This window comes from Natrix helvetica (genome assembly GCF_964273705.1).
Source record: "Natrix helvetica genome assembly, chromosome: 1".
NCBI lineage: Eukaryota > Metazoa > Chordata > Lepidosauria > Squamata > Natricidae > Natrix > Natrix helvetica.
The window spans coordinates 240,017,333-240,161,511 of record NC_138548.1 but is presented as its reverse complement, the minus strand read 5'-3'; the positions used below and the strand labels follow the sequence as shown (position 1 = coordinate 240,161,511).

The 144,179-nt window shown below is 42.1% G+C and overlaps 2 protein-coding genes across 7 annotated transcripts in view; one reads left to right on the top strand and one right to left on the bottom strand.

Annotated features, from left to right (window-relative positions):
- The first annotated feature begins 35,027 nt into the window (after positions 1 to 35,027).
- Positions 35,028 to 119,553, top strand: BAIAP2 (BAR/IMD domain containing adaptor protein 2). 3 transcript variants are annotated; one of them, XM_081935629.1, is made up of 12 exons: positions 35,028 to 35,085; positions 36,311 to 36,382; positions 37,043 to 37,180; positions 73,331 to 73,483; positions 79,965 to 80,192; positions 83,149 to 83,350; positions 85,902 to 86,103; positions 92,059 to 92,127; positions 93,168 to 93,318; positions 98,044 to 98,078; positions 106,735 to 106,792; positions 115,338 to 119,365. In XM_081935629.1, the coding sequence occupies exons 1-11, from the start codon at positions 35,041 to 35,043 to the stop codon at positions 106,760 to 106,762; spliced, it is 1,323 nt and encodes a 440-aa protein (XP_081791755.1). In that variant the 5' UTR covers positions 35,028 to 35,040; the 3' UTR covers positions 106,763 to 106,792; positions 115,338 to 119,365. The 3 variants fall into 3 exon arrangements, with proteins under 3 accessions (XP_081791755.1, XP_081791753.1, XP_081791754.1); XM_081935627.1 differs by lacking the exon at positions 106,735 to 106,792 and having other exon boundaries at positions 115,338 to 119,553; XM_081935628.1 differs by lacking the exons at positions 106,735 to 106,792; positions 115,338 to 119,365 and adding an exon at positions 101,998 to 104,452.
- A 1,552-nt stretch (positions 119,554 to 121,105) lies between these two features.
- AATK (apoptosis associated tyrosine kinase) overlaps positions 121,106 to 144,179 on the bottom strand; it is a 103,840-nt gene continuing 80,766 nt past the window's right edge. The window contains exons 8-14 of one of the 4 annotated variants that reach the window (XM_081935621.1): positions 140,984 to 141,068; positions 139,811 to 139,932; positions 137,929 to 138,078; positions 133,656 to 136,584; positions 131,674 to 131,839; positions 129,948 to 130,181; positions 121,106 to 128,419 (exon numbers count right to left, since the gene is read on the bottom strand). In XM_081935621.1, the coding sequence (XP_081791747.1) occupies positions 128,391 to 128,419; positions 129,948 to 130,181; positions 131,674 to 131,839; positions 133,656 to 136,584; positions 137,929 to 138,078; positions 139,811 to 139,932; positions 140,984 to 141,068 (3,715 nt within the window). In that variant the 3' untranslated portion in view covers positions 121,106 to 128,390. The remainder of the gene's footprint in view (positions 128,420 to 129,947; positions 130,182 to 131,673; positions 131,840 to 133,655; positions 136,585 to 137,928; positions 138,079 to 139,810; positions 139,933 to 140,983; positions 141,069 to 144,179) is intronic. The other 3 variants (XM_081935620.1, XM_081935618.1, XM_081935619.1) reach the window with 3 other exon arrangements.

Below are 144,179 nucleotides of genomic sequence, written 5' to 3'. Positions count from 1 at the left end.
GATCACAAAAGGGAATGACATGATCCCAGGACACCACAAAGGTCATAAGTATGAGTCAGTTGCCAAGTATCTGAATTTTAGTCACGTGACCATGGGGATGTTGCAACAGTTGTAAGTGTAGAAAACGGTTATTAGTGACTATTTTTCAGTGCCGTTGTAACTTCAAATGGTCACTAAATGAACAGTTCTAGGTCAAGGACTACATGTAATAATTTTCTGCCCATAGCTTTTGGTTACAGGCTCTCTCAGCACAATCATGTTCAGATGAATGGACTTCAATTCCCAGAAATCTCAGCAGCATCCACACATGCTCAGCAGCATCCAGCCCTAAGGAATTCTAGGGGCTGAAGGCATAGGGAAGTTGCCACGATTGGGAAAGACCATTCTAGTATCTCTCAGCAGATCCAGCATTTCAAAGAGAATATTGTCAGGCACTAAAAGCAACTTCTTCCTGCTGTGTCAGCCACTCAAAATGCTTGTTCCACCATGGAGCAAAATATTGTAGATGAGATAGTCACTGAGTCTCAAGTGATTAAAAGTAAATGTATACTGCAGCAGGACACTGTTGTGGACCACCAGTGGCCAGCACCGCTGGCAGTAGATTCGGACAGTGAGGAGGTTGGGGAGGAACATGGGCCAGTCCTGGAGTCTGGGGAAGGCTCTGATGAGGGCTCTGTGTCGGAGGCAGAGAGGGGGCCAGGGCCATCTGGGAGTTATCAGCTGCCTTCAGAGTCAGACATCAGTAAGGCAGACGAACAGCTGGAGCCTGTTCCCAGTGTGCGCATGCGCAGAGTTGCCAGACAAAGGGAATAGCTAAAGAACAGGGGTCGACTTGGGAGTAAGGCCACAGGTGGACAATGAATGGCCCCTCCCAGAGGAAATAAAAGAGGAGCGAAAGGGGAGTGGAGTTTGCAGGAGACAATTAGTTCGATTAATTGGTTCGTGACTCTCAGAGACTCCTTGCCAAGTTTTGCAGATATCAGCCTGTCAGCTCTTCAAGCCAGGTAAGGTCTGTGACTGTAAATCCTCCCTTGAAAGACTTTGCTGGATATGTATGAGCAGAATTCACAGTAAATTAATAAAAGGGTTTTTTTGCCGGGACAAGGAGTTTGCTTCATGCTCTTGGGAAGCCTACATCAGAACAGACACTGCCAAAACAAGCAATATAAGGAAACACTGTCTCCTGCCCTAGAGAGAACTGATTCTTCTACCTTATAATGTAAAGTGGGGAGGAGAAAAAGAGGCAAGACATTTGAACAGTAATAAATAGAATGTACATTGGATACTTAGCAACTGTTGGAATTCTTTCTGAATAGCATCTGAGGAGCGGAAAATAAAATCTATTTTCAGAGGTTCTTAGAGTCTTGGGTGTATGCAAAGCTGTTTCAAGTCCAGCCTGCAGGTGAAAAAAAACTAACATTAATCTGCAAAATTGTTTTAGTTCCAGCCTGCAGAGGGAAAAAACCCTAACATTAATCTGTGTTGATGTTGTAAATGGCTTATTGAACTCTGTCCATTCTAGGGATTTCAATATTTCATTTATTTCAGGGGTTGCCTTACTCAATGCAGCAGTGAATCGCAATAGCACTTAAACTTACATACTGCTTTATGGTGCTTTACAGCCCTCTCTAAGTGGTTTACAGAGCCAGCATATTGTCCCCAACAATCCGGGTCCACATTTTACCCACCTCAGAAGGATGGAAGGCTGAGTCAACCTTTGGCCTGGTGAGATGTGAAGTGCCAAATTGCAGTCAGCCAGCAGAAGTAGCCTGCAGTACTGCACTCTAACCACTGCGCCACATCAACTCTTTCCTGCAATTTGCTGTTACGAACCACCTTCACCACTCCAAAGAACTAGGCTAGGGAGATGGGAACAAGGATAAATATAGAGAAATGGTTTCTCCTTTCTAAAAATAAAAATAAGTAAAAAATAAAATCCAGGGCCTATTTAAGCCCAGCAGCTGGTAGACAAATTGTAAAGGTCTAGGACTCTAGGTCATCTTAAGCATGTTACCAGCTTATCAATTCCAAACACGAAAAACATATATTTAATCTAGCATTTTATTGGAAAAAAAGCATAAAAGAAAAGGAATAATATGGATGGGAATCCCGAAGAAAGATGTAGATTTCAGGTGTGATGGTAAATAATAAACAAAGCGACAGTAACTAGGTTCATCTGTAATTGAGATGAACCCTGAGGGAAAATAGCTGTGAGAATAATTAGGTGAAGCTCTGACATATCCAAAGTAAATCCAAAAACGTAATGCAGTCCGACTGATTGTTTTTTGGAATCTTGGTTCAAGAGATTTCTTTTTTCGTAGAACTTTAAAAGATTGATATTTCTAAATTTTCTCTTTTTGGTCTTTCCATGTGAAGATTTGGAAGACAAAAATCATTCCCCCTTGCCATTTAATCTCAAGAAGAGACGTTATTAGTGATAAAGATAAATAATTCATAGGCCGACTGTGGTTATACTGCTGATACGGTGGGAACCCGTAGGCATTACTGCAGAAATGCCTGCCACAAGGAAAATAGCAACTACACAGAGAGAGAACCTAACAGAAGGTGTGTGGCTACGATTCGCTTAAAATCTTGAAATATGTTGGCACAGAACTGGAACAATTCAAGCAGAAATGCTTCTGCTATTTCTCACTTTCTGGGATATTACAAACCCTGCAAAAGACATCTAGCTCCTGTCATAAATCAATTCAGAGATACTCTTGAATGTGTGAGGCAAATCTTTTATGTTTACCATTGATTTGGTTATACAGGTAGTCCTCAACTTACAGCAGTTCATTTAGTGATGGTTCGAAGTTACAACGGCACTGAAAAAAAGGGACATCACATGACCATTTTGCACACTGATGACTGTTGCAGCCCCATGGTCACATGATTTATAACTGAATGCTTGACAAGTGGTTCAGATTTAAGGCAAAGTCAATGGACTTGGGGTGAACGCCCTCTGTTATCTCTCTGCAACTTTCACATTTGCCTTCCCTGTAGTAACATAAAAAGGCCAATTTTGCATTGTTTAATGTTCTTCGTGCAAGTTTGTCTGGGTGATCATGTTCCCTTTTGATTGTTTAGTTTGTTAATTATGTATTCTTCTAAAATTGTAAACTGTTCAAAGTCTTTTTGGAGAGGTGCACTGAACGCCTGCAGCACAACAGAATTGTAAAAAGATTCAGAAAATTTCTTTGGATCAGAAGACAGCCCTCAATTCTTTTACTTTAGAATTCCCCGTGATTCCCTAAACTTCTTATTTGCCAAAGAAAGAATGGAGGGACATATCAATGCCTTCCAGGGAAAAATAATGTTGTGGTGCTGACTAGCTCACTCCTACCATGGCCACGCTCACCCAGCAATCAGAGAGAGAACCCTTTGCTAAAAATTTTAAAGCCCACCCCTGGGGGAATTCTAGGTTCCCCAGAACATCACTTTTGAGGTTCTGGTATGTGATTTTCCTGATACTGTGCTGGCCAGAGACCTTTGGGATTCCTGTGGTTTACAAGTACCAACAGTGAATCAATAATAAAGAACATTAAACAAGATATTTTAAATTTTGGCTTCTTAAGCTGTGGTTTCTCCAATAGATATCATTTAGTCAGCTAAATAAATGCTGCTAAAGGGATCTTGGGATTCTCCATAGTGAGGGGGAGGAGTATCCAGGATGGGTTGACCTTGTCCTCTCTTGATTGGGCTGAGTCAGATAAGCTCTTTAGGCCACGCCCTGGTCACCAGGTACTACCCCAGTTATTGACTCAGCCCTCAACTGGGCGGTTATGCCACCCAGGAACTCCTGAGAATCCTAAGAAAAAAACTAGAGACCTTTTAAAAGAAGCACAAAACGGCCTGAGTGAGTATCTGAGCTCCCCGAGCGGAGAAAAAAAATTGCCAAAAGCCCCCTTGGGGGCGGCAAGCTGCCCAGGCATCTGAGTGAGACAAGTATCACTCAGAAAAGGAATTCTGCCGGGCAAGCAAGAAGCAGAGGGCACAAGCCTGCCAAAGAGACTCACAGAAAGCCTGGTGGGGCTAGGAGCAGTTGCCATTAGCCCCCCAGGGGCGGCACACAGCCTAGGTCACTAAGGGCGACCTGGGTCACTCAGCAAGGACCGCCAGCCGCTCTACAATGCTGAGCCTCTGCAAGCCTCACCAGAGCACAGCGGGAGCCTGGAGCAGAGCTCATTTATGAGACAACGCTTCCAGAAGGCTAATTCCACCCGCAGCAAGGGGCGCGGCGGCCCTTTGAACATAAGCCCGCTTTTCAAGCCCGGATTGAAGCCCCCTTTGAATTTCGGCGCGAATCGCCTTGGGGACCATGGGCTCCAAGATGGCGGCCCCCTGCTCCTCCGAGGACACGAGCCGGAATCTGGTCCCTGCAGCTATGACCAACAGCCCTGCCAGAGAATCTCCAAACAGGTTTGAAACCCCTCCGGGGGCCTTTTCCGCATGGGGGCAGCAGCAGCAAGGCTAAAGCAAAGCCAAGCACATTCCCCACCAGGGCTCACAAGAGTACAAAACGCGGCAGAGTTCTGAGCAGCCCAAGCCGCATGCGTTTGTTTGGACCTCAGGGGGAGGGGCAGAGCCAGCTCCTTTCTGGCGCGAATCGCCCTCCTGAGGAGATTTCAAGCCGTGGGGGAGGGGCTCTAGCATGGGAAGGAGCCAGTTCCTCTCACCTCTGAGGGGGCGGAAGGAGGCTAAAGATGCCCCACAGCTGCAGCTGGCCCCTTGCCAGACACTTCCCCTAAGGAAAGGGGGGTGGAACCCCCACGGCAAAACCAAAGGAAAAATTCCTACCAAAATATAGGGAAATTAATTGGAAATAAATTCCTCCCTCCTACTTCAATGTTTGGATGATATTGCACCCATATCCTGCAACTTTTAGCAAATGCCCATGGCAATTATTTAAGACCTTTGTTACTCTGCTTTACCAAGCTGGTTTACAAGTAATATGAAAAATTAAAACCTGCCACGTACTGTTGTCCCCAGAACTGGGCTCTTGCTTGGTGTCGAAGCTGATAAGTCACCGGACACAAGGTGTGATGCAGAATTATACTTTTATTTTGTGCATTGAGAGTGGCCAAACGCCAATATTGTGCCACTCTCATTGCATCCGCAGAGAACCGCCCTGCCGCCCTGTTTCAGGTGTCCCGCTCCCTCTTGTTTCAGAGGCCGCGGGAGGCCCCTCTACAGGGCAGAGCAGAGGAATTTGGGAAATATCTGCAGGATAAAATCGCTCAAATCCGGAAGGATTGGGCCCCTGTTAGTGGTCCAATGGAGACGTCCGTGGCGAGTCTTGAGGAATTGACCTGGGAGGAGTTTGACTTGGTTGCCATCGAGGATTTGGACAGAATGCGTGGACGACTGCGACCCACCACATGTTTATTGGACCCGTGCCCCTCCTGGCTTGTACTGGCATCCTGGGAGGTTACACGAGACTGGCTCCTGGACCTAGTGAACACTTCGCTGAGTGAGGGGTCTCTCCCGGCCGCCTTGAAAGAGGCGGTGGTGAGACCCTTGCTCAAGAAGCCTTCCCTGGATCCTTTGGAGCTGGCCAATTATCGTCCTGTCTCCAACCTTCCCTTTTTGGCGAAGGTTGTAGAGAGTGTGGTGGCCTACCAGTTTCCACGGCATCTGGAGGAAAATGATTATCTAGACCCGCGCCAGTCCGGCTTCTGCCCCAGTCACAGCACGGAGACGGCCTTGGTCGCGTTGGTGGATGATCTCTGGAGGGCCAGAGATAGAGGTTGTTCCTCTATCCTGGTCCTATTAGACCTCTCGGCGGCTTTTGATACCATCGACCATGGTATCCTGCTGCGCCGGCTGGAGGGGTTGGGGGTCCGGGGCACCGTTTTGCGGTGGTTCGGCTCCTATCTTTCTGGCCGGACGCAGCGTGTGTTGGCAGGGGAGGAGAGGTCGACCCTACGCCCCCTTACTTGTGGGGTGCCACAGGGGTCGGTCCTCTCGCCACTCCTGTTCAACACATATATGAAGCCGCTGGGTGAGATCATCCGTGGTTTCGGGGTGGGATACCATCTGTACGCTGATGATACTCAGCTGTACTTTTCCACCCCGAACCACCCCAACGAGGCCATCGAAGTGATGTCCCGGTGTGTGGAAGCCGTATGGATCTGGATGGATGACAACCGACTCAAACTCAACCCCTCCAAGACGGAGTGGCTGTGGGTACCGGCTCCCCGGTTCAGCCAATTAATTCCATCATTGGCCATCGGGGGCATTCAACTTGCCCCCGTGGAGCGGGCGCACAATTTGGGCGTCCTCCTGGATGCCCGGCTGTCCATGGATGACCATGTGACAGCCGTGGCAAGGGGGGCGTTCCACCAGGTTCGCCTGGTGCGCCAATTGCGCCCCCTACTGGACCGGGACACCTTACGCACAGTCACTCATGCGCTGGTGACGTCTCGCTTGGACTACTGTAACGCTCTCTACATGGGGCTTCCCTTGAAATACACCCGAAGGCTACAGTTGGTCCAGAACGCAGCCGCGCGGGTAATTATGGGGAGTACTAGGTACTCCCATGTGACACCGTTCCTGCGCGAGCTGCACTGGCTTCCTGTGGTCTATCGGGTGCGTTTCAAGGTTTTGATAACAATCTTTAAAGCGCTCCATGGCTCAGGACCTAGTTACTTGCGGGATCGTATTCTGCCCCATACATCCCTGCGACCAATCCGCTTGCACAGAGAGGGCCTCCTCCAGGTGCCGTCCACCAGACAGTGTCGAGGGGCGGCGCCTAGGAGTAGAGCCTTCTCTGTGGCGGGCCCAGCCCTGTGGAATGACCTCCCTCCGGATATTAGGAATACCTCTGACCTCCGCTCCTTTCGTGTAAAGCTCAAGACCCACCTTTTTCAAGTTGCTGGCCTGGCTCAACTTTGATCCAACTATATCGCTCCTGACGGGTTTTTTTATTTGGGGTATTTTAATTGCATTCAATTTATTTAGGGGTTTTTAAACATTGTGTTTTTACTTGTTTTTATCTATCACTTCACCTCCTCCTTGTATATGTCGTGTATATGTCTTGGTATATGTTTTGTTATATGTATGTCGATATATTTATTTCCTATGTTTTGTTGTATGCCGCCCCGAGTCCTTCGGGAGAGGGTGCGGCTAAGAAATAAATTATTATTATTATTATTATTATTATTATTATTATTATTATTATTATTATTATTATTATTATTATTATTATTATTATTATTATTTGGTACCAAGATATAAGGACCCTGGTTTGAAAAGCTAACCAAGGGCCAACTTTTATAGTCAAAGAATGGTCACATTCAATCCTTTGTCCTTTCCCTAATAATGCATGCATAACAGATAATATTGATTGATTATTTGGATTTCAGCCCCCCATAACCCTTACGCTTGTTATGTTAAATAGCTAAATATTACCTCACCTGTGTCAGGCGTGCCTCCTTTAATATCCAAGAAAGAAAACCCCCAACTCCATTTGAGTAGAGATAAAGGTACTTTTACTAGACACGAAATGAAAGCAGCAAAAGAAATGCAAGATCTGAGACAAAAAGGTGCAAACATGTACATATCAAACGTTTGCCCAGGACCCTGCCCCCCAAGTTACCCCATCCCAATGTCTAATCTGCAACTCCCAAAGGTGTCATGTGCGGTGCATTTCCAAGAGGCTTCATTCAGTTGGTATGCAGAGATGGTTGACCTTAACCAAGCCCAAACACGAGCCATTAGCATGCACAGAAAATGATGAGAACAAAACTCCCTTCATCATAACTCCTCCAGCACCAGCAATTCCCCCCCCCCCCACAAATACCACAAGCCCCACTCCTCCCGTTTCTATGGCAGCTGATAGCAAACAAGCAAAGTAGAGGCTGACAAGAGGTTTTTCACCCCAATGTGCCAGTTATGTGGTTTGGAGTTTTTCTTATAAGTGAGCTATTCTTGTTCCTAATATCCTGGCTAGTGGTTTTAAGGTGCTAACTTCTGTCTTGTTAATGTGCAGCCCCCCCTCCTTCCTATTGCAGAGCATAATAAAAGAACAAACAGTTTTATCTGAGGCATCTCCCCGGTGATCCCCCTCCTTCCGCAGAGAAAAGTAAAAGCAGTTTAAATTTTTTGACTGAAGCAGCAACCCCCCCCCCCCTTCAGTGAGAGAGACAGGAAAGGAGCAAAGCTCTTAATTGTCAAGGCAAAGAAATGAAGACAAGAGAAAATGCTTTATCAGAATTCATATTCCTCACTCTCATGTCCATTCCGTCCATACCTGGGTCCTATCTCCACATGTAACCCTTCCTCTGATCCACAGGACCTCATCTGTACATACATTCCATCATCTGATCCTTCAGTACAACTATAACTGAAACAAGTTATAGTTATTTGGAGTTGCTGTTTCTGAAGATGATGTACGAGCATGTATATCTCTATGAAAATACATATCTTTTTTAAAATTGCTAAGGTTACAGAAGGTTAACTGCTGTAAAGGAATGGGACAAGCTTCATAGCTGCATTCTCTTTTGGCATTTCTGATAAATAATTTGTCCCATGAATTTTCACATGGTTTAGCTGTTTGTTAGGCTAACATCTGTTGCGACTGAATAACATGTTCCTTTTTTCCCCCTGTCCATTTAGCAATTGTCTCGGTCCTTAGCAGCAAAATTCATTCACTTTTGAAAACTAAATTATATGTGTGTTGGTCTTTTAGGTTAGTAATAGATACTGACGAAGTGGAGTTGATTGAAATCAAATTGTTTTAGAACCACAATTTAATTATTTAAATCACTACTCAGGAAGATTTGATTTGATTTCTGTCATGATGTATTCACTAATCAAGAGGATCCTATAATCACCATTTCCAGTAGCAATGCATTACTGTTTTATTTTACAGCCTGAATGCATATTTTTCTGTGCATGCAGAGAGGTGTATATTTTACCTTTTAGAAGATAAATACTGTGTAAAACAATTATTTACTCATTTTTAGAGATTGATTTTAGTTTTAAAAAATATGAATGGTTTTTGCCCTCCCCTGACTTCAGGAAACCATCTGGAACCTAGATAGAATGAAAAACAGGCCCAACAGGCCAACTGGAAGTTTGTTGGGCCTGTTTTTCGCCCTCTCCAGACTCTGGAGGCTTTCCTGAAGCCTAGGGAGGGCAACAACGGCCTCCCCCGGAGTTTTTGCCCTTCCCATGCTTCAGAAAATCCTCCGGAGCATGGGGTGTGTGAAAATCCCCCCCCCCCGTGCCGGGGGGGCACTTGCACATGCACTAGGGGGGAGGCGGTTGCACATGCGTCGTTGAGGGGGTCGTGGGCATGATAGCTTTGGCACACATTTAGAAAAAGGTTAGCCATCACTGATATATACCGTATTTTAGAATCGGAAAATTCTTCCTGAAATTTCAGGATTGGAGAATTCTGTTCTTCTAAACATGTTCTTAAATTCTTTTTCTGTCACTACCTATTCCTCCAACTCAAAGATGAGATCTCTCCCTCCCTCCCTCCCTCCCTTCCCCATCCAGATTTTCCTCTTTGCCCTCGTTACCCTGCATTCTATTAATTTTCTTTGCCATTTAGAGAAAGTTTACTTTCAAGATCTGTTACTTATTTCTCATCTCCATAGAAGGCAAGTAGAATAGAATAAAATTATAAATTGCATACAATATATTTGTTTTAAAAGATAACCACTTTAAAAACTGATTCAAAATTTAAAACTCTGATCTTACATTTAGAAAGTCTAATTTAAAATGTCATTTATTAGTTTAGCTAGTCCTGGTTGCTGAATCTATGTTGACCTTCTTCCATTAAAGGTTCATGACCCATACTAAAAAATTAGTGGGTCATTAGCATGAAGGCAGAATATTGAGAAATGTACACCTGCTTTAAGTTCTAAAATTTAAAGGCATATGACTTGTGTATTGTATAGTGGACAAAGGATAAATTGAATAAATTGTTCATACAACATTTTTAAAAGAAAAAAAAATAGAATGTCTCTTCAGTGTTTGAGCAATGATTGATATCACTTGACAGGTATAGCAGAAATAACATTGTATATCACTGCTTGTTTCACAAGCTAAAGGGGAAGGAAAAAGATGGGATTAAAAGAAAAGCATAGAGGGATATGTAGAACCTGTGCATTCTTTCCTGGATACAGAATGGGTAACAACCCGTTAAGCATGTTTTAACCATAATGCTCATATATGGGAGAGCTACAGAGGACTTTTCGAAACTTCCTTCTTAAGCACAAACTGGGTTTTATACACAGCCTCACATAATTTATTTATTTATTTATTATTCATATTTATAGACCGCCCCCTCTCCCGGAAGGGACTCGGGGCGGTGTACAGTCACTAAAATACGTTATAAAATACATACAAAACAGTTAAATAATTAAATACGTAGGTGGAGGAGGTTGCAAGACTGTACATAGAATAATAAATATTAAATATAGTATATAGTATATTAAAAACTTTTTAAAACCCCAAACCCAATTAAAATGAATAAATCCCGGGAGGTAAAACTAAGAAAGTGCCAGGCCAGCTGATTGAAATAGGTGAGTCTTTAACTTTTGCCGGAAGGAACGGAGGTCGGTGGTAGTTCGAATGTCAGGGGGGAGGTCATTCCAGAGGGTTGGGCCCATCACAGAGAAGGATCTACTCCTAGGTGTCGCCCGCTGGCATTGACTAGCAGACGGCACCAGGAGGAGCCCCTCTCTGTGTGAGCGGATAGGTCGCAGGGACGTGTGTGGTAGGATGCGATCCTGCAGGTAACTAGGTCCACTGCCATGGAGCGCTTTAAAGATGGTGATCAATACCTTGAAACGCACCCGAAAGGCCACAGGTAGCCAGTGCAGCTCGCGCAGGAGAGGTGTTACGTGGGAGTAACGTGTACTTCCCATAATAACCCGCGCGGCTGCGTTCTGAACTAGCTGCAGTCTCCGGATGCGTCCCAAGGGAAGCCCCATGTAGAGAGCATTGCAGTAGTCCAGGCGAGACGTCACCAGCGCATGAGTGACCGTGCGCAGGGCACTCCGGTCCAGTAGGGGGCGCAATTGGCGCACCAGGCGAACCTGGTGGAACGCCCCCCTTGCCACGGCTGCCACATGGTCCTCCATTGACAGCCGGGCATCAAGGAGGACGCCCAAATTGCGCGCCCGCTCCACAGGGGACAATTGTTCGCCCCCTATGGCCAGCGATGGAGTCAGCTGGCTGAACCGAGGCGCCGGTAACCACAGCCACTCGGTCTTGGAGGGGTTGAGTTTAAGTCTGTTGTCCCCCATCCAGACCCCGACGGCTGGTTAGATCTTGCAGCCAGATTCAAATACAGGGATGGGAGCAAATATGGCTCACGTTAGGAAAACTAGTACAGGTCAATATATAGATTTAGGATTATAATCAGAGGTGGGCTCTTATGGGTTTGGCCGAACTGGTGGTGCTATGCCGGCCTGGGTCGTAGAACTGGCAGCAACCCAGGCTGGACATGCCTCCGAACCAGTTCCCCAGTCGCCACCATCGCTGCCATCATCTTCTTTTTGAGTTCTGCGCACAAGCAGAACAATTTCCATTGAATTGCACATGCGCATGCAGTTCAGTTTGCACACGAGCAAACCAGCAGTAACTCAGTCAGAAGCCACCCCTGATTACAATTCCAAATGAGCTAAGCCAAAAGCACCAGGGGAAAATAACATCAAATCACATAACTAAAGCAGAAATAGCTGCAGTAATAGAAATGGATTATTACATCTATCCTCAATTTGGAGGCAAATATTAATTACAACATTGAGGAAATTCCTAGGTGGAAATTGGACCCTGCTAGTTAATCAGTAAACAGATAACTTGTTTTAAATGCTAAGTTCTTTGTTAGCTGGAATCGGTTTGGTTTGGTTTTGCCTAGAAACTTTGTGATAGCTATTCTTTTTACAAACAATTCTTGATTTAGCTCAACGGTGTTCTCTGAATGTGCCATAACTGGTATCCAGCTCAGAGGTGGTATTCAGCAGGTTCTGACCAGTTCTGGAGAACCGGTAGCGGAAAGTTTGAGTAGTTCGGAGAACCGGTAAATACCATCTCTGACTGGCCCCACCCCCATCTATTCTCTGCCTCCCGAGTCCCAGCTGATCAGGAGGAAATGGGGATTTTGCAGTATCCTTCCCCTGCCAGGCCCACCAAGCCATGCCACGTGCACTAAGCCACGCCCACAGAACTGGTAGTAAAAAAAATTGAATCCCACCACTGATCCAGCTCCCTGATAAAATTGATTATAGTATAATACTCTCAACAGATGAGTGAAAAATGATCAAAACATTCCATCATTTCTATCTGAAAGAGTTACAGACCTTCAATATTTTATTAAAACATTTTGCTAAATTACTTGCTATGTATAAATTGTGGAATGAATAACAAATATGGAATTGGGAGGGACTGGCTGCCTGTACTGTTGTGTTGGAAAAATCTCAGATTCAAGTTATAACTTTAGTTAAGTTAGAGAACGTCTGTCTGAAACCATAGAGAGATAGATAGTAATCTTGACATTGTGAGGAACCAAAATTCTTGTGCTTAGTTGCTCTTTCTGTAGGGAATTTTAAAAAAAGAATATGAATACAAAGCCCTGAATTATTAGGACAGAATAAGCTGCTGCTCCTTGTTCAACTATCATCATAAACCATGGAAGGAGATCTACAATTTATTTTGTCACTCGTGTGGCTAGTAGACCAAGGGATGAAGATGTAATGCCCTATCACACAGTCATTCAGTCTTAACTAACAAAATGGCACAATGGGAAGTATGGGTGAGTAGCAAATAAAATGAGACTTGATGGGAGTTGAAAGGGTCCTTGAAATACTCTCATATCTCTTCTCTTTCTCACTGTGTATTGCAGTTTTGACACAACAGTTTTTGCTGGCTGACTGCTGCTAAACCTCTGGTCTATCTAATACCAGTTAATGGGGTGGGGGTGCCCTGAAGGGAGACACTGCCTTTCCCCTGTGTCTTTTGCCTAGGTAATTGGGCATTCGAGAATTGCTGATACAAGCAGTCTTCTTTTAACATCTCTCTGGAGAAGAGCAGCCACAAAAAATAAGTGTAGGTTCCCCCCCACCCCCAATGTTCACGTAGTAAAAAAATATGATCAGTTAATTTTTTGTGTGACGTCTCAGCTTAATATGTATATGCAGGTAACTTACTAGTTAACCTTTACATTTCCGGATATGAAATGCTTCAAGTTTTCTCTGAAAATTGTTTGGTAGAATTTGGACTTAGAATTAATTGGACTTAAAGTGTGCGGCCTGATTTTTAAATACTGCATTATACTAGTTTAATCACTTTTTATTTATTTAAATCCTATTCTTCAATCTTATTTAATAATGGACTTAAGTTTTTTTCATTGTTTATTTGCTTTGGTTTAATACTTCAAAGCATATATCTGCTATGCAGACATTTTTAATTAATGAGGGAAGTTAAAAATATAATAATTGCACAGGCGAAAATTTTCTTCCTCCACTTCAAAGATTTAGTGATTTAATTATATAATACAGAGTAACCGACTATGGGAAGTGACATATTGACAGATTAACAGAGTTGGAAAGGGACCTTATAGGTCATCTAGTCCAACCCCATGCTCAAGCAGGAGACCCTACACTTCTAACAAATGGCAGTCCAATCTCTTCTTGAAAGTCTCAAGTGATGAAACTCCCACAACTTCCGAAGGCAGGCTGTTCCATTGGTTGCTTATTCTGTCAGAAAGTTCCTCCTTATTTCTAGGTTGACTCTCTCCTTGGTCAGTTTCCATCCATAATTCCTTGTCTGGCCTTTGGGTGCTTTGGAGAAATAACTTGATCCCCTGCTCTCTGGAGATTTTAGAAGACTGCTATCATGTCTCTCCTGGTCCATCTCTTCACTAGACTAGCCATGCCCAGTTCTTGTAACCGTTCTTCATATGTTTTAGTCTCCAATCCCCTAATCATTCTGGTTGCTCTTCTCTGCACTTTTTCTAGAGTTTCAACATCTTTTTTATAGTGTGGTGACAAAAACTGGATGCAGTACTCTAGGTGTGGTCTTACAAAAGCTTTATATAGAGTGGTATTAGTACCTCACTTGATCTTGATTATATCCCTCTGTTAATGCAATTTAGGATTGCCCTGGCTTTTTTGGATGCTGCTGCACACTGTTAGCTCATATTTAATTGATTGTCCACTAAGGCTCCATGATCCCTCTCACAGTCACTGTTATTAAGCCTGATTTCACCCAATTTATATGTGCACTTTTGGTTTTTCTTACCTTAAGTGTAAGACTTTACTTTTCTCTACATTTAATTTCATTTTGTTAGATAGGGCATATATTTACATATTAGTTACATATATTTATTTACAGAAAAGATTTACACGGCTGCCCATCTTATGAAGCACAACTCTGGATGTCTCACAGTAATAAAACGCAACGAAACCTGGAACCTGGCCAACAATTTCCAATCCATCCAATACTACAATCCTCAAACTCCAACCTTACCCCATCCTAATGCCTGAGGGGAAAATCCAAACCTCATGCCTTTTCGGAAGGCTAAAGGGTGGGGGCTTTTTGGATCTCAGGGGAAAGGGTGTTACACAGAGCAGAAGTTGCTACAGAAAAAGTGTGCAAACCAACTAATTTTTTTCTTACATAATAAGGGAGCTGGGAGGGCAGGTCTTAATGGATAGCTTTGTAAACAAAACCTTGTTGCAGGGAAAAATTGCATTGGGATCAATTCTGAATTTCTCGAGGCTCTAATTCTATGCTTAAGAAAAACATGTACAGGTAGTCCTCAACTTACCACAATTCATATAGTGAACAAAGTTACAACGGCACTAAAAAAAAGTCATTTATGACTGTTTTTCACACTTATGACCGTTGCAGCATCCCCATGGTCATGTGATCAAAGTTCGGGTGCTTGGCAAGTGGTTCATAGTTATGATGGTTGCAGTGTCCCAGGGTCATGTGATTGCCTTTTGTGACCTTCCTACCAGCAAAGTCAATGGGGAAACCAGATTCACTTAACAACCGTGTTATTAACTTCGCAACTGCAATGATCCACTTAACAACTGTGACAAGAAAGATCGTAAAATGAGACAAAACTCACTTTACAAATGTCTCCCTTAACAACATAAATTTTGGGCTCAATTGTGGTTGTAAGTCAAGGACTACCTGTACTTAACTCCTGGTAGTCACAAAAATATTTACTACCCTCTGCTATGTAGGTTAGTCACAGCAGCTACTACTGTTGCCATTTGGTCATGGTTAGAACCACAGTCCACGGGTTTTTCCTCCGCTGTTTGGTTTTCTTACAAAACATGCAAGAGTTCGATATAGGAAAAAATAAAAAGAGAAAGGAATATAGAATGTATTCAGTGCATTTCAGGAATCACAGTGAGTACCATATGACACACAGGTCTTTATTTGTGAAATTTCATAATGAGTGAGATTTCCTGCAGAGGTTTGTATAGAGATTGTTGGAATTATGTAAGTTGCTGATCATACACAATCATATACCTGTTTCTGGGGTTAGGTCAATTATACAGCTACCCAGAGACAGAGATTTGTAAACAGGTTGGACCTAGACCAGGGATGGTGAACCTTATGGGCACAGAGTGCCCAAATTGGAAGTTTTGCATGCCCGTGTGCCAGAGCACTGGAAACTCAACGACCAGCTGGCCGGCATGCACACACATGATGACCAGCTGGCTGAGCTGGGGTGACAGCGCGCATGCCCACAGAGAGGACTCTACATGCCACCTCTGGCACGCATGCCACGGGTTCACCATCACAGACCTAGACAGAAATAAGTAGAAAATACTAGATTGATGCACAGACACTGATACTTTATCTGCTTCCCAAATCTTTAAACTGTCTTTACCTACGTTGCTAATTTGTTCAAAGGTTTTTAAGTGCTCACTAAAAATACAATTACTTTTCATGTAAGAGTCTGATCATTATAAACTTGAAATCAGTTTACCTTTTTTTGTTGCTGTATTAACATTTCCAAAGCATTACTGTTTTGCTGATTGGCTTACAGAGACTCTTCAGCCGTGAAATTGTCCACTAAAATTACAGCTGAGAATATGTATTAGAGGTGAATTGAAAATTACCTTAGAAAATAAATGTATTATTCTCCCGGCAATCATTTTTTGGTGACCTCTTTACCTTTGATTTTAGACTAATAATCTATTTTTGCCACATGAAAGATCTAGCTCAGGTTTCGATCATTGACAGGGTTTATATTATACAGTAGATTTGATTAGGATTCAGAGTGTTGTAAAAATCCTCCATTGTGCTTCAGTTGTGAGAAGTCAGGCATTGTTTTAGTAAGTTGTGTCAACCAGGCTATTAAAATAAAGTTGCAATATGATTTATTTGTATGAACACAGCAGGCTGTGCGCATACAGCATTCTTGTTTTGTTACCCAGCTGCTTATTATATGTATTCTTCTTGAGAAAGACGCTGTGCTAGGGATAGACATTGTGGCCTTTCCTAATCTTGGTTGCAATCTAGATATCGTGGAATTTTGCCAAGCGAAACTTTGGTAATCAGAGGAAGAAACGAGAGGGGAAGCTATTAAACAGATTATGATCTTAAGGTTTTAAGTTCTATCTCTTAGTGGATCAATTACTTGGTGCCAGTTTTTGGGATTTTGGGTGTTCAAACATATTAATTGCATGACAGTTTTATGATTTAAGTGAGGAAATGGTAGCTGCCATGATGCTATTGATTCTGGGTCCAATAATACATTTTAATTTTTAAGGCCTACAAATTAAGAAAGAATGAGCTGGTATGGCAAATGTGAGACATTCAACTTTCAGTCAAAACTGAACATGTTTCCAAGCCTCGTGGCTACAGAGAAAAATGTGTACGTTTTTGGCAGTGTCTGTCAAAAGAACAAAAACTAGAAAGACCTAATGGCTCTGATGGATTTTCCATGAGAGATTTCTGCATTGCACAGTAGCTGGAGTTTTCATATCCTTTTACCTTTCTATGGTTATTACAATTCCCAACTCATCTTTCCTGTTAAAATTTCGCATCCAGTCCATTGTGTCATTGTGAAAATATTTTGTGAGAGGTATTCCTATTTTAAGAGTTGGGCAAAGTGTAACACGAATGTCAGCGATGATACCGACATCTAGACAAGGAATGCATGTTGAAAATAGCAGGAGCTGCTGCCTTTACCTAGAATCTGCAGAATGCGTTTCGGATTGCTATAAAAGATGAGTTATCGCCTACTATATTAGCTTCTGCAACTTCATAAAGCTTCTTTGCCTAATACACATTTTCTAAGATAATCATTTTCCCATAACAAGCTGATGGATGAATATGATTTGATTCGGGCAACTCCCAACAATCATCTGTCCATTTTGTATAAATCTTTATTGATCCCCATTTAGCAAATAAGAGCTTTGCTTGAACAATTAAGCAGAAACATTTTGGGTTTCAGTGCAACAAGCTAAATTAAATTAGCATTCTTTTTCTAATCTGTATCTAGTTTTCAAATCTTTGATAACTCTTACATTACAGCTTGCTAAAGTCTTTCAACGTGTGGAGGAAAGTACAGTTATTACATCTACCTGAGCCTCTATACCAGCAGTGATTGTAACTAGTTGGTTTTGTTGGTTTTGTCTGGTTTGGCGTGTTGCTTTGTTATTCATTTTGTATATTTATTGTCTGTACACCGCCCCGAGTCCCTTCGGGGAGAGGGGGCGGTATATAAGCTAAATAAACTAAACTAAACTAAACTAAACTAACAAAACAGACCTAGATTTTCCATTTCCTTTTGCAGATATACATGCTGAGAGAATTTGTTTCATAGACTTTTTAATCTTTTTATGAGACTAAAAGAAACCTGGAGGAATTTGAATATGAGATTTTCTTCTTTTAATTGTCTCCTTTTAATATAACTTTTCATGTGGTCAGCTATGTTTAAAACCAGTTGATGATCTTTTTAATAAAATGTAAAGTAAGACTTTGTGTACTGGTGTAGGCGGCCCGTTTGGTCAGTTTGGCTTTTCTCATTCATAGAAAAAGTCAATACATTACCAATTGTTTATTGCCAAGCTTGTAAACCAGGCTGGCTCTTCCTTATAAATATTAACTGAAAAAAGGATAAAAGGAGCTGCAAGTTCAGTACTTGAAACAAATGCTAAACTTTTTTGGGATGAGCTGAGTGTGCTGGCAAGTGGGAAGGAATGTTCCTACAAGAATCAATTAGCAGGGATTGGTTTTACCAGTTTGTGCAAATCTAGCCTTCACTTTGGTATTTTTAATATTTTAATTAATCTGTGCAAAATGTGCATGTCATGGAACAGTGTCAGTGGAATTATGCTCAAGGGTCTCCCCAAACCACTTGCAGAAGCTAAATTTCTGGTACTACAATATAGCACAACAGCAGGGGTAGATCAATTTCATTCAGTTTGCTGATTCCTTGAGCACATTTTGATGACTCAAGAAGGTTACGGTTAGCCATAAAAACACTTTGGGGCCTTCCTTCATGGATATCATAGCTGCAAGGCATCCTACTGTGACCGAGTTTGTGTTACACTAACAATAGCCAAGTGGCTTCTTCTAGAGGGGAGATAAGACCTGCTGTGGTTTAAAAAAATCGGAACGATGTCATGGCAGAACTTTTAAAAATTGAAGATTTAAAAAAAAACCAGCTGTTGAGACAGCAACATTGAGGGAAGTTTCCTCCCCTGCTATATTTTGAAAGAGGAAGATGCCTCATGTTACTGGATTCTCTCTGGAATGGTTTGCAAATGGTGTTGATGATATTTCTTAATGAGGAAATTTCTTTAAATGCAAAATAGCTCCTATTATTTAGCATTTGCGTGCCAAATCCAGTTTGATAGCTTCAACCTCTTCTGTTGACTTTTATTTCAAGCAAGAAATTACTGCAGTTACTACGGACAGGGTGTTTAATTGCAAGAAATGGCTGGCAAATTTAAGAACTGCTTGGATTTATTCAGGAACTTCATTAATTCTCTGGAAAACACTTTCCTCCACCATTTGATATACTGTCTTGTAATTGTAATACAAACGCAAGAAATGGAATAAGGAAGCACTTGTACTGAATAAATAGGCTTCTTTTGCCAAGCATCAATAGAACAAGATTCCTGGACAATGTGGATGTAAACACACACACTCTTGAGAATGTGTTGCTACGGAGCCAAGTATTTTAAAGTTTTTGAAGGATGAGTGTGTTGTTGTTACTTTGCTCTTTTGAGTCAGGGTTGACTTCTGGAGACTGCCCATACAAGTCCCTGCAGTTTATTTGGCAAGATATTTGGGAGTGGTTTGCCCTTGCTTACTTCCTGGGTCTAAGAAAGTGACTGGCCCAAGGTCACCTAGTTGATTTCTTACGTAAGTCTAGACTAGAACTCAGGGTCTGCTGGTTAAAATTATGGGAAATTGTCTTATAAAGTAGTGGGATAAAATTATATGAAGCTTTTAGAAACTGGTGGGCATTTCTTTTGTACCCTTCAGGATTTTTGTCCCATTGGATTTTATTTGTTTAAATTATTATAAATTATTTTTAAATGAAAATCAGACACACTGCGAAGCAGAGTACCAGCTCCAGGCACCATTATTATTTCCACATTAAGTATTCTAAGAAAATAAAAATGTGGAGGATTGCAGACTAAGGCTTTGTCTGATAGTACGGCCAGCTATCCTGAAAGAAATAGAAGCGCTGTGGTGTGCTGAATGAGGTGTGGAACTAGGAATGGGAAGACCTGGGTACTAGGCTACCCTCCCACACTAGCTGCCAAGGTGATGATGGAGTACTTAGTTTCTCACACAATCCATCCATCACTTCATGGGTTGTTGTGGGAATAAAAATGGATGAGGGAGTGTTATGTGTGCTATCTTTGAACTCCTGAAGGAAAGATGGATGTAAATCTAACAAAAAGAGAAATGTAAGCTGCAAGGGAACATCCTGACTCCTAACTCCTACCAGCAGTAATATCTCCCAGCATGTTCCCTTGTAAACTAGTGATGTTTACTTCTGGTCAGTGTATACCAGGAGTGTCAAACTCACGACATCCAGTTGTTGTCACATGACCTATTGCAACTCCCCCCCCCTTTGCTAAATGGGGTAGGTGTGGCCAGCGTGTGATGCATCTGGCCCGCGAGTTTGACACCCCTGGTGTATATCTTGTGACTAGCCATTGCTCCTGTGACAGAGTTTTGTTGATTCAATCCCATCTCTATGGCGGTCATGATGTGCTCTTAAGCCCCAAAGTCCCCAAAAATTGCAAATATTTATTTCACCTCAGGAAATGGTGATTCTCCAGAACCTTATTTATTAGTGCATCCAGAGAGCAAATCTGTAACATTAGTGCTGGAGATATATGCTTTATCTCCGAGCTGTGACACATCCTTAACTTAGCTACTTGAGGTTCTGATTTAGAGAGGTAATTTGACAGACTGCTTCAGATAGTAGGAGCTGAGGAAACTCAATCATTGAAAGTTTGGAGCAGGGAGGAGGAGGGAGGGGTTGGGCCATTAGAACAATCCTTAGCAGTGACGTGCAGTCAGGGGAGGCAGGGGAGGCGGAGCCTCACCACTCTCGTCATGAAAATAAAAAAGAATTACTCCAGGAAGCCGTGAAAGTGGCTGGGAGAGGCGCGCGGCTTGGTTTAGCCTCCCTGGACATCTCAGCAGCAGCCCCAAGTGTGCCGATCTCGCCATTTTTTACATCGGGCGAGCCCAGGATCCTTGCAAGGGGAATGGGACCACGTGTGCAGGAGGCTCCTCAGCTCCAGCCTCAATCAGCGCAGCCGCGGTCCCCTTCATCTTGCCTCAGGAAGGAGGGGAATGGGACCACGTGTGCAGGGGAAGGGGATCGTGGCTCTGCTAATCTGAGGCTGTGTGCTGAGGAGCCTCCTGCACACGTGGTCCCATTTCCCTTGCAAGGATTACAGGCTCGCCCAATGCAAAAAATGCCTAGGTACCGTGTTTCCCCGAAAATACAACCTGTCCTGCGCTCACTGACCTAGCGTTATCCCGAAAGCACCAAGTTACAGGAGCCGGGGGTGGGGGGAGCTCTCACGTTGCTTGCCGCCTTCAATATACCGCTAGGTTGGGGAGTGGCGTTCTGTCCGGCCAGAGGGGAGAGTTGCCGGGCGGCTGCTCTCTTGTGAACTGGCTCCCGAAGAGCCGGGCACAGCCTCAGGGGCGAAGTAGCCATGAGGTAATTATGCTCACGAGCAGCCGCCCGGAAAATCCCCTCTCTAGCCAGGAAAAGCGCCATTCACTGACCTGAGCAGCCGCCCGGCAAATCCTCTCTCCAGCCGGGAAAAGCGCCATTCACCAAGCCCTTGCGCAGCTCTCCCAGGCAACCGCCGCTGGCTGCTGCTGCCCGCCGCCGCCCGCCGCTCCGCTCCGTGCATAACTTCCAAACTCCAAAACTTCCAGCATCGCCCGCTCTAGGAGTGCTCTCTATGGTGGGCCGGCTGCTGGAAGACTGTCCGGAAAACTCTCTGTCCAGCAGCCGGCCCACCATAGAGAGCACTCCTAGAGCGGCCGATGCTGGAAGTTTTGGAGTTTGGAAGTTATGCACGGAGCGGAGCGGGGCGGCGGCGGGCAGCAGCAGCCAGCAGCGGTCGCCTGGGACAGCTGCGCAAGGGCTTGGTGAATGGCGCTTTTCCCGGCTGGAGAGGGGATTTGCGGGGCGGCTGCTGAGGTCAGTGAATGGCCCTTTTCCCGGCTGGAGAGGGGATTTGCGGGGCGGCTGCTGAGGTCAGTGAATGGCGCTTTTCCCGGCTGGAGAGGGGATTTGCGGGGCGGCTGCTGAGGTCAGTGAATGGCGCTTTTCCCGGCTGGAGAGGGGATTTGCGGGGCGGCTGCTGAGGTCAGTGAATGGCGCTTTTCCCGGCTGGAGAGGGGATTTGCGGGGCGGCTGCTGAGGTCAGTGAATGGCACTTTTCCTGGCTGGAGAGGGGATTTGCGGGGCGGCTGCTGAGGTCAGTGAATGGCGCTTTTCCCGGCTGGAGAGGGGATTTGCGGGGCGGCTGCTGAGGTCAGTGAATGGCGCTTTTCCCGGCTGGAGAGTTTCCCGGCAAGTCTCCCCTCTGGCCGGACAGAACGCCACTCCCCAACCTAGCGGTATACCAAAGGCGGCAAGCAACGTGAGCGCTCCCCCCACCCCCGGCTCCTGTAACTTGGCGCTTTCGGGATAACGCTAGGTCAGTGAGCGCAGGACAGGTTGTATTTTCGGGGAAACACGGTACCCAGGCATTTTTTGCATTGGGCGAGCCCGGGATCCTTGCAAGGGGAATGGGACCACGTGTGCAGGCGGCTCCTCAGCGCACAGCCTCAGATTAGCAGAGCCGCAATCCCCTTCCCCTGCACACGTGGTCCCATTCCCCTCCTTCCTGAGGCAAGATGAAGGGGACCGCGGCTGCGCTGATTGAGGCTGGAGCTGAAGAAATTTCTCCGTTTGGGCTGCGCCCCTGCGATCGGAGCAACCACGTGGTTTGATGACGTCACCAGCCTCACCAGTCATAAACGTCACCGCACGTCACTGATCCTTAGAGATTCTAACCCAGTGATGGCAAACCTAATTTTCCTGTTGAGCTTCATATTGTCATCTTCCTAGGCTGGCTAGGTTAAATTTATGGCTGGGAATATATTTCTAATCGGCTAAAATGGAAAGCTTTTAAGTACAAGGCTTGATAGAAGCAGGTCTGGCAGGAGATGTTAAATCAGGGGTGAAATCCTCCTGGTTCGGCCCAGTTTGGCTGAACTGTCCTTGATTCTGCGAACCGGTATTATAAAAAATCTTCTGAGGATTGCACACCTCAGCTGTGAGCATTGCGATTGTCAGAAGCTTTTTCCCTGCTTTTTAAAGTATTCTTTCCTGCTGATTCGCATAAATAGGCAGAGAAAAAATGCTTTAAAAAGCGGTGGGAGGATGCTGCGAAAGAGAGAGAGAGAGAAAGAAGGAGGGAGGGAGGGAAAAAGGAGAGGGAGGAAGGATCACAAACCTGTCACTAGAGACACAGCTTCAGAGGATACCTTGAAAGAAAACAGCAATCCAGAGCTGGAAGGGACGTGGAGGTCATCTAGTCCAACCCCGCTTCAGCAGGACATTGTTAAAATGAGTTTCTGTCTTTTGTCACCCCAGTCACATGACTACATAGCCATGCCCACCCAGTCACATGATCCCCACCAAGCCACACCCACAGAACCGTTAGGGAAAATATATTTTAGATTTCACCACTGTGTTAAGGTGTGAGGTGAGTGTGCAGATGTTTGTGTATGTGTACAAAAACACACTCATTCTGCATCATCTGTTAACATCTTCTTGGCTGTATCTTGTTGGATGACAAATTTTCAGGAGAAAAAAGAAAAGAAAGAGAAAGAAAGAAAGAAAGAAAGAAAGAAAGAAAGAAAGAAAGAAAGAAAGAGAAAGAAGCAATGGTAGCCACTTTGGGCCATGAAGGGATAATGACACAGATCTATAGCTGAGTTCTGCCTTACCAGAATGCCATGATGAATTTGGGAATTGAATGTAGAGAGTGAATTAGGTAATGTGGACATCTAAGTAGAATCTTTCCAAAGCAGTATTTTACATCATTTTGGGATGTTTTCACTGGGCCAGTGATGGGTACGCCCTGGTACAGGTGCCTGCTGGGAGCAGCAGCCACCATATCGGAGCGGTTCTGTGGAGAACCCACCCGCCCGCCCATGTTCCTTACCTGTATTTGAGCCAACCGGGCCATTTGCGCATGCACACGCATCATATGGCACCTGCGCAATGCTCCGCTGAGCACTGAAGTATCGTGGGGCGGTGGGTGCCCGGCCCCCTTTGCAGCGTACCAGTTGTGACGGTATCCGGAACTCACCACTGCACAGGACGTCACTGATAAAATGGTTACTCTTTAGTAAGATGGGGAGTCAATAAATTTAATAAATAATTAGATAATTAAATAACATCTGTCTGGAGGGATCAGTCACTTTAATTTTGACTCCATGCTCTAGTAAATCACTGCAGAATGGTTTGCCTTTGAAGTCCCACAGTTCTGCAGCCTTGTGGATTTTCTCATGGGGGGGGGGGGCAGGATTGTTTCTCATTCTTCCTTGGAGTACAGGATCAGACCAGCCTTTCTCTCTCTCTCTCTCTCTCTCTCTCTCTCTCTCTCTCTCTCTCTCTCCCTCTCCCTCTCCCTCTCCCTCTCCCTCTCCCTCCCTCCCTCCCCCCTCTCTCCCTCCCCCCCTCTCCCCCTGTGCCCCCTATAAGGTCCAGTGTCCTGCTCCTGGCATTGGTCTCTTTCTTCTGCACTGTTTAGCATTAACCTGCCCCATCTCCATAGCAACCGATCCCTTGAAAATGATTGACAAAATGCTTTGGGCCTTGCACAATTACAGCACCTCTCAGTCCTTCAGTATAGTAGACCACCTTTCTTTAGGTTTCTGCCTGATGGGGTTTTGTTACTCCACAACTGGAGTAAAGGCTAGGACAGAGACTGGATTGTAGTTTTTGCAGTCTGCTGTCAGTCAGCTGGATGATAAGCACTAAATGATTAAATGTGTTCTCTGGGTTTGAAGATAGTCAGAAATGAAGATGGCCGTGGATCACTTTTGAACTGCCCTGTGAGGATTGATTGGAAATGCTGATAATGTAAAAATATACACCTTGGTCAGGGACAGAATAAGTTGTTGTTTCCTTTAACTCTGAAAAACATATTATTTATTATTAATTAGCTTATAATGACAACAACATACAATTATAAATAATATATAATACATACATTATAATTATATATTTATAATCCATAAGCTTTATACATTATTTATAATATATTATTTAAACTTAATGGCTGCACAACTCCAGTGGACTCTTTGAAACTTAGGGAGCATACATAATTCACAAGGGAGTTGCGGGAAAAGAATGATGGCTGTACATGTGTGTATGTGAAGGCAAGGACAGATTTGATGAGATGCATTGGGTAGAGAGTGATAAAGGTCCCACAGTTTTTTGCTGCAGGATTTTGCATAATCTCAAAGACATAAGGGTCATAGTGAATGTTTCTAGCATTCTAACCAATTTCGTTGTATACATGATATGCAATGACAATAAAGGCTATACTATACATTCCCCTCAAGTGTCCAATGTCAGACGAGAAGCAGTAGCATCTTAAACAGGGCTGGGCAAAATGTTTCGAATTTTGAGTAGCTACCATTTTGAAATAGCTTGGTTCAAGTTTGAAACAGTTGTTTCAAATTTGAAGCAGGCTGTTTTGATAATTGTGGAAAGGTTTCCAGAGCTATTTCTAGCTCAAAACACTTCCAAGATGATTGAAATTGTGAGTTTCAAGTCTGAAAAAGCTGTTCTGAGTTCAAAGCAAGGCATTTTGAATTTGAGGTGCTTCAGATTTGAAACATTTGGCTATTCCTGTCATTACTCTTGGAAAGAATTGAAAAAGCACATGCTGGTTGGTTTTGTTAAACTGGAAGTTTTCTTGCAGTTCCTTCAGCTTTCAGTATAGCAGTGTATAATAATATTATAATTTTGAATAAAGTGAAGGGAGTTTGACTCTGTGACTCCTAAGGAAGTGGACATGATTCTCCAGTTGTGAACTTGGCCACTTTTTGGTTAGAGCCAAACCTGTTAATGACATTATTTCATTTCATTTTATTATTTTATGCATTACATTTATATGCCTCTCATCTCACTATCGAAGCAACTCTGGATGGTTAATGGGCATGGTTGGGCCCATGCTGTGTTGTCTGCTTTTCTACATGATGGATTAGTTCCCTCAGCCTTCAAGGAGACCATGGTGTACCACTTCCTTAAGGAGGTCATCACTGGACCCAACCATCTTGGATAATTTCCATCCAGTCTTCAATCCCTCCATTTTTGAGGATGGTGGTAAGGTAGTCGGGTTTCAGCTCCTGTCAGCCCTGCTATGCAGACCAGAGCAGGCAATCACCTCCACAGGAAGGCTAAATCTACTCTTATGGAGATTGGCTGTAATAGCTGTACTTTCCCCAGATTCCTATCCTTCTGTGAATTAGGGAGCTGTCTGCCTGCGCCATTTCCAAATTTTGTATTGTTTCTTAGAAGTTCAAATGTGTTTCAACCCCTTTTGCCTAGATAACGCTTCTTGCATATTTCTGCCAGGGTCATCTTCCTTACATTCTGCAACTCCAAAGGACCTGGGGAGGATTATCTTGATATGTTTTAGTCAGGTTTTAGCCTGGCACCCAGTACATAAACAGCATTGGTTCCACTTGTGGATTATCTGTGGTGGAGCCTGGATGGTGGAGCATCCATCCTGGGGTTCCTTGATTGCACAGTGGCTTTTGATATCATTGAGTCAAAGGCCCTGTTTGTGGCCCAACAGAGTTTCCTACTGCTCCCACCCATTTGACTTTCCTCAAACTGCTGAAAACTTGGTTGTTTTCCAAGGCTTTGGAAAAAGGGAGTAGTTGAGCCTCCTTGCTTAGTTTGTTTTTTTTATATCAGTCGCTTGTTATCATATCTCATATGTCATATTGTATCTCCTTTTTAATTTATTTTTATTTGTAAGCCTCTAAATAAATAAATCGGATAAACAAGTGGGAAAATGTCTCTTTGGCTCATGGGATAGCTGTGCTCATCTGTTGTGAGGCTATTGTTGCTAGCTGTACTTTAAATATTGGTTAACAAACTTTTTTTTTAGTGATCAAAGTGATGATGATTTCATACTTCATCTTGCAAGGAAGAGTTGAAAGGAAGTAAAAGCTTGACAATAGACAATCTGGTAAATCTGTGATGGAGATTAGATTTGAAACTGGAGACCTGTTGGCTCGCAGGCTTTGTCATGGTGCTAGTCTAGAGGTAGGAAATGCTTAGAATCTCGTGGTATAAACAAACGGGAGGAAAAGTCTGGAGGAAAAGGAGGGGGAAGTTCCTGTCCATCTGCTGAAGCCATTCCCTGAGAAAAATAGAGTAATTCTCCTTAAATTTGATTAGAATGTACACTTTAAATGTGCATTGATCTGCCTACATTAAAATGAAATTTTGTAGCGTACAGCTCTCAAAGGGTCATCACCTCCAATATACACTACATAAACATGACAAAATCAATCAATAAATAAAAAAGTATGCATATAGCCACATATACCATATATGACACAGAGAAACAATATGTTCTAGTTCGGATTCTCTCTCCTTTTTATAGGCAAAATGTAAGAAACCAACATTCAAAATAAATCCCTTCCACTTTTCTACAACTAGACTGGATTGAATGAGGCATTAATCTAATAGTGATCATTTGGCCTTGTGATCCAAATGTTGGCCTTGATTTATACCCAGATTATCTTTCTCAGTTCTAACAAGAATACAGCCACAACTGGAAAGGCCTCAGAATACCCAAGGGTGGGGGTATGTGGGTGTCAAGGAATAATTTAACAATATAAATTGCATCAAAAACAATAACAAAAAAACTCATAGTTACAGAATACTTATAAAAGTATGATATGCACATTTCCAAAATGGGAATCTAATTAGGTGCTTCATGTAGGTAGCAGAACTGTAGAGTCCCTGTGAGTGTAGTAATCAGAAATTGTTGTTAGTGTTATAAGAAATAAACCTCTGGCATTCCCCCCACCCAAAGACCTTTTACCCGTTTACTCAGTACAGGTAGTCCTCAACTTACAACCATTTGTTTAATGACAATTTGAAGTTACAGTAGCAATGAAAAAAGTGACTTATGATTATTTTTCACACTTAGGACTATTGCAGCATCCCCATGGTCACATGATTAAAATTCAGATGCTGGGCAACTGGTTCATATTTATTCATAGTTGCAGTGTCCTGGGGTCATGTGATCACCTTTTGTGATCTTCTGACAAGCAAAGTCAACGGGGAAGCCAAATTCACTTAACAACCAGGTTATTAACTTAACAACTACAGTGATTCACTTAACTGTGGCAAGAAAGGTCATAAAATGGGGCAAAAGTCACTTAACTGTGTTGCTTAGCAACATAAATTCTGGGTTTAATTACGGTCATAAGTCAACGGCTATTTCTAATAAAAATACAGGTTTTCTTCTTCAAACTGGGTGTTCTATGGCATAATTTTAAAAAAATCATCTGCACAGTTTATAATGAAAAAGATTAGGCAGCTGTCTAGAGTAGGAAAAAAGACCTTGGGTTATACTAAAACTTTGTGGGGCAATGAAGGATTTTAAAACCAGCATTTATTTGGGTGCATGTTTAAGTGAGTCACATGGGAACCTTTTAGCAGCTACAGTTAACATTCCAATTTTACCAATTCCAAAAATGTCAGGGTTTTTCCCCCCTCTTTTTCATTCTTAACTTTATGAAGAAACGGTGTGTTCTGCTTAATGGTGGAGAGGGAGAACAAACTGAATTACAGTTGGCTTGTGTAATATGAACAAACAAAGTTATGATATTTATGTAGTTACTTACCAAGCACATCTAAATTACCGGTATATTAAAGTAACCAAAATATTTTTACAATCCTCAAGGCATATCACAACTTTCCTAATGTTTGAAAATTGAAAGTTGAAAAATTTGACATGTTCTACATGCCCAGAACATTAGCTCTCGTTCCCTAGCTCATCTGTAACTGCAACCTGCATCTTTTTCTGCATTACGCGTTCAGGGTAGGGAATTAGTGGCCCTTCAAATGTTGTTAAGCAGTAAGTCAATCTTTCTTTGCAGTTTCTTAACCATGCTGGGTGGAGTTGCTAGGAATTATGGTTAAGTAACATCTGAAGTGGCACAGATTCCTTGCTGTTAGTCTCACCTAATTAAGTTTGCCTAATAACTCTTCCAATTCATCTTATATAATTTAATAAATGCAGGAGTGACCTAATGGAATGATTCTCATGGCTGAAGAATGTATTCAGAAAGAAGAGAAAAAAATCAAAATGGAAGAGAAGTTGCACTATAAAATAAAAAGACCCAAAGTTAGTAAAACTGAAAAGAGCATAGGTTAAATAAGTCTAGCATAAATAAAAGCAATACTGTAGTTGATGCATATCATCATCTAAGCAACCAAGGAAAAATGTTGATGAGGCTTTCCAAAAACAAATTGTAGATCTTTCAAAGAAGCAGAAAGTAGTAAAGATAGTCTTCACTTACCAACCACAGTTGGAATTGGTAACTCCATAACTAAGCAATATGGCTGTTAAGTGAAATGTCACATGTGTATGCCATTTTTATGGTCAGTTCCAGTATGGTTATTAAACAAATCATGATGGGTTATTAAGTGCAACATTATATGACCAACAACATGTCACTTCCTGCTGGCTTCCCCATTGACTTTGTCAGACACTGGGTATTAAGGTTGCAAATGGGGATCATGTGACTGCAGGATGCTGTAACTATTATAAATACTCACTAGTCGTAATGTGGCTATATCACAATCATGTCCCTGTGGGGATGCTCTGATGGCTGCAAGTTTGAGTTGTTAAAACTTTTTCAGTACCATCATAACTTCACACAGTCACTGAACAAGGCAGTCAGTAAGTAAGAACTACCTGTATTGAAGGGGAACTTTTAAGTTCCTGATTTCTGTTAGCAGTTTTCCGAATATGGTATCTTCAGGTAAGTTCAAGATTTGTCATGTGGACAAGTTTCGTCTACAGAGGATAAAAGAAAGCATAAAAGAATTCCTTTTTTTAAAAACTTGACACTAGCCAGAAGGGACAACTTATCTGAATGTTTAATTAGTAAGATATTAGTTGTAGCAGGAAACTGATCATGCAGAGCTGGAATTTTTGATTTTAAAGGAAACTGAATATAATTGAACCACTTCTTGGGACCTCAAGAAAAAAAGATTTCAATATATTAGGGAGTAAAGACAACATCTCATGGCAGGAGAAGTAAAGAAAAAGGAGATCAAGATGGATATGAGTTCCTAAAAGAGGAAAAACTAAAAAATGCAATTGAAATATTCTAACAAGGGAGAAAAAAGGAAAACAACAGAAGAGTCAGTGTAGCAGCAAAAGAGGCTCAGTAAATCTGAAACATATACACACACACAGGAAATAGAAATTGTGACAAGTCACTGGGGAAGATTAGCTATATGTAACCTAGAAATGTAGAGCTGGCGGTGGGAAACTAAAACTAACTGAACTGCATAAAGCTCTCCTTCAAATTTGTTCAAAATAAAAGGAAGTGAATAAAAATGGCAAAATGCTAAGACAAAGTAATAAAAAGGCAGAACACTTTAAATCTTGTTTTGGCTCAATCTTTCCTAAAAACACCTTTGGTTCTGTTAGATAATTACGCTGAGCAGGATGAAGGAGAAGAGTTGAAACTATAATTGATAGAAGCTGTGATTGACAGCCAATTCAATTTAAGTTTTACAAGCCATCAACAAGGAAAAAGAAAGGGAATAGAAAAAAAGGCCTAGTAAATAAACAATGGAAAAGCATACAAAGCAATCTATCTTATTTTCTGCTATACATCCCCTGCAGGAATCCTATTACCAAATAACACATTTTTGTAATGTCAGCAAGCAGGAAATCAACATAGGAAATATCGGATTGACTAGGGATTGCTGTTAAGAGGAGAGCGACATAGTTTTGGCACAATATGATATAAAACCTACGTACAATGTAAAAGAATTTATGTAATTGATTCTACCTTTTGTATGCCTCTTGGATAGAGATGATAAGCCACAAGAAGATTACAATATCATAAGCGCACCAGTGTGCCTACTATCTCTCTCCTACTGTTCCCTTTTATTTGTACTCATTTCTTACGTATATACTTATACCTGCTTATGCTTATATGTTTATATGTTATATTCATGCTTATACTTGTTTTCTCATACACGCTTGATTAACCAAACCAAACAAAATAAATAAATAAATATCTGCCCTATGACAATACTGAACTCATTCCAGCAACTCCTATAAAGCCCACCAGTAGTTCAGATGAGTCAGTGAGTAAAGACAGAGAGCCATACCTTTCTGATTAATTGTTCAAAAGCTGGGAAATCAGTTCAAATGCAACTGCAATTCAAATTCAAGTACTCATTTAGCTATTAGGTATTTTTTTTTAACATGAGGCCAGCCATGTTTATATAAAGTGGGAGAGAGAGGCCACGTGAAAGTAAGGAACTTCATCCACAGTTGATTGAAAGGTATCACTTAAAACAGAATAGAGCAATCAGGGAGGTGATAGGTGAATTTAAACCAATAAATAAATATAACCAGCTAAGTTCTTGTATCTACTCTAATCAGCTCTGCTTCTAGCCTAAGAGCTACATTCAAGGCTTGGGAGTACTGAATATACCAGCAGGGAATATCTCTTCCCTCTGAATGTGTTTATATTTCTGTTGGTCTAGGACACTAAAAATACTTGGTGATGATCTGGCTGTACCTTGTATTTCTGAGAAATCCTGGAGAACAGATGAAGACAATTGCAAAGAACAAATGTCCCTTTCTTTAACACGCAGAAAAAGCAAGATTGGGGAAACTGTAGATTAGTCAGATAATAATACTATCTGGTAGGTTTCTAAAGCAGATCGTAAAACAATCATTCTATCAGGAGCTTGAAAAGATTGTGGTGATTGTAGGTAGTCCTTCACTTACAACTACAATTGAGCCCAAAATTTTGTTCCTAAATGAGACAGTTAAGTGAGTTTTGCCCCATTTGGGGGCCTTTCTTTCCACCATTATTAAGTGAACCTCTGCAGTTGTTAAATTAGTAACATGATTGTAAAGTAAATCTGGCCTCCCCGTTGATTTTGCTTGTCACAAGGTTGCAAAAGGGGATCGCATGACCCCAGGACCCTGCAACCGTCATAAATATGAACCATTTGCCAAGTGTCCAAATTTTGATTATTGTGACCATGGGGATACTGCAATAGTGGTAAGTGTGAAAAAAATCATAAGTCACTTTTTTCAGTTGCCATTACCTGTAACTTCAAACTGTCATTAAAGGAATAGTTGTAAGTTGAGGACTGCCTGAACTAGAAATCACCATGAATTGGTCAAGAACAAATGTTGTCAGGCTGTGTTATTTTTTTAAAATTGAGTCACTTTCTTAGTAGATTGTGAGAATGCAGTACATATAATATATCTTGATTTCAATGAAAACATTTAACAAAGGGGTTTCTGATAAGCAGCTAGCTAATATGCACTGAATGTCATTACTAAATGGAGGCATAGCTGGCTCAAAAGTAATACTGTATGTATCTATAATACCACATCAAATTGGAGTGAGGTATTGATTTGTATAACAGGGTTTAGTCCTGGGCCTTGTAGTTTCAACATTTTTATTAAAGGTTTAAGAGGTGGAGGCACAATTTATGAAGTTGTCAGATAATATAACATAGTTAATGTTTTGAGAAATGGAAATTATTTTAAATCTCCATAGATCAGGGCAACATGCTAAAACAACAGAGCAAGAGTCTTCAAATGGAAATAGAACAATGTATTGGTAAATAGATGGATAAATCTAGTTTGGCATAATTTTTCTTAAAGGGAAAAAAGTGCCTCTCCAATTATTTTATGAAATCAAACAGTTCCAAAAACATTGACTATACTGTTTGAAAATCATCTATCTTCCCGCTTTGACAGACAATATTTTAACTCGTATCAGTAGTCCATTACTGAAAAATGGATATCTATAATAATTTTTTAAAGCAACTTATGCCTGAAAAGTTTAAATTATTCTATTTTAAAAGATGATAAACACTACCGTATGTAGCCAATAAGAAATATGGTTTTCAGCATACATTAGTTGATTCAAAGTCATATCATTGTTGATTCTGATCTACAGTGTGATGAAGCTAAATTTCTTGTGTTAACTATGTGACTAAATTCACACTAATTGAAACAAGCTTTAAGTCAGGACATACAAGCTCTTTATTCCAGCGGTGGCATAAAATATCTCATAACATTTCTTGAAATTTCTAGTAAAAAACATTTTAATCCTGCCCTAAAACTCTAATCCCGTGATGGCGAACCTATGGCACACGTGCCACAGGTGGCACACAGAGCCCTCTCTCTGGGCATGCGAGCCGACGCGCCAGTTCAGCTCCACTCCACATGCGCACGCACCTCCCACTGTCAGCTGGTTTTTAGGTCTCTGCCGTGCATGTGCGCAGGTTGGGGCACATGCAGGAGACGTACGCCCCTGGGGGGGGCTGGGTGCACATGAGGCAGTCATGCATGGGAAGCAGGGCACGCGTGCATTGTATTATGGGTGCACACGCACGCTTTTGGCACGCGACAGCAAAAGGTTAGCCATCACTCCTCTAACCTCCAGGGTGTTAAGAACAGACATATAGTTTCCAGTTCATGGGAAGTAATTACTATATTCTGTGTTTATCAGACCTATCTTACATCTTGTATTTGGTTTTAAGCTTTGATAAGGAATCAGATAAACAAACAAATTGAGGAAAGGGAAAACAGAATGATCCAAGTTTCATAGAGCCTAGGAAGAGAGGTGGCAGAATGGATATGTTCAGGGTCAGACCAGATAGCCATCTGTTTGGGATGCTTACATTTGGGTTCCGAGGCGACTGGGTTCAATATCCAAAATTCCCCCTTCCAAATATGCCAGAGGTGGGTTTCTGCCAGTTCAGCCTGGATGAGGCGAACCAGTAGTGGTGGCGGTGGGAGGCTCCACCCACCCGCCCGGACGCTTTTGCACATGCGCAGAAGCATCGTGTAAGCGCACGAGTGAACCTGTAGTAAAAAAAATGGAAACCCACCACTGAACTATACCTGTATAAATCTCTGCAGGATTTTCACCATATCCATGCTTAGTGTGCGCTTTACACATTCTTATATTATTTTGTTGAAAATACAAATGGAAGAATTTTGCAGAACTCATTACTTTGTGAGATTTCTTTTTACTAGATTCTTGTCAAGACTAACATGTAATTCAAATGTATTTTTATTGGATTTTTTTTTCATTTCACTGACTGCAAATTCTATTTGGCAATCTCGCCATTCATCCATCCAAAATTTCAAAGTATCTGCAGAAATATTTGTATGTATTTTCATGAACATGTCTAATGTACACATCTGATCTATCTGCACAGTTTTGCAAGTACTTTTATATATACCTTTCCTCAAATTAACATTTTGGTACATAGTTTTCACAGTGCACAATTTTAAGCATATTGTTCAATTGTAAACAGAATAACAAAATTCCAAGATGCACATTTTGATATTTATTAGTTTTTCAGGCTGCCCTATATATTGCAGCATTCCAATATTTACCGGTATATAAATTGAATCCACATTTATAAAGGTATTATGCTACTGTTACTGTTTCAAACATTTTTTTTCTCCTTAACTGGAATATAATTAGCTAGCAGTAGTTATTATCAGAGATTGGAGATATTTCCATAGCAGCCATGCCTAATATTTGAAAGGAGCCACTATTCTTTAAAAGGCAACTGGTGTCAAATAGCTCCTGCTAAATGGGATGCAAAACTTTAAAGGTTTAACTTTCTAGATCTTTTTTTTTCCCTCTGGGAGAGAGGCCAATGTTGACTCTGTGTCTCCTCTAGGAGAATTCATTTGCTTGAAGATCTGAAAGAGAGGTTCCAAGGGAATAAATAACCTCCAAAAAACTGTGTTGCCTTTATTGCCTCTCTTGGGAATTCAGCAATAAACACAAGGCACAAGATCCTTAGCTATTGCAGTGTTTGGAAAGGAATGGCATCTGCTAGCCTGAGCAAAACATGCACTGGTTGCAATCACATGTAAACTAAAACAAGACGTAAATCTTAGTTTATTGAGCAAATCAGAGCCCTCTTCAATTGCACATCAAACTATGTTTTAGATTGTTTATTATAACACACCAGCCAGGCATCAAGGATAAATTTCTGCTTTTCCTGTCTTCATTCTCCTGGCTGGATGCCACTGTTGTATATTCACTTCTAATCTAAATTAGTCTTAAATGAATCCTTGTTTCAGCAAAGGGAAACCGTTAACTAAGGCTGCAGTTGGGATGGAGGGGAAGAGAAGGTTGATACAGAACAGTCTCTTAGATTTTTTTTTAAAATTTAGCCTCTCTTCTTTTGTCTTACTTTTTCCAGGGGATGTCCTGTTCCAGATGGCTGAAGTCCATAGACAGATTCAAAATCAGTTAGAAGAGATGGTAAGCACGTGTGTTCTTGTTAACTTGTCTTTTTGCAGAGCCTGGCCAAGGGGCAGCCTGCAGAGCCTTTGATACACGTGGATTTAAAATTGAAACAAATCTACTGTAGAATAGCTGCCAAGTCCTTTAAGTAAGAATAGGGACCTCAATTAAATAAATTGTGGGCCAAACAAAATTGCAAGTCATGTGCTGGCTTTTGAAATGTCCGAGAAATCTGACCAGTTTCAAGTAATTTCCTGATGAATTAGGAGAGGTATGTCCTTAATTATGCCTTGACCTATAAGTAGAGTGGCCAATTAAGCTTTACTCAAAAGAATAAGAAAGATTATTTTACATAGAAATATGTTGAATCTCAGCCTAGTGGGGAAGTCGGTTAACAAATCACCTACATCAGGGGTGGGTTCCTGCCAGTTGTAACCTCTTCTATAGAAGAGGTTCCACAAATTTACAGCGCCGTTTAGAACCGGTTCCACTCCCTCCCCCCCCCCGCCCGTCCGCACCTCATCAAGATGAAGAGCGAGAGGAGGAATTCTGAGTCTACAAGTCTTAAAGCTGTCAAGTTTGAACACCTCTGGGGGTTTTTTTCTAAAGGGTTAGGGGTGCAAGGGTCTTGTAACTTGACAGCCTTAAGACTTGCGTGCTTCAAATGCCAGAGTTTCTGAGCCAACATTTTGGTTGCTAAGCAAGAGCGTTATTAAGTGAGTTTCACCACATTTTACAAGTTGGCCATGCCCACCCAATCACATGGCTGCCAAGCCACTCCCACCCAGTCACATGGCTGGCAAGCCACTCCCACAAAGCAGGCCACACCTACAGGTTCTAAAAAAAATTGAAACCCACCACTGACATGCATGCCTTCTCTGTCTTCTCTCCAGCTGCTAACTAGAAATGAGAAACTTTTATTTTTATGTCTTATGCTTCTTTATTTTCAAGGCAGAAGTGAATCAAGTAGCTTTCAGCTAGAGAATATCTTCAAAAATTGTCCTCTAAAGCAGAATTCAACCATGCTACTTACAACTGTTCATTGCTTGTTATTCCAATTATCCATTTTTGCTTCATTGCTTTATTTCATTTCATTTCATTTTACTATATTTATCTGCCATTATTTCTATTATCATCCACTTGTTGATTTGTCTGGTACCTTAATGTAGATTATTTGTATTTATTTATAGTTTTCCTCCAATGATTAATATTAATATTTACATTTGTTCTGTTCACTTCTCAGCTGAAGTCCTTCCACAATGAACTACTAACACAGCTTGAGCAGAAAGTAGAGCTAGATTCACGGTATCTAAGTGTAAGTAGCAAGCAACTTTTATTGAATATAAATTGGATTAGTAGCTAGGTAGTTATTAACATGGCATTATGAAGCTACGAAAGTTCAACTACCTGACAGTGAGCAAAACTATAAAGTTTGCCTAGAGTAGGGATGACTTTGCAAGAACTGGCCAGGTGGCTTAATCTGTTTTTGCAAAGTGTAGATTAAGAAGTGTTTATTCAAGATTGTTTGAATAAGCATTGGAATAAGTGCTGTAAGGAAAAAAAAACATTTATTCAAGATCATTTTATTCAGACAAACTATGCTTTAATTATTGCATAATTGTAAGGATGCTCGTGATTTAAATTAAATCCATAGGGATTCTCATTTAGTTTTTTTTTAAAGGAGATTCACATAGTACTGAGGGAGGGGAAAGTGTTGCACTGTGTATTGGAATTGGAGTCCCGGGACTCATGGGAAATGCTTTTTTGGCATCTCCCAAAGGAAGACAGCTTTTGTTTCTAATCAATGTGCCCTCATTCAAAACATGTCCTCTACAGCAGGTGTTAGGTTGAGACCTTCCTGCCTGCAGGAAGCATATAAACTATGCTCATTACCCGCAGGGGAAATCTCTGCCCATGTCTTCAGCCTATTATTATTTCAGCTATTCAGCACTCCCACACATCTTCCATGTTTCAGGCTGCACTAAAGAAGTACCAGACCGAGCAAAGGAATAAAGGGGACGGAGTAGAGAAATGCCAGGGTGAATTAAAGAAGCTTCGGAAGAAGAGCCAAGGAAGCAAAAATCCTCAGAAGTATTCGGATAAGGAGTTGCAGGTAGGTCTCTGAGTGATAAGCTGGGGCAGGGCATCATCTAATTGGGATTGTATTTGATTGGCAGGTTGATGTTACCATTATGGGTTGGACCATGGCAGATGGAACTAATTTGGGTGAAAGTCATTGGCGCTGGCTTTGAACCAGGGGTGGTAGTCTCTTACTTTCCCTACCAGTTTGCGAATGTGAGTGCATTTGATTGCACACATGGCTTGCACACATGCGCACGGCTTGAAAATGTGGCTAAATAGGACGACATAGTGCTTGGGCGGCCCCACCCACAATTTCTACTACCGATTCGGGCGAACCGGCCTGAACTGACTGAATACCACCTCTACTTTGAACACCTTGGTATGAGAAAAGCAAGTATGGCCATAAGAATATAAAAATTCAACCCTTTGCACATATCCTTGGGAGTAGATTTGACTCTGGTCAGTAGGATTTCTTTCTAAGTTAACAATTTGGATTGCAGATCTTTTAACTTGAATAGCTTCCCTTTATTCTTTATGACATATTGACTAAAAGGTGAATATATACTGTAAATCCTGACATTCTATTTTTTTGAAGAATTTCATCTACTAATAGTCCAGAATTGATAACTGATGTCATTGACATCTAAGAGTCCAGTTAATTTTAAAACCAAAAACTGGTGTGCCTATATAATGTATTGTTTAGAATGGAACTCATTCTTTCCAGTTCTTATATATGCCAAGGTTTGCTGAAAACTACTGATGTATTTTTATTCAGGCTTTCTGACTTTAACCTTTACTATTTTGGTGAGCTTCTAAGCAATGATTCAAAAGTTGATCCAGGTTTTCTTGCCTTGTTAACGTTGTGGCAACAACGTCCGATATTCTGTCTGCAATAGCTACACATTCAATTGTAGAATGGGATTCACGGGTTGAACTGTATATTATTACAGAGTATGGGTTGAGGGGGGATTCAATCATTGCTCCTGTGTGGATTGCCTGCAGCATAAGCCTTCTTGGGGTTAAGAGAAGCTGTGGTAGAATTTCTAAGGAGGAATTTGAAGCTCAGGAGAATAAATGAAAAGCTTCAAGTAGAGGAGATTTGGAAAACCGAATGGCAGCCAGATTCTCTCACACAGCTTTATTCAAACGAATGCCTTGAGCCCAGAGAGCTTCAATCTGAAGCCTACAACCATAGGCCTCTCTAGCACTAACAGGCCAAGCTACAATACTCATTAATATCAGAGGGTGGGAGTTGTGCTGGATATATTTAAATTTTCTATACTGCCCATCCCATCTAAGTGACTCTGGAAGGGTCTACAAACAACCATATTCACAGTGCAAGCTGTTAGATCGGGTAATGGAAAGGCAAACAAGGCTAAAGGCAACAACAGCTCTTTATTGAACTACAACAAGTGAGAACAATCCAGCGAAGGTTGAGTCTGACAGCAGCCCTTTTAGAGGGAGCTGTCAGACCCTTCGACCAATGGGATTAAACCTCTGTTCTCGCCGGAACAGAGGACCTTGGTGGAAACCTCTGTAGTTGAAGCAAGTATCTAACACAGTCTTAACCCTATCATTCTTTTGATTGGTTTTATTGAGCAAATGTGATAATCTGAATTTATTTATTCTTTTGTTTGAAGATTATGCCTAAAAGAATAAAAATTTGCATCCTGAAATGAAATTGTTATTGCCATTAGATAATTTCATTTATTAAATGTAAATGCCATCCAACTGCAAGCAATTCTTATTGCTTCGGTTAATTTGCAGACTCATAAATACATAGGGGAAAGGGTTTGGTCGCCATTTACTAAAATGGTACCTGTTCTTTTTTTCAAAACAAAGAGAAAATAAATAAACTTTGGAATTTGGGAGTTTACGATTTGAAATTTCACCAAATGTAGAAGGTAGATGATCAAGATGTTCCATAACCTGTATTTAGGATGTGCATCATCGCAGAAGTTTTCCTTCATTTCTCTTAAGTCCAGAGGCAAAAGATGAAACCCCCGGGATGTGGCACACTGCTGTATATCACCCTAGTCTTAGGAATTCAGCAATTATGAAGTTATCTAAGCCATTGTGCATGATTATTACTGCACCTGGAACATGTCTGTTAAGATGCCAGATAAGCAACCCTTTGGAGTTACAGTATCTTAAGTTTCTAAATGCAGGTATAAGAAATAATTGCCAGGTGATCCATATAAATAAAGAGTATGCCAAGAAACATCAGATATTTTATTGTGTGAAAAATATAAAGTTTCTCAATCCTAATTGGCAGCGTGCCCTGAAAAGAGCTGCTCAAGAGAAGTAGCAGAGTTTTATTTGCAGTTGCCTCTCAGGTTGCCTTGAGCTATTTTATTGCAGAATGAAGGGCAAAATAATAGATAAACTTCTGAATATCCAAGCACTAGTCATTTTGGCTTAAGCAGAGTGACAACAGTGAACTTTCACAGTGCTTTTTCTTTGGCACGATTACTTTTGATTAAATAAAATGTTCTCTTTACCTTGTGCTTTTATACTTACTTGCTTAATTTATTTGCAATAGGTATTCCAGTAGTTTTTAAGAACTGGGTGGGAAAAAAAGAAATAGGCTAAAATTTGAACTCCCACATTTTTTAGGAGAACAGATATTTCATATTCCCTGTTCAGGTAGTGTTTGACGTGATCAATCAAGTGTTCTTAGCTGTATTAGAGCAGAAATTTCAGAAACATGTTTCTGAAGGAAAAATTTCCCCAAGGGCCTTATTGTGTGACCTCTGTTTAAATTTCTTGGGATTATACTGCTGTATTAAAGCCTATCCTTACACTCTTCTGAAGAATATAAAAGCACAGCCACTTTATTTCATTGGCAGTTCCAGCCCTGATGAAATATTGTTTGTGTGTGCATATGCAGATAATGTTCAAAAGAGCCACCTGAATCTTGCAGAAGAAATGTCTGCTTTAATGATTTGAAAAGAAGTACAAGTAATCCCCAACTTACAACTACAAATGAGCCCAATATTTCTGTTGGTAAGCAAGACCATTGTGAAGTGATTTTTGCCCCATTTTATTGCCTTTCTTGCCACAGTTGTTAAATGCATCACTGCAGTTGTTAAGTGAGTAACATGGTTGTTAAGTGAATCTGACTTCCCCACTGACTTTGCTTCTCAGAAAGTTGCAAAAGGAAATCCCATGACTCCTGGACACTGCATCCTTCATAAACACATGTCAGTTGCCAAGTGTCCAAATTTTGATCGTGTGACCATCGGGATGCTACAACAGTTGTGAAAAAAATGGTCGTAAGTGACCTTTTTCAAAGTCATTGTAACTTCAAATTGTCACTGAGTGAATGGTTGTAAGTTATGCATTACCTGTACTTGGTTTGCATTAATACATTTTGTAGAGCAGCTCTTAGAAGTCCTTTGTCCAGCTCTTAGAGTCCAGTCTCTAATATTCTTCTATACTTTGGAAAGAAAATGTGAGATATATACCCTGTTTTCCCCAAAAATAAGACTTCCCTGGATAGTAAGCCCAATCAGACTTTTGAGCGCATGCGCTAAAATAAACCCTCTCCTCAAAATAAGCCCTCCCTGAAAATATTGCAACACAGCAGCAGCCATGAGGTGACCATGCTTGTTGCCTCCTGCACCCAAAAATAATTAGACCTCCCTGAAAATAAAGCCAAGTGCTTATTTCGGGCAGTCAAAAGAAAATAAGACCTTGTCTTATTTTCGGGGAAACACGGTAGTACTTCTTGCACTCTCACTTTATTTTAAAGAATTGTCCTTGCATGAAAAATCAGAAGAATGTCTCCTATCTTTTTGTGCAATTAAAGAGTGAATGATTGCAAGTAATGGGAGTTTCCACCCTAAGCTGGGTTCTTGACATTGTCCATCCTGCTCAGGCAGCAGGAGGCTGGATCTGACTTTTCAACTCAAACCACTTCATTGATTCCTTAGCCTTGATCCATACGACAGGGATAGGGAAGAATGCTGCCAAGAAGATAGTAAAAGTAAACCCACTCATGTTGGAGTTTACTTTTAAATGCAGAACTCTCCCTGTGATGTAAGACAGGCTCCAAACTTTAGAAGGCCGATATTGGAGCAGGCATCCTAATTGTTTTCTGAAGGAATATCCATATAAGTGAATCCTGGAGCCTGATGCACAAAGTTGAACAAGTGGAAAAACATTTTCATCACAAAATTCTAATGTGCACCACAGTTGAAGAACTTATCAACTATAACAATTTTCCAGTGAGAAACATTTGTGTTTGGGTGAGTTGGCCACCTGCGTTAACATTTGGTGACAAGTGACATCCAGCAGGGAAAGTAATTCTCAGCTATGAAATTTCACAGCTACTTTAAGGAACAGCTTAACACTTGTACTATTCAGATACTAATGTTTCAACACCAATTCTTTATGTGTTTTAAAAGATTTAAATATTTGCAGTTACCCAAAGCACCCTAAAATTTCCCTTAAGGTTTTGCACATTTTACGTGCTGCTTTTTTTTTTTAATTGGGAAACTAGTCCTTTCTCTGAGGTTACGGTTCTTACATTGTTGGATAGAACGTATTTATGATTTATAATGGTTTCGGGATATGTGATACTTTTTTTTTTTTGCTGTATGGCGTTCTGAGATGGGTAGCCATATAAATCTGATAAATAAAATGCATGTAAATTGTAGACTTTAGTAGAAAAAATGTTCCCATTTCAAATCCATAGGTGCCACACATGTGTTCTAGAGGAATGAGAGGGATCTCTTGGAGCAGAGTCAAGGCAGAGGAAGGAGAAAGAAAATAACCTTATATGAGCAGGGTGCCCTCAAATAACGTTGGATATAGTCCCTGTTATTGTATTTCAGTGGAAGAGTAGACTTGCCGGCTGCTTCCCCCAAGTAACCAGAAGAATTAGTGAAGAAGCACAGGGTAAATGAAAACATATTTATGAAATAGATAACACGTCACATATGGCCCATATAGGAAGTTGCTTTTCTATATTTACCCAAGGGTTTACTGGGATATAACTTAAAAGTTTATTTCAGTGCTGGGATTCTAAAATAGGACTGTTTCCAGGACTTGTTATATAGAACAATGCCATTTCCTGAGCTGCTTAATCAGAACTCACATACAGTATCTCTGATAAGGACGGAATAAGTTTAAAACTTATTGCCATAGAATCTCACCTCAATTGAGAGGGGAAAAGATATACATCTATTAGATCTTTTCCCACTCATATTTGATGTGAAATGTTCCTCTGTCAAATGATAATATGGGTAAGTATAACTGAGCAATTTTTTCTGTATGTATCAATTGTAATTGTAATTTAGGGCACTCTTCCCCAACCTGTCCAGAACTATTAGAACCATAAATTCCAGCTTTCCTAACAACCCATAAGAATAGATTGCTGATATGTGGGTGTTTAATATTGGAACATTATAGTTTCTGGGAATCTGGGAGTTGTAGTACTAGCACAAAGAGGGGATCAAATGTGGACAACTGACTGACAATATCAAAGGTTATGCTAAGTCAACATTTTTTCTCCCAACAAACATTTTTTTACACTAGAGATATGTATATATTTTTTTAAAAGGTCCATTGTCCTATGCCAGCGATGGCGAACCTTTTTTGGCTCACGTGCCACAAGTGGGGAGAGCGCAGGGGGGTCGTGTGCCTGTGTGCCGCACCCATAAAGTAATGTGCGACCCCCAGTGCGCATGCGTGCACAAAAGGCGCTTCCCCCCATTTTTACATGCTTTTTTCGCCCTCCCCAGGCTCCAGAGGCTTTATAGGAGCCTGAGGAGGGCGAAAAGAACCTCCCCCCCCGGAGGCTTCAGGGACCGTCCGGAGGCTTCCCTGAAGCCTTCGGAATGCTTAAAACGACCCTCCGTGCAAACCGGAACGGTGGGTCGTTTTAAGCGCTCCGAAGGCTTCAGGGACTGTCCGGTGGCTTCCCAGACACCTTCGGAGCGCTCAAAACAACCCTCCGTGCAAACTCCGGTTTGCTCGGATGGTCGTTTTGAGTGCTCCGAAGGCTTCAGGGAAGCCTCCGGACGGTCCCTGAAGCCTTCTGAGCGCTTAAAACGACCCTCCGAGCAAACCGGAAGTCATTTCCGGTTTGCTTGGAGGGTCGTTTTAAGCGCTCAGAAGGCTTCAGGGGAGCCTCCGGACGGTCCCTGAAGCCTCCAGAGGAGCGGGGGAGGCTCTTTTCGCCCTCCCCAGGCTCCTATAAAGCCTCTGGAGCCTGGGGAGGGCGAAAAATGGCTTTTAAAAATGGTGAACTCAGTTGGCCAGCGCGCGCAGGCGCGCTGGTCAGCTGACAGGGCAGCGTCTCGCGTGCCCTGACAAATGGCTCTGTGTGCCACCTCTGGCACGCGTGCCAAAGGTTCACCATCACTGTCCTATGCAGTACAGCTACTCCTCAACGTACGACCACAATTGAGCCAAAATTTTCCATTATTAAACAAGATAGTTGTTAAGTAAGTTTTTGTTCCATTATTATGATGTTTTTTGCCACAGTTGTTAAGTAAATCACTTCAGTTGTTAGTAACAGGGTTGTTAAGTAAATCTGGCTTCCCCATTGATTTTGCCTATCAGAAGGTCACGAAAGGTGATAATTTGACCCTGGGCCACTGCAACTGTCATATATACATGCCATTTGCCAAGCATCCAAATTTTGCTCAAGTGGAGGCGCTGCAATAGTCATAAGTATGAAAAAGAGTCAAAAGTCATTTTTTTCAGTGCCGCTATAACTTCGAATGGTCACTAAACGAATGGTGGTAAGTCAAGCACTACCTGTAATATCTTCTTCCACGAAAGAATGGAATCATTCTGTGATAAAGAGTCCTATAATTGGGTATTTTATAAAAATCAAATGATTGTTTGTTTAAATTAAATCACAAATAGCACCAGGTGAGCTGTCCTGAAATATTCTGGAAATATTTGATATAAAAAAACTTTGCTTTTGGAACAGCTCAGTTCAGTATATCCAAGATACTTGAAACAGCCAATGTTGCACTTGAAAAAACAGCTTTGCACTCAATCCAGGATGTTTTATTAAGTTTCACACTTGAAACAGTTCAACACTACCGTGTTTCCCTGAAAATACGACCTGTCCTGAAACTAAAGCCTTGCCACATTTTTTGCGTGGGCAAAAATATAAGCCCACCCCCAAAAATAAACCCTCTGGACAACCCCCCTCCGGCCAGGCAGAGCACTGCTCACCGACATAGCGGTATCCTGAAGGGGCCAAGCCGCAGGAGCTGGGGGGGGAGAAAGGCGCTCACATCGCTTGGTGCCTTCAGGATACCGCTAGGTTGGGGAGTGGCGTTTTGCCTGACCGGAGGGGGGAGTTGCTGGGTGGCTGCTCCCTTGCGAACTGGCTCCTGAAGAGCCGGGCACAGCCTCAGGGGCAAAGCAGCCACGAGGTGACCACGCTCACGAGCAACCGCCTGGCAAACCCCCTCTCCAGCCGGGCAGAGCACCAGTCACTGACCTAGGGGGTATCCCTAAGGCGCCAAGCCACGTGGCGCTCTGTCCACTCCCCAGCTCCCGCTGGCACATTAGGGATACTGCCACCACCGCGCTCCGAGCATAACATCTTCTCTGGTTCCAAACTCCAAAACCTGGCTGCCGAGTCTTCCAGCAGCCAGCCCACAACCATAGAGCGCACTCCTAGAGTGGCCGCTGTTGGAAGACTCAGCAGCCGAGTTTTGGACTTTGGAACCGGAGAAGACGTTAAGCTCGGAGCACGGCGGCTGCGGCTGCAGGGAGAGCTGGGCCCGGACATGTTGAGGCTAGGAGGCATGCCTGCTGGGAGCAAAACAGGCGCTCGCACAACCCCCTTCTCCAGCCGGGCAGAGCTCCATGCACTGACCTAGGGGGTATACCTAAGGTGCCAAGCCGTGGAAGCTGGGGAGCGGGCAGAGTGCAATGTGGCTTGGCGCCTTAGGGATACCCCGTAGGTCAGTGAATGGCGCTCTGCCCGGCTGGGGAGGTGGTTTGCCGGGTGGTTGCTCGTGAGCGTGATCACCTCATGGCTGCTTTGCCCCTGAGGCTGTGCCCGGCTCTTTGGGAGCCAGTTTGCAAGGGAGCAGCCGCCCGGCAAAACAATAAGCCCTCCCCTATAACAAGCCCAAGGCCATATTTTCAGGGAAACACAGTAAACATTTGCATGCTCTCTGATCTTGGCTTGATTCTATACTGATTTTTCCCTTTCCATTCAATCATGTTTGATTGTTAGAGACTGCCTTTATAAATCCCTACAGTTTTCTTGGCAAGATTTTTCAGAAGTAGTTTGCCGCTGCCTTCTTTCTAGAGCTGGGACATAAAAACCCGCTCAAGGTCATCTTAGCTGCCTTCATGCCTAAAGTGAATTCCCAGTCTACTGCCTTAATGCCTTAACCACTACCATGTTTCCCTGAAAATAAGACCTCCCCAGATAATAAGCCCAATATAGCTTTTGAGCGCATGCGCTAAAATAAGCCCTTTCCCGAAAATAAACTCTCCCCAAAAATATTGCAACACAGCAGCAGCCATGAGGTGACCACTCTCGCTGCCTCCTGCACCTCAAAAATAACAAGACCTCCTTGAAAATAAGGCCAAGAAACACAGTACATCACTTGCACTGTACCGATTTCCAAGTAGCACGTGATGAGCAATTGTCCTTCTTTTTGTTTGTATTCTCGAAACCTTTTTGATGTGCATCAGTTGCCTAAGATTAAATATCTTTATTTCCTATGAAATGTATTTGGCTGCCCCACTTTGCCACTCTAGGAGGATTGCAGTAAACCCAAAATAAGCAAAAACAAATAGCAATCCAATTAAAATAAATATAAGCCATAGTTCCTTTCTTTGGGTGAGACACCCAGTCACGGCACCAAAGGAAAAAGACAAGATTTAAATTCCTTTGTAAACATCAGCAGGGTTGGAGCCAGTCAGAGCAAGAGGGAGATTGTCTTGCTCAGAGAGCAGGTGCCACAGTAAGTGGCTGGTAGGGGAGTGAGTAACTGGGTGTGCTCCTAATTATTAACAATGAAGGTAAAGACAGGCTTTCATTGCCAACCTGCTACAGCAATGCCATTCTCTGTGTGTTCTGATCTTTCACTAACACCCTTTCTTTTTTCCTATGGAAGTGTGGTTGTGTAGTTAACAGTAGTTATTTTAAAAACAATGCCACTCCCTTTCTGGCACAAGACTCCACACAGATGCTCTGAGCTTATGGAACTTTTTCAGTCCTTCCTAAAACGGGTGGAAAGCAACTGTGGATTTAGACTGTCAATCTAAATGGAAGACTGCTGATACTGGAGGCAGCATAAACCCTAAACGTCTTTGCCTGGCTTTACTGTAATGACTTTTGAGTACTTTCACCCCCGTTCCCTCCCACCCCATCCAGTTGGCAAAAGATGTCATATACCTGTCCAACCACACTCTTCCCCACTATTGGGGGGGGAGGGGGAGAGAAAGAGAGAAACCCAATCTGTTTGCAGAAAAGTCATGTGTTACTACTTTAGGAAGAATCCTAGACTTTGCTTTAGTAGACATGTTTATTTAACTGGCGGCTAAACGTCCACGATTCAGTTACTGTGACTTTCTTGTTTTGATATTTTGGGACCCCAGGAAGTTCAAACGCTGTTTTTGTGTACTGCCATTGTTTGCAGAACGTAAGATGTTGTCATTGTCCTGAAGCATTAAAAAAACAACACCCTTGCTTTATGAAAAAAAGACAAAACGGCTGCTCTGATGACAAGGTTGAATAAATATCCAAAACTTCATTTTGTTTTATGCAAGCCTAACATATCAAAAATCTAGCAGCTGTTCTCTGGTTGTTTTGCTAGGCCATATGAAAATTTCAGCAAGCCGTGTTACTTCAAAAGGATTATCGTCCTTAAACACAACTTTGAAATTGCTATTCCAAATAGGAGTGCTCTTTTAGGAAATGGTTGTCATGCGCTTGAAATGTAAACTTCAATACATTATTTATTGCGGTGAGGTTTTGGATCCTCAGTTGGAGGAGAGCCCTTTAGCGTCATAGAATTATACCAAATTTCTGTTTCTGCAGAATTTAATAGAGTTGGAAATAAATTTATGCATCAAGGACCGGTTCTCGATATTTACTACTTTGGGAGAATATTTATTCTCCAGTCAAGAATTTAGTATTCAGTTGTTCTCTGACATGTGTACTCCCCACCCCCCCTCTGGATACTACTAAGATCTAAGCTCTATTTCAAAATGAACCACAACAGAATCTTTGGGTTATATGTTCATTCATCTTCATCCGGTTCGGTGGATCACTCTGTTTCACTTGGGAAATAAACCTTGACAGATTTCTCGACATACCTAGAAGAAATGAACATTAGCCACAGTGGAACAGTTTTGTTTCCTTCCTTTAAATCTATGTGAACCAATTGCTTGTAGGCAACATATTTCCCCATGAGTAGAAGCCATATTGAAAGAACTTATCATCCATTAGCATTATTTTGTACTATATGATTATTCCAAGTACATGACATTACGTGTGATAGAAACTGACTTGGTAACAACACTTATTAAATGGTGGTGTTTCTTTCTCCATGGCAGATAAGTAATTTTGTATCTTTGGTGAAGGACAAATCTATCAAATTCATTCGATCCTTGTCTTCTACAGGCAGTCCTCCCTTAGCAACCATTGATTCAGCGACCATTCAAAGTTGCAATGGTACTGAACAAGTGGTAGTTGCAACTGGTCCTCAAAATTCCTGCTGTCTCTGTGCCCCTGCAGTCACGTAATCTTTATTCGGGCTCCTGGCAGCCAGCTCACACTTACAAAGGTTGCAGCATCCCAGGTTACATGCTCTCCATTTGCAACATTCCTGACCAGCTTCCTACAAACAAAGTGAGGAAGCCAGTTGGGAAGACCCAAAATCACTCTGGTAGTTCCAACTCACCCTGGCTTTCCTTTGGTTATATCTTTGCTGCGCCATCCATCCCTTCCCAGTCTTTCTGTTATAGTTATAGTTTAGTTATAGTTTATTTAATTTATAGACCGCCCCCTCTCCCCGTAGGGACTCAGGGCGGTGTACAGACCATTCATAATCAAAACAACAGAAAATAACATAAGACATAGAGCAAAACAACACACACACTGTCTGTATATAAAATCCCAAAACCAATTTAAATACTTAAAAAACAATTTAAAACCCGTTTAAAACCCCAATATAAAATTTAAAAAGCCATCCAGGAAGGTTTGTAATAGATGTTAAATACAGTTATGATTATAATTATAATTAGGCCAGACCAGCTACTCGAAACAGGTGGGTCTTGAGTTTCTTGCGGAAGGAGCAGAGATCAGAGGTGGTTCTAATATCGGGGGGGAGGTCGTTCCAGAGGGTTGGGCCCATCACAGAGAAGGCCCTACTCCTAGGCACCGCCCGCCTGCACTGTTTAGCGGATGGTACCCGGAGGAGGCCCTCTCTGTGAGAGCGGATTGGTCGCAGGGATGTATGGGGTAGAATGCGATCCCGCAAATAACTAGGTCCCGAGCCATGGAGCGCTTTGAAGATGACGATCAACACCTTGAAACGCACCCGAAAGGCCACAGGTAGCCAGTGCAGCTCGCGCAGGAAAGGTGTTACATATGACCTTTGCCAGGCCATCCAAGCCAGCGGTGAAATTCAATTTTTTACTACCGGTTCTGTGGGCGTGTCTTGGTGGGTGTGGTGTGTCTTGGTGGGTGTGGCAGGGGAAGGACGCCGCAAAATCTCCATTCCTATCCCACTCGGGGGCCAGCCAGAGGTGGCATTTGCCGGTTCTCCGAACTACTCAAAATTTCCGCTACCGGTTCTCCAGAACCTGTCAGAACCAGCTGGATTTCACCCCTTATCCAAGCCCTCCCCTGACCTCCAATTCATATGCGCCTACATTAGGTCTCCTAACACTTCCACTGGTCTCACCCAACCCCAGCGGCACTTCCCCAAACCCCACAGCCTCTCTGTTCTCCTGGGAATCCTGCCTTGTGGTTACAATAGCAATGGGACTGCTGGGATTGCTGGTGCTAAGCAACGCAGTCACTTGACATTGTGCTTTGCATCCACATCATTTAGTGACCAGAAAATCCTGGTCCCAGTTAATGTCATAACCCGAGGACTACCTGGGTTACCTTTAGCTATTTCAGTCTTTGTTGTTGTTCAGTTGCTAACTCATGCTTAACTCCCCACAGCCCCATGGACCATACATCAGGCCACCGTCTATTCTCCACTATCTCCCGGAGATGGTGTTTCAGTATTTCAGTATTACTAAGCATAATATTCGGGACCTTTCAGTCCATGAAATGACTAATAGGTGGTTTAGCTTGGTCAAAGCTGCTCTTTGGTATCAAGTCCCTGAATGGAGTGTGCATAACAATGGACGGATGATGACAGCTCACAAAGGAACATTATACCCGATAGAGACATCTTGCCAAGCACGTTTAGAAACAAACAGATCCTTCTAGCATAGCCCAAACTCAACCTATGATGCTAATTCTTAAAGCGATTCATTGCTAGGCTGACAACCTTTATAGCCTGATCTTGTGTGTGATTACTCAGAAGTAAATAAAGCTTACTCCCAAAGCCATAAGATCAGTTGTTTCATCAGGAAGGCCTTTCGTTGTTTAGCAATTTGTATGGCTTATATTTTCTAGTTGTTTTTCTGCCCTGTTGGATCAAAAAGTACTTAAGTGAGCCATTTCTTTTAAAGATATTTCTTCACCATAATGTTTCCATGGTCTAGTCGTTTGGAATTCCTTACATCTGCTTCTATGGGTCTTCCTCCCAAGCTATAAATATAGCTTTACAGCCTTTGGAGTTGGAAAGGAAAGCATGAAAGGATTAGTGGCACAACTGAACAAAAACCAGGTGCTTGCAGTCATCAGATGAGGTGCATTTGGTGGCCTGTTTTCTGCTCCATCTGGCCTTGACAGTGAAGAGGCAAATCCTAAGAGCTGAAAAAAAATCTAGCTTGTTACTCTCTCATCCTAAAGCCATGATGGCAAACCCATGGCATGCGTGTCGGAAGTGGCACGCAGAGCCATCTCTGCAGGAACGCGAGGCATCACCTGTTGCTCTTCTGGGTCCCGGTGCACCGGCCCGCTGGTCTTCATGCATGCAGGAGCACCGGAAACTGGAAGAGCAGCCGCTCGGTGTGCATGCATGCGCTGGGTGGCTGCTCTTCTGGGTTCCGGCTCATGCATGCACACCACATTCATGGTCTTCCAGTTTCTGGCATGCATACATGCACAAAGACCAGCTGACCAGTGCGCATACGCACGCTGGAAACCGGAAGATCATCTTCCCAGCTCATGAATGTGCACCGGGTGGCTACTCTTTTGGTTTCCAGCATGTCTGCGGGCACGCACTCCCATTTTGGCACTCGGTGCTGAAAAGGTTCACCAACACTGTCCTAGAGCCCGACTGCACTGACAGAGGCTCATTGGAGGAATTGTTGGGTCCATCTGACCATTCGTGTGCTCTTAGCAGAAGGGTGTGCAGTAGTGTCGTTAGACCCCCGTGTCATAAAAGCGCCATCCTCTGTGAGGGTTAAAAAATGTTCTCAGACTCCTTGTTAAAAAGCTCCCTGTGATGAAAAGAGAGAAGCAATAACTGGACCTACAGGTAGTCCTCGACTTACAACAGATAGTTTAGTGACTGTTCAATGTTATCATGGCACTGAAAAAAAGCAACTTATGACTATTTTCCACACTTTGCAGCATCCCCATGGTCACGTGATCAAAATTCAGATACTTGACAACTGACTCATATTTATGACGGTTGTCGTTTTCCAGGGTCCCGCGATCCCCTTTTGCAAACTTCTGACAAGCAAAGCCAATGGGGAAGCCAGATTCACTTAAGAACCATGTCACTAATTTAACAACTTCAATGATTCACTTAACAATAGGGGCAAGAAAGGTCATAAAATGGGGAAATTTTGCTTAACAAATGTCTCGCTTAGCAACATAAATTTTGGGCTTGAAGTCGAGAGTTACCTGTATTGGATTTTTAAATATACACAGTTATTTTCTTACGGTAAGTTGGAGAGAATTGGAGAATCGGAATGAATGGTCTATTCTAAGGAATGCCTTAGTCTCATATTGTCATTTTTCATGTTCCAGTATGAAAATGTAAACATATTGATTTTGTACAAGGATCATATTAAATGGACTGACTGTGATCTATCATGGAATTAAGCATTCATATGTCTTTCAGGGGACTGGAGACTTGTCTCCTTTGACTACTTGCTTCAGCAATATTTGTTCATTTATTATTTATTTATTTATTTTCAAGATTTATAGACCGCCCCCTCTACCCGAAGGGACTCGTGGCGGTGTACAGGCATCTCATTAAAAACCAGATACAAAAAATAAATACCCTTAAATACCCTTAAAATCGAATTAAACCTAACAGCTGTACAGGATAATAAAAGTTAAAAATCAACCTAAAAAACTAACCCCTAAAAATTTAAAAATGCAGACTTGAGGGACTAACCTGGGATCAGGCCAGGCCGGCTAAATTGAACAGGTGGGTTTTAAGCTTCTTACGGAAGGAGCGGAGATCGGTGGTGGTTCTGATATCAGGGGGGAGGTCATTCCAGAGGGTCGGGCCCATCACAGAGAAGGCCCTACTCCTAGGTGTCGCCCGCTGGCACTGCCTAGTGGACGGCACCCGGAGGAGTCCCTTTCTGTGAGAGCGGATTGGCCGAAGGGATGTATGGGGCAGGATACGATCCCGCAAATAACTAGGTCCTGTGCCATGGAGCGCTTTAAAGATGATAACCAACACCTTGAAACGCACCCGGAAAGCCACAGGTAGCCAGTGCAGCCCGCGCAGGAGAGGTGTTACATGGGAGTTTCTAGTGACTCCTGCAATTGTCCGCGCGGCCGCATTCTGAACCAACTGCAGCCTTCGGGTGCATCTCAAGGGGAGCCCCATGTAGAGAGCATTACAGTAGTCCAGTCGGGACGTCACAAGCGCATGGGTGACTGTGCAGAGGGTGTTCCGGTCCAATAGGGGATGCAATTGGCGCACCAGGCGAACCTGGTGAAACGCCCCCCTTGCCACGGCCATCACATGGTCATCCATTGACAGCCGGGCATCCAGGAGGACGCCCAAATTGCGTACCCGATCCACGGGGGTCAGCTGTTCGCCCCCAATGGCCAGTGATGGGAGCAACTGGTTGAACCGGGGTGCCGGTAGCCACAGCCACTCCGTCTTGGACGGGTTGAGCTTGAGTCTGTTACTTCCCATCAACCAATTCTTACACAATTTTCATAATTGAAGCCTCATTTTGAAATTCCCAGAAGAAATAATTTTAGTTATTGGCCAGGGAATGCTAACGAATAGGAAAGCCAGCTCAAACCAGGCCATGTGCATTTATGTAAGATACATTAATAAAAAGAAATAAGTTCAAAGCCCAGATATAGTTCAATATCTACTTTATTATTCATTAGGGAACAATTGGTAGCCCAATTAATAACCTTTAGTATCAGGTGTGAGCATTCTCCTGTGGCCCTGTTTAATGTATAAAATTTTATTCCATCAAATTCTAACAAACTATCTCTTAAAACATGGCTTGTCATGCTCTGTATCTCTGGAAGTTTTCAAGAAGATGTTGGATAACCATTTGTCTGAAATGATATAGAGTTTCCTGTCTAGGCAGGGGGTTGGACTAGAAGACCTCCAAGGTCCCTTCCAACTCTGTTATTCTATTATATTCTTATAGAGAGCTGTTGGAAGAAAATGCTGAATGAAATACAGAAACAGAAGTTGCGAACAATATTCCAACAGATTTTATAACCAAATTAAATATATACTACATGTTATATTTGAATTCATTAAATGGCTCCTGTATTTTTGACTCGATAAATCTCAGATTTCAACTTCAGCTGTGAGTCATGGCAAGCAACTTTGGTGAGAAGAGCTGTGTAGTTTTTCTAAAGGATTATGCAAGCAGAACAGGATTTGTCCTGCTTTGCTTGGATAAATCTTCAGTGGACTATGCAGAGCAGGGAGTAAGGCTCAGAACCAGTTTTGAAAGCTGTCCCAACCTATATATTGGCCATATGAAATAGAAGTTCTGAGTGATTTGGAGCCAGTTCTTCTCTCTCGGCCCAACCTATCTCAAAAGATGATAGTTATGGGGGGAAATAGAAGAACAAAGTGTCGTGTATGCCACCATGATGAAAAGATGGGATATCCAACTGTCAAAAATAAATCATCTAATTTTCATTCTTTATTTAATCTCTTATTTATTGTACCAATTCATGTATTGTCACAATTCTGTGTGGTTTAAAAAACAATGCCATGCTTCTTTACTAGGGGTTCATGGATGTCAATGTGCTTTTGTCAGTCAAACAATTATGTGAACATCTGTTGCTTTGGCTTAAGCATAGCCAACATTGAATGTAATGAACAGGCTAAATGATACTGCTCTGAAATAAGATTTCAGTCTGGATTCCGGGAATTGACCTGGGCTTGGTAATCATTCATAATTATAAATAACATTTTAACATACTGCATACAACTGTGACATGCAAATAAAAAATATCACCATAATAAATATGTAGTCTAAAAGGAAAAATAATAAATAAGATAACAGTGAAAAGTTCTTTAAAAGACTCCAATTTGTGTAATTGGAGTCAAAGCGTTGAATTAATTATTGTGAGATCTAGGGGTTAAATTAATAAATAGTAATAAATCCATTTAAATGATTCATTCAATTGTTTTGTATATCCTTGTTCAAAATTAATTCATTGCCATTTTTAACTGTACATATATTTGCAACATCCAGATTATTATAAATTGAAAGCTGTTCATTTACGAATCAAACAGTTTTAGTCAGTGGAACAGATTCTGCTTGGTCTTGTATAACAGATCCTCTGAGTATTATTTTGAAGAGCTGCAGGGGATAAACTAATAAAAATTATTTTAAGGCCTGGAATAATAAAAGACCTTGTAATTTGATTAAAGTTGGTTACTTCTCTTTGTTTCCTTTCAAGATACTAAGATGATAATTTCCCAAAAAGCATTAATGTTGAATTCTATTTCAAAAACCAGTTGAAAAAATTTTATGTATAATTTTCTAGAATCAGATCATTGGAAAACTTGAAAAGACTGACTTAGCAGCTGCACAGGGAATATTTAGTAGAGATATACTTTATACATAATCTATAAAAATATATTAACAATTTAACACTACTTTTTGGAAGATTGAATGAGAAACAAAAAAAATTGACATTCCTTGAAAAACAGGAATATTACCTAATTTATAAATTAAAATAATATATTAATATGTAAAAACCTCTCAAAATGTCTAGAATGTTAGTTACTTGAAATACTTAAAATACTTTAAGTAGACAGCCTATTTTCTATGAAATATTCCATTAGCACAAGAATTTTCACTTACAGTTGACCATTCCTGATGACCTTAATTGCCTTGTTTTGTTTTTAACTAATCTATAGAATATTTGATTTGGTATGCAATTGCTGTCACACAGCCTATTTATGTAAGTAGCCCTTGACTTACGTCCATTCGTTTAACAACTTTTTGAAGTTATGAGGGCTCTGAAAAGTGACTTGTTCTTGCACTTATGGTCATCGTAGTATCCCCATGGTCATGTGATTATAATTTGGGGTATTTGGAATGCAACACTTCCTGACCCCTTCGCTTAGCGAAGGAAATTCTTGTTCCAATTGCAGTCATAAGGTGACGACTGACAGGATGACTACATTTTCATAGCAGTTGAGTGTGTTTAATACAAAATGATAACTTACTTTCCTCGTGCAAAAAATAGATGATGCCTACCTCATACAATTTCATTTTGTAATTAGTATTTCTGCTTCTGTATTGTACAGTCTCTGAACTAATAAATTATGCCCTCTGTCTGCATGTAATCATGGGTGCCCCTGGGAACAGGCTTCAAGTAAAATATTTCAATCTGTACCAAATGATTATGTTTTCACTCAATTCCACATCCTTAAGTTTTGTTTTATAACTGGTTTTTTAAAAAAAAACTATAATAGTTGTTTAGATTATGTCAGCATTTTGCTCCCTTTTTTTCTGTTTGATATCAGAAAAGATCCAATTTCATTTTATAATAATGCTGAATAAGAGCCAAAACTTTCAAGACCATTTCTATAGCTTTTCTGATAAGGCACGTAGAAGTTTTTGATAAATTTGAGAATATTTTTTGTCAGGAGTTAACCAAACCAGTCCTACTAAAAATGCACTACCATTAATCAGAAGCAACCAGCTTCAAGGTCAGGTGTAAAACAGCAGTAAAAATATTCTCCTGACTTTGGGCTGCCTTCACCCCTCAGGACAAATTAAGAAGGAATAAATCTCTGCATATGGTTCTTTTTTTTTCATCTTTCCATGCAGCCACCTCTCTTTCCATCTTCTAAATTCTTTGGCATGGGTGAAGAGTTAGGTATTTCATCCTATAACTGGGAAAGGCAAGTAATTTGGACTGCAAAGGCAATTGGCATTTGTGAAATTCTCCTTGCTGTAAAATGGATTTATACTCATTGATTAGGCTGCCCTTCAGCCAACTTCCTCTGGTTCTGGGGCAGTTTGCATCCAGTCTGAAAAGAAGCGGTTTTGTGCTAGAAGACAGTTCGTATTCATCCAACAACAGCAACAAAACCCCAGTCATGACTGGGAGAAAGCCAAGAGGCAGCATTGCAAATATTTAAAATAAATAGTACTTTGGCTGTTTTGAAAACTGTAGTGAAGAAAATAGATTAGCTATCCTCTTAATCTTCTACTGTATAATTTCATTCACTGTAGGTATTTGTGATACAAATGCTGTCTTCTTAGAATTTTAGATATATGCCAATTCACAAGTTTTGCATTTTATGCAGCAATCTGTTTTTTTAACATGTCCCTTACATTTTATACATTAGACAAAGCCAGGTTGTTGTATGGAAAATGTGATTGCAAATATGTTCCGAAATTCACAAGCTTGCATGATTTGAATTGTTATGAATGTCACAATACCATCTCCCATGTTTTTTTTACCTTTCATATGCGCTGTCTCCGACATATTCTTGGCATCACCAGGCATGACAAAGTTCCAAATAGCACAGTCTTGGAACATGCTGGAATTTCTAGCATGTATACACTATTGAAACAGCGACGTCTACGCTGGTTTGGGCATGTCGTGAGAATGGCTGATGGTCGGATTCTGAAAGATCTCCTGTATGGAGAATTAGTGCAGGGAAAGCGCCCCAGAGAGAGACCACAGCTGCGATACAAGGATATCTGCAAGAGGGATCTAAAGGCCTTGGGAATGGGCATTAACAGCTGGGAAACCTTGACCTCTGATCGTTCAGCTTGGAGGCTAAAGACGCAGCATGGCTTTCTCCAATTCGAAGAGACGCTTGTTTGGCAGGCTGAGGCAAAGAGGCTGTCCCGGAAGTAGTGAAATCTGGATGCTGGGCAGGGGACAGAATGTATCTGCCCTCAGTGTGAAAGGAATTGCCACTCCCGAATTGGCCTTTTTAGCCACACCAGATGCTGCTTTAGGACCTCTTTCCAGAGCACAATACAATAGTCTTTTGAGACTGAAGGATGCCAATATGTTTTTTTACCTTTTTAAAAACAAAAGGAGAATTGCAACACAGCCTTCTCCTCAGTCGACGAGTTATTTATCTTCCTAGTTTTCCCTCTTTAATTCTTTTTATGTAGACTACAGATAGTCTTTGACTTATAACCACAATTGGGACCCTGAATATTGTTTGTTGAGAGAGAAGTGGTTGTCAAGCCAGATACACACGTGACTGCTGCACTCAATGTCTGCAATCCTGGCATTCCCAGTTGCAGTCATTAAATTATTCCCCGGGTCTTTAAGTGGATGGAACAAAAGAGCCGCTTCTTTAGTTCGGCTCCCTTCTATGCACAGAGGAGAACTATTCTGGTGGGCTGCAGGAACCAATCGTTGGAATTTGAGTTCAATTTCTCCAACCCACCAGAGGTGTTCAGATACCCTCCATATATGAAAGAGAACTACTCCAGTGGGCTGCAGGAATGCAGCTCAAAACTTCAAAATCCACATTTCATTTTTCCACCCTGCTTCAACTAGTGTCATCCCTGGGGCAATATAGCTTTATTAACCTTAGAAATAAAAAGACATATGTTGAGTCACTTGAGGACTTAAAACCAAAAAGTTTATTAAATGTTTCTTACCTGTGGAACACTTAGGGCAGTGATGGCAAATCTTTTCGTATGCAAGCGCGTGCCCACACCCACAATTCAATGCGCCCCACCCACCTGCGCATGGGCATGAGAACCTCACGCATGTGCGCATGACCCCCCCCCATGTGGGGGGGACTTTTTGCCCTTCCCAGACTCTGGAGGCTTTCCTGCAGCCTGGGGAGGTGAAAATGGCCTCCCCTGACCCTTCAGAGGCCCTCCGGAAGCCGGAAATGGATTGATTCTGAACTTCCAGTTGGCCCCTTTGGGCCCATTTTTCACCCTCCCCTGACTCCGGAGGCTTTCCTGAAGCCTGGGGAGGACGAAAATGGTCTTCCCGGACCCTCTGGAAGGCTGAAATCCAGGTGGCTGGCGCGCGCATGCATCCCGGAGCTGACAGCTCATGTGTCGGCAAATACGGTTCCACGTGCCTCCTGTAGCACATGGGCCATAGGTTTGCCATCACAGACTTAGAGGAGATTATACTTACTGCCATAGTCAACAATTCAAATTGTTGCTTCATAAATCTGAAATACAATTTACCTGCATTGTTCATAGGCTTTGGGTAATCTCTTCCTATCTTCCTTGAGTAAAAAGACAGTAAGCAAAGCAGTGGAGAGTTGTTACCAGCAAACAGTCATATTCTTTGCAGACTCGGTGTCATAAATGTGCTTTGTTCTTCATTTATGATAAGCAGATGCCTACTGAAAAGTAGTTCAGCATAATTCTTTTATTTAATTATTAGATTTACTGTGTACCCATCTCACACATAAAGCAACTCAGTACAATAAAAACCTCAATACAATAATGAAGTATAATAAATGAAGCCCGTCAGAAAAGAAAAAAGAAAAACAGTAAGAAACAAATTCATTCAACTCATAAGCTTAAGAATATGACATAAAATGCATATTCCTTTTTCATTTTTTAAATATTCCACCCTATGGCCAATGTTCTTCAGATGGGTTAAACTATGGTACTTTCCCCAAATGACAGTTTAGTGAAGACTCAACAACAAAAGAATAATTCAGTTGTAATTTTTTTAAAAAATGTGTGTGTGTGTGTGTGTGTGTGTGTGTGTGTGAACGGAATATAGTAGGATCTTTTCCTTTGGATTGTCTACATTTTTATTTAGTTAGTTAGTTTGTCAAACATGTACGAGATAACAGGTATAAGTATAAACATGGACATGAACACAGGAAATGGGTACAAATAAATGGGGACAGTACGACAGGGACGGTAGGCACGCTGGTGCGCTTATGCACACCCCCTACAGGAAAGGGGTGAGGTCTACGGTAGACAGTTTAAGGTTGAAGCTGTGGGAGTTTGAGGATGTAACAATGGACTCCGGCAGAGCCTTCCAAGCATTGATCAATCTGTTGTTGTATTTTCTGCAATTGAGTTTGAAGCAGTTTACCTTGAGTGTGTATCTATTGTTTGCCCATGTACTATTGCGGTTGAAGATGAAGTAGTCATTGACAGGCAGGACATTGTAGCAGACAATTTTGTGTACTACACTAAGGTCAGACCGTAGGCGGCGTAGCTCTAGGCTGTCTTCTTGAATTTTCTTCTTGAGTTCTAAAAATTCTGGGATGAATCTTTCAGATGGTTTTTCTTGGAACAGCCCTTTGTTCCGTTAGCTTTCTGAAGCTGGATTCCCAGATGCTTGTTCCATAACTGTCTATTTTAAGAATTTGCATTTTTGCATACATACTGTATATTGCACTTTTCAGACAGGGGAAAGGGCCTGTTTTTCTCTCTCTCCTTATTCCTGTCTAGTATGATAATTAGGGAATTTGCTTTTTCACTGGAGCAAGCTGGTTCCAGCGTTTGGAGGGCTTTGTGCATTTTTGGTAGCATAGATTCCTGGGAGGAATGAAACCTTTGGAAGAAAACAGTGTTTTGGAAACAGACTTGTTCCATTTTTCATATAACTGAGGGTTTTGACTACAAGATTCAGAGATATACATGTAGCAAAGTTGATTTTTTTAAAAGCTTAGATTCTTTTAGGGACAGTATGGTAGAGTGATGGAAAAAGTGGATTAGGAGCAGGGAGAGCCACTCATTGGTCATGGAAGATGACTTGCATCAGTCACTCCCTCTCATCCCTTATCATCATCAGTCTGCATAACAAACCATCTCATGGCATCATGCGTTAATAAAGTAGAAAGGGAAATGATTAGATTAATGATCAAAGTCCTGCTCTAGTCTGTCTTTCTCAGCTCTCAACAAATGTGCCTACTGGTGCTTAATATTCCTTCTCCTAGTACAATATACGGCTAGTTCCATGTGAAAAAGCTGTGCTGATGTCCCAGGAAAGCAGATCGTAATGTTCATTTACTTCTGTTGTCGCTGTTGTTGTTGTCAGAATCTTCATTCTGGTCAAAATGTACATCTTTTTTCTGTATAAAATATCTTTTCCCATGGAATGGATCTGAAACTTTTTATTTTAGTAATTCCCTTGGCATTAGTCTAAGATTTTATAAGGACATAAGAGCTGTGGTGGCGCAGTGGTTAGAATGCAGTACCGCAAGGATAACTCACTGCTCACTCCAGGAGTTCAATTATGACCGGCTCAAGGTTGACTCAGCCTTCCATCCTTCCAAGGTGGGTAAAATGAAGATCCAGATTGTTGGGGGCAATAGGCTGACTCTGTAAACCCCTTAGAGAGGACTGGAAAGCACTGTCAAGTGGTATATAAGTCTAAGTGCTATTGCTACATATGCTGTTCAAGAGCTACAGGGCAACCTATACCCTGTCTGCCTTCCATTTCTGCAATAATTTCCTGACTAATCCTACATTCATTTCATGATTTCTCAACCTCCTTGTTGTCTCCTAGTCACCTAGGCACCTTCTTTATTTGGTGCCCCACCCTTTTTTCTTTTCTCAATGCTTGCATGACTCAGTTTCCTTTGTTAGCTTTACAGGGCTGTTCTGTCAGGAATTACCTTTTTTAAACCTTCTGTGTGTGACAGATTCTTGGTTACAAGGCAGTAAAACATGAGGTGCAACCTCATTTTTAAAACCGGTGGCTGGAATAACAAATTTAGTTTTAGGAGTGATTGAGAAACATACACACTTGCCTTCTTGCCAGATCTTTGAATTATCTGTCCTTTATTTTAATAGTGGCAGAGCATGTGGCCTTTCAATCCTACCTTCTTTTACCTCTGCAGTATCGTATACGGCAGTGATGGCTAACCTTTTTGCCATTGTGTGCCAAAATCATGTGCATACGCGTGACATTGCACATGCGTGTGCCCTCACCCATAATGCAATGCACCCCGCCCCCTGCACATGGGCACGCAAACCCCCCACGCACTCCCCCCCCCATGCATGCGCACAACCGGGGTGGGATTCAAATATTTTAACAACTGGTTCTCTGTCGGGTTGCTGGGTGGGCGTGGCCTACTCTGCCTCCTGCACCATAGCACTGGGGGGCATTTTTGCCCTCCCCAGTCTCTGGAGGCTTTCCTCAAGCCTTCGGGAGGGCGAAACTGGCCTACCCCATCTGTCCGGAGGTCAGAAACAGGCCCGTTTCCGGACTTCCTGAACTTTCGGGAAGCCCGTTTTTCACCCTCCCACAGCCTCCACTCAGGCCCTGAACTTACCTGGCATCCAAAATGGACCGCGTGGAGACTCCTGGGAGGGACGGGCAGTACCTGCATCTGCGGCACAGACCCGAAAATCATCTGACCAGCGGGGGGTGCTCCCACATGCGCAGTGGAGTTGAGCTGGGCGATGGCTTGCGTGCCCTCCGAAAGGGCTCTGCGTGCCACCTGTGGCATGCGTGCCATAAGTTCACCATCAATTTTATAAGTTGCATAGAATAAACTTACAGAGCACCCACAACACTGGAAGGCAAGCTGTTCCACTGATTAGTTGATCTCACTTTCAGGAAATTACTCCTTAGTTCCAGGTTGGATTTCCCTTTGAAGAGCTTCTATCTATTGCTTCTTGTCCTGCCCTCAGGTGCTATTTGATCAATATTAAAATAAGACACTTTTTTGACAACCATTTATGGACTTCTGTTGCCACCAAGATTGAAAAGTTGATGTTTTGAGCATTTGCTTGTAAGATTAGGGATGGTATATGGGATAAAGAATATTTGTTTCTAACCTTATAGGGGGTATTGTCTGGTCATGACTGATACTATCTTATCTCCCACTCTAATTATTTTCTGGATACTTGCGTTTGTGTGCCTGTGTGTTTGTATGTAGAGATTCAGCTACAGACAGTCTCTTTTTGGTTCTGGACTTTGCCATTTTCTAAATTTGAAGTGAGCTTTCCATATGTGTCCATTTTTAAAAGCCATATTGTCTTCCTCGGATCATGTGATTGTTACATTCCTTTTAATATAAAAGAAACTTCTGAGGCTTTGCTCAAAATTAACTGTCTGCTTTCAAATGTTATCTACATGCTTTCATGATCTTAAAAGCTGAAGTCATCATTTCTTTAAAAAGCTGAAATAATCAAAATCCTGAATGTTTTGCATATTTTTTTTACAACCAGGACCTACATTTATTCTTCTTTCCGGATTTAGCCTTGTTAGCCTGGGGGGTAGTTCTTAAAGCATATGTAGCTCTTCCTTATGACTTCATTTCCATGTTTGACATATTTTCTCTATCAAGATTTCCATTGTGGAAACCATCACTTCATTTTTCAAAACAAAATCAGTTTTTCTCAATTAGCTTAACTTTGTTATGCCTAGTTTCGAGTAACAATCCTCCCAGATGTTATGCTTCCCTAACGTACAGTCATTGTGTTTCCTCTTAACATTAACCGATTTCACAACATTGCTAGAAAGTAGCCAAAATTTGTTGGTTTCTTCTGTCAGCAAATTCTGCTATTATATGGAGTCATCTGTGTTTATACAAACAAGCTTTTCATCTTATGACAGTAAACAGAGTAAAACCAACCAGAGTTTCTAGGTCACACATTATTCTAAACCAGAGGTAGAAATTATTTTCAAAGAGAGTCTGCACATGTTTCTAAAGTGGCCTTTGAAGTTCTTGTAAAATATGGTGATAAGTGATATCATCAGTGAGGGGAGAGCTGAAAATCTCAGTGTCCCTCTCCTTTTATATTATTATAACACAAAAATATGAAATCACAACTTCCAATTCTTTAGGTAGTGTTCATTTTCATATTCTTCAAGTTTTTCCCAAGAACCTAGGATATTTTAAGATATTGGTGTGGTACATGTGCAGATTTCAGCAGTGTGACATTGACAGATAGAAATTTTGTTAATGTGCACATTTTTTAAGTGCCATCCAATATTTTTTGATATGGCACCCAGTGTGCTGATAACCACAGGGACTGCCATGGCCAGTTTATACCATGATGTTTAAGTTTTGATTTTCAGATCCTGACTCTTTGTGATCTTCTCCAATTATTTGTCTTCTATTCTAATATCCTTGGAATTGCCACATCAATTATCCACACTTTCTTCTTTTCAATCAAAGTTAAATCTGGTGTATTATGGGGCAAGACTTTATTAGTGTGTAATCAGAAATCCCATAATACTTTTACCTGCTCGTTTTCAGCCAGTTTTTTCCCCATCCATTTTTTTTATTCCTGGACATTATAATATTTATAGATATTACAATGAATCATTTTGGCAACTGTTATATTGTTTATAATGAATTTGTGTGATCTTCTTGCATGAGATGATTTTATGATCTACCATTTCTCCTGCCTCAGTACCTTCTGTACTTCTTTGATGATATCTCCATTCTAACCTTGATTACATTACTTCAAATAGCTTGCTTGTGAGTAGCCAAAATCAAGCCTTCAGTTTCTTTTTTTACTGGTCCGGTTGTAAGCCATTGCCAAGTTTTATCTTTATCCATTTCCCCCTCAATCTTTTGTAGAAATTGATCATGCAATGCTTTTTCTTTTGAGCATTCTATTCTTTTTTTTTACTACATTATTTAAAAATTCATGTTTTCTTTCTTTCTTTCTAACTTGTATTAATGCTTGTACTTGGCTGTCCTTTATGTAATCGGCCAATGCATGCTTTTCTTTTCTGTTTGTTTGATTTGAAGTAAATCTCTGGCTCCATTTCTGCAGGGTATGTATAATCTATCATTATCACTATAGGGATGTAATGCATAGTGAAGAGTCATTAGCTTTATTGTTTTGGGGTTCAAACTGTCAAGTTCATATTGTGTCAGTTAATAATGCCAGCAGTATATCCTTTCACAGATATGATCCAGGTATTGATGACCTTGATGTTGTTTCTACCATTCAATTTTGCCTTTAGCACAATTCTCACTCTGGATGTAGTCTTTACTAAACATATTTGTAACTTGCTCATGCTTAGTGTTACCCAACTGTAAAATGCCCAGATACTTGTAGTCTTCCTTCTGATGGTTCCTGATGGTTTGGACATTTGGCATTTCAATTCTATTATAGTTTGTGATTTTAAATTTCTCCTCCTCCTGCAGAGTTGATATGCTACTCCAACCCCAAAGGACTTTGAGCGGCTTATCAACAATCTTACCGTGAAAAGGTTTAAAACAACTCAATAGAATTAGGTTACAAACATAGTTAGCTTGCACTTAAGCAACACTCAAAACTGCAGAGAGAGAAAACAAGAAAGCTCATCACAAAATGTCCATTTCAGATCTTGATTCTGGCCTTCAGTGCCTCTCTGAAAAGCCATATCGTGCTGAAATCATCATTAAGTCATGTATACTGTGTTTTGCAAGGGCACACGAAGGGAGAAGCAGCATGGCCATAAAGTGTATTTTCAGCTTAACCACAACATGACTTCCTGTAATATACCAACAGATACACTGTAATGTCTTCTCTGGGCCCTACATGAGGGCCAGGTAACATAAGCTCATTAGGTTTAAAATGAGCTAAAAGCAAGTTGTAATATTATTGTTAAAGTGAGTGTGCGAAATTCCCACTGGGGAACAAGAGGGGTGTGATTCTGTATTCTGTTCCTAATAGTCTTCTTAAGAATCCAGAAATACCATGTCTGTGTTGCAATCACTTCTTTAAATAGAACCCGCAGTGAACCTTTCCTGTGGAATGATCTTGAACCAGAGAAATGCTACAGGTGTGTTCTTATAGCCAGAAGAAGAAGGTGGCTGTTTTTCTTAATTCAAAAATCACAGTTTGCCAAAGTGGTCCCTCACTGGCTGTTTGCCTTGCTCAGTGTTAAGTAGCAGTGCTTGCATAGGTAATAAATAAAAGTGATTTTTAAAAAATAGCCTCGCTTTAGGAGTGAGCTTGAAGTTGATCCACACATTTTAAAGGATGATTAAGACTCTGGGTTCAGTATTTATATGACCAAACCGGAATTTAGAGTTTTGGTTTCATTTAGTTTGCACAATTATTTAGTTCCTTGCCTTCTCTAAACAGACCATGGCACATTCACACAAAGTGTGCAATCAGGTAGATATATGAAGAAATGATGTATATGAAGGCCTGAAGCCTGGCAGAGCTAAACCTGTCCTATTTTTTCTGTAAACCTTGTCTCACCGGCCTTCTGGATTTTTTCCGGAAGAATGTGACTTTTTCAATTTTATAAGAGCTTTGTTCCATGATGGTGCCCACCTGTTTAGCTCTTGGTGTTCTGACCTACGCTTCCTGAGAAAACATAAATCACAATCCTAGCCCCAAAAGCCCTCTTCTATTTAGATGGCTGTGAATTGTGGTCATTCACAGCCTGTAATCATTCACAAACAGTCTGTGAAGAGTCCAACAGATGTCTGCCACAGTCTTTCATGGTAATGCTGATAAGCACCTACCTTTATCTCCCTTGAAATGCTGCCAGAGGCCGAATTGCCAATTCGTTTTGCAAGGCCAAATGTTAAGCTTAAATTGACTAGATGAACTAATTACTTCCTGCAAAGGCTCACGTCCGTTTGCTCCTCTTATATGTTTTATGGGAAGGGCCAATCATCTCCAAGCCTTACTCCTTGAGTCTCCCTTTGTTCCTTAATTGTTCCTGCCTCTGGCAGCTCCGCGGATGCACACACTGGGAACAGGCTCACACTGTTCTTCTGCCTTGCTGATGTCAGATTCCGGAAGCTCCGGAGGAAGCACGCAGCTACCAGATGGCCCTGGCCTCCTCTCTGCTTTGGATGCAGAGCCCTTGTCCAAACTTTCCCCAGACTCCAGGACTAGCCCATGTTGCTTCTCAACCTCCTCACTGTCCAACTCTGTTGCCAGTTCCATGGGCCGGCGTTGGACCACAATACTTGGCCTCTCACCATTGTAGATGTGCCTGCCATTTAAACTGTTTAGTGATCAACCAATAGAGGAGACCGTCATTTTAAATAACTCTAAAACGATACACAATGTGATCGCCTCTCCACCCGTTTCCCAATTTTACACTAAAGGGGTCTCTGAGCGATTTGTACCTATTGAAGAAAAGGCATTGGGCTCGGGTGATATTAGTGGGGGCGTCAATTCAGCTCTTTTTTAAAAAGGACAAGTTAGCAGAGGGACCAATTGCCAAGGTTGCAATACCCTTATATTAATCTATGTTGCAGTTTGTATGTTTTACTGAGTAGAATTAGATGTTCAGTATTTTGGATAATGCTTTTAGATTCATTTCAGATTAAACTGAGTATATCTGGAGATGAGATCTTTCTAGGAATCTTTTACAAAGGTTTCATGCATTTACATACCCTTACTACCTTCTGAGTAGTCGGTAGACCCTCTCTTCGTGGAAGAAACTTGCATGATGAATTTGCCTTAATGGAGTGGGGGGGGGGGGAAACCATTCAATAGTATGAAAGTTAAAGTGCTTCTTGCCTCTTGAAGTTCCCTTCTGAGATAGGGTTTTGCAAAAGCCCAACTGCAATATTGCTTACTTTATTACTATAACCCTAATGCTAACAGACCTTCTGCAACAAAGGGTTACAGCTGTATGTTAATGTGCAATCCATGTGGGCAGAAGCTGTGCTTCAGAGCAGCCCATTAATGATAAAAAAAAAATCTCTCCATAGCTGTTTTTCTCTCCTTCTGTTCTCTCTTCCCACCCACCCACCCCCTTTTCCCACCCCCACACATGCCGAACAATAGAGACTGCTTATAATGCAACTCAGTCTTCAGGATCTGCAGTACTAGAAGCACCTCTCGTGAGTCACCAGCTTTAGGAGATAGCATACCTTTCCCCCCTTCCTTCTAAGACTTGCACTTTTTCCTTTCTAATCTCTCCTTTCTTTCTTCTTCGGATTATTTTCCTTTCTTTGATGCTGAGACTCTAGAACAGAGCGGTCAAACCCTCAGGCTGAGGGCTGGATGTGCCACACACTGGCCAAGCCCACGCCAGGTTTAGTGAAGGAGAAAAAAGTCACGATACGTCATTTGACGACACCATGACAATGCGAGTTTGACACTCCTGCTCTAGAAAGAGTGCAGAGATGATTAGGGGACTGGAGGCTAAAACATTGAAGAACCATTGCAGGAATTGGATATATCCAAAAAAAAAGGACCGGGGTGATAAGATAGCAATATTCCAATATCTAAGGGGCTGCCATAGAGACGAGGGGATTATCCCAGAGGTGGGTTGCTCCAGGTTTGGCCCGGTTCATCCGAATTGTTAGTGGTATTTTAGCCTGGGTCGCAGAACCGGCAGCGACCCAGGCTGGCCATGCCCCCAAACCGGTTCCCTGGTCATCGCTGCTGTTGCCAGCATGTTGTTTAGTAGTGCACATGCGTGCACAGTTCACTGTAAATTGTTTTGTGCATGGCGCACATGTGTGAAGCGAACCGGTAGTAAAACCGGGAGCAACCCACCCCTGGGGTCAAGCTATTCTTGAAAGCACCTGAAGGCAGGACAAAGGCAATGGATGGAAACTAACCAAGGAGAGAAGCAACCTAAAACTAAGGAGAAATTACCTGTCAGTTAGAATAATTAATCAGTGGAACTGCTTTGCCCTCAGAAGTGGTGGGTGCTCTGTCACTGGAGGTTTGTAAGAAGAGATTGGACAACCATTTGTCTGAAATGGTCTAGAGTCTCCTGCTTGAGCAGGGGATCAGACTAGAAGACCTCCAAGATCCCTTCCAACTCTGTCATTCTGTTATTCTTTGTTTGCCCCGGGGAAGATTCTGGTTTATTTTAGCCCAGAAACATTTTAAGCCTTGCCTAAAGAGCTCAATCTGATTTGACTGTCCTCTTATTACCATGTCTTTAACATCCCGAGTAGACTGCTTAAGATCACATCCTTCTTTTAATGACTGATGTGACTGAGTTAATTAGAACAAGTTAGAATAATTTTTTTTGTGCAATATTTTTACCAGAAAGAATTAAATGTACTGTACAAAAAAACCCTTTCCTTCTGAAAAGTGCCATTTTTAAAATAAACGAGTTGTGGATTAAACTCTAGAATTCGTAATGCAAATATTGCCCATTGAGGAAGTGAAATGTCTCTTCATGATTTTTTTAGGAGAATTAAAAATGAATTTGTTCCTGACTGGTTTGTCCTCAGTGGCTGTTTTTCTTTTTGTTTTCTGATGTATTTCATGCATTTGTTACTGTATTGAAAGTTTTACTGTGTTAACTGCCCTGAGCCACTTTATGTGGGATGGGTAGCCCTATAAATCTAATAAATAAACAAATAAAAGAATTATGCTGGATTACTTCTCAGTATGCATCTGCTTATCATCAATGAAGAGTTAAATAATTTTATGACACTGAGTTTGCAAAGAATATGTCTGCAGCAGGTAACCATCCTCTACTGCCTTGCCAACTGGTTATGTAAGAAAAATAGGCATATATTACCCAATAGGTAGCTGTGTATCAGGTTTATAACCAACAATTTAAATGTTGATTGCAGCCGGAATGTGTAATCCTCTAATTGATGGCCTAATATTTTTTTAAAATGGGGAAATATTTTTTTCATGACATCTCAGATGAGAATGTAGATAGATCATGAGCTACTGTTTGAGTATAGATAGAACAGGAACACTGACTATTTGTGTTGTAGCATCCTCTTTACTCCTTACTAGTGAATTTCTTATATATTGATGTATTTAGGCATCTGGAGCTAAGTGTCTAAGTGACTTTATCATAATGGGGAACTGATTAATTGACATTGCTGTTGATGTTTGCTGATGGCTGCAAAGTAGGGTCTCTTTAGTTCCATCCTCAAGCTTACCTGAGTGCTGTACTATCCCAATGTAGGGATCTTTCTTTCAGGTACAGAAACAAGGTGAAGGTCTCACGAGGCCTATAGGTCCATGATAAAGGATGATGCTTCTTTTGACCAATTTCCTGATTGAGAAAACAGCATGAATTGCTCTCATTATAAACAGGCACTTGAGGTTGGAAGTGGCATGGGTTTTTTTCCCCTCAGTATAAATTGAAAGCATTCAATTTTGAAAGTTTTCATCTTTGTCTTTATGTGTCACAGGCACATGCTATGCCATGAAAACCCTTAGCAGTGACTGTTTCTCACTCCTATCCCAACATCTCTGCCAAGAACATCATATTTCATCTTGTACATGGACCATAACGTTCAAAACATGCTTGTTTCAATCCAGACGCAGGTCACCCGAAACCAGCTGTTCCATCTATGGAACACTTTGCACATCCCTACTTGGAAGTTAAAGCAAAAACAAAATTGGAAGAAGGGAATGGTAAACCAGTTCCTTTCTGTAGCCTCTGCATTATGTGAGAATCTTCCCCCCCCCCCACACACACACACATTTCTTCTTCCCTAATTACTAGTTCCTGTTGGAAATGTTTTTTGAAGTTGTGGTTTGCCATGGTTGCTAGTGAAGCTAACTTCATATACCCAGTAGCTTTTGCAGCAGGAGTTCCTTGTTAATACAGAACTCAAAATCAAAAGTTCCTTAAGATCTTTGCCAAGGGAAGGAAATGTTTTTAATGTTTGAGGGTTCAAATTGCTTGCATTTATTTTGATATGGTGATATTGTTTAACCAACCCAAGCTATAATACCAGCCATTATAATAAAGGAAAATACCTAACAGCAGAAGAAATAGAATAACAGAGTTGGAAGGAACCTTGGAGGTCTTCTAGTCCAACCCCCTGCCTAGGCAGGAAACCCTACACCACTTCAGACAGATGGCTATCCAACATCTTCTTAAAGACTTCCTGTGTTGGAGCATTCACAACTTCTGGAAGCAAGTTGTTCCACTGATTAATTGTTCTAACTTGTCAGGAAATTTCTCCTCAGTTCTAAGTTGCTTCTCTCCTTGATTAGTTTCCACCCATTGCTTCTTGTTCTACCCTCAGATGCCTTGGAGAATAGTTTGACTCCCTCTTCTTTGTGGCAACCCCTGAGATATTGGAACACTGCTATCATGTCTCCCCTAGTCCTTCTTTTCATTCAACTAGACATATCCAGTTCCTGCAACCGTTCTTCATGTGATTTAGCTTCCAGTCTCCTAATCATCTTTGTTGCTCTTCTCTGCACTCTTTCTAGAGTCTCTACATTTTTTTACATTGTGGCAACTAAAACTGAATGCAGTGTTCCAAGTGTGGCCTTACCAAGGCATTATAAAGTGGTATTAACACTTCACATGATCTTGATGCTATCCCCCTGTTTATGCAGCCTAGAACTGCGTTGGCTTTTTTGGCAGCTGCTGCACACTGAAATGGTTGTCCACTAGACTCCAAGATCCCTCTCACAGTTACTACTATTGAGGAAGTACCAAATATACTGAACCTGTACATTTTGTTTTTCTTGCCTAAATGTAGAACCTTATTTTTTTCACCATTAAAACCTTTTCCAATATAATATAAACCAGAGCCATTGAGCTGTAATATCCAGAATTCTTAACCAACGTGACGCCCCATCATACAGGCTGGGAGTTTTCAGCTTTGTAGTAACCCGCACCACCCAACACCCCCCCCCAAGGTTGGAAAGCAAAGCTCTAATTATTTCTGCTCCTTGTAAGAAAGTAGTCATAATAGGGCATCTTATTTCATTTGAGTAAAACTCTGGGGGGAAAGAGATGGCTTAAGAGGGCTACTGTTCAGGGAACTGAGTGCAGGCGGTAGCGGCTTTTCAGTTACACTTCCCATGTCTTCCATGTATGCCTGGCAGCAGTGAGCTTAAGACTTTTTCAAATAAAGGGGGGGAAGTGTGAGATTATTGTGTGATGATACCTTGAGTGACTTCCTTCTGGGACAAACCCACTGCTGAAGAAAGGAACAAGACATATTGCTTTGATTTAAAGAAATCTTGCCTTAATGCATTTGCTGGTTGCCAGAGTTTAGACAAGTGGCACAGAAAGCAAGCAAGCATTATTGTCTGCAGTTCACAGACCTGTCAGGTTTAGGCTGGTATTGTAATTATTGCACTATTTTAAACAAGTAACGTAGCATATGCTTGGGTGCTGCTGCTGAGTGTGTTGGGAATTTAAGGGAGAACGTCTCAAGCTTTATACTTTATACTTCCATTCCATTCCCATTTCTCTTCTCCGCTGATAAAATAGAATATTCATATCGCCCAATAAATCTTTTAAAATGGAACCTTTATTTGCAATTCTGCCATTTCCCCTCAGGTATTAAAGTTGCTAATGTGATTGCAGAGACATTAAAAGTTATGTTCCAAAGAATCTGTACCAGTAAGGCATTGCAGGAAGAGACAAATGGCAGATGTGGATCCCTTCAGCTGAAAACGAAGCACATCAGCTCAGATGTTCAGAGAGAAATGAATACTGGAGTTAATTCCTTCCTGAAATAAAATCCAGTTGATGAAGCACATATCCCCCTTTTTTTCCCCTGGAAAAAAAAATGGAATTTCAGAATATTTCTTAGGGGCCAAATTTACCTAACAGTCAGTGCCAGCAAAGCTTGTGATAGGGGTATGTGAAACCTCAATTCAAATCGCACAACCTGTTTGAAACAGTGATTTCAGATGTTTGAAGCAAACTAATTCAAACTTTGTGGAAGGGTTTTTAGCTTGATGTGTGTTTTGAAATGCAACTATTTTGTCCGTCACAAATAAGATATCTGTGAATCAGTGTGTAAATCACCTTTTCCGAAGCCGTCATAACCATGGCTTCGGAAAAGGTGGTCCTCAACTTATGGCTAAATGGCCATAAATTGAGGACCACCTGTAATTAAGCAGAAGTTATGACAAATTGATTTAACTCGATATAAAGAAGCTTTAAGTGGCTTGATCATGGCTGCATGGAAAGGAAACTGAGTTCCTCCTCGTTTTCTCTTTTCCATAAAGAGAAAAAGCTTGTATATTGTAGTATTACAAGGACAGCTCTGTAGTTATTGTGGAAAGGCAGCCATGTTGGGTTAATATCATAAAGGAGGTGGCAGAAAGGAAAGCAATTCTTTGTCACTTCAGAATGGAACCCACCTTCTGCAGGGAATGGTGGAGGAAAGAAAAGGATTCAGAAATGAAATTAAAAGTGTGGCTTGCTTATACTGCATATGATCAGAGGAAAATAGCCTGGAGCTATTTTTCTTTTCAAGATTGTGCCTTTCTTGCTTTTGTCCTTGGCTAGAAATGGACCATCATCTACAGTAATTGCAGGCTTCCTAGCCGATATATTTATTTTAATTGGCTACACTACGTTCTATATACATGTGGCATCTGAATAAATACTAATGGGAGGAAAGCGAGCTGCTCCTTAATATGTATTTATCCTGCAACAGGCTTCCTCTTAGGAAAGGCATTTTCCTTTCTCACAGTAGCCTTTGTTGAAATGGCATCAGCAGCCTGCTTGCAGAGTCTTTTGGGGTGAGGAAGGAGGGAGGGAGGGTATCCAGAAAGCAGGCACAAGGGATTGCTCAAGGGGCTGGTGTATGCAATAAAGAAGGAGCTCTATTAACTCTTTTGCAGTTAATGACCTTTTAAAGCCATGAAGGTTTACATCTAAAATGCTTTAGGATATTCCAGACTTTTAGGCTATTCAAACAGAGCGTGGAAGTGCTGAGTGCAGAGAAACCCCTGAATGTGAGAAAGGAAATTTATTGCATTGTGGATTTCTCGGGCCATTGGTTGCAGAATTAAGTGGGTGACTTTATGTCAAAGTTTGAAGACTTCACATGAGGAGATGCTGTTTGGTTAAAGGGGGATATGGGGCTCTTGAGTCTTGATGTCTTTTTTTTTTTTTTACTTTGTTGCATCTTCTCACAGGAGAGGAGTTGTGGGTTCAAGTGGACAGCGTGAAGCCTTTCTGCATTACCCATAGGCCTTTGAGGAGGACCTCAATGTCCTCTTATGATTTTCAGAAAGAGTAGGGAAAGCTGATTCTCAGTAGCCTACAAAGGAGAGCTCAACGGAGAAAGTGTAGGGGGGGAAAATCCTTCTGAAGGCCCTTTAAACTTATGTGAGCCACCAAAGTCGATTCATAGCAATAGGCAGTAGAGAATTAGCAGTATCCAGGTGCAGAGGGCGTAGGAGGGAGACTAAGAATCTCTCTGCTCTTCTGCCACCCACACAACATCTGAAGCCCACGTACTGAGTCAGGAGCTTTTGTGTGAGGGAAGTCAGATGACTAAGGATGGATGTTACTAAGGGGGAAGGAGAGAGATTCTCTCAGCAGGCTTATGCTCTGTGGCCCAGTGCCCCCTGCTGTCCAGGCTGCAGCTGAGCACCAGATCAGGGATCTCTCAGAAACTCTTGTAGGGGACTGATGAAGAGGCAACTGCCTACTTCTTTCTCTCTGCTTCCTTTCTCTCAAGCAACTGGAATAGATGTTTGCAAAGGAATCTGCTGTATTCAGAATACCTGCAGGCTTGTGCACTCATATTAGCAATAGTACTTACATCCAGCTTCACAGTGCTTTACAGCCCTCTCTAAGCAGTTTACAGAGTCAGCCTATTGACCGCAACATTCTGGGTCTTCATTTTACCCACCTTCAGAAGGATGGAAGGCTGAGTCAACCTTGAGCCTGGTGAGATTCGATCTGCCAAACTGCTGGCAGCCGGTGATCAGCAGAAGCAGCCTGCAGTATTGCACTCTAACCACTGCCCCACCGCAGCTCTTACATATTGTGATTAATGTGCTGGTTTCTACTCACCTCTAATATTTTATGTTCTCTCTTTTCTTCCAGTTTATTGAAGCAATGGCCAATAAACAAAGTGAGCTGGAGAACTATGTATCTGATGGTTACAAGATGGCGCTCACAGAAGAGAGGCGGCGATTTTGTTTCCTGGTGGAGAAGCAGTGTGCAGTGGCCAAAAATACTCTTACGTACCACTCCAAGGTAAGCAGAGGCACTTAGTAAAACTGAACTAAACCACTCCAGGGATATGATTTCCTTTTTTTAAAGTAGTAATCTTATTAAAGATTACAATTTACAACATTGCAAATTAATGTAAACTAAAAAGATTAAAAAGAAAAAGAGAAGGAAGGTGCATAAAAGAAAAAATAAGAATATAGTAAAGAAAAAGAAAAGAAATATATAAAGAAGTGACTTGGCTCTTTATCACAAGTATAAACAATTTTAGTAAATTATCACCTCTTAAAATGCAACAAATGATCTCTTCTTCCCATACCCCATACAAACCCAAACAAATCCATAAAGCTTCCTTTTTTCAGTTCTAATGTAAGCCTAAATCCATTAAAGGTAATCAGAGATAACAAGATATCTATTTTACACTTGATCAAAAAAAACCAAACAATCTCTATATTCCTTCCTTTTATTGCTAACAATATTGATCTTTAGTCCCTTCAAATAATATCCTGGAGCGTGATTTGTTTGATTTTTTTCTTTGTCTCTTCTCATAAAGTTCTTCAAAGCTTTAACAGGCCTGCTTTGTAAGTGCAATATTCAAAAGTATCCAGCCCACTCCCTTGGTTTGTTATTTGTAATAACAATGGATAGATTTGTAATATCCATTTTAATTATAAGATATCAGCTGGTTTCCAACATAATTCTTGTAGCCTATCATTTTTAAATCCACTTTCAAATCAGCCTCGATCATGTAAAATAATACTTGCTTCTCTGTCATAATACTTTTTAAACACAACCTGTTTATAGAGGCAGACATTTAAGTTCTAGGTCCATTGTTCAAAAATATCCTTTAGTATGTCCGGTGTTAAAATATTTTGCTTCGTTCTGTATTAGAAGTCAAGTGTTTATCTTCTTTAATTGTAACCTTTAGTTCCTTCTAATTCCCTATAATTTTAAAGTAAATTTAAAGTCCAGTTTTTAAAGTCATATATAGTTTGTCTTTTTCAGAATTCAAAATAAAAGCATTTTCCTATGGGAAGGATTCTTTATAATTAATTACGAAATCTTATTTCAAATTGTCCATGGCTATGTTATCTTGAGCTCATGTAGTTACTATAGTGGACTGCCATTAGTGAAGGAAAAGTGCCTACCAGTAGTACTTTCTATAGTGCTTCCTATGTGGGTAAAAAATGGAAACTAGTCCATTAAGATCAAAAGAGGTGGCGGGAGGTGGCCCTGCGTGATTTGTAATAGATATTCAGCTCAAATGCAACTGTTGTTGCCTCCTGGCAAAATCCTTGGGGAAGAATATCTTAACTGCATGCCAACCAATGCAAATTCAGTCTAAATAAAACATGTGTTTTATTTTCATGGCTGAAAAGAAAAGTTGGAAAAATAGGGAGAGTACGACATGGAAGTGTATATGTTATTCTGTTATTTTTAATGGTGAAATAATTTGTTCTGTTAATATCATTAGGCTCTTATTGGCATTGGTTTGAGGAAAAAAAACCTTTATGGTTTATTGCTCTGTGTGTGGGGGGGTGGGTGGGTGGGTGGGTGGGTGTATGTGTTTATTGTCTGCATTTCCTCCACTCAACTCATTTATGGTATTCATCTGGGTAGATGGAAGCTAGTCAGGTAATAAAAAAATGGACTGCAAAATCTCAGTGAGTCACAAACACTGTTCAAGAAGAATTGTATGTTAGGCTGTTTACTAATATATATGGAGAAATAAAAGAACAGCACTCTTTTCTTTCATCTGGTGGATTATTATTATTTTCTTGCCATTATTTTGTAACAATACTCCAATGAGGATAAACTTTCAGTTTTATTTATTTTTTATTTACATTTTTATTAAGTAGATTACCTTGGTGATAATTTACATGTAGACACTGAGATCATGGGCAGTGGTGCTAAAGCATATGTGGCTTGTTTTATAACTTGTTCAAGAAATGTGATTACACACTGTTGCATTCCAAATCAAAACCATTTGCATGGTTTGGATGTGTTGGTTTATAACATTTACATAGTCATATACAAAACACCCACACAGATACTTCAAAATGTCATCAAAATCTTCCGGGAAGTATGGTCTTCTACTTAAATTTAGCTATGCTGTTATCTTGAATATCAACTGAATATCAACCTCTGGAGAAGGATCTAATGTTGGGAAAAGCGGAAAGAAAGAGAAGAAGAGATGACCAGCAGCAGGTTGGATGGACTTGGAGGAGAATTGGAAAACCTGAAGAACCAAGTTAGGGACAGATTGTCATAGAAAAAACCTTATCTAGATGATTGCTAAGAGTCAATACCACCTTGATATCAGAAAACAATGTTCTTAGTTCCTTTGTCCTAGTGAAGGGACCAAGGTGCGTCTTGCCATTCACCAAGATTCATGGCAAGCCACCACCACTATTCTTTCTATATAACAATTTTTCTGTGATGGAGCCTTCCCTTAGAAATCATACATTATTCACGCACTGTATAGTCTGCCTGAAGACACCAGCACATATGTTTAGCTTTCATTCACCCTCTCTTCAACCTCCCATAATAATAGCTAGGCACCCAACAGGGCAGGTGTGCCTGTTTCCTGGCAGATGATGTATGGGTGGCACAATGGCCCTTGTGTGCTCTTCAGCCTGGAGCTTATAAATACACAGTGTGCTGCTTCCAATAGAACAGGAGAAATTAAGAAGCTGCACAACTGCTTTTTGTGCCATTGTTTTTTCTTGTTTGAACTCAAATATAAGTAGTCCCTGCTTAACAAAGGTAATTGGGAATAGCAACTCTGTCATTAAGCAGTGCGATTGTAAAGCACAATGTCACATGACTGTGCCAACTTAAGCCAGCAGTGGAAGCAGTCCCAGTTGCTGTTAATGGGTTAATTTGGTGCGGCCGCAGCATCCTGCAGTCACATGATCACTACTTGCAGCTTCCTGCCAGCTTCCCCATTGACTTTACTTGTTGGAAGTGAAGGTCGCAAATAATCACATGACTGCAGAACACTCTGACATCATAATTGTAAGCCAGTTGCCAGATGTGTAAGCTGCATTGACGTGACCATGGGAATGGCCACAGCTATGAGGACCCATTGTAGATCCCCATTGTTTAGCATCATAACTTTGAACAGTTGCTGGACAAGTAGTCTTTCAACAAGAACTACCTGTAAGTTCCTATTTCAAATGAGAAGGTTGAATGTTCTTCTTTTGCTCCCAATTTGCATTTTACTTAAAAAGCTGGGATGTCCTTTTTTACTTAAAAAGCTGGGATAACCATTGGTTATTTTTTGAATCACCCGGACTGTTTTTACTGCTTTCCTACTTATGCCCTTTGGGACTGGTCCCAGAGATTCTAGGCTTAAGTTTTTTGGGGGACGGGGAAGGGAAACTGAAACTAATGCAGGGGATTAAGAAGTGATTGAAGCAGCAGGACTTTCCAGAATAGCATCTCTTCTTTCAGTGGAAGCTAAGAAGCTCCTGCTGCTCATAGTGATAGGGAGAATTATTTCCATGCACACAATGTGCTTTCATGGAGGAGAGGAAAGGGAGCCATCCTCACCGAAATGATCCATGGAGCTATTATTGACATTTTCACAGGAAGCTGCTTCTTCCACCTACGTGACATTAACGGTTACCGGCTTTCTCTGCAAAGCCCAACCTTTTCTCATGTTCCTCTTCAAAGATACAAATAACAGGCAGCCATTATGCGACAGTCTCCCGTCCTGCAGCTGACCTATGCTCCCCTGGGGGCTGCCAAAAGCTATTCTCAGACTTCCTTTCAGATTGCATGGTTGCTGTGGAGCAGCTGATCTCTGCAGCTTAGGCACCTTGGGGGCATCCTAGGGGATGTGCAGAACTAAGCAATCGGTTTGGTTTTGTTTTTTCCTAACGAAGTAGCCCACATGTACTAGTTCCTGCTTTACCTTTTGCCCCTAACGGTTGTGCTGAACCTTCAGCTATTAAGAGAGAGTGAGACCACTCTGCTTGGGCGGCGGCGTTGAGAAAGACCGAGTTTATTGAGGTAAATGTTTCTGTGAGGATCTGTGGTGTGTCCTAGTTACCTGCGGGATCGCATCCTACCGCATACATCCCTGCGACCAATTCGCTCTCACAGGGAGGGACTCCTCCGGGTGCCGTCCACCAAGCAATGCCAACGGGCGGCGCCTAGGAGTAGAGCCTTCTCTGTGATGGGCCCAACCCTCTGGAATGACCTCCCCCCCGATATCAGAACTACTACCGACCTCCGCTCCTTCCGACAAAAACTTAAGACTCACCTGTTCCAATTAGCTGGCCTGGCCCATTTATAGTCCCATTTATACCTCCTGGCAAATATTTTACCCTGGGATAGTTTTTTAGGGGTGTTTTTTCATGTATTTTTAAATTTTTAAAATTTTAAATCTAACTTTAACTATTGTACAGTAAACTATTGCTACCTCCTCCAGCCACATCTATATTTATTTTATATTTATATTATGTATATTTACTGTTTTTAATATGACTGTACACCGCCCCGAGTCCCTTCTGGGAGAGGGTCGGTCTAGAAATCAAATAAAAGTTAAACTTAAAGTTAAAGTGTCCCCCCCCCCCCCAGCTATGTGACTTTTTTCAACATTCCTTTTGCCACCGAACACCCACGTTTTATACGCTTCTCTTTGAAACATTTTTTTTCAGAACAACTCACAAAGATTTTGCTAATCAGGAAATCAAAATTGGGGGTGCAAGGCTTGCAACCTGGTTTGAATGTGTTTATTTGGAAGGAATTTTTTTTTTAAAAACGGGCTGCCCCTCAGGAAGACATGTCCATGTGATTTCCATCCAGTGAAAGAAGAGAGCAAGTGAAGAGAAAGGAATAGATGTGAAAAACCTGGGCATTTTCTTCTATCCCAGCTCATTCGTTATCCTCAAGGATCTCCCACTAAATGCGCTCAGTACTAAATGTTTTCATCCAGGATGTTAGATATTTTGGCTTGCGTCAGAATTACATATTCCTGAAAGCAGTGTCAGGTCAAACCACTCTCTTGGCGACACTCATGCTTGGTTAATTAAGGAAAAAGTATCTGGAATAACAACTTGTGAACAGCCACTGAAGTAGAATACCTCTTTTCAGAGGTGGGAAGAAGGAGCCAGAGAAATGCACAGAAGTGTATTGTGCATGTCCTGGCTTTCCAGTTTCTTTTCCTTCCTCAAGTTGTTCAGTTACAACATTTTGGTACTGCCTTTATTGCTTCAAGAAGGGAAGAGTACATTCCCTATAGAAGGGAGGTTCTCACCTGTGATTATTTTACGCTATACACTACTCTTGAGGGTTTTTTTTCAAAGTGAACATGTAGTACCTGTGTTAAATTTAAAAAATATAGCTGGCTACTTTTGCATTTGGGAAGGATTTCAGTTTTGCTTGGCTCCCATCTTATGGAGTATTTTCTTTGTATCACCTGGTTCATTGTCTCTGTGCCTTTACAGCTGTGCAAATTTTTATTTTTAAAGGCGGCATATGCTAAAGTGTACTATATGTGAATGTAGGCTTCCAAGATTCCAACTTCCTTAATCAGGTCAGAGCTCCTGGAGGGGGAAGCAACCTGAAATTGTTGTTGGGAGTGAAATTGAAAGGAAGGCCGCTGCAGCCCAGCAACACAAATAGAAGCTCTTGCTTTATATTTATATTTGACACTACTTCTACCCTAAAAAAAATAAATAGCCTTTAAAAAGAGCTAAATGTTTACCTGGTCTATAAGTAAGCAATGATTGAAGTGATTTTTAACTGTGTTTCTTAGTTTAATATAACACTCTGGTGAATTTGAATGAAAGAAAGGGGTCTTGCAGTTGCCTGAGACTGACAAGTGCAAAATGTTTTCTTTTTAAAATCAAATTACCCTAACTGGGTCTTGTCCATTTCTTTGGCTCTCTATTTTCGGTGTCCTAACTAGTACCAGGCCTAATATATATGAATCTCTCAGACCCGATCAGAGGTCCTGTCCTATCCTCTCTTCTCCAGCTTTTAGATTCATGAGGCAATCATAAAGAGACCTCCAACCTTAAACAGTGAAAATTGGCTGAAAGGAATTATTTAGAAAGGAAAATATTATTTTCTCTCTTTATGATTTGCCCCCTTTTACAGTGGACCTAAAAGGGGAGAAATTGAATGCTACCCAACCTCATTCTATCTGTACATTATTTCTCAGATATGCTTTATCTGAGAAGTTGCCTCAGAGAACAGTTTCAAAGCAGTGGTACACAAATACCAAATTAGCTTTTTTGTTCCTGCTCTAATTGAATAACTGACAAATAAAGGTAGTCAATCTATGTGAATTACAAAGTTACAATAGTTTAATATCTCCTAGAATAAAAAATAAATAAATCATTGGCCAGTTAAGTGTACCAGTTCCATTCTCAGGAAAGTTATGTTTGGGAATTTGTTGATTTCCTTCCATTTTTGGATTAAAATCTTATCTGGGTTTTTCTTATACTCTGAACTCTCCCTCTTTCTCTCTTTCTCTCATTTTGACAACTTTCAGGGAAAAGATATCTTGGCACAGAAGCTCCCATTATGGCAACAATCTTGTTCGGATCCCAACAAGATCCCAGACCGTGCTCTCCAGCTTATGCAGCAGATGGCCCTCAGCAGCAATGGCTCAATTATGGCTACACCTCTGTCAACATCCAAGTCAAATCTCATCATCTCGGACCCTATACCTGGTGCCAAACCTCTCCCAGTCCCTCCAGAGCTGGCACCTTTTGTAGGAGTAAGTATAGTGTGGATTGATAAACTGGGGAGAGACATCATTATTCATCTTTCGACAGAAAGATGAAGGCTTGGTACTGGGGCATGCACGTTTTTCCAAGTCAAAGCTACAGTGCAGTGGTGGGTTTCAAAATTTTTTTAGAACCTATTCTGTAGGTGTGGCCTGTTTTGTGGGAGTGGCTTGGCAGCCATGTGACCGGGCGGGAGTGGCTTGGTGATCTTGTGACCGGGTGGGCGTGGCCAAGTTGGAAAATGTGGTGAAACTCACTTAACAATGCTCTTGCTTAGCAACCAAAATTTTGGGCTCAATTGTGATCATAAGTTCTCTTTCTTTCTCTACCTTCCTTCCTATGTGTCTCTCCCCACTTATTTTCTTTCCCTTTCTTCCTTCCTTTCTTCCTTCCCTCCTTCTTTCTTGTCTCTCTCTCTTTCCAACTTTCTTTCTTTCTCTTTCTCATTCTTTCTTTTTTTCTCTCTCTCATACACACACACACACACACACACACCATTTCCCTCATGTCTGTCACTGACACCTCTCAAAGAGAAGGAAGGACTCCTGCCTTGGGAAGGGGTTGGACTAGATTACCTGCATGTCCCCTTGCATTCTTTTCACCTTAAGCAGAGTTGAGTACCTTCTATGTTTTCCCGGGCAGAGTCACGTGCCCACCTGCCTGCCTGTCTTGCCTTACACAGGTTGGTCTGGAGTGGGGAAGGGCCGTTCCTTCTGCTCAGCTTACGCATGGTTCCACATCCGCAGCTGAGCTCTTCCTGGCCAAAAGGGTGCCTTTTCGGTCCCAGCAGGGCTTCTGGAAGAGAGTGGCCGAAGCGGCTTCTCTCTCCTTCTGCCAGCTGAAGGAAAAGCCCCAGGGAGATATTGATACAAAGTCAATCGCCTCACGGCGCGGCTGGTAATTACCCTGTCAAGCGGCTACAGCTGATTCAAGTGCCAATCGGAACAGAGATAAGCAGAGAAAATTGGCCTCAATGCGGCAGCTCGGCTCATGTAGCGGCGGCTGGCTAGCTCGCTCCCTAACGGCTGTAATCTGCGCTAAAAGCCTAGTGGTGACTTTCTGGTAAAACAGATTAGGTTCCGCGCGAGCCAAACAGTACTTGTTGATCGCTCCCAGATGCCAGCCGCTCCTCACCTATCTATTTTGCTACACTTGGCAGAGAGCTAGATCAGAAGGCCGGGCTGGAGATCCGCCCCCTCGTGGGGTGGCTATGTTAGACAGCCTCCTCTACAGCTGCCTCAATCCTTTCAATTTAGTAAGCCAATCAATGAATTTAAAATATCCAATATCTCCCCGGGACTTTTCCTTCGGCTGCCCAGGAAAACGTAGAAGGCGCAGAATCAGCTCTGCCTGAAGGCAAAAAGGCTTGGAGCTCCCTCCGTGCACGTGCCAGCCAAAACCTCCCAGAAGGCTTCTGCTGGCAGGCAAGCAGGGGCAGGGGCAGGCCAGGGGAGGGACCAGTCCAGTACTGAGCCCCCACAAGCCCCGGTACAGGAAGGCACGCTAAATTCTTTCAACCGTTACACGCGTACCGGACAGGACCAGCTGAAACCCACCTCTGCTACAGTGGCCTTTTCACTGGCATGTGGGACGTCACACATACTTGTAAAGTGCAAAGGGATTAGAATTAAAATGAATTTAGATTTCAATTTAGTTTGAACCTGTTAAAATGACTATTATGCATTAAATTACAATAAATAATTAGAATACAATTTAAAACGTATTGTCACAAGAAGCCTCTCGGGTGGCCTTTTTTATTCATTCTTGCAAAAACAAGTCACCGGAGCTGAAATCTGTCGATACGTTGCTGATAAACTTGCAGAAGTCAGTAACTGACTGGGTTCCAAATTTACATCTGTCTTCAAAAGCTAAAGTCAGTGGTGATAGGAAAATTGAGGGATTAGGAGAATGTATACTTCTTCCTGCTGAAGTATTTGTGTTTCCACTGAAACAATTCAGGGATCTTTGGTTTTTTTCTTTTCATTACCTTGCATTAACGATTTTCCCAGTTGCTGTCCAAAACCTGCGTAGTTCTACAGCTGTAATATGATTACATCTGGGATAGGCTGGCCATGAACTGTGTGGAGAAATTCTAAGTTAAACAGATTTGCAAACTTGAGCACAAAGAAGCTGAACTCACAGTACTCTGACAGCCATTATGCGATGTACTATATCCTGGTAAGACTGGCTTTATTTTGGCATGTCCTTCTGGGCAAAGTTGAACATCTTCAAGCTTGCTCAAGAAGAGCCATGGTTTGAGGTCATATTACAGGTAGCTCTCGACTTACGATCACAGTTGAGCCCAAAATTTCTGTGGCTAAGCAAGGCAGTTGATAAGTGAGCTTTGCCCCATTTTACATCTTGGCACAGTTGTTAAGCAAATCACTGTAGTTGTTTAAGTTAGTAGCACTGTTGTTAAGTGAATCCAGCTTCCCCATTGACTTTACTTGTCAGATGGTCACAAAAGGTGATCCCCAAGATCCTGGGACAGTACACTGCAAAGCATTATAAATACATGCCAGTCGCCAAGCATCTTAATAGTGATCACGTGGCCACTGGGGTATTGCAACAGTCGTAAGTGTGAAAACCACTCACTTTTTTTCAGTGTCATTCAGTGTAACTTCAAATGGTCACTAAATGAATGGTTGAGATTCAAGGACTACCTGTACAGGTTTAAGCCATTGGATGGGGCCACTTATTTCCCCAGTCTGCCAGTCAAAAGACACTGTGCTCCATCTTTTCCTCCTTAATCAGTAATTGCTCTTTCCAGCTCTCTCCCAGGAAAAACAAAGAATTAAGGAGGAAGGGGTGGGGAAAATGAGAAGGCAGCAGGATGCAGACTACCAGTAATATTTTCTGAACAAGGCAGAATGGTTGTTCGAAACAAACACTTGTATCAAGAGTGTCATATCTGTGTTTCTCTCTCCCTCTCCCCTCTTTCTCCAGCGAATGTCTGCACAAGAGACCATTCCAGTAATGAATGGTGTCTCGGGCCCAGAAGGTGAAGATTACAGCCATTGGTCTGACCGAAAGCCGCCTCAGCCGAAGTCCTTATCCCCACCACAAACTCAGAAGCAATTGAGTGATTCTTACTCCAATACTCTCCCTGTGCGTAAAAGCGTAATGCCAAAAAACAGCTATGCAGCCAGTAAGTCATTCTTGTAAGAGATTATTCCTCTCTCCCCTTCCCTCCATTCTGGAGGACTGCATATGTCAGATTGTGGATGAACTCCCATAGAGCAACACAGTAGGACACGGGCAGTGGTGGGATCCAGCCGGATCGCACCTATTTGGGAGAACCGTTTGTTAACTTTCTAAGCAGTTCAGAGAACCGGCAGTTGGAAGAAATCTCCTTTTGGTTTTTTCCGCTTTGCAGGGCTAATCCTGTAAGGAAAGCAGGAAGGAAACATTCTGGTGTTGTTTCTACCCTCATCTCTATTGCCCTGCTTACAGAAACTGCCTCTCCATTAACCCTTATTACATTGTAACACCTAAGGCGAAGCAGCGCCCATCAGTGTGAGTCACGTTGAGTTGGCCATGCCCACATGGTCACATGACCACCGAGCCCCGCCTACTCAGCTGGTCATTAGGGCAGAGAACCGGTTGTTAAATTATTTGAATCCCACCACTGGACACCGGTGTCAAACTCGCAGCCTCACGTTGCTATCACGTGACCTTTTCCCCTTTCACAGAGCTGGGGTGGGCTTGGCCTGCGTATGACACCCCCAGCCTACGTGCCGCCAGTTTGATCCACCCACCCACCCCCGCAGTAGGAAAAAAGGCCTAAAACAACTATCTCCAGGCTTTCCACCTATGCAAAGACTACAGGTCCCTAAATCCCCATCCATTGCAACAGTCCAAAGAGATTTGGAGAAAGCTGGCATAGAAGCCCCAAAATGGCACCAACCTCTAAAGAGTTTCTCAGGTTGAGTCTTTTAAAGGGTCCAGCTAGACCTCCTATCTTTCTGCTGGTAGAAACAAGAACAGGTATTGAGAAAGCACTGAAAATTTGGGGAGCCAAGACAGCTCAAAAATTGCATCAGGTTTGCTGACAGAAATTTTTGTCGGTTTGCTTTATCAGAAATTAATTAAATGTGCTTGTGTTTTATTTGCAAGCCCTTACACAATAGAATGGATGAGTCAGATGTTTTCACATACCTGAAGAAGAAGCTTTTTTTCCCTACAAAAGCCATGAACAACAAATGTGTTTCTCCCAAGTGGTGCAGCAGGCTTGGTCCCTTTGCATCATACTAGGAAGAGTGGTGAACAATGTCTCCTTTAGACTGACATCACTCTGCAATGTTCATTATCTTCTGACTAAGGTAAAAGGTACCTTTGAGTCAGGCTCAGCTTCATGGACACAGTTTCCAGCAATCCTGACAACACCAGAGAAGTAGTTTTCCTGCTGGGATGTGTTTCAGCTTCCAGGCTCGTCAGTAGCACAAGCATTCCATGAACGTTTTCTCATCCGAGGCCTTCCCTGTTTAGCTGGGAGCTCAGAGAAGGTCAACCAGATGTTACCACCTACTGAGATTCTACTGGTTCGGACCGGTTCAGGTGAACTGGTAGACTATCAGCTGGGAGTGAACCGGTTCGCTCTGACTTTGAAGTGGGCCCGCCTGCCCCCCCCCCCCGTGCTATACTCACCTATATTTCCTTTTCCGAAGCCCAGTGATTGGCACAGCAGAGTGGATTACCACGCCTCAGCTGTTTTCCTCGCCAGCAGTAATGCTGAAGGTGAATTTTTGGCAATTTTAGGCACATGTGCTAACAAAGTGGTTGCTAAGCTGGTAGGATCCCACTCCTGATTATATGGGACCCTGATACAATACCCTGCTGTATTGCTTGATTCCAGCATGAAACGAAGTCCTCATTGCATGGAACACGATGAGGTTACTGTATTGTATTATTTTTTTATTTGTTGAATTTATATAGCCACCCATCTCACGCCTCTGACTCTGGTTGGCACACATAATTAAAACACAGCTAAATAATCAGCATAATTCAAACATAACCATTAAAAGAACCATAATAACAAAAAGACAATTTTCATTGCTTCCTTTTATGCCATAATTATGATTATTAATAATACTACTACATAATGCACAGCACTAGGTAATGTTTGTTTTTAAGAACGGGTTGCTCAGTACATTGTATCTGTGTGGGTGTTTTAGCAGAAAAGTCAGTGTTTTCTTTTTCTTTACAAATTCATTGACATTTATGATCGAGAGATAAATGTTTTACATGATGATGATTTTTAACTACCTTTCAGCCACAGTTGTGGAATGAATCACCGCAGTTATTTGGTGAATCATGTGGTCATTAAATGAATCTGGCTTCCCCCACGGATTTTGCTTTTCGGAAGTTGTCTGGGAAATGGCAATCACATAACTCTGAGACAGTGCAAGCGTCCTAAACATATGCTGGTTGCCGGCACCTGAATTTTAAACACGTGAATGTGAGAGTCACAACTGTGAGGACCAGTTGTAAGTCACAGTGCTGTTGCGATTTCAAACAGTGACTAAATGAACCGTTGCAAGTTGAGGACTACCTGTAAATCAGCAATCCGCAGTCTTTTTTTTAAAACCCATTTGACAAACTTTCTCTGGTAACTGACATATTAGCACAATAGTAAAGTAACAGAAAAAAAAGGTTTATTTATCGAAAAGAGTGGACTCAATCTCCGACTTGTCTTCCAGCTGAAAACAAGACACTTCCCCGTTCCAGCTCCATGGCAGCAGGATTAGAAAAAAATGGCCGAACAAGAGTGCGAGCCATTTTCTCTCATGCTGCTGGCGACAACAGCACCCTTCTGAGTTTCAAGGAGGGGGACCTTATTACGTTGCTAGTGCCTGAGGCCCGAGATGGCTGGCATTATGGAGAGAGTGAAAAGACCAAATTGTGAGTATGCTTGTCAGTGTGTGGGCCTCAGAATTGGGTTTTCTTTCCTTCTGGTGATATTAAGGTGCCTTCTTTGGGATTCAATTGCTTTCTTACCACAGCAGTGGGCAAAATCAATGTTATGGACTGTAACTTAACTGTGTGTGTGTGTGTGTGTGTGTGTGTGTGTGTGTGTGTATAATGTGACACACACACTCATATAATACTTTATTGGCCAAGTGTGATTTGTCTTTGGTGCATATGCTCTCAGGGTACATAAAAAGACAAGATACATTCATCAAGAATCATAAGGTACAACACTTAATGATAGTCATAGGATACAAATAAGCAATCAGGAAACAATCAATATCAATATAAATTGTAAGGATACAAGCAACAAAGTTACAGTCCTGCAGTCATAAGTGGGAGGAGAGGGGTGATAGGACCAATGAGAAGACTAATAGTAATAGTAGTGCAGCCTTAGTGAATGGTTTCACAGTGGTGAGGGAATTATTTGTTTAGCAGAGTGATGGCGTTCAGGAAAAAACTGTTCTTGTGTCTAGTTGTCTTGGTGTGCAGTGCTCTATAGTGTCATTTTGAGGGTAGGAATTGAAACAATTTATGTCCAGGGGTCTGTAAATATTTTCACAGCCTTTTTTTTTGACTCGTGCAGTGTACAGGATCTCAATGGAAGGCAGGTTGGTAGCAATGGTTTTTTCTGCAGTTCTCTCAGAGCTCCAGAAGGCTGGTGCCAATTGCCTATTCTGAGCCATCCTCATAGAGCAGGCACCGAAAGCCTGTCACTACGTTAATTTGTTTGTCAATTGAGCTTATATTCTGAGTTATACTGTAGAAATGTTTTTCTTATCTGACAATGATTTACTGCGCATGTCTCCTAATACGTTTCATAATACGTCACGCATTCTTGTACTTTCCTTCTCATCTTCGTTTGCCTGCCCGAGGAGGTGGGCGACAATTGCCAGAATGTAAGAATTAGATAGTAAGATTTTGTTTTATTTCATATTAAAAGTTGTTTTCATTAGAACATGTTCTCGGGTTTTATTTATTGCTTATTCAGAGATATGCTTCTTGGAGGGGCTGCGATCCGCACCTCGTTAACTGAAGGTGGGGGGGAAACTTTCCCTCCTTCACAAAGCCATACTGCCTTTTGTCCCCAAGGTTTAGGAGTACCACCTGGGTATGCTGGGGTGCTGTAGGTAGAGCAAAGCATGGGCTGCCTCATGTGTGATCCTCTTTGTCATTTTGGTCTTTTCCCCAGTGTGGCATTGCTGCAGAAATTGCAACGAGAGTTCCAGCATTTTGCATCCGTGTCAATGCAAAATCAAAGACAAACACCGCAAGTCAATATTTTACATTAGGGAACTCTGATGAACTTTGAGCCTTTAAGACAAATTATTATTCTTTATGCTTAAAACGTAGCGTGACTTTCCAATGAACTTTTTTCCCCTTGCCTTGATTTGGAAATCTTCGCTCTGGTAGCCAAAACTGAAGCTGATGGGCCAAGAAGTGGAATGTATAATAAACAGTTCTGCCCTCAACAACACAGCTCCCACGCTGGGGAATGCCAGAAAAAAAATGAAGAGGGAGGGCAGAAATTGTAGGCTTTTAATTCCTGGAGAGTCTGTAGTGTAACTAGGAATAAAAGCTGTCGCTGGGGTGGATCCCTCCAGCAGGTTTGCTTTGGCATAATAGGTTTGCTTAGGATTAGGGCAAAAAAAAGGTCTTCCTTGGCAACAATTGTGTAGGTAAGCTCCTTCATGGATACTGAATATTTATCTTTTTTTCCCTTCTCTCCTTCCCCACATCTCAGTATTTAAAGCTCTAAATCTGGAGCTGCAGTCTTTTTTCCATTGTTCACTAAATATAGCTGTACCTTTACTCCTTCGTCCATGCAATTTGTGACTGGCTTAACAACAAATGCCAGTTGCCAAGCAAATGGTTGGCTTAATTAGCAGAACCAGATTAGGAAGCCTTGGAACTGAAGAGCAGGCGACGTGAGGGTGGACGTCTGCTGATCTGGTCATTCCTTTTTTTAGCCCAGGTGTCCAATATGGGGTGAGCCGGAAAGCTGGCAGGGTGTGAAAGTAGGTGGCTGGTAAGACTGTGCACAATAAACTTGGACAGCAGGAAAATGTTGCTTCACAAAGTAAAAAGCACAGATGGCAGTAAAACGCCCGTGGCCATTTGGGGAAATTGCCACATATAATTTACAGCTTTCCTTTAAAAGATCCAGGATTAAATCATTCTAGATACCAGTAGTCCTCAACATACGACCTCAATCGAGCCCAACATTTCTGTTGCTAAGCAAGATAGTTGTTAAGTGAGTTTTGCCCAATTTTACACGGTGGTAAAGTGAATCTGGCTTGCCCACTCATTTGCTTGTCAGAAGGTTGCAAAAGGGGATCCCATGATCTCAGGACACTGCAACCATCATAAACACGGGTCAATTGCCAAGCATCTGAATTTTGTTCACGTGACGATGGGGAGGCTGCAACGGTCGTAAATGTGAAAAATGGTCATAAGTCACTTTTTTGGTGCCATTGTAACTTTGGTCACTAAACAAACTGTTGCAGGTCGAGGACAACCTGTACTCAAATGCTACCTTCTGTTATAACATTCCCTTCTTACTGTAACACGCACATTGAATATGCCTCCAGCCCTTTGTGCCATCATCATGCTGTTACACACTCCCAAAAGCCAGTCTGCTGAAGTTCACTGGCAAACCACCAACATTCAGTAGTGTGACATTTTGAACATGTTTAAAAACAATTAATAGGTGAAGTATACATTCAGTTCCCTATAAATCTGTCTGAAGGCACCTCTACATTGCTAGTGCTTTCACTCCCCAAATACCATACTATAAGGCGGACCTGAGTATAAGACGCACCAAGATTTTGAAGAGGTAAATTTTTTTTAAAAAGTTTTTGCACTCTGCAGGCCTCCCAAACCCTCTGCACACCTCGTTTTTTGTGGAAAAGGGGGCATGCAGAGCGTTTGAGAGGCCTGCAAAGGGCTCCCGGGGGGGGGGGGGGCAAAAACAAGCAAAAAAATGGCCTGTTTTTCACAGAAATAGGCCCATTTTTTGCAAAAAACAAAACAAAACCCAAAACAAGGCATGCGTAGGCTTTGGGATGCTTGTAGAGTGCTCCTTGGAGTTGGGGGGGGGGGGCAAAAATGAGCAAAAACCAGCCCATTTTTCACTTTTTGCCCTCCCCAGCCCCCAGAAGCACTCTGCAGGCCTCCCAAACCCTCTGCCATTCAATCTTTGTGAATGGGGCAAGGTTTCAGGAGGCCAAAAATGCTGCATTCAGTGTATAAGATGCACCCCGGTTTTCACCCTCTTTTTTGGGGGGGGAAGTGTGTCTTATATTCTGAAAAATACGGTACTTACTTGCAGTCATACTTCTTGGCTGCCATGAAGCTTGTTGGTGCTTCTGCCCAGCTGGCCAGTGGGAGGAGAGTTCAAAAATGGCTGTTCATCTGGTGTCTTATTTCCCCTCCCCAGCCTCCCTCTTTGCCTTTGCTTCCCTACATTTGTTTTCTGGCAAGGAAAAAAAAAAGCAACTGCACTGAAGCAGCCAAGCTGTCAGGGTGGGGAAGGATAGCAAGGTGTAATGGCTCCCTGCCTTTGGGAGGAATCCAAGGAACTGGAAGGCAAGATGAGGCAAGAATTCCCGTGTGAATGAAGGTGAATATACGTGTCCCAGGATAATGTTGCAGGATCCAATCTGGGTCGGTCACCGGGAGGTCCAGAGGTTTTGTCTTCCGAGCTTTCGGACTCCGTCTAGAGCCCATTTTCAGGGAATTTTTGTCCAGCCTAGCCAGAGAAATTCCTTGAAGATGGACTCCAACACAAGTCTGAAAGCTTGGAAAACAAAACCTCAGGACTTCCCGGTGAGTGACCAGATTGGATTCTGCAAAAATTCCCACCACTGGGAAGTGACTATCTTCTGGAAGAGCAGCTGATCTGGGAGTGAATGGCTCACCTTCCAAAAACCTTCCATGACTGACAGAGCCAGGGGCACCGAGAGACGCAGTACTGGTTCAGTTCACGCATATGGAAGGGGCCATATTTCTAAAAAGCTGCCCCCACTTCCCTACTTTTTGAAAGAAGTGGCCAAGCGATTCATCCCCAGGCCTCCCTCACATCATCCCCATTCTTCCTGAAGCTGCTGCAGATAAAAAGAATTATAGGAAGAAAGGATGACACCTCCCCCCCCAACCATATTACTGCCTCATAAACTCCTAAAATGTCATAGAATGGAGAGTAAATAACCTAGTAAGGATTTTGAAGTGACAATTTCAATAATATATAAAATATATTATAACTATATTTTCTAATCCCCCTGGATAATTTTTAAATTTTAAACTAAGTTTGACTTTGGGTATTTTAATTGTTTTTAATTGCATTATGTTGTTCTTAATTAATTGATTATTTATTTATTATGTATTGTACAATGTTTTGTATATCTCCTTCTCGTTATTTAGTTATTTATTTGTTGTGTAATGAATTGTACGCCGCCCCGAGTCCCTTGGTGGAGAGGGAGCGGCCTATAAATTGGATTAAATAAATAAATAAAATAAATAAATATTAGGTGTTTTTTTTAAAAAAAATGTTTCTTTCAACTGGAGGATATTTGATTTATTCAAGACGAGGATTAAAAATTAAGAGGCATTCTGGATTTATATGTACCCTGAGAACCTATGCACCAAAGACAAATTCCTTGTGTGTCCCAATTACACTTGGCCAATAAAGAATTCTATTTTGTTCTATACTATGATTCTATTCTATTCTATTCTATTCTATTCTATTCTATGATTATATTCTATTCTATTCTTCCCATGGAAAATAAAATGCATGGGGAAAGCTTTGTGGGTACTCAAAAGCTAGTTCAATGCATAGGGCTTTTGAATAGTACAGATATGGGATGAAATAGGCAGCTGTAGGAAGGGGCATGTCAGCAAAGCCATTGTAGCTTTCCAGGGAGGAGTCGGCACGTTGCAGAGAGGGGCCCAAAGCAAGAGATTGCACAGGGGAAGGGAAGGGGAAGCAGGTAGGTACAAAGAGATTCAGGTGTACCCTGGATATACATCAGGGTATATCTATTAGGTTAGAAGGTTATAGCTTTAGTCTGGTAAGATTCAGTCTATTAAATAATTGAAAATAATATACTATAATATAATAATATATTATAAAGCTTTATAGTAAGACCACCCTTAGAATACTGCCTCCAGTTTTGGTCTCCATGTTATTAAAAAAGATGTAGAAACTCTGGAAGGAGTGCAAAAAAGAGTAACAAAGATAATTAGGGAGCTGGAGACTAAAACGTATGAAGTAAAGTTGCAGGAATTGGGTTCATCTAGTCTAGTGAAAAGAAGGACTAAGATTGACATGAGAACAATTTTTCAATATTTGAGGGGTTTCCACGAAGAAGAGTGGGGTCAGCCTGTTTTCCAAAGCACCAGAAGGCAAGGCAAGAAACAGTGGATGGAAACTAATCAAGGAGAGAAGCAAGTTAGGACTAAGGAGACATTTTCTAACAAGTAATCAAATGACACAAATAGAGAACTGGACTTCACTGGATCTCACTGTGTCCTCTTTTAGGCTTAGGGCTGACAAGAGAGTATCTCTTGTGCCTTTCTTTCTCTGACTAATTCTGTTTTCTGCTTCTGCTGTCAGTAGTCCAAACTGAGGTTATACTGTAGTAGGGACACAGAGAAGATTGGTTCATTTTGACCGCATAGCTAGTCTTTGAGGCTTATACGTCCTGGAGATTTCTACACTGTATTGAGAGAAGTGGGCTATCTGTAGCTGAAATTCAAGGATAGGCACCTCTACTATGGCTACAGAATACTGAAATTCTAATGGCTTAATATTCCTTCTCCTGTATCCCCTTCACTGAATGGGAAAAAAACCCGTGGATCTTTTTCTCTTTTTTCCTACTTGTGTTGTAGGAGAGGCTGGTTTCCTTTCTCCTACACACGTGTGTTGGACAGTGATGGGAGCGATAGATTACATATGAGGTAAGGAAGTTCTTTTCATGGATGCAGTGCCATCATCTGACATTTGAATAATGTTTGTACTCAAAACAGACAAGCCCTGTGTTTATTTAGCCAGAAGCGGGATCTGTCCTGCATTGCCCTCTTCTGGCTTATCTTTCATTAGGAATTTCATTAAACTGGCTTCATTTTTTCTCAAACTAAGATTTCAGGCTTGGCTGTGAAAATCCACTGTGCCTCTTTGCATGGGTGTATAGATTTGTCCATGTATTTGTACACACAGAGATACATACACGTGTGTATACGCATGCATGTATGATCTGGAGCAAGCCAGTTGTCAGGGTTCCAAATAGCATCCAAAAGTAAATCAGAGTCCAAGGCAAAGTATTGCTCAAAGTTCCAATTTATTAGGAGAGCCATGTTGGCACATCTGGGAGAACCCAAATCTGAAAGCTTCCTGGTTTTCCCCACCCAGTTGAAAGTTCAAGATCTTGCCCCCACACCCACAAGTCCATCACATGGTCCAATCTTCCACTGCCACGCTGGCAGTTCCACCCATCCAGTTCCGGTCAGGTGCAGAGGTGCAAAGACAAAGGATGACCTTGGCTTTCTAGAAAGGAATTTTGTTATGGCTACATAGTATGTAACTCCTTACAATCCTCCCTTCCATTTTCTCACAATAGAAAATGCATAGTAGAATATTAGAAAGTGTTGCAGGCCAAAGATCCAAAAGAAAAGATGGCTGCAGGCCTCACCCCAGTGTGAATATATTTGGGGGGAAAAGACTTAACGACAGTGTGTTTCATATGGTAAATGTAATAAACGCATATGGCCCCGGATGGAAAGGCTTCCAAGTCTTGGTGGTGACAGGAGGAGGATGTTCCCTTAGTGATTCTGAGCAGGTTCCCATAGGGAAAGACGTGTGTGGGAGGAAGAGAGTCTGAAGAATCCTAATTTTGTCTGCGTGCAAGGAATGAGGCGAGTCTTAATGGCTTATAAAGTGTACCCTGTTTGCAAAATTCTGCCACAGAGGAGATGCTGACTAAATGTGCTTATGTCTTCAGCCAGGGGAAAAGCAGTAGTACAGGCAACCTGTTGGACAAAGATGATATTCCCCCTCCCGACTACAGCATGTCCTCCCGAACTTTCCAGTCACCGAATGTCAGCACTTTCAAACAGAGGCCGTACAGCGTGGCGGTGCCAGCATTCCCCCAGGTGAGACACCTTTTCAACTCAGAGGAAAGTGGGGCGTAACCATTGTGAGTGAGTACACCAATCAGGAGGGGCTCTGCCAGGGGTAGATTCTAAGGCTCCGTCAGTGGAGAGGGAAGGTGGGCTTTCAGAGAAGCAGCATTCTGTGGGCGTCAGTGGTACACGTCTTGTACTTTGGGTTGGGTATGGTTTAATCTGTATTTGTACTAAAATTTTGAAATGGGCGTTGACCATCAAAAAATGGCTTAAATCAAATGGATGTACAGTTTGGGTCGGTGAGAATGAAATGGGTTTTAGATCATTTAAATATAGCTGCTCCGATTATGAAGAGTAAAGGAGGAATTGGCACTGCCCCTTTTCCCACAGCTAGTCCAACGAAATGAGAGGGTGCTAGCTGAGTCACGCTGTATTTTCACTGTGATTTGGGTAACAAGCCGCAGAAGTCCAGTTCCCGGACTTCTAAGCCATAAACGTGGCTCAGACCAATGTCTGAGTGAAGCTAGTCCGTGTGAACTGTGGTTTGAATGGAACAAACTTGAGATTAGCCCACCAATGGACTATGGAAAACAATGGCTCTTGTTTTCAACTAAGCTAACTTTCAACATCCGTCTGAACTCATTGTTTTCCCCTGTAGGATAGGGAAGCCTTGTGATGAGATATTTGATTCTGTGAAATGTTCTTTGGGCAATGCAGAACAAGATTTCCAAACCCACCTACCACCTTATTGTTAGAGTTTGTATGTATTTGAATTGGTTGGATCCTTGTGGTGCTATTTCTTGGTATAACCTTGATAATTCTTTCTGTTGCCTCCCTCTATTGGAGTGATTCTCAACCTGTGGGTCGGGACCGCTTTGGGGGTCGAACGACCCTTTCACAGGGGTCGCCTAAGACCATCAGAAAATGCATATTTTCAATGGTCTTAGGAACCAAGACACCAATTTTATGGTTGGGAGTCACCACAACATGAGGAGCTGTATTACAATACAATACAATACAATACAATAGTAGAGTTGGAAGGGACCTTGGAGGTCTTCTAGTCCAACCCCCTGCCTAGGCAGGAAACCCTATACCGTTTCAGACAAATAGCTATCCAACATCTTCTTAAAGACTTCCAGTGTTGGGGCATTCACAACTTCTGGAGGCAAGCTGTTCCACTGATTAATTGTTCTAACTGTCAGGAAATTTCTCCTCAGTTCTAAGTTGCTTCTCTCCTTGATTAGTTTCCACCCATTGCTTCTTGTTCTATCCTCAGGTGCCTTGGAGAATAGTTTGACTCCCTCTTCTTTGTGGCAACCCATGAGATATTGGAACACTGCTATCATGTCTCCCCTAGTCCTTCTTTCTCTTAAGCTAAACATACCCAGTTCCTGCAACCATTCTTCATATGTTTTAGTCTCCAGTCCCCTAATCATCTTTGTTGCTCTTCTCTGCACTCTTTCTAGAGTCTCCACATCTTTTTTACATCGTGGCGACCAGAACTGAATGCAGTATTCCAAGTGTGGCTTTACCAAGGCATAATAAAGTGGTATTAACACTTCACGTGATCTTGATTCTATCCCTCTGTTGATGCAGCCTAGAACTGTGTTGGCTTTTTTGGCAGCTGCTGCACACTGCTGGCTCATATTTAAATGGTTGTCCACTAGGACTCCAAGATTAAAGGGTCGCGGCATTGGGAAGGTTGAGAACCACGGCTCTATTGTTTGGAAAATTCTTCTGTAATCTTGAAAGCTGGGACAGGAAGTGAGTAAGCCACTTCCTTTGATGTAGCAGTTGTGCTGCCTTCTTTGTGCTAAATCTGCAAAGTTATCTTCCACGTGCAACCCAACAATCAAATGACATTACTGTTGCCATTATGTTTTGAAGCTGATCATCAGAATGAAACTTGGGCCAAAAATCAAAGATGTGGTGTGTACATTGTTGGTAGGTAGGAGGTTGCCTTGCTAAAAGTAGATCTGGTTGCACCATTGTTGAAGTGAACCTTCCTAAAAATTTCTGTTTCGTAACGCAGGTGTTCGTACAAGCAGGCGAGGCTTATCTTGCCAACAGTTGCTTGTATTCATTATTTATAGGAGTACCTTATGCCCTACGGTTGTGCAATTAATGAATATTCCCGTGGCCTCTTCCCAGTGTCACCTGCCTCCTACCAGCCTTATTCTAGGTCAACAGCCGTAAGTCCCAAGAACACAATGTTTCCATTGGGGTTTCAAAAGCCTCTTTTCTGCCTCAAGCATCTTTGTGGCTTACCTAACACGTATACCTGTCTCCCCATCTTCCTCAATCTCAAGAAGCCGGTCAGATGAAAGGCTTCTTAAAAAACAAATGTAAAAAAACAAATGTAAAAAAGCAAGCATGGGTAGAGGTAAAGAATTAACAGATTGGCAAATTAGTGATGGGTAAGGCAGAAAGACTGGCAGGAAAGGGCAATGTAAATACCCAACTGGTAACATATGGCTGTTCTACATGTATGTAGCTGCAGAATTCAATGGCTCTTAGGCCAACAATGCTTATTTTTCCCCCATCCCCTCTCTCTTGGACCTTCCACGTGGTGTCTCTAGAGGTTTGAAAAGATCAACACCAGCTAATGGGTGGATGGAGACAAGGAGAATAAGCTGAGGGACACAAGAACAGAGTGTGCACATTAGTAGGCAAAGGAGGATGGGTGGGTGGGAGGTGTAAATCACTTTGAGTTTAATTTTGTTGGAAAACCACATTAAAATGTTTATCTCCTATCAAGGGTAGCAAACTGAGAAGAATTGTATCAGCCCAAGAATACTTAGCATTAGAATGAAGGCACTATTTTTGGCTGTAAAGAGGTTACGCTACCAGAGACTTTCTAAGCACACGAGTCCATCCTTTTCTCGGGGTCTTTAGAATTCAAAATCTTTGTCAGAGTGTGCTGGGAAGAGATAAGTTGCAAAATAATAGTGGCCTTGGCTAGAAAGACGTTGGATTTCTTTAATGGCGAGCTTTGATGCTCAGGTCAGGGATTTTCATTCAGAAACCCCCTTTTCTCTGGCTAGACACATGTCAGAGTCCAGGATCACAGCAAAAGAAGAATGTGACTTATCCTTAGTACACACACATACCAATTAAGAGGCTACCATGATACTTCTTTGAATATATTTGAGTGTAGTCCTTCCATTTCAACTATAGGCTGCCTGAACAGCTGACATCTTATCTAACATTTTATATTTTTGTCTAGAATACCCTGTTTCCCTGAAAATAAGACCTTCCCAGATAATAAGCCCAATCGGCTTTTGAGCGCATGTGCTGAAATAAGCCCTCCCCCGAAAATAAGCCCTCCATGAAAATATTGCAACACAGCAGCAGCCATGAGGTGACCACGCTCGCTGCCTCCTGCACCTCAAAAATAATAAGACCTCCCCAAAAATAAGGCCAAGTGCTTATTTCGGGGGTCAAAAGAAAATAAGACCTTGTCTTATTTTCGGGGAAACACAGTATTTATTGCCGTAATCAGGTGAAAACTGATTACAAGTACTGTAGTTGAGACAAATATCTTCGTAGTCTGAACAGGACTAAGGGTAGATTAGTTCGGACTGGAGGAAAATTCCTAGAACTATCCAAGATTATGATTCCTTTTACATCAAGAATCGGGAACTGGTGGCCCTTCTAATATTACTTGATCTTCAGTTCCCCAACATTTTCATCACTGGATGACACTGGCTGTGACTGATAGGAATTATAGGTCAGACATGTTCAAAGGCTCACAATTTAGTACTGGTAGTACTCGACTTAGAACCATTTATTTAGTGACCATTCAAAGCTACAACGGTGCTGAAAAAAGTGACTTATGACCAGTTTCCCAAATTACAACCGTTGCAGCTTCCCCATGGTCACGTGATCAAAATTTGGCAATTGGCATGTATTTATTGCAGTATCCTGAGCTCATTTGATCACCTTTTGCGACAATCAAAGTCAATGGGGAAGATAGATTCCCTTAACAACCTTGTTATTAACTTAACAACCGCAGTGATTCACTTAACCGCTGTGGCAAGAAAGGTCTTAACATGGGGCAAAAGTCACTTCACAACTGTCTTGCTTAGCAGCAGGAATTTTGGGCTTCGTTGTGGTCATATGTCAAGGACTACCTGTACTCTTGTCATACAACATAATAAGACTTAAATATGTTTCACTCCATCGACAGTAGCTGTACGATTAGACTTCATCCCCCCCAAAATATGGAAAAATAAGCACTTTTCTTTCTTCATTTTTCTTCTCTTCTCCTGGATGCATCAGAGAGCAGCAATGAAAGTAGCAGGCTGCATCTCGCTATGCATGGCCGCTTTGACTTCATCTGTTCTGAAGAGGAGATGACGTGCAAAAGAGATGGAGGATGAGGCGTCTGGGGCCTTCCTCCATCAGGAACTGAAATGCTATCAAGCTGCATTCACCACAGCGGGTTTTTGCAGCGTGCCTAGCATTTTGCACAGTCCCTTTTTAGCAATACGGCGCCGCATGATTGTACATTGGAGACTATTTAATCTCGCAGATCCACTGTACAAGATCACCCTCTGGTGAAACAAACGTAATTTGTTAATTTTTTTTGGCCAATGTCTTTTGTCGTACTTTTGAGACCAAGTACTTTGACTATGCCTTGGGAGGCTGTTGGGACAAGGCAGACGCATAACTTCCATTGCTATCTTTGTGGCAAATGCATTATGGTTCCATAGCTGATATTCTCCCCTCCCCTGTTTTTTTTTTCTACAGGGACTGGATGACTATGGGGCAAGACCCTCAAGCAGGTAAGTTATTTCATTTTCAAATCCATTATGAACTACAAAATTTTAAAAGTGACGTCAAATGCAATTTCTGGTGACTTCACTGACATGCCCTATATCAGTGATGGGAATAACCAGCTGGGTGGACAGGGCTCGGTGGTCATGTGACCATGTGGGTGTGGCCAACTCAACATCACTCAGATCGATGGACGCTTTGCCTTAGCTGTTACAATGTAATAAGGGTTAATCGGAGAGGCAGTTTCTGTAAGCAGGGCAACAAAGATTAGGCTAGAAACAACACCAGAATGTTTCCTTCCTGCCTTCCTTACAAGGATTAGCCCTGTGAAGTGGGAAAAAAACAAAATGAGATTTCTTCCAACAATCGGTTCTCCAAACTGCTTAGAAAGTTAACAACCGGTTCTCCTTAATAGGTGCGAACTAGCTGAATCCCACCACTGCCCTATATATAGTAGTGTCTTGAAATTATACAGAAGTTGAATTTTCTTTTTGTTTATCTCCTTAGTCTAGCCTGTAGCTCTGCAATTTTTCCCATTAAAGTCCAACCTCCCAGGTCCAATATTGGCTTGGCTTTCTTAGATTGGTCATGGAGCCTGGCAGAAGCTTTAATGAAAGAAATTCCCACAGAACCACATGTTTTTAAAGCATGCAGGAACTGTGAGTCCGGGGGCCAATTCCCCTGTTTTTGGAGCAAAGCATGGCACAATTGCTTGTATTTTGATTTGGTCTGGCTCTTCACAAAAGGATTTAAATTACCTGAGGACCTTCACCTTTATTATTATTATTTTTTCTTGAATAGAAATGCTTCTCATAGTTATATAGCCCAAATGATTTTCCCTTTCAAGGAAGCCAGTATTACACAAAATGCAGAAAATGTTTATGCATCTTGCTCAGAGTCATTTGAGTGGGTTGTATAAAAATGTTGCAAATAAATAACACGGACTATCTCATCATACATACATTTCTATCCTTGTGGCTATGACTTCTGCTATATCTATACCTCTCTTCATACATTCATTCTTTAAACATCTCACCTCTTTTTGAATTCTGCATTCAACCACAACTTCCTTGGTGTTCTTCCTCTTAACTCAATCTCTCTTCCTTTGTTTTATAAATTTTGTTCATTGTTTCAACTCATTTCTTTCCTGCTGGTCACCTTTTTGTAGTTAGTTCACATATATGTTCATACATTCTTGAGCCTATCTCTTCTTGTTTTTCCAAAATAGCTATATCCATTGCATTCAACTGACTTTTTATGTTTTTGCTGACATTCCCAACTCTTATTTCCATATAACCAAAAAGGGGGAAAGGGCATCTTATAAACAGCTATTATTGTTTCGTTTGACATTTATTCCTCAAGACAGATTAAGTATTACCCATTAGTTTTCTTTGATCAACATTTGCACAACTTAACATTTCCTCATCCATTTCCTCATCTTTAATAAACATTCTGCCAAGATGCACAAATTCATCTACTTTTCCTGGTGTGTGTGTGTGTGTGTGTGTGTTGTTATTTATGAATAAATTCAATTCATCCACTCCACCTTTCCTGTCAAACAAAATTACATTGATCTTTGATACACTAATTCTCAGTGTACTTGAGGGGTCCTTGCTGTTCTCTAAGCTTGGTTGTTCCCTTTCAGATGTTTTTTTACCCAAACTGGGGAACATCATCAGAGCTAGTGATGATGTTACCCAGACTAGCACTAACCTAGTTTGGGCAATGAAACGACTGCCAGAGAACCACTAAGCTCAGAGAGCATCAAAGGACTCTCCATTTCAATCATGAACTACAAATATTTTTCTTTATTGGTACTTGGATGCTTGTGGCATCATATAATGTGTTTCAGTTCACTAGCATATCATTTGGCTCCTTAGCCAACAACATAGCATCTTCTCCAAACCTACATCTTCAATCAGCACGTCTTCTAATGTCACCATAAGCATCTATCTTTCTCATTGTCATGGACTGGGCAAAACGGTGCAGTCATAGGTTATGACAGTTGTTGAACCCAGGCACCTCAAATGGGCTAACGTATAGAATGCCAGGACTAGTTACTCCCTTGGGAATGAAATTTGGGAAAGGTGTGGTCACTTCATAGCAGTTGTGCTGCTTTCAGCTTTAGCACCACTCCACTGCCACACTCAGCTGCAGTCACATGAACTTCATTTCCAACACTCCCTGGCGGCTTCCCACAAGTCAATGGAGAGGCCGGCAGATTGCTCAGTTTTAAGTGTCCCCCACACATACAACCTTCCCAGCCCATCTCTGTTTGCGCCACTGCCACTATGCCCATCTGCACAGTCCCACGCTACCTTCCTGACTTGTGCTGCATCCTTATGTGTCCGCCCCAATCCACATGACACCACTTGCTCACCTCCGTGTTCCCTTCCTAACACGCACCACACCCCTGCACACCCAACCCGGTCACCTGCTGCACAATCCCACATGCCCTCCCTAATCCACCCCACTCCTCTTCCACACTCCTGTATTCCCTCTCCTACTTGGCAACAGGCACTTACCTGCCTGCTAACCTTGGACTTACAAGTCACTGCCAGTTTGCCCACTGACTTTCTCCCAGGAAGCTTCCCACAAGCAAAGCAAATGAGGAAGCTGGCAGGAATTCTAGGAAGAAAGGAGGAGGGAGGGGGAAGGAAGATCAAAGAAATCACTCTTTTTTTTTAGCCCACCCATTGTTATTCTGTTTAGGTAAGAAAATGTCTCTCAAATGATGACCCAATGGGTGATAGATTGTCTAGTTCCTTATATATTTATTCATAAATATATTAAACAATTAAGGACACACCATACACCCACATTTTACTCCCTACTAAATGTCAAACCATTCATTAATTATTTTATTTACGCTACTGGAGGCTCCTTTTCACCCACTTCCAAAACAATTTTGATTCCTGTGAAAATTGCTTTGAATTTTCTCTTGTTAATTTTTTTCCTTGCTCTCTTCTTTGTAATCATCCTTTCTTTTCTCTGTACATTGTACGATATCAGTCCCTCTATGTTTTTTGCAGCGGTCATTCTTGTTTGCATTTTTTCCTCATGCCCAGACCTCTTGCATGTCATCATTCCATAAAGTATCCTTTTTCATTTTCCTGTTAAGTCAGACTAAAAAGGAAGATCAGCGTCGTTGAATGCCACTGTATTAATTACCACAGAGTTTCCCCTGCTGTGTGCAGTGATGGGAAAATATGACTATTCTTTACGTTGCATTGCAACTCATGCAGGGCCGTAGGCATGCTCAACAGACATGGTTGGCGGATTGAATTAACTGAACGTACCCCGCATCACATGTCTCCCTTTTCTGCAGTGCATTTGTGAGTCCTTTATTCGGTGGGACACAACTTCAGTTTTAAATGCAATATTCCCAGTTAAACGGACTACGTTTTTTTTTTGAAGCAGGGGTGAACAGTAGATTCTACATTTTGCTCTTCTTGCATCTCTAGTTGCATATTTGTTAGACTACATCCCACACACACACACACACACACACCTTGTGGCCTTCAAACTGAGACACAGTGATGGAAATGCCCCTTACCAAACCAGGAATGAATGCAAAATCCACATCCAAGCAATTAGAAGCGACGTAGATGTCACAGAGAAGCAACCTAATCTTCTTTTCCTTCTGTTTTCCGAGTATGGCAACCACTTCTAATGTAGTGGGTTCTGCTACTTAGATGAACCCCAAGAGAATCTGCCCTTTCTGAGCTGTAATGAAGCTGCAAATAGTTTCCTCATTGCTCCCTGCCCACCCTCTCTCTACCCTTGCTCCCTAATTCCAATATCAATGCATTGCAGCTTACTTGGTGCTCCTCCATCTACTCTTGGTTATTATTTCTCTGTCTCTGTCTCTCTTTCTGGTGAAGTGAGTTTGGGTCGAATTGTGTGCTTTTTCTTTCTGTTCCACAGCGGCAGTGGCACGTTGGTATCTACAGTGTGAGAGAAGGAATCTTGACTAGAAATGGCAGCTGCTGCTTGGAAGACTTCCTTGTTTTGCTTCTCTGTCCCCCTTCATTTCCTTCTTTCTACTGAGATGCACATTTTTTCCCCTCCTGCCTGTCCTCTTTTCAAAGCAACCGTGCCAGCTCCTCCTCGCATCCCTGGGACCCCGAGGACCACGCTTTGAGGAACACTCGGAGCTGCTCCTTCCCCGTCCCCTGGTATTTGCAACCACCGATTTTGAAGCAGGAAAACATCCCGATAAGGAATGTTACTTTTCACAGCCATTACTGGATGCAATTGAGATAAACTAAAGTAGATAAAGATGCTGCATCTCTCTCTCTCTCTCTCTCTCTCTCTCTCTCTCCCACCCACCCCCTCTCTTTCTTTTATAAATTACTTTTCTTATTACATTCTCTCTTTTCAGAGACGTTAATGCAAGCTGCACATTTATAACAAAATAAGTGCAAGATTCCCGCCCTCTTTTTTTTTTTAAACAAAAACAACAATCTGGAAACAAAATATGCATGGCATATGGTGTACGTACTGTTACTTCAACTATCCTTTTTTTGCAACTTTATCACAAAATCAGTTCTCTGTGTCAAAAGAAAAGGGGCATTGGGATGCTCGGGTACTACTGTGTTGGTTTTGGCAAGAATTGGACTGTTAAACTGAGCACCAACGGAGTCTCCCATTTTGTAAAGTATTTTGTTTTATATCTATGACAGACACAAGCATATTATATTATTATTCTATTCTATTATGATATATATTTTGTAGGAAGGTATTTGTTACCTCAGAGTTATGCTGAAAAGGGCAGTGGAGTAAGGAGGGAGGGGAAGGGCCTCTTCTGTTGTATTATGCAGATTGCCAGATCAATCCAAAGACTTTCTCTTTATAAAACTGGAGGGGTTTTCTTTTCTTTTTGGTCGTCTTGGTAGAAAGGGAAGACCAAACTGCCTGTGTTTTGAAGTTCCAGTTCTGAACATGGAGATTTTTTTTCTCTTTTTGCTCAAATTTCAACTGCTTTCCTTTCCTTTAAAAAAAGCCTTCAGTCTTCTTTATGTGTCTTAAACTAATTTCAGAGGCAAACCAAGTAGGGTTGAAACTAATGACTCCTGATTGGGACTGCTTTTTCCGTTATCAAATTCTAGGCCCGTGATGGCGAACCTGTGGCACGCGTGCCAGAGGTGGCACGCAGAGCCCTCTCTATGGGCATGTGTGCCATCGACAGCTGCTCTTTCTGGTTTCTGGTGTGTATGTCTTCATGGGCACCAGATTGCTGGAAACCGACCTAAAATCAGCCAAAAAAAAATGCCTCCAAACCAGGCTGTTTTGGGGCTATTTTCCGGCCATTTTGGGGGCATTTTTTGGGCCGTTTGTAGGCCATTTTCAGCTCGTTTTTCAGGCTGTTTTCAGGCCATTTTTCGACCAGAAAACAACTAGAAAACAGCCAAAAATGGCCAAAAAAAGAGGCAAATGCACGCCGGCCAGCTGATCTTCAGTGCTTCCGGTGCTCTGGCATGCACACATGTTCCAGTTCGGGCACTCAATGCTGAAAAGGTTCACGATAACTGTTCTAGGAGGTCAGACACACAACCTATGCTGAAGACTGAAGGCTTTCAGCTTTGTGTTACAACAGGGTTTCCCCAACCTTGGAAACTTTATGACGTGTGGACTTCAACTCCCAGAATTCTCCAACCCGCAGCAGCTGGGGAATTCTGGGAGTTGAAGTCCACAGGTCTTAAAGAGACTAAAAGTTGGGAAACTATGAGTTACAGTCTACAATGTGAAGCTGTATTCCTGTTATGACCCAAGTGTGACTGCAGGATAGGGTGCAAAAAAAGTCAAGATGGTGACCCACAATAGTGCAATCAAAACTTCACCTGTGTTTTATATAATGCACATTTAAAAAGAGGCCAGGCTTTGACGATGCTGTCTTAACTACCATATTGACTTTTTTTTTAACCACACTTGCCGATGCCTTTGTGTGATGCCCCCAATGTGAATTAAGTGAAAAACAGTCGAAATATTTGATCTGTATCGGAAGCTGCTGGCAATATTATCTTGACTAATTGTATATACAAAAGTTCTATCTTTACATATATAACAAAGCTTTTGTTTTATATAATAGACTTGGGGCATATGTAGTAAGATCCTCATTGTCATAGCTTTGCTCAAGCAACGTTTACATCAAGGATACTCTGTAGAATACAGACAACAAAGCAAAACAAAAAATGCACAAGTACTGTGTGAACACTGTAAAAGTGCTGGTGGGGAGAGGAATTGTGTTCTTTTTTCTTTTTTTCCTTTCTTTTTTTAAAAAAAGCTAAGAAACAAAAACAAAAAAAACCCCAACAAGAACAAAATCAAGCTGAAAAGAAATGTGCCCTGTATTATATTTGAATAAAAGTTTTACTTCCTCCATTGAGTTGGGCTTGGGTAATTTTCTTGAATTTTTTTTTAAAAATCTATTTATTTGGCTGACTTTATCCTTGTCAGATTATACACTCACACTTAGATTGTTTAGAACTGTGATGATACAATGGTTAGAATGCCGTATTGCAAGCTAACTCTGCCCCCAGTCTGGAGTTTGATCCTGATAGGGTTCAAGCTTGACTCAGCCTTCCATCCTTCCGAGGTCAGTAAAATAAGGACCCAGATCATTGGGGGCAATATGCTGACTCTGCAAACCACTTAGAAAGGACTATAAAGCACTATGAAGTGGTATATAAGTGCTATTAGGTGAAGAAGCTTCTTGGATGAGAAGCGAAATGTCTTCAAAGAAAAACCAGTTGTCTATTGGAAAAAAAAACACCTTTAGGTCTAAGTGCTATTGTTATTGCTGGTGTATTTGTAATACAAAAGGCTGTTGGCCCAATCCCCATTTTCTCAATTTCCCTTTAATGCTCAGTCATCTCTTCATTGCTGTGAGTGTGCAAGTTACTATTATTTCCACTCTACACATTAATCTATAAATTTAATAAATAAATAAATAAAATAAATAAAAAGTGAGACTGAAAAAGAGACTTTCTCAAACTCAGGACAGGAAGCTATACAGGTTCACCAGCTGTTCCTGTTCTAGTTCTGATCACCAACATCTGGTGGAAGAATCTTTCCAACAAGCCCTATTGGTCAAGAGCTTAGGTATGAAACTTGTCAGAGTATTTACAGTACAATGCAATACAATAGCAGAGTTGGAAGGGACCTTGGAGGTCTTCTAGTCCAACCCCCTGCCTAGGCAGGAAACCCTATACCGTTTCAGACAAATAGCTATCCAGCATCTTCTTAAAGACTTCCAGTGTTGGGGCATTTACAAATTCTGGAGGCAAGCTATTCCACTGATTAATTGTTCTCACCGTCAGGAAGTTTCTCCTCAGTTCTAAGTTGCTTCTCTCCTTGATTACCAAGAATCAGATCATTTGAACTTGAAAGTTTGTTGCAGGAGAACCTAAGCCACATCTAATAAGTGTAGTTAAAGGTAAAGTTGTTGAAGGTCAAAAATTAAACACTTCTGTTTATAGATCTGTTGAGCATAGCCTCCTAATGTTTTAGATTACAACTTTAGCAATATCCAGCCTTCGGTCATTCTGGCTGTATAATAATAGAGTTTGAAATCTGAGATATCTGGAAGGCAGTGGAGTGAGAAAATACAAGAATTATAGCAAAGCGTTTGGGGGATTTCTAAAGATACAATATGTTCAGCTGTGTCTGTGTTATCCCAAAATAATATTGGGATAATCTAGCCTTTTATTTTCTTCCCCACCCTGTTGCTGTCCATGTGGTAATCAAAAATAACCCCACCGCAGCATGGTTTCACTTTGTGGAAGCTACATTCAGTTTTCCTCATGTGGTTGATATGCTAGCATAATCTCATTCCAAACATTTTTTAAAAAATTCCAAGTATAGGTGGCCCTTGACTTACAACAGTTCATTTAGTGACTGTTCAAAGTCACAACAGCACTGGAAAAAGTGACTTGGGATTGTTTTTCTCACTTACGACTGTTGCCCATGGTAATATGATCAGATTTCAGACATTTTGGCATCTGGCCCATATTTGTGACGTTTGCAGTGTCCCAGGGTAATGTTTTCACTTTGGGTGACCTTCTGGCAAACAAACTCAATGGGGGAGCCAGATTCACTTAACAGCCATGTCACTCTTTTAACAAATGTGGTGATTGACAACTGTGGCAAGAAAGGTCGCAAAATGGGGCAAAATTCACTTAACAAATGTCTCACTTAGCAACAGACATTTTGGTCGTAAGACGAGGGCTTCCTGTACCGGGAAAGTTACGAAGACCCAGGTAAAAGACAGCTCCTTTTTGAAAGAATGCATCTGAAAAGTTTACATGTGTAGGGAAGAGTGTTAGGTAAAATATCTCCTCTAGCAGGAAGCCAGGACACAGAGTGATCTCTCTTTAAACCTGAGGCAATTGAGAAGAAAACAAAGGCCGTTTCCTCCTTCCCTTTAATTCTCTTGCCATTGACTTTGGCAGTCAAGAAGAATTAAAATTGCCAAAGGTAAAAAAAGTGAACTCTCTTGCCTCTTGGGTCCGAATTAGCTGACGTCTAATGGAGAAATATCTCTCCACTGGATGTTGTGTCTTTAAGTGGCCTGGTCACCCTTGTCCCCTCTCCATTAGAACGGACTTATACGTGTTTGTCACATACTGGTCTACAAACCGGCTCTCTATTTTTCCATTACAGCCCGGATGTTGAAGTGGCCAGGTTTTGAGATGTATCCCTGACTGTGTATACAGTAGTTGTAAGTTTACCGTCTTTTTTTCCACGTGCCCACTTGCTTTCCTTCTGCCCCACACTTCACTCCTAAAAATGCTCTGGACTGACTTCTTAAATGCTGGCAAATATGGAACCACAGATGGAGATCACGGAGGGCATAGAAAACTTAAGCCTGGCTTGAACAATTGCAGATAAGTCCTTGAAAAGGGTTCCATTCTCTGCAGATAACTGGTCAGTTCAGAGCATGGCTCAATCTGCTTGCAGCACCATGGGTATTGGAATTTCATCACCTTTCTTTGGCTAATGGAAATGGTTCCTTTTGCTCCTCTGATCTTGGGAGTAAATCTCTCTTTGCAATCCACACTTATATCCGCCAACCCATAAAATCCTCCCTTCCTTGGTGGTTCTTTTTTTCCCCCCTCCAACCTTTTCTTCTTGCTACATTGCTCCTGGGTGTGAATTTTCACCGAGCTTTTAAATCTGGGCACTCTGGGGTTTCTGGTTTCCAGCGAGCGTTTTGAAGCTTTTGCACAATTACTGCAATATTGTTGGCAAATGCCCTGGGTTTGGGCTCATTGGTTTTCTTTCCCTTCCGAGTGGTTCTGTATGACTTCATGTCTTTTACGGCCAGAACTTTGTCATAGGACAATGCAGCTGCAGTTGTGGGTGTCTGGTTGTGAGAAAAGAGACCTTGTACCTGCAGATTGCCCATTGCCACCTTTCCCCAGGGATGGGAATGTAAACTTGGAATTATCAAATGGCTTTTGTGTGTGTGCCCACATAAAAGCTCCCATTGTATGTGAGGGAATGCAGGAGAGTGCCAACAAGGTAATGAGCCAATTTTTCTTCTAAACTGTTTATGTTTTCACTTTCTTTCTTTTTTCTCATTATTCTTAGGAACAAGTCAGTGTGAGACAAAATAAAATAAGGAATGCTTTATTTTTTAAAAGATGGCCCTTCGTCCCTCTGCAATTTTAGCCTTGCATGGAAGTCATGCTGGCAAATAGCTACTTTTATACAAGCCCTAGGACAAATGGAAGGAAACACAAGTTGGGACTGGTAGAAATAAAATAGATATGGCTCTCCCTCCTCCATCTTGGCTTCCATCTCCGCTCAGCAGCGACACACTGTTTTAAAAAAAAAATTCTGTCAGGCTCTCACATTTCCCCTCCCTTCCCATTTGCTATTACAAAAATAGTTAACTATTCCTTGGTGAGTCACAGTGTGAACAATTTTCAATACTTTTCTCTGTTCCCTTTCAGCTTCAAGAATCTATTTTAGCATCCCTTGTGGGGATAAGGGGTCACTTTAAGTTCATGCATTAATTAAGTAGGAAATATTGATTCCCCATGCTTTAAAAATAGAATAATTAATTTTGCTGCTGTGAACTGAACCATCCTTTTTTTAAAAAAAGAGCCATACTGGTTACAAATAGGGGTTTGTGTCCAAAAGAGAAATGATGCTCTACTTCAGGGGTCCCCAACCCCTGGTCCATGGATCGGCACTGGTCCTTGGCATGGAAGAAACTGAGCCATGCAAACAAGCAAAGCCCCATCTGTGGGATACAGGCAGCACATGGAACCATGCCCTCTCCGGTCTGTGGAAAAACCTCCCTCAAGGAACTGGTCCCTGCTGCCCAAAAGGCTGAGAGCCGCTGCTCTGCTTCTGCACAGCAAGCCCAACTTCTCTCTCTCTCTCACTAAAAAGATGCTGGGGTGCTCAGGGGTGGGCTTCAAAAATTTCAGCAATGGGTTTTCTGCTCGGTTGCTGGGTGACCGTGGCCATGGTGGGCGTGGCCTAGTCAGCCTTCTGCCCCACGCTAGCGGGGGGGGGCGATTTTGCCTTCCCCAGGTTCTGGAGGGTTTCCTTGAGTCTTTTGGAGGGCGAAAACTGCCTCCCCCGGGCTCTAGAGGCCTTCTGGGAGGCCCATTCCCCCCCCCCATCTGAGCCTCCGTGTGGGCCCTGCATTTACCTCGCATTCAAAATGGGCCACATGGAGACTCATGGGAGGGGCATGGTGGGGTGGCAGGGTGGGGTGGGCAGAGACAGCCAGGGGTGGGATTTGGAGGTTCTCCGAACCGGCCATAATGTTAACTACGGGTTCTCCCGAACCTGGGCAAACCCGTAGCAGCCCAACTCTGTTACTGCTCCTGCAGACCACCTGGGAAGACTTCTATCTTTTTCTTGGCAATAATACGTAGGTAATTTACAATACCTTCTTCCAGTATTTTTTAAAAGAACTTCCCAGTGTACAGTGGGGAGGTGTCCTGGTCGTTTCCTATCCAAATATTAACCTTAGTGGATGACACTTAACCTCTTTGGAGACCAGCCAAGGCTGGGTAACTGCAGCCAACCTGAGTTGGGACAGCATGAAATAAGTTAGGAACAGCATAAAATGCTTATAGATCCCTCCAGATTACAGCACAGGTAAATTTATCAGCTGTGACCTCTTTAAAAGAAGGCATGTGAATAATGATTGTGTGCATATACCCCATGTGCTATTTGTTCACATCTTACAGTTAATATTTAGCCATTGCATTGGTGCGTAGAAACATTACATTGCAAAGCAAACCAGGGACCAGTTACTGTGGGATTAGCAAACATTCTCAAAGTAGCACTTTCTTTTCCTACAAGCATAAGAGGAAATACTTTCTCTTCAGTTACCCAGTAGCTCCTGGTTTCTAGAGCTTTTTTCCCACAGGTACTTGATTCTGCCAAATGAAAACACTTATTTGGAAATGCTGTCGTTTTGTGCAAAGAAAGTACCATTTGGATCAGATAAATACTTTCAACTGAATCCAAGTCAAACCCAGATCTTAATACAATATTATAAAACCTTGCTTCAGGGAATGGCTGTCCATAATTGTTTTATTAATAAAATATTACTGATCTGGGCAGGATTGATATTCTTCTATGACCATTATTTAATCAATTGTTTTATATGCCAGCATTTTTTCCCACGAGCATCTGGAGAAGTGGTGGTGGTGGGGGAGTTGTACCACTTGTCTTGGGATGCCCTGAGGCAAACTCCATCCCTTTGGTCTTTGCATTGCAGAAGTTGTCTCATGACATCACAAGATGTGATTAGCATTTTGGCATCATGGGGGCTAGCCAGATGCCAAAACTATAAAGAGGACCCTCTGCTTTTTAATCTAGCAAATATTGTTAAATGTTAAAAGGGAAATATAACCAATTTCAAACATAAATTAACATAATATAAACCCATATTAAAATTGATGCTAAGCTCAATTAACAAATCAAAAACCGGATGAAAGAAATGTATTTGCTAAATTTTTTAAACCCAGAGGTAATGTGGGAGAAATGCAGCTCCCAATGAAGCATATTCGGTAGCCTGGAGCAACACAGCAGGAGGTCAGAAAAATGGGCATCTGACAACAGCCAAAAGTGGAATTGAATCCCTGATATATATATTTTTTTGGCTCCAGGCTCCATTTTCCTTCATTGAGATAAATTTTCATGGGATATAAGCTGCTTTTTTTTCTTTTTTGCATTATCTTTTCATCAGCCAAGGACTACAAGAAACACAGCAGTTAATGGATATGATGATGTCATGAGAATAAGTAGGGGTATTTTTTTTTCTGCATCTTGTACGGAGAGGATTTTTGGTTTTTAAAAAAATAATAATAGGGTGTAAGTTCAGTAGATTTAAGGAATTTTTCCCCCTTTGGTTTTTTACTCAAACCTGGTAGGAAAGTCAATAACTCCTAAATTTGGCAACATGTTTTTGTGAACTGCAGAGTCACAGAAAAGAGATTTGAGGAGTTGCATGTGGGTTACAGAATATCCAGCCTTGCTTTAGATAGATGATATGGATGGATGGATGGATGGATGGATGATATAGATATGTAGATAGATAGATAGATAGATAGATAGGTAGGTAGGTAGGTAGGTAGGTAGGTAGGTAGGTAGGTAGGTAGGTAGGTAGGTAGATAGATAGATAGATAGATAGATAGATAGATAGATAGATAGATAGATAGATAGATGATAGATAGATAGATGGTAGATGATAGATGATAGATATATAGAGATAGAGATGATAGAGATAGATGGATGGAATGGATGGATGATATGTAGATAGATAGATGATAGATAGATGATAGATGGATAGATAGATAGATAGATAGATAGATAGATAGATAGATAGACAGACAGACAGACAGACAGACAGACAATGATAGACAGACAGACAGACACAGTCACAGACGATGATAGATAGATAGATGATAGATAGATAGATAGATAGATGATAGATAGATAGATGATAGATAGATGATAGATAGATGATAGATAGATAGATAGATAGATAGATAGATGATAGATAGATAGATAGATAGATAGATAGATAGATAGATAGATAGATAGATAGATAGATAGATAGATGTGTGTCTGTGTATATGTGTGTCTGTGAGAGAGAGAGAGAGAGAGAGAGAGAATTCTTTATTGGCCAAGTGTGATTGGACACACAAGGAATTTGTCTTTGGTGCATATGCTCTCAACAGTGCTAAGCACACTGCTGTTTCCATTGTATCGCTGTCTTAGGCATACACTGGAGGGCAGCGAAGAAGACTAGAATCTTTCATAAATAAAGGACCTCGTTACACTCTTGCACTTGGATGTTTTAAAGGTATCGTGGATTTCTTTGAATAGCTTCGTTTTCTTTTCTTAGAATCTCTGCTGATGAATGCCACCAGCCAATTTCTCCTATAATTTAGCTTTGATTTGAATATTTCTCCCTCCTACTCAACCCCTTGCCCATCACAGAGAGTTTACTATCGAGACAGCACTGGTAGACACGTTGAGTTTGAAACTGAAGATCTGTGAATGAGTTTTCTCATTTTTAAGTTCCCTCTAGCACCTGATAAAGGCCAGTTCTTGTGAGAATTGGAGGCTAAATCTCCATACACCAATTGAATCTAGGTGGAAGCCAGGTCATTTACTGTTTTCCTTTTCTCTGTTGATGGGTTAGAACAAACAGGCCCAGACTTGTATCATTGTGTACCTGTGACTTTCTTAACCCAGAAAAGAGCACAGATGTGGGCTGAATTTTCTCTTTATCTCATGGAATCATGCTTTATTACAAAAAAATGTAGGCAGCTTCTTTAGGCAGACTTGGCAAAAGGAGGATGCCATCAGCAGGCATGCATTCAGAATTAATATATGAAATGTTTCGGCCAGAAATAAGTCGGTGTTTCCCCCCCCCCCCCTTTAGCAGATAGGCACGTTGAAATTCAAGGGCATGCTTAAAGGACTACCGTCAGGTGAATGGTCTGTTGTGGTGGGTGTAACAAACTGGGAATGTTTGCTTCTTGCTGGATGCAGTATATTACCCTAGTTTACATTTTTTGTTGGTTTTTAGAGACGTTCTTGGAAATTAGAGATATTGTCTTCTGTGCCGTCTTCCTGTTTAATTTTTAAAATTAAAGATAAGTCAGGGAGTATGGCAGGTACCTAGGTAGGCACCCTGGGCATATTAGTGCCTACAATTGGTTTAGGGAAGATAATGCACTACTGGTTTTAAAATCCCTAATAGCATTAGACAAAGCAATACCCCCTCGCCTTCCAATAAGGAAATGTCCATTTTATGCACCAAGCATCAGTTGCCAGGAATGGGGTAAGTAGAGTTACCTGGTGTTTCTGAACTATATCTCCCAGGATCCCAGTTTATTGGCCATGTGGGCAGGAGCTGTTAGAAATTGTAATTCAGCTCCTCGCCCTGACTATATAGCTGCTACGCTAAGCATCCATTTGTATTCTACATTATGAATCCCCTGAGCTTCTCTTTCCTCTGCAAATAATTGTGGGCCATCTGTTTTCTTTGAACACACAAGCTCCTTTCTGTTGGCTTCAGGTTGATCTTGCTGGGTGGAAAGTGCCCTTTGCCTGTTTTTATGGCAAACATCCATCCTGCATCTACATGGGATTCAACCTAGTTCAACTCAGTGGAACTTTTTTTTTTTAAGTGGACATGTACAGGATTGCACAGGCATTTTTTCTTGTCATGAATATATAAGACTAAAGAAAACCTGACATTCTGTAGAGCAAAAACGAAAGAAAATCAAATGAAATGATGCTGCCATCAAAATAAAATACTTTGTTTTAGGAACATTTCACTCATGGTGTACATGTAGCTTTCACAAATAGGGGCACGGTATAAATCTCACCTTGGTCAATGACTCTAAAGAGGGTTCATCTAATGTCCCCAGAAACAGTCTTCAAATCCCTATCACTGAGTTGGCAAATATGGACTTGAAAGCAATCCATTAAAAAAGTCCCTCCTTTTTTTTAGGTGCTTTATGCAGCATTCCCTCTGCCCGTGTCTTTAGAGAAGAAAATCTGTGTGGCCCAAAAGAGCAGAAATTACAAAGAGGCAAATTGCTTGTGTGTGTAGTGCATTGGCTATCCCTCAGATAAGCTGTGTCTCTTAAAAAGAAAGTTAGGCTGCTTGTTATTTTAAGAGAGGAGACTGTAGGATCTGAAATCTGTTCCCCTTGGCCAAAGGCCAATCAGTCTGGACAGTCTTCAAACACAATTTCTCTGCAGCTGAGCCACACTCTGCGAATTGTTGCTTCTTGGGGAACAGCTGATGCAACGCCCCCTCCAGCCTCTCTGAGCCAGGAAAGATCAGAAATGCAATTTGTAATTGGCTGGAAATGCCTCCCCCACATCACTCTGTAACCTCAGCCTGGTTCTAGATTTGTCCATGATGGAACAGCCTGCCCGCCCTGAGAGTAAAGTAGACCCACAACAGTTACTTGTTAACAAAAGATTGGGAGAGCAGCAGCTTACCCTGAATAGATGCCAGATGTTCTGGAGGAAGCAATGCTTTCTTTGTATGTGGGAGCAATATATATATACATATCAATAACAGGTGACATTTTGCTGGGGTGGTGGGGAGAAGAATAATCTGGTAAGAGTTTACTTGCTCAGGAGACCTGGAAATAAATTACAGGTTCCTCCTCCTTTACATGAAGGTTGACCAATTGGTAGAAGACCTAGAGTTCTAACTGGGAGGTGGAACTCTACTTTCATATGGCTTGAATTTATGGAAGAACAAGCTGGAGCTGCAGCAGAATGTGGCTTTCTGGAATAATTTTATGATTGTCATCGTCCGTTCCCCCCCTCCCCAAGAGTCACTAGCTTGAGATGGGTGGCTATGCTTATTGATTGATTATTGACGAACCATTCCACTCCTCCTTTCTTCTGCCAGTCAGCCACTATTCCTATCCACTGAGTGTGTTCAGTCCTCATGAAGATACGTGGAAATGGAGTTCCAGAATTTTTCTGTTGCTATTGGACATGGAGTGCTTCCACAAATGTCAGAATCCTCTCCACCTTTCTGAAATGTTTCTTCTGGTCATGGGTGATGCTACTTTGGCTGCATATGTATCCACGCTCCTCAGTAATGATCAGAAGAACTGTAGATGATTTTTTCTTACATTATCTGTCTTAAAATAGAAGAGCCCTCTTTTTTGGGGAGAAAGGAATCCATTAAAATAAGATTGACGTGAACATGCCTATTTTGATCAGAAGAATCTTTAGTACCAGCCTATGTCTTGGAGGTACGCACTCTACGTTCTTTAGCTGTTTTTGTATTTTTGTTCCAAACTTCATGGGCTGTAAGCTGTTTGTGTTTCCTGGATCTGGGCCATGCTGCCACTGGCATGAACATTTCTTCCGAGAGTCTTAGTAGCTGATCATCTAACTAGTTGTAATCTACAGTCAAGCAGATTTTTGTAGCCCAGAGCCGGTACAAGTACCCTGTGACTCTCCTACACTCCAAGAATGTGGAGCATGACAAGGTGATACCTAAATTCTCCAAGAAGAAATTCATACTGATTAGAGTCGCAGTGGAGCAACAGGGAATGAGGTATGGTCAGGAAACAAAGACAAAGGTCGACCTTCCCCTAAAGGAGAGTTATACTGTCTTCCTGACAAAATAACTTTTTCTGAGAAAGCAGCTTACTTTCTTTGTTTCAATAAGAGGAGGGACTATTGTGGTGTCATGGCAACTGTGACCTACGTTCCAATCCCATCACTTGATCTGAGGCCAACGCCTCCCAGCACGTTTGGCTACAATGCATATTGCTCTAACTTGTTTGGGTTAATGGTGGTTGTAGTCCAACATATTTGTGGGTGAGTGATCAGGGAAGGGTGAAATGGACATCTATTTACAGCGGTGTGTGTGTGTGTGTGTGTGTTGCTTTCTGCATGACACAAAGCACTGTCTATTCATCCGTCCATGTCCTGGATAGTCTTCCATGCATTTAAGCTTGGCTGGGTAAAGGAAACATTGAGGTAGTTTGTCACTGAAACTTGGCATTTAGGCCAAAAATATTTTCCAGGCAAAGCCATTGTTTAAAGATTCATAGTGTTGCTTGTTTTGTGAAGACATGATGTTTCTTTGGCTGCGGTGGGGACTATGTTTGTAGTTATCTTTGGTGTTTGCGTCATCCCTGCATTCCACTTCGTTTTGTTGTCCTTGTCAATACAGACCGCTTGTGTCCTGGACACAGTTCTGGCTAAAACGATGCCTTGCTTTCTCTCTACAGGAATCCTTTTGCCAACGTCCAGCTCAAACCAACGGTGACAAATGATCGTTCAGCTCCTGTCATCAGCTGATCCAGAAATGTTGGGTTACAGCGGGTACCTTGCACCTTTTGATTTCCCTTTTCACCTGTGTTGTATTTCTGTGAGGTCCTTGTACAGTTTACATGTCTTTCCCTCCAACTCTGTTCTGGTAGTTAAATGGCATTTAAGTGGCATGCTGGTGTGCTTTTCCTTTTGCTCATTAGAAATAGAAGAGAAACCTGACCCTTGGGGAACGATGAGTTTTGAAAAGGATGCTCTACGCTGCTATATTGGGCGGAGACCTAGATAGACCAGAAAGCAGGCCCTGCCTTCTTTGCCTTTGCAGCGATAGGCAACGTTCATAAACGTTTTTAAGAATAGCCGCAGAGATAGACGAACCTTGCAGTTTTGCAGTGTCCTAGGTTTGTCGGTTAACGTTTTCTCCTGGAAATCCTTTTTCGTCTTTTATCAAAGCCTATGGATTTGAACAGGACTTCCGAGCTGTCAAGAGAAGCTTTGGGCCGTCAGATGAAATGCACCACCCAGACCCTGGTCACTTAACACACTTGGAGCTGACACGGACTTGAACCTTCCGAAGCGCTTCCTGGCAGCTCCCTCCTTGCCTTGCGTTGGACTTTTGCTGGATAAAAGTAAAAGTTTTACTGAATCCATGTTTAGAAGAGCTGGGCTCCTCAAAGCAATTGTCTTGATTTGACACTTTAATTTTGTATTAATGGTCTTTTCTCTCCTAATGGTCCTACATCCATCCCGCTTGTCTGTGATGATCCTTATGCTGCAAGGCCCACGGATGGCTAAGTTATTGTGCATACCTTTTCCAGCAAGTTAGGATGTTTGGGGAATGTTATGCAGCAAAGGAATATTTTCTGTGTGCAACTAGCACCATCTGTTGCCTGAGCACTTGCTTTATGTCTCTGTAGCTTTAAATAGACCAAGGAGGGACCATTAAAAAGCTAGTTTAGTCCTACAATGCCCAAACTCCTTTTGCTGTGTCTTCTTACTGACACATCTTGACTGGTGCAGGTGTGTCTTCTGTTGCCAAAACAAGTTAGTTTAGACAGCTTGACCTCTGCCTTACTATTGGGTCCATGCTGTTTGAAAGATCCTTTGTTCTGTGACTAAGCCAATACTGTATTCCTGGGTTTTTTTTTGTTTTTTTTTTAATTTTTCTTTTTAAGTTGCATTTGCCTTCTAAAGTAGATGTTAATTCAGTCACAAATAAGCTCCCCCCCCCCCTTCTGTCCTATTGGCTCTCAAAGTCTGGTAAGATGTAACGAAGACCATTCAGCTCGCTCCTTGTATTTATGTAACCCAAGATTAGTGAGTTGTTCTAGGAAACAATAGTTATCAAAATGGAACTGGACTTCCCAGCATTTTGAGTGCTCTTCCAGTTTGAATTCCAGTTATAGCGCCAGCGTCTGGTGATAATGAGCAATGCAAACCCAATTCCTAAAATACATTTGACTTCAAATATGGAGTGATAGAAGCAAATTAGCTGTCCATTTTTAAGAGCTGTGTTCTGTTTCTATGCCATTTACCCATTCTTTCTTTTAAATTCTTATTGAACAAACCCTAATGAATTATACTGGATGCAAACCTCTGCCTTATTCTTCATAATAGTAGCCCGCAGCTGACTGTACAAAATCTATATCGAGCTGCTGCTTTTTCTCCCCAGAAAGAAATGATGATAATAGTGGTGTTTCTTTCCTCTAGAAGTGGCAAAGCTTTTGGTGTGAACTTTGGCCAAATATTAAACCGCCTCCTTCATCTGATCCTTTGCACAACCTGAAGTCATTTGCAGCTGCTTTTTCCCCCCCAGTGGCTTTAAAAAGCAGTCACAGCTGCCTCAAATATAAATTTATCAACCTTATCATTATAATCATTCAAGTTCAAATGTGATCATAGTTTCTGTGCTCTCTGTTCTCAATTTCTGAAAAAACATCAAGACTGGTTTCTGTGATACACTTAGCCCAGAATTGTATTGTCTGGCTTAATGTGTTGAGTGAACCCAATCATTGTGGTTTATTCAGTAAATCAAAGTTAAACCGTGGCTTAGCATGCTATGTAGATCCTGTTTAAGTCTCCCATGCAAACTTGGAGACTTTCTGTTAGTGAGCATTTCCATCACAACTTGTACATTTCCCTGTGACTTATGATACCCAGATATAAATATCTCAAAATCTATATTTTTATATAAAGAAATTTAGCTAAAAAACAGCTACAGAAAATCTCTAACTCTGATAGTTCAGATAAGGCCGCAATCCTAAGGAAAATTATTTAAAAGATGAAGCTCACTGGCCTTGTTTTTGATCGCATGTGCTACAATTACCTTAATATTGCATCTTCTATTACAGTTCTTTCTTGAAAATCATTTCTCCAGTTGTTGAATCATTTACTTTATAGTCTCTGTTCACATAAATATAATTCTCAGACGCATTGTACTGCTTTAAAAAACTGCTCTGTGTGTGTGTGTGTTGTGTATGCATTTTTAAAAAGTCAAACTTTGCCAAATTATTATTTTTTCTTTAAGGAGGAAGATTGGTTTATAGCTCCTTTCATTGCTCCTCTCTCAGACCAGTTCCTTTCTTAACATAGTATTTGCAGCAGTGCACCTTTTGCTCTGGAATTATTTAGATCTGTGTTTCTCAAGCCTAGCAAGTTAAAATCCACACATCTTAAAAAGTTACTAAGGCTGAGAAATTTTGATTTAGATTAGGGCTGTCAAACTCGCATCGTTATGGCAGCATCACATGACGCATCAGGACTTTCCCCCCCTTTGCTAAACTGGGCGTGGCCAGCATATGAGGCATCTGGCCTGCGGGTTGTGAGTTTGACAGCCCTGATTTAGATGATTCAAGGCAAATAGGGACTCTAGCTTGGCAAATGGAGCTTAGGGGTGGCAAGGCTGTCGGCTCCTAGACTGAACGAGAGACAAAAGATACAAAGATTTCCAAACAAACATTGGCTCTTGCAGTAGAGTCAGAAAGTAGAACGGACTAGCTCAGGCTCAGATTACCTCAGGGTTGTTTTTTTAGGTGCCCAGTGCTATATGAAAATGGGACAGTTTGTGTGAACGTCTTACGTAGGAGATGCCAGAAAATGGAGCCTAACATTGCCTTTCTTCTTTCATTGAAAGGCAGGATCAAGACTTGCAATAGCAAATGAGGGAGAGGGTCCACCTGCAAATGCTTTTTGAGGGAAGGTTGACCATAGTCACTTTTTAAATTCACTGGATTTTCATACCGTTCTTCCCACCCTAATTGGTACATCTTCCTATTTGAACTATTGAAATAATTTCTCCTCAACGGGTCCAGGAGCATGAAATAATTACTGTACTACGTGTAAAAGTTGGCACAGCATTAAAATAGCTGAGGATGCATCTGAGCAATTCAACCGAGTTATATGGCTGAGAGTTTTGGAAAAATGTAATCCCAGTGCTTGAGGGAAGCAGCAGGTTGGGAAAGCTGCTTTAGAAAGTGTTCACTTGATCAGTTTATGCTCTTCAAGAATCTCTTTCTTTAGGACTTGGAGATTAAAAGGTTTCTCCTGGACAGTGGTGGTCTTTTGGTGTTTCTGTGCTGCCTATACTTCATTTCTTGGTTAACTAACTTTCCCATATGAACAATGTTATAAGATTGCCTTCTCGCCTTCATGTTGATCGTGTGAAATTAAGGTTTGAAACAATCCATGCCTAACTCCTAATTTCTAATGCAGTGTGATAATGGTATACCTTCCAGCTAAAATCGGAATTGGGTGGCTTAGCAATTCAAATAAAGAAATTTAAAAAAATTAAGTGGAGCAAGTTGTATATGTGGTGGATCTTGGGAATAAGCAGACATAATTTATAGTCACAGCCACAACCTATTCCATGATACGGAAATGTATCTGTGACTTCCCAATGTTTGTGCTACAAGAAAAGCAACAGTACGCTAGCCAAGGTCTTGTGGAATCAGAGTACATACCTGGTCTGAATCCAATTGGAAACCACCATGACTAGCATTGGGAGGCTGGCTCTTAGTAACAATGAAAGAATGGACCAGTAGCCAGAGAACTACACACGGTTAGAAATATTACCTTCTGAATGTTACCTTCTCCCTCCATTGCCCTGCTAAATGTTTGGCACGCATGCTAAAGATAACCACAACAGTGGTGGAACATTCTAAGAACGGATGTTGTGGCCCCTACTATTAAAAGTGCAAAGGGTTCTTGGAACAATTACCAAGAGGGGCAACACACCAGCCCAGGAATAGTTGTGATCATCTTTTCAAAGCCAAATCACCTCAGAGCTTTAACAGCATATTCCTTTTGTGGATGGGGGTGCTTACAATGCTTTGACCTCCTGCAGGAAAATTACCCTCCAAAAACAGCACAGCAGTGTCTTTGAGCATTTGTTTGCATTTTTAATTGTAATTCCAATAATTATGAAATACTGAACCTCTGATCAATTAGTTGCCCATACAGTGGCATTAAAATCAGAAAATGATTGGACATTTTAACAAGAGTTGGTTCTTGACATCAAAGGAAATTGTGGTAAGAAACTAGATAAATGATTTTTTTTTCTATTATGCCTCATCAAGGGGAGTGTTAAAAGAGCTTCCACACCAAGCTCCAAATAATTCTAGAGCCCAAATCTCAGTGCCCAATTTACATAGCTGTAGGAAGAAATAATAATTTATTATTTCTTAGTTGGAAGTGATAAAAATTTCAAATAATAAATGCTGCCCCCATCTTAAAAAAAAATCCCTGTATAATTCCCATTCGGTGTCTGTAATCAGTGGTGGGATTCAAATAATTTAACAACCAGTTCTCTGCCCTAATGACCAGCTGGGTAGGTATGGCTTGGTGGTCATGTGACTGGGTGGGCATAGCCAACTCAACATCACTCATGTCGATGGGCGCTTCGCCTTAGCTGTTACAATGTAATAAGGGTTTCTCTAAGCAGGGCAATAAAGATTAGGCTAGAAACAACACCAGAGTATTTCCTTCCTGCCTTCCTTACAGGATTAGCCCTGTAAAGTGGGGAAAAAACAAAAGGAGATTTCTTCCAATAATCGGTTCTCCCAACTGCTTAGAAAGTTAACAACCGCTTCTCCTGAATAGGTGCGAACTGGCTGAATCCCACCACTGGCTGTAATCCATGCTTTACTTCTACCCAGTTAAGAAATAGAGCAAGCCTTGGATTACCAAATTCAACCAGTATTTGGTCCTACTAAATATTTCTGAAGACATGAATTCTTGAAAATAGGTACAGTTTTTCCCCACTCAACATTTTCAACTCTTAGGACATTAAGCATCAATTGGAGAAGGAAAACAACTTGTTTTTAATTCCGCCACCCACGTCCACAAAAGGAATAAGCTAGTAGAGCTTATGTGGCAATTTGGCTTTGAGAAAGTGATCACAACTATTCCTGAGATGGTGTGTTGCCCCCCTTGGCAGCTGTTCCAAGAAGTTTTCACAGTAGTAAATTGAGCTCTGTTTTGCAATACAAGCATAACAATACAGGTGCCAATTTTCCTGAATCTTTCCAGTTTTTTCTGTCCAGCAGTTAACTGAGTCATAGGAACCTTGGTCAAAAAAGGGTTGGACCATTTTATATGCAAACCATTACTACACTGCATGGTTTGATGTATTCACTGTCTCTCAAGACTTCTGGGTGAATCGGTACCATTTATAATTTCATTATTTCCTGCTGTCTTCCAAACACAGATGGAAGAGGAGAAGAAGCAAAAGTTATGTTATTTTAAAAATGTTTTATTTTTAATAGTTATTGGACCGATGGTATTTGACACACATGCTGGGAGCTGTATGGAACTCAGCACTGATAAAAAATACAGCAATTATGACCCGTATCAATAAAATACACTGTATATAGCCCACCCCTCTCTATTTCTCTCTGTTTCAAAGAAGATCATTAACCCAAAACATAGCTCTAGTTCTGACCTCATGCAGTCTCTCAGGGGTTGACAGCTGTCTGTTACTATAGACCATATACCTATAGGGGCAGCCTTTTCAAAGGTAACTAGATAAGGAAATTAAGGAAATGAAACTTAGAGAGCAAACTGGGCTATAACTACTTACCATTTCCCGTGCCTGCTCTTTTGTCATGGTACTGGTTCTGTCTTTGCCTTAGAAAATTGAATATGGCAGTGGCAAGCTAGAATCACACTGTGTAGCTGACAGATTTGCATTTCATTTAATGTGGTAGAATACGCATACACACACACACAACAAACACACACACACACACACTCCACACACAAAACCCCTCCAGGTGCATGGGTACAGCTTTCAACTATCTAAAGCCAGCACCGTCATTCCTGCATGTATCAATGTGGACCAATACCACCTGATAGTTGCTGAAAATCCAGACAGGTGCAGGACATCTACACAGAATATTTTGGGAGACCCATTGAGATTGAGAGGTGCTAAGAATCTGGAAATACTCAACAGTGACCTGCCTTTTCTTGGTAAAATTCTTCTTTTGCTTTGCCTCAAATGTCTACTACAAGGAGGAGCAGATCTATCCATGGCTTTTCAAATTCTCAATTCTCATTCCCAAATATCTCCCCATGGTAAAATAAGGAATAATAGTGCCCCTGCCATGGAATTTGTTATTTCCCCAAGAGGCTTCTCGTTCATAAATAAAAATGAATCTTGTAGAATAGCTTGCACACACCTGTTTAGAAGAGTCTCTTATAGTAAAAGTCTGTTTTGCAGCAAGTTATGTCGCAAAAAGGGAGGAAGGACTGTCCTCTTTCGGCTTTGAGATTTAAGATCTACTACGCCCCATTTGCTTTTGACTCTTTTCTTAAAGGCATCTTATGCTCTTAGTCTCTCGTTCATCACCATATCAGAATACCGAATAGAAAATAAGAGCTGGAAGGAACCTTGGAGGTCTTCTAGTCCAACCCCTTGCTCAAGCAGGAGACCCTATGCCATTCTGGACAAATGGCTGCCCAGTCTCTTCTTAAAAACCTCCAGTGAATGGAGCACCCAGGACTTCTGGAAGTAAACCATTCCACTGGTTAATTGTTCTCAGACCACGGCTATTTTGCACTCTTTGAAGTAAATCTAACTCCCATACTTGTGTCAATCCTGCAACTTGCATACCTATAGTATGCAAAATTCACTTTCTATGTATTATAGAAAGTAAGATCGCCATGTGGGCTTCAGATTTTTTTTCCCCAAGTCCCACCACACATATATGGTCCACTGTCTGACCCTAGTTTTTTAGTCAAGGAAGATCAATCTTGTCCAAATGACAGCCCCCTGCCATTCAGTGTGGCAATTCCCCCCGTCTTGAATTCAGAAATGGATGTTAAAACTCTGTCAGATTTCTCCTCCTGCCTCTGTCAGTCTTTGGAGTTGGCTCTTTCAGACCCTGGAACCCTTCAAAGCAATCCCAGTCCTCTGTCCTTTCTATCACTCATGAATTGGGAGGAGATTCCCTTGTTATCCACATTATTCTGAAGCTGAGATATTTTTTTGGGGGGGTGCTCCAGGCATTGTGTGACATGGTGAAAGCTATTTTCTAAAAGTTAGTGACATTAGGAACCAAAGAGGATCCAGGTTGGGAGGTTGGATCCATTTGCTCTGATGGAGCTTAGAAGGCTCCCAAGCAAGTGATGGATGGGATAGTCTGAAGCTTGCAGGATGGATTTTTTCATATTTATTTTAAAGAGGGTGGTTGTATATATTTACCCAGCAAATACCGTAGCATAACCAGATCGCTCTGGGTCACTCCAGTAGAGACAATGGATATTGGTTGTGAGCATCCTAAGCCACTTATCCTCCCAAGCTATCTTGGCTGTTATGTAGTTCAGCCTTGTTTGCCATCCACAAATTATTCCAGTTCAGCATTAATTAATGGCGCTGCAGAGGGAAATACCAAGGCTAGGAAATAATAGGCTGAGTATGCCAAAAGGGGAAACAACAAATCCCAGAACAATGAGGATTAATGAGTCTTTTGCATTCCTCAGTGTATCAGGGAAACCTATGCTATACATGCCCCCATAAATGTCTGCTTGATTTGAATATAATATAAACTGATTGTAAAGGTGTGTTAATTGGCATGTTCAGAACATGCCCGTTATTTCAAGGCAGAAATAGCCACTGGAAATCTTAACAAACAAAGTTGCAACTGCTCTGTCTTCAGTTTTGTCAGGCATTGTGGAAGTAATATTTAGCTTATTCTTGCACCTACAAGATAGCTTTTGATGTCCAAATGCAAAGGTAAGTTGGAATGACAGTATCTATAAAGCCCTAGGATTCCCTCACCTCAGGGGGGGGGGGGGGCAGAGGCATTTTCACCAGCTACATCAGTCCAGACGGATATCAGTTACATTCCCCAAACACAGAACAGAGTTCTGCATTTGACAATAACATTCTACTGTTCGCCAGGCGTGTAAGATGAACTGGTGGGAAATATGCAGAATTATGAGAATGGTGTTCCCAAATGCACAGGGTACCCTCAGACTGGGAGGCTTCTGGTACTAAACAATTGTTGCTACACAATAAGACCTCTTTTTAGATGTTCAGCTCAGTGGATGGAAACCTGCACATTGTAGATCAGTGTTTCTCAACCTTAGTTAGTCTAAAATGTTTGGACTTCAACCCCCCAAACTTTCTGGGAGTTGAAGTCCACACATTTTGATGTTGCTAAGGTTGGGAAACACTACTGTGTGAATAAAGGGATAAGCCTACATCACACATTTTTTCTCTGACCACAGACTCAATCTGAAGGAAGGAGAGTTTTAGCTGGGTTTGAACTCAGGTAGGGCTCTCAACTTGGTCCATTCCAAGAGAAGATCAGTTTAAAAAAAAAACCAGTTTGAAGTTTCTGATGCATTCAGTAAAATGCCTGAAGGGAGAAAAAGCAAACCACCCTTTGACTGGTATCCTCTTTGATCAGCCTGGGCACATTCCACAATATTTCACATACACAAGGAAGGACATAGACATAAAGCTATATGGATAGGAGAACAAAAATGCAGCCTCCCCCTTTAGACTTTTTAAAGTTGGGGGTAAAGTGCTTTTTATTTCAAGTTATTGCTAAAATGTTTATTCGTTTTCAGGGAAAGTGCATTTTAGTGCAATTTTTCATCTATCCATCTATGAGAGTGAATAGCATGGTGCCCAACAGATTAGTGCAGCAGACAGCACATGTCAAAGCCATTGAAAGGTTGAAGTTCACTTACACTTGTGGTGTTTATGAAATTCAAATAGAAATGGAAGAAACAGGAAAAAAGAGCTGAAGTGAGTGGGTTGTGACAGCATCATAGAGATGCTCCGTATAAAATGAGCAAGCAAAGATTCCTCCTATGGGTAGATCCAGCCTTTATTCCCCTGCCTATTAAGTCCCCAACTCTTCTTATTCCAGGTGCCGAAAAGAGATCTGAGAATGCAAAGAAAGGAAGAAATCAATTATAATAATCTCTCTTTTTAAAAAAAAAGTTGTGGGAGCTTGGGAAAGGGACTTCCAATGGGGCAAATCTCATTGGAAAACGCAGCTAACTGCATTTTTTAACAGGTTGCAGTACTATAGAGGGAACTATAAAAGCTCCTCAGGTAAGGATGGGTAATCTGCAGTCTTTCAAATGCAGTTTGGGATTTATTACATGCCTGGTATTCCAAAACACCTGTGGATTTTTTCTAAACTAACCGGGGAGGGAAATGGAACTCTGGGTACATTGCAGAAAATCAAGAATTTCATTCCTTGGTTAAATCTAGTTAAGAATTTCAGTGGCTACATTATTTCTGACCAAGATATTTACCTCCTCCTCCACCACCCTATAAAAGTGGTTGGTAGTTAGCTATATGTTTGAAGAAGTACCTTGGGGTCCAATACATTCTTATTCATTAGTCAGTTTCATTACCAAGAGGCCAAGACTCATTCAGCCTGTCTAACTAACCCAGGCTGTATTCTTTGACTGCTCAAGAGAATTACATACCACCATTTTGGTTAGCAGAAGAATGGAGAGTGGATGGGAAATGTAGACCACCAGATTCCATTTCCAGATGATGCCAATGTGCTTGGCACCCAATGAGGGGAGAGTTCCACTAAACTTGTGTCATGGCATACATCCCAGCTGCTTCCAAATTGATTTGTGACAGTGAAGTATTTTGAAAGTGCCTTCAGCCATAGAAGCCAATAGATGACACCTTCTCTAGAAAATATCTATAGTTTGCACACATTTCTTTCCAAAGCCATTAGATAGAAGGACTTGCTTTGATTGACATTTTGGAATGTGCGCAGTTTATCCTATCTCTCCTTTGATGTTAGTGGGCAAAATGTGGACAACAAAGTACACAAAGGTTCCCTTCAGCTCTCCTGGCTTCTGGGTTGAGTAGCTGCTAGTGTAGGTCCTCATGGCTCCAGTGTTGCCTCCTTCTCAAGTTGGCATCAAAATTAAACCAGCCCTTAAACAAAACAAAACAAAAGTGGGGGGGGGGGACACCAAGAAGGAACAGGAATGCTGTCTCTAAATCCAGCTCCATACTGGAGCCTGGCATTCGTTTTCTCAGGGACTCTGGTTCAGGAGCTTTCCCAAAAAAGCAAGTAAGAATGCCCTAAACCCACACGCAGGCTGTTGTGTTCTGATCATGCTAGCTAAGGAAATATATGGTAGTCCAAGGAAAGACAAGTATTATTAGTTTGGGTTCACCAACCAAAAGCAGGAGAAATGAGACAGTGGCATCTGTGTTGCCCATAGTGGGCTTCAGAAGAAGTGGAGCAAAAGGCATATAGGTCTCCACCACCCAAGGAGGCCACGAACCTTTCATATCCAATACCTCTTTGAACAAAAAAACCCAGAACTCACAGAAGGGTCCTTGCAAGAAATGTCAGACGTAATTATTGTCAGACGTAGAAATTATTCTGACTCTGGGGTGGGGGTGGGGGACATAAGTGCCTGAAAGTATGCAGCATCTTAAAGACATCTTGCTCCACTAAGTTTACACTTAGAACTGCACCTTGTGAAACCCTTCTCCAGCTGGCTGGAACTGATGTGAGTAGCAGTGGTAGGAGAAAGTAAGTCAAAACAATCTGGCTGTCGCTATCGCCTAAATGCTGCCTAATAGAGGGATGATGAATCATTGCCTCACGCATGGCTATGCCTGAAAACGAAAGCTGTGCTCATGAACCAGAATCAGTACCAGTGCCAAGCTTGCCACCTGTAGTCACAACACACTCCAAACTGGAAGCACAATGAAGCACAACACACAAACATTCTGCACCTCTGTAGGGTCTCCTCTGTGTTTCCTCTCACCCTGTGAGGAAATGGCCCAGTAGCTACCAGCTGCCTTTTGCTCTTGTCTGTTTACCCCCCCCCCCCCCAACTTCCAAAGCCAGTGACTGGTCTATAGTCCCCCACAAGCCACAACTCCTAAGTGCAACATGCCTCTGACTCGTTTCCATTTTACCCCACAGTCCAAATTGCACAGTTATCCTAAATCTTGAACTAATCAAAATCTAAGAAACAAAATAATCTCAAAACTATTCTTTTCCTTCTTCCCCCAGCTGTCCCCCACCCCCCACCCCACCCTTGCCCAAGATGCCTGGATAAAAGTTAACTCTTTACATCTCTTTGGCAACAATATCTCAAATCTGCCATTCTGTTAGGGCAGAGCGATACAGTGATGGGTAAACTTTGTACAAAAATAGTTTCAGTGGCAGTTTGATCTGCTTTTTGCTATGCACCTGCCGAGCGTTTCTTCCTGCGATTGAAGGATGACAAAGGAAGTCTAGAAAAAGCCCCCAACCCTAAGACTTGGTATTCCTCTCACATTCCCAGCAGGTCACATCGTGGCTCTCTGGGAGGCACTCGCCAAATAATGCTGTAGTAGAGAAAGGATGAAGATGGCAGAAAACGGGAAGGTAGCATTTGGTAGGCCTCAGCACCACAGTCTCTCCCAGCCAGCGAAACATTTAAATAAGTTTTTTTTAAATTCCTGTACTCCCATTCCACCTGCAGGGATTCAGGCTGCGCTCTCAAGGCTAAGGAGGAGAAATGGGGAGTGCTGAAGGCCATCCAGGCACCACTTCCGGGCTGCTCATATTGATCCTGCCCATAACAGAAGGCAAAATCCTCAGTAGAGCTGAGTACCTGGGACCAGGTTGTGATTCTCAAGAGGTGGTGGGTGGGTGGGGACAATTTTGAGTTCCGCAACCATGGTGCAGCTGAGCGACAGCAACCCAGGGTCAGTGAAAAACAGAAGCAGAAAAGGGGGGGAAATGGCTGCTGAGACCAGGAGTCTTCCCTGCTCAAAACATTTAAATGTGGCCTTCACTTCAGTTGGCTCCCCTACCTGTTTCGGGTTGTTTGGCCTACACTTGTCTCTGGCTCTTCCGGTAACCGATTCTGTCTGCTGGACCATCAACCCCGCCTGATATTTGGACACAGCACACTGAAGAAAGGACAAGGAGAGCTTGCCCCCTGGGGCAAGACACAAGTACCAGTGCTTGAGGATCCACCTGAAGCATGTTGGAATGGCACAAGGCGCAAGGCTACGTGCTCTCTCTCAAAATCCCCCAAGGGGTGTGGAAAGAAGACACGATAAGCTCACAGAACAGGCAGGGGGAGGAGGATGTCTCAGGGCAAGTGCCCCAACTGGGGAAGTCAGTGTGGGTCAGAACATCAAGAGGCATGAGCTAGGGATATTACAATGGCTTATGTGGCAATGTTAGCAAGGTCACAGATCTACCCTTTAAATGCTATAGGTTCTATATGTCTATATGTGTCTATTTGTACACAAACACTTTCTTGGGTGCGTGCGCACGTGCGCGCACACTATCACACACACACACTCATGTTTGCACAACCATCGCAAACCACCTCATTGGTAAGGTGGCCCCAGCCCAGCAGCAGTCAAAGTCTGTCCAATAAAATCTGAACGAGGTCCTGCAGAGTTCTGCTCCAGCCAGCTCCTGGGCCTCATCCGGTGCTCAATGTCCCCTGGTACAGAAACTGTGCCGTGGGGGCAAAGTAGGAAGTCCAAAAGGGAGAGATAGCCAAGTTCACTCTCGGTTGCCATTTTCACTGTTGCCTAGAAAAGGGAAGAAGCTGTTAGAAATTGCAATCACAGAACTAGAGGCCTCAGAGGCCCTTTTCTTAGCTTTCCCAACACATCTGGTCTCCTCCAGATGCCTCAGGACTCTTAAGTCACAGTTTGAATTCAGTTCATGATATATGGACAGAAGCTTAATAGTGTGCCTGTAAAAGGGATTCACAACTTTACTTCTGGTCAGATAAGTTTTAAGAACTGAGATAAAGTTTATTTCCCAGTCTCCACAGGCAAGACAGCTACCTTCCAAGGATTTGTGCCAGCCTGGCTTCTATCTGAATGAGAAATGTTAGGGATTTTTTAAATTCGATTTTTATCCTGCCTTCATTATTTTACAGGTAACTCAAGACAGTTAACATACAGTACCTAATACTCTTTTCTCCTCCTATTTCTTCACAACAACCATCCTGTGGGCTGAGAAAGAGGGACTGGCCCACAGTCACTCAGCTGGCTTTCATGTTTAAGCTGGGGCTAGAACTCAGTTTCCTGATTTCTAAGCCAGCACTTTAACCACAATACCAAACTGGTGGAAAGAGAAACATTGGAAGTACGGAAGAAGGATCCTGAACCTCCTACTGTCATATGAATGAATGTCTCTGGATTATGAAAAGGTAAACCTCCATAAAGGTAAAGGTTCCCCTCGTACATATGTGCTAGTCATTCCCGACTCTAGAGGGCAGTGCTCATCTCCGTTTAGCCAGCGCTGTCCGAAGACGTCTCCGTGGTCATGTGGCCAGCATGACTAAACCAAAGGTGCACGGAACGCTGTTACCTTCTTACCAAAGGTGGTTGCTATTTTTCTACTTGCATTTTTACGTGCTTTCGAACTGCTAGGTTGGCTGAAGCTGGGACAAGTAACGGGAGCTCACTCCCGTTAAGCAGCACTAGGGATTTGAACCGCCGAACTGCTGACCTTTCTGATCAACAAGCTCAACGTCTTAGCCACTGAGCCACCGCGTCCCTTATTACTCCATATTCCTGCTAAAAAAGACCATCATAAATCAAGTTCTGTTGCGTCCATCTTGACTCCAGTTTGACTCATGGTGACTGTGTGGTTATATTTACATTGTTTTCTTAGCAACCCTATGGAAGAGGTTTGCTAATCCCAACTTCTACATTGCTGTTCCCTTCTTTTAATATCTAATGCCACAAGTATTGCAATCATCTCTTAAAAGTTTGGGAAAACTGAAATAATTTCATATTAATGTGGCCTCAGTAAAATAAATCCTTAAAGTATGATTCAACCAACAATTAGAAGAGGCTCCTGCTTGGGGCAGGATTCAATGCAATGGATAAAAGCAACCAGTTCTTTGTGTCCTGTCCAGAATTTCAATATTATTTTATATTTTCTGACTTTAATCATGAGACCTCCACAATCAGATCATATGAACTCCACAATGCTTGCCCCAATAACAAGAAATCTCTGGATATTATGGGGGGGGGGGGGCTTACCATTACTTAGGAAGATCACTCTCTTCGGCAGTTTTTGAAATGTCAGAACGGACCTTACCTCCTACAGGCTCAACATCTGAATCAGTGACGTGTGTGATGGAGAACCGTGATACTGCAGCAGGTGAGACTGTGAAGCGTGAAAACTGGATGGGCAGCACTTGCTTCTGAGCAGATACTAGTGTGGGTGACAGTCTGGGGAGACTGTCCTCAGGTGCCTCTGAGGTCAATGATGACAGGACAGGTGATTTCACAGGTATGAGGGAAAAGTCATCATCCCATCCAAAGCCACCACCTGAAATGAGAAGGATAGGTATAGGAAAGACGAAGAGGCTACTCCCTTCACCCACTCTATCACAAAGCTTCCCAAATTCCAACAGGGTTTCCTGAATCAGACTTCGATATGACACCTTCCAGGTATGTTGGATTTTGGCCAGGCTCCCTAGAAGTTTAAACACAACCCATTTGGAGCAGGGGTGGGTTCCTGTACCGATTGGTACCAGTTCACTTTGTGTGCGCTTTGCAGATGGAATTTTTGGAAATGGGACCAATTGTCTGAATCTGCAGGATTCTTCTGAGTAAATACACATATGGAAGAAGCAGCAACAAACTCCATGTACAGGACATAAAGACAGTCCTTGACTTACGACCATAATGGAGCCTGCCTATCTTAAAAGTAGTAAGTCGTGATGGTTGCAAAATAGGTTGGTGATGTGACTGACCCCATTTTATGACCTTTTTTGCAGCACATAAGTGGCCCACGTGGTCATTAAGCAAACACTGCTGTTGTTAAGGAAACCAATTCTTGCTATGGTATGATTTTGCCCCAAACTAGAAGTGACAGGTTTGGGCAAAATCATCATAAAATACAATCACAGGATTGTGGGTGCTGCAAATGGCCGTAAATGTGGCCATGTTGCTAAGCGCCCAAAGTTTAGTGATGTGACTGCAGGGAAAGTGACCCTCAGCCCTTTGAATCCATGTTGTAAGGGTAGATCCATTGTAACTTTGGTTATAAACGGAGGACTACCTGTTCAGTTTTGATGTGAAAACTCATTACTTTAGTCAAAATAGGTACATGCATTCTGCTAATCCAAACAGATCAAATTCAGTTCTAATCTTAACTATCTATGGAAGATAAAGTAACTACCATATTTTTTGGATTATAAGATGCACTTTTTTCCCTCAAAAAAGAGACTGAAAATCTGGGTGCATCTTATACAGCATTTTTTGCCTCCCGAAACCTCGCCCCCTTCACCAAAATGGCCGTGCATAGCCTTTAGGAGCTTTGCAGAATGCTCCTGGGGGCTGGGAAGGGCAGAAATGAGTGAAAAATGGGCCATTTTTTTGCTCAATTTTGCCCCCCCCCAACCCCCAGGAACAATATATAAGCCTCCTAAGGGATATGCATGCCCTTTTTTTTGACAAAAATGGAGCTGTTTTTGTGAAAAACGGACCATTTTTTGCTCGTTTGGGGGACCCCCACCCCCCAGGAGCACTCTACAAGCCTCCTAAAGGCTATTTATGCCCTTTGGGGGGGGGGAGAAAGGCCCATTTTTGCAAAGAAATGGGCCATTTTTGGGAGGTCTGCAGAGTGCAAAACTTTTTTTTTAATTTGCCTCTTCAAAACCTTGGTGCGTCTTATATTCCGGTGCGTCTCATACTCTGAAAAATATGGTAATCTTGCTAAGCAAAAAGGCAAAGTGAGCTGCGATCAAGAGACTGTAAACATAGTGATGAGGGTGAAATGTGATCTCATAGGTCTCAAGTCCTCATTTCATCCATACTTTTATTCTCTTCAGAGGGGGAGCTCCCTTCTGAGGTGCTGTTGGGTGTATTTATCTCCTCTGCTAAGCCTGAGGAACCTTTGCTCTCCACCTGCCCAGGTGGCGTTGGCGAAGCTTCTGTCACTCCTGGGAAAGGCTGCTCTGCAAGTTCCTTTGTGGGACTTTCCTGCATGTAAAACATGCAAGGGATACAATTAGTTCACAACCTGAGGGAGGAAAACCCGTACACTGCTATTATCCAGGACACCATATGAAAATCCAAGTTACTTATTTAGTACCTTCAACATCCAAGAAGCTGTAACCATAACAACCTCCTCCCTCTTTCATGGCTCATTTCTATATTAGTTAAAAATGTGAGGTCTAGCTGGAACATGTAGTTTGTTTTAGTGTTCATCCGGACCAGAGGTGGGTTTCAAATTTTTTTAGAACCTCTTCTGTAGGTGTGGCCTGCTTTGTGGGTGTGTCTTGCTGGCCATGTGACTGAGTGGGAGTGGCTTGGCAGTCATGTGACTGGGTGGGCGTGGCCAACTTGTAAAATGTGGTGAAACTAACTTAACAACGCTCTTGCTTAGCAAACAAAATGTTGGCTCAGAAACTCTGGCATTTGAAGCACGCAAGTCTTAAAGCTGTCGAGTTACAAGACCCTTGCACCCCTAACCCTTTAGAAAATAAAACCCCAGGGGTGTTCAAACTTGACAGCTTTAAGACTTGTGGACTTCAACTCCCAGAATTCCTCCTCCAGTCATGTTGGCTCAGGAACTCTGGCATTGAAGTGTGCAAGTCTTAAAGCTGTCAAGTTACAAGACCCTTGCACCCCTAACCCTTTAGAAATAAAACCCCAGGGGTGTTCAAACTTGACAGCTTTAAGACTTGTGGACTTCAACTCCCCAGAATTCCTCCTCGCTCTTCATCTTGATGATGTGCAGACGGGCCGGGGGTGGGGGGGAGAGCTGGAACCGGTTCTAAATGGCATGGTAGATTTGTGGAACCTCTTCTACAGAAGAGGTTAGAACTGGCAGGAATCCACCCCTGATCCGGACTGTGTAGAACTACTTAATCCAGGTTGCTGGATTAAGATTATAGATTGCTTAATCTATATGCTGCTTTTACTCAGACTAATTAGGCTTCATCTGAGTACTAGGCAGCATGATATTGCAGAGATACAGAAAACTCCATCGCAGCCCAGTTCTGCTAGCCCTATTTATAGTCCTGCCCTCCCAATCTTTGTTCAGCTAGGAAGGTCTTAACCATGTTTGCATGGGTGATGAGATTTGTATTCCAATTCATCATGGGGGAGGGAAATTAGAGGAGACTGGTTAGTATTGTTATGGCTAAGTTTATGCAATATTACAATCCGAAGCCAGCAAACAATTGGTTGAAGTAGGTAGAATAATCAGATCTGCACTGCAAAGTTCCAGTTGACCACAAAGAAATTTAGAAAAATCTGGATTTTGCAGTCCAGATATGGTAGCTGTCAAGTATAAAGAACCTAGTGTCTTCTAGATGTTTTGGATACCCATTAACCCTCCCCAGCTTTGCGATGGCAAAAATGTATAATCCAAAACCTCTAGGACAGGGGTGTCGACAAAGCACTGGCCCACAGTGCCTCTGCCAGTGAAAACAGAGCTCAGGACAGCCACACACGGCCCGCCTGGGCTACGTTTTCGGCTGCGAAAGCATCCAGCAGCCCTCTACCAACAAAAATGGAGCGTGGGGAAGCCTCCTCAAGCTCTGTTTTTGCTGACAGAGGGCAGCCTTGATGAATGACATCAAGCTGGCTACACCCCACGCCCTCCGAGGTTAAATACAACTCTGATGCAGCCCTCAATGAAATCGAGTTTGACACCCCTGCTCTAGGAGGAATCAGGTTGCATATTTTGGCCTCGTGATATGACGATATTTAGCGCAGGATGCATTCTGTTCTCTGAGTCCTTTTCTAAGTTACTTTATGTTGTCTCTTCAACCCCTCCCCAACAAGTTACCTGGTCAAAGAGGTAGACAGTAACATCTTCGGTGAAGGAAACAGCTTTCTTCTTGCGCTCAAGATCATCACAAAAGGTCTCCACCACTACGCTGGGCATCTTAAGCAGACTGCGCAGGTTACGGGCACTGTGGCTCTCGGCCACTACAATGGGCACAGCAGGTGATTCCTCCTCACTTTCCTCACTCTGGTCCTGAATGTTGTAGCACCGCAGCTCCTCATCTGACTCATCACTGTCCTCAGTGTCGTCTTCTTCCTCTTCAATATCAGTGGAGCTACATGGCAGCTGGGATGGTACTACTGACAGTTTGAGCGAGAGACCAAGGTTGCTCTGAAGTTCCTTGGGATGGCCAATTGCCTGTATTTCCTCAGGTTGTTCAGTGTTCTTTGTCACATTCTCCTGTCCTGAATCCTTTACCTCATTTTCTTCACCACGTACGGTGGGTTCCTCTAAATTGGCGACCACAGGAGACAAGATGAAAGATCTGGTGGTGGGAGCTGGTGCCTGGAATTGCACAACAATCCCATGATTCTTATCCTGAAATAAGTTTGAATCCAACTTATCAACAGTTGCTTCATTGATCAACAGTTCCTGTGACAAATTAATATCTCTGTCTTTCCCCGTGTTCTGGTCCTCTGTTCCTGGAGAGATGCAACCCACACAGTCTTCATGTGGACAAATGGGCTCAGGACTGGCTGGCAGAGGCTCATCTGTCCTGCCAATTGGTTCAGAGGTTTCCTTCAGTTCTTCAGTGTGTGACTGGGAGACTTCCGGTTCATGTTCCTCAGAAGCATCGCTGTCCTCTTCTCCATCCTCCCGAGTGCCACCTTCAGTATCATAGTCAGAGAAATATGCGGAGTCACGGTAAGGATTCTTCTCATTCAAGGCCTGCAGCTCAGCAGTAGAAGAATCAGAAAGACTCTGCTCTTTGACTTGATCATCCTTATCATCTTCAGATGTCCCCAGCTTATCAGGACCTTCAGATTCCCGTGACTCATGAGGTTCCCTGAGGACAAATTCAGGTGACTCATAGTTTTCTGTATCATAGCCACTATCCAGTGCCTTAGGCTGGCTTGAGGGTATATAAGCTATGGGACTGAACGTGTCACAGGAGCTGGTGGTAGAGGGGATATCCAATGAATCTAGTGAATCTGGAGTCCCCACTTGCTTCTGTAAGGTTTTGAAAGCGGGGATTATATCTTGCTGCTCAAGGCAGTCAACTGGGAAGTCAATAAAAACTCCAGATGTAAGATCAGTGGAGTCCTCATCACTGGCCTCATCCAAGTCAGGGAAACTGGTACTGGAAACAGTCTTGTCTGGTGTCCTATCTTGTTCGCTACTGGTGTTCTTGCCACTTTCTATATTGATCTCCTGTGGCAACTTAAGTGAGCATCCAGTGGAGGTCTCTTCCATAGGGTCTTCTTCAATGTTTGACACCTCAGCTATTGACTCATCCAGCACAGTTGGATCTATAGCCTCCATGCTGCTGGCAGCTTCTTCCTTGGAAGATGACAGTGACATACTCATCGAAACATCTTCCCCCAATGGTGGAGTGGTGGCTTGTGGGCTCTCCACTCTGCTGTCTATCAAGGGATCTGCAGAGCTTTCTATGCCAGGCAATGTAGCAGCACTTTCAACTGAGACATTTTCCTCTGCAGGAAAATCGCTGTCTGGACAGGGGGAGCCTATATGGGATGATGATGTCATGTGTTCCCCACCTAGCAGAGCTGCTCGCAGATCTTTGATCCCTAATGTTGGCTCATCCCGTGGCACTGTGTCCAGTGGCTGTGCCATTAGCCCCTGGAAGGTGATCATATGCCGGTAGCACCAGCTATCTTTGGCAAGGGGTTCACATGATGGCAGTAGGTGATCGTTATCATTTTTGACTGAGGCGTTGGGTGTCCAAGGCTTGCCTGAAGAGGGAGATTCGGAGTTTTCATTTCTTTCACTCCTAGGACTATCACTCAAGCGCTCCTCCTCTGCCACTTCTAGAATGACTGAGTCCGATAGAGCCTCCTTACAGGTGTAATTCACTGATGGGGACACACCAAGTGGATCAGCAAAAATGTTTTCCTGCAAAGCTAGACCAGGCCACTCAGAAGCACTGGGATCCTTGAGCAGATATTCCTCAGCGCTGTCCTTCAGGGAGTCCTCGTAGTATGGGGCCTCTTTACTGTCTTGTTCTCCATAGGAGTAATAGTCAGAGGGTTCCCAGTGGCTTTCAGGGTGTGCTGGTTGACCCAGGAGGGGTTCCATGGTGAGTGAGATGGTGGGACTATTGTTGGATTCGTAGGGGTCCTCCTTGGTTTGCCAGCGTGAAGAGCGGCTAAACTCAGGGCTGTAGGAACACACGGTATAATCCAGGTCATTCCCACTGCCTTCAGATGCCACCTCTTCAATGCGAATATAGTACTCACTGTTCAGAGAGGGGCTATGGGCACTCAGCACAGGGACCACCCCTGGTGTGTGCAAACCAGGGCACCCCTGTATTTTACATTCATAGCAAGAGGGGGACACCCCCAGGCTGAGGTGCCCACCTCCACTGCTGCTGCTTGCCGAGTAGTAGAGCTCATGATAACGTGCAGCCCCACCAGGGCTCATGGCTGAGGCTGGGAGATGTTCAGCTTTCCCTTGGTCCCACTTGTATTCAAAGTTGAGGCCATGGCTTGTCTCCATCACAGTGAGAACATCGTCGCCATCGTTGGAGAAATGCTCCAGAAGAGGGAAGGAGGAAAGCTCCAAACCCATGTGGTTAGAGACAGAGCCTGAACCACCGGTGCCTCCGGGTTTCATGGAATTCCAGCGCCTCTCAAATTCCTCCTCTGCTTCAGAAGCCCCCTTGGCACACAGGTAGGAGAGCAATAGGTGCACCTCCTCTGCAGTGGGGCGCTGCTCTGGCTGAAGCCAGCAAAACTGCATCACCTCATACCTGTGAACAGCAAGAAGAGAGTGGTGGTGAGCCAAAGGTCCTTTGCCGCCAGGAAAGTAGCTATTCTGCACCCCGCAAAGAGCTTATCCTCCCCCATTAGTGCACAATTCATTCCATAATGTATCTGGTTGTATGGGGTTAGTCCTCTCTTCTCAACATTATTATTCCATCTTCAAAAATACACTTTAAGACAGGCGACTGCTTCATGTAGAAAAAGGAAAATGGCCTGGCTACGGGGGTGAGGGTGGAGGGAGATTAAAAAAAAAAAAACCAGCATCCGAAGAAAACAAGGCTTTTTCTGATAGGATTTGCTTCCCAGCTCCAATCAACACCCCGGCCCCATCCATACAGCAAAAATCTTTATCAAAGGTTAAGATGGTGGTCCAGATATGGCCTAGACAAAACATTATTCTGGGCTAGATACCATGCTTCTATAGAATCAGCTTGGGACTATCTCAGCCTTTTTAGCAGTTGGGTTGCCCTACTGGCTCATATTCAAGACATCTGGCTCCTTCTCATCGTATGCACTTCTGTACTCCTTAGGCAGGCAAAGGTAGTGCTCGATTTACGACTGCAACTGTGCCCGGAATTACGATCGTCATTAAGGGGATCACCACATGACTGCCAACAATTTTACAGCCATTTTTGCCATGATCCTAACAGTAAGAACAATTAATCAGTGGACCGGCCTTGCCTTCTTCAGAAGTAGTGGATGCTCCATCACTGGAGGCTTTTGAAAAGAGACTGGATAGCCACTTGTCTGAAATGGTAGAGGGTTTCCTGCTTGAGCAGCGGGTTGGACTAGAAGACCTTCAATGTCCCTTCCAATTCTGTTATTCTGATTTTTAAGCAAATACTGCAGTATTAAGTGAACACCATGGTCATTAACCGAGTCTGTTTTCCCCAATGGGCTTTTTTTTTTTTTTGCCAGACCCTGGAAGTAAACACTGGAAACCAGCCCGAAACACACACAAAAATCACAATCACATGACTATGACATAAATCCCAGCCAGTTGCCCAGCTCACAAAATGCAATCACATGACCTTCAAAAGCAGGTCATATGTAGTCCATTGTCACTTCAGTCACTAAATGACCAGTTGTTAAGCAAGTGCTACCTTTATCTGTCAAACCATCTTTCATTCATGCACAGGAGTTAACACATTAACCATCAAACATGATATTTGCTTATTCAGATACGATGAATGCCTACGTGTTTGAGTAGGTTGAACGCCTACTCAAGAAGAAGTTCTCCTTCTCTCCACCATCTTTGTCCCTATATTCCAATCACCCTTTTCTCTTCCTTGTCCTCCTTAAAAAACCCTTGGCCCCACCTAATTACTCACCAGCGATCAGATAGCGAGAGCGGAAGCTGTGGTTTGGGAAGTTTAAGCTGTTGTTCTTTGATAGCATAAGTGAGGACTTGCCGGTCGGAATAATGGGAGTAGGGCTGGCCACCCAGCTCAAACAGCTCCCAGATAGTCACACCCAAAGACCTGCCAAGAGAGGGAAAATGGAGGGGAAAATCACGATGGCTAGAATGTAAGATTGATACACAAAACCACGTAGAACAGTCTCTCAGTTACTGAAATATTCAGGCGCTTCCAGATGAGAAGACAATATACCATGTTTTTTCCTCTATGGACAGAAGTCTTAGGAGCAAATGAAAACGGCTTATGTCAAGGGAGGGAAGCTGGATTTTCCAGAAAACTCTGTGACAGAGTCAAGACAGTTGCCTTAAAGAAACGTTTACCTACAACAGTGATGGCTAAATCTTTTGTTGTTGTGTGCCGAAAGTGCATGTGTGTGTGTCCCATAATGCAATGCGCGTGCGAAATTCTCCCCGTGCACTCTTCCCTCCTGCGCATGTACATGTGACCATCCCGCACACCACCTGCCCCCCATTTCCGGCCTAGCAGGCCTCCCTAAAACCTACTGGGACAAAAAACGGGCAGGGGGGGGCTCTGCAACCCCCCCCCATGGCCCATTTTGGGCCTAGCAGCCTCCCTGAAGCCTCCTGGGACCAAAAACGGCCAGCGGGAAGGTATGCCACACACACACACACACCGCACTCCCCAGGGTGACCCCCCCTCGGTCATGCGCCCTGCCCTGCGGCAGACCCAAAAATCAGCTGGCTGGCAGGAGGCCCACGCATGCACGGTGGATCTGAGCTGGGGTGACGGTTCGCATGGCCGCAGAGAGGGCTCCTTGTGCCACCTGTGGCACGTGTGCTATCGGTTCGGCATCATGGACCTAGAAGCATCCTTTGTAATTCACCATCAAAAGAGGGGGGGGGGGGAACTAGACATGGAAAACAGAAACGAAACCAATTTATAGGAAACATTTCAGTAACGTGAAGCAGAGCCACTCCAGTGATACACATGAACACACTGCCTGCTCAGTAGTCCTATCAATAATTTCTAGCTACAATAACCAAGATCCCAAGTCTTGCAAAAACTGTTAGATCAATTCCATACTTCAAAGACTGCCATTTAAAACACTGTCCTACTTTCTTAATCAACAGGAAAATGCACTGGGGAAGGGGGAGAGGAGATTCTCTTTTATATAACTCAGCTCTAAACGATAAAAACAAACACCACAATTGGGAATTTAGCACATAAATAAACAAGACAATCAGCAAAGTTTAAATACAATTAATAATTTGTTCAGTAAGATTCAAGATTCAATGCTTCAATACAATGCAAGATTCAATGCTTCAATAAAAATACTTTCACTACAGCAGTTGCATCTTCAACATTATCTATTTCTTACTATTTATTTAATTTGTATCCCACTTTTGTTATTTTTACAAATAACTCATCAGGGTGGCAAACATATCCAACACACTTTGTTCCTCCTATTTTCCCCACAACAACAACCACCCTGTGAAGTGAGTTGGGCTGAGAGAGAGTGACTAGGCCAAAGTAACTCAACTGGCTTTCATGGCTAAGGTGGCATTAGAACTCATGGCCTCCCACTTTCTAGCCTGATGCCTGAACCACTAGACCAGGGATCTCCAAACTTGGCAACTTTAAGACTTGTGGACTTCAACTCCCAGAATTCTCCAGCCAGCATAGAGTTGAAGTCCACAAGTCTTAAAGTTGCCAAGTTTGAAGACCTCTGCACTAGACCAACCTGGCTCTCTAACTCTGTTTGTCTAAAAGCTTTGGACCAGTACTCTTTTTCCAGGCCAAGTGGATTTCATGCACCAACCCAGATTTTTCTCACCAGATGTTGCTAGTCTTAGTCTGGTCGACGATCAGCAGGTTGCCGTGGACCTCGTCAATCAATTCAGGGGCTACCCAGCGTAATGGAACCCATAGTTGGTCAGCGGTCACAAAGTAGTCATCCTGCGAGGCATGCAGGGCCAAAGGGAGAGCACATCAATCCAGCAACAACAACAACACCTGCCCCCTCATTCCTGGTCCTAAGTCAGAGCTGCCAAACCCTTTTGCCTGAGAAAAATAGGGTTGGCACTACTGAACATCTCCACCCATTGCTTCTGTCCCTTTCACCTCTCCAACTCAGCCATCCAGCCCTCGTTTATTAATTTTAATTTTATTTGAAATAGTAGCCCGCCTTGTAGAATACCGGTTTTTCCCAAAGTATCTTATGGAATAAACAAACAATATCTATACAATTTAATAAAAGTTATGAGATTAAAGCAAACCCCATCACCGGCACCCCCCCAAAAAAAAACCCCTCCCCTAAAAACACGAGTTAAGGGAAGATTATAGAAAGTCTTTCAAACGGTAACAATGGGGGTTCCTGAACTTCGTTTGTCAGGATCATTCAAGAGATATGTGTCTATATGTCCAGAAAGGTCTTGCAGCTGCCAATATGATTGCTCCTAAAGAGTCAGGGCAATAAGAAAAGTCTTCTTTGCAGTCTTAAAGTATGAGCAAGTGGGTGCAGGTGCTTCATTAGGTTAGAGGGCTTAGATTTTAAGGGTGGTTTTTTTTTTTTTTTAATATTACAAAGAGCACATTAAATGCAGCTTGGAAATGCACTGACAGATTCACCTCATTTCCAACAATGCTGGCCCAGTCATCTTCTGCATCAGCTTAAATGTTTGAACCACCTTTAAAGGCAGACACATATAAAATATTGATATATGAATGAGAGAAACGTATTCACCATGTATATATATATGCATAAGATCCTGTGCGTGAATGTGCATTAGCTTCCCTCGGTATATTGCGGTCCTGTATTTGTCTCTTACCCATTTCCCCCTCCTTCCTGGGGATCCTCTCTCAACCCTCCCTGAAAGAGAGCTGCTTTCATTGTCAGCCTTTCAAGTCCTCTCCAAACCCTGCCAATAGCAAGTGCTCTCACTCCCTGTCCGTTCTCCCCCCACCCACCGCTGCCCCCCACCAGCTCCCTGCCCCCAAACACACTTACTTTGTATTTGCAGTGAGAAAGGCCATAGTCACCAATTTTAACAGTAAGGTCAGCTGTGAGTAAGCAGTTCCGCAAGGCCAAGTCACTAGACAAAAGAAATATCCAACAGAGTTTATCCATGAAGCATCAGAGGGCCATTATGATGCAGATTAGATTAGCAGCAGAACTCCTAAACCAGGGAGTGGCAACTGCTGTGCAGGGCAGAATTGCTACTAAGTCTTTATTGCTTAGCTTATCAAAGGCAACGAGGAATATCTCTGATTAGCCCTGGAAATATGTCAAGAAACGAATCCTCAGAAAAAAGCAGAGTTGGAAAGCCAAGCCACAACAATACAACAATATACCAACTGGGATAAGTTCTGCTTTCTCTCAGCTTGATTTTCTAGCAAGATCCTCCTACTATAAAACCATGTGTTTAAGTGTACACCCTTTTGATTGACAGATGGAAGCCACTGACCACCTGTAGGGTTTTCTAGGCCAGGCCTGAGCATGGTCTAGCAACTTTAAGAATGGCACAGAAAACAGATATCAATAATAATGAGAGGAACCCACCTCCTGCTCTTCTAATGAGTCTGCACTCTGCAAGGTTTAACAAAAACTGTGCCACATCAAACCTCTGTTTCTCATTCTGGTTGTATAAAAGAAAACCACTGCATGTTTATCCACAAACCCTGAATGCAGGTAGTCCTCCACTTACAACCACCATTGAGTCCAAAAATTATGTCGCTAAATGAGACATTTGCTAAGTGAGTTTTGCCCCATTTTATGATCTTTTCCCACAATTGTTAAGTGAATCACTGCAGTTGTTAAGTTAGTAACACGGTTGTTAAGTGACTCTGGTTTCCCCATTGATTTTGCTTGTCAGGAGGTTGCAAAACGGGAATCATAAGAACTAGGGACACTGCAACCTTCATAAATATGAGTCAGTTGCCAAGCATCTAAATTTTGATCGCCTGACTATGGGAATACTACAATGGTTGTAAGTGTGAAAAAAAGTCATAGGTCACTTTTTTCCCGTGCTGTTGTAACTTTGAATGTCCCTGAATGAACTGTTGTAAGTCGAGGATTACCTGTGCTGTTCTTTAACATGGGTAGGGGATTCTCAGAGTAGAGATGCTCCCCTGGGTAAGCACATTGACTCTAATTTTTATGAGCTGAATCGCAAAAAGCAGTTGCCCACCTTGATTCTGCTTGGAGCCTTACTCTGTCCTCTATCTTAGCTATCTCCTTCAGGGAAAAAAATGTCTTCACGAAACATGTGGTAAATGGCCATGTCACAGAGGTCTTTTTTGAAAACACACACACACACACACACACACACACACACACACACAAAGGCAATTTCAACCTTTCCTTCCCACTTCTGGCACATAATTTTCGATCAGTGACCATGATGGTAGTTATGGCTATTCTTCCAACTGCATGAAAACGTGCTATGGTATTGTGGTATTGATCACGTTGACTCAACATCTATTTTTGCCTCTTTGCTATTGCAGAAGAACTGCTGAGCCCAACAATCACAATAGCTGCCTTTTTTTTTTTTTTTTAGGAGAGATTTTTAATACAGCCTACAAATGGGCCCGTTTCTCTGTGTGACATTTCAAACACCACTCAATCAAATTTTTTATTTCCCCTCTGAAATATAATGCCAGTTTTTATAGCTATGTTAAATATGAAGAGAGAAAGGGGAGAGAGAAAGGGGAGGGAGGAGAGAGAGGGAGAGAAAGAGAGTAAGAGAAGTGTGTCAAAGCAGCAAATGGCTTATCTTCTAGGCGCTATTCCCTTCCAGAGGCATCTACAGCATCCCTGTCTTCTGTCCATCAAAGATGATCCAGGAGATGGCAAAGCACCCCCTCTTCAACAAAATCACTGATGCTGGAGTCTCTGAGTGCCACTCACTCAGCACCAGGATATTGTTGATGGGGAGGAACGGGTGATAAGAAGACAGCAGGAACAGCAGAGGTCATCCAAGCTTGTCGGGTTTCTTGCTGAAAGGCAAATGCTGCAACCCATCCTTTCCCAGGCAAGACCACAGGAAGGGGAAATGCTGGTTGGAAAATCAATGTTACAAAGATCATGCCCTGTGTATCCCGGCCTAAACAAATACAAACTTCAGTTACCACAATACACTGATTCCCCGAAAATAAGACCTCCCCGGATAATAAGCCCCATTGGGCTTTTGAGTGCATGCGCTAAAATAAACCCTCCCCCAAAATATTGGAACACAGCAGCAGCCACAAGGTAACCATGCTCGCTGCCTCCCGCACCTCAAAAATAATAAGACCTCCCTGAAAATAAGGCCAAAAACGCTTATTTTGGAGGTCAAAGAAAATAAGACCCTGTCTTATTTTTGGGGAAACATGGTACATCAGGGCTCAAGTTTCTCCTTTGGGGCATAACTCCTCCCAAGAACCTTGGTTTCTTATTCCCATCCCCTTGCCAGTTCTTTTTAAGGCAAAGGCTGCTTTCAAATAATCAACATGCGTTCAGGAAAAGAAGATGGAACCATAAAGAAAAAGAGAGTGGGGGCAGAATAAAAAAAAAAGATAGGGATTACACATTAATATTTAATACGTATGATAAACGAGTAAGTGTAAGAAATACTCAGGGATTGCCTGTAGCCAGCCAGATAATTGTAAAAAAATAATAATCCAGAAGGGGGCATGAAAGCCTTAGCAGCAGAACAGAATACCGTACTCTCATATATATATTTTTACTATCTTTGTCAAATTTTTAAAATGAGCAATTTTGGGTGCCAGAATTCTGCAGTTTTTAAATGGGCACATCTATAGGCATGAAGAAATGCATTTGAAAGCATGACAATGCTGCAATTAGAAAATAAATTCCAACACATTTCTGAAGTTAAATGCAATACTTTCCTCGATATCTTATGTTTGTCGGCTTCTATTTTTTAATCCCAATCGTTTTAGAGAACCTGCTTTCCAGATTTCAGCAGGAGATGCCATCATTTCATAGGGAATGAGGTGGGGCATGACACACAGCCCATGAATTGCCAATCCATGCTTTTGAAAATTTGTTTTCAGGGAAAGACATGCCCTTGGATTATCCCCACCTCCACTCCTAGTCACCAGGCCTCAGATAATATCATACGAATAATATCATCGTTAACATCAATGGGAGGGTCCATAATTCAACGGCAGAAGGTAAAGCAGATGAAGTCCTGGAGTCTCCAGGT

Bases quoted from the DNA above. Each gene is read 5' to 3' on its own strand.
- BAIAP2 (XM_081935627.1), top strand. From the start codon at position 35,041: ATGGCTGAAGTCCATAGACAGATTCAAAATCAGTTAGAAGAGATG. The intron at 92,128-93,167 runs GTAAGGAAGTTC...TTATGTCTTCAG, and splicing joins AGCGATAGATTACATATGAG to CCAGGGGAAAAGCAGTAGTA. The intron at 98,079-115,337 runs GTAAGTTATTTC...TTCTCTCTACAG, and splicing joins GGGGCAAGACCCTCAAGCAG to GAATCCTTTTGCCAACGTCC.